Genomic DNA, 138,057 nt, shown 5'->3' on the forward strand with positions numbered 1-138,057 from the left:
ATAGTGACATGAAGCAAATAAGGGTTGCCTGGAGATGGGAATGAGGTGAGGTGAGGTAGGGAGGAAGAATTTACAAAGGTGCATAAAAAAACTTTTAGAGATGATGAATATGTTCAATGTCTTGATCGCAGCGATGGCTGCGTGAGTGTATACACATGTTGAAACTTACCAAATGTTATGCTTTACATATACGCACTTTATTATGTCAATTATATCTCATAAAGTTGTTGTTTAATAAAAGACTTTTTTTTTTTTTGAGACGGAGTCTGGCTCTGTCACCCAGGCTGGAGTGCAGTGGCGCGATCTCGCTCACTGCAAGCTCCGCCTCTGTGGTTCACACCATTCTCCTGCCTCAGCCTCCCGACTAGCTGGGACTACAGGCGCCGCCAGCATGCCCAGTTAATTCTTTTTTTTTTTTTTTTTTTTTTTTTTTTTTGTATTTTTAGTAGACACGGGGTTTCACTGTGTTAGCCAGGATGGTGTTGATTTCCTGACCTCATGATCCGCCCACCTCGGCCTCCCAAAGTACTGGGTTACTGATGTGAGCCACTGCATCCAGCAATAAAAGACTTTTAACAGTGGTTTTTGCACCAGCCAAAGATGAAGGAACCGGCTTGTATCTTTCCATTAAGTTTTAAATTACTCTCCGGAAGCTCCCTTGAAAGTGTAGGTCAGCGTAGAGGAGGGGTGAGCGTGCTGAGTCACCTATCACCCCACTGTGTTTTATCCACTGGTTTGTTTATAGTTTCTCTAAAGATTTCTTTCCAAAAAGACCAGGTTAAGAAAAAAAAAAATGGAGTCTTTAAAATTCACTGGATCTTTAATGCCCGCTAGCTGTAACCTTTTATCAATCTAAGATTCTATAAATGAGGAATTTTGTAAAATACTGTCTTTTTTAACTGAAGATGCCTTCAATTATAAAAGACACAGCATATCCCTTTCCTTAACAGCTTTTCAGGGGAAAAAAGCAAAATAAATAAGAGTATACTTATTATGAGATGCACGTCAATTTCAAAAATGTTCTGAAGTATGGTTTTAGAACACACATTCCAGCAAGTAGTCCTAGAGTTTTGGAAAGGGGTGGGTGGGATTGGCCTTCATAAACTTAAATTGCCTGAGTTGTGGTCTCAGCACCTGGGCTAGTCTCAGGCACCATCTCCTTCCTTTAAAGAAGAAGCAATACACTACAACCCTAAACAATGTGTTCAACACTAGTTTTGGTTTGTTTTGTTTTGTTTCTGTTTCCAGGCTTTGTAGATGGTGAGGTTATAGCCAAAATCCCGCTTAACCCTTAAAAATTTAAGCTAATTTTCCTTCATTTATTTATTCAATCAACAAAAACTTATTGGGCACCTGGCACTATTCTAGAGTCTGGGGACAGAGTAAGAAACAAGACAGATGGAGTCCCTGACCCCATAGAACTTACATTCTAACAAGAAAACAAATATTTAAAAAGTAAACAGCCAAAACACAACATGTGTTGGGCATGGTGGCTCATGCCTATAATCCCAGCACTTTGGAAGGCAGAGGCAGGTGGATCACCTGAGGTCAGGAGTTCGAGACCAGCCTGTCCAACATGGTGAAACCCTGTCTGTACTAAAAATACAAAAATTAGCTGGGCATGGTGGTGCCCACCTGTAATCCCAGCTACTTGAGAGGCTGAGGCAGGAGAATCACTTGAACCCAGGAGGTGGAGATTGCAGTGATCTGAGATCGTGCCATTGTTCTCCAGTGTGGGCGACAGAGTGAGACTCCATCTCAAACAAAACCAAAACAAAAAACACAATATGATTTCAGATTGTGATAAGTGCTCTAAGGAAAAGCAAAGCTGCTTAAGGATGTAGAAGTTGTGTGTGTTATTTCTGATAAGGTGTTATAGAGACTTCTGTGAAATGGCATTTAGTCAGGGATATGAATGAGTAAACTATGTAAAAATCTGGAGTGTAGCATTCCAGGCAGAAAGCACAGCAAGTAGCATAAGTTCCTGAGGTGGACATAGCTTGGCCTGTTTAAGGAGCAATAAGGTCAGTATGGCTGGGGTACAAAGAGAAAGAGGGAGTGGTCAGAGATGAAGTGGGAGAAGGAAGCTCTTTTAGGTCACAGTTAGGAGCTGGCATTTTATTCTCAGTGTGATGGGAAGTTATTGGAGAGGTGACAAGTTTCTGAAGCCCCCACTGAGATTCAGAAGAAACATCTTCTGAGCACAATATTGACATCAGCAGTCTTATCTAATCTCCTCTACTGCAAACGATTAGATTCCCTCTGTTGACCACAAAAGATAAAAGCACAAAGAACACTATACTGTGCTGGAAATCAATGAAAAGGATCAGTCACGTGCTACAGATGGGAATTTTTGCAGGATGCAATACAGATGGGATTAGTTTGAAAAAATGGCCAGTTCTATCTATTACAACACAGTCACAAGAAGGAACAGCTAACCAAAAAGTGGACCCTAGCAGAACTCACCTGTTTACTCAGAGGCTAGGGTCAGAGATGAGGGTGAAGCAAGAGATGATCTCGGGGTATATCTGGATCCCCCCAACAACTCTGGAACAGTTTACTTGATACCGGAAGTCATACCAAGCAGGATCCTTCAGTGTTATTTGCTGCCAACTTGCCTTCAACAAGGATAAATATGATTGGCAAATATCCGGGGTGCTACCTTGGCTGATATCTAACAAGGCAAACCTTGTTATGCAAAGAATAAAGGCATAGACCCACCTACTTTCTAATTACACAGCAAACAAAAAATGAAGCCCTTTAGTATACAAGTGAATTTCCTAGCCACAAGTACCTCAGGAACTGGTGGTTTCCACACTATCCCCAGTTTGATGCCCAAAGTAGCAAAGAAAAACAACTTAAAAATCAAAATTGTCTATATGTCTTTCATTTAGACATCACAAAAACTCTGAGAGATTACATTTTCACTTTCCATGCGAGGCAATCAGAAACTATCCTAAGCTTACTTCTTTAAGAGTGTGCAAATGGGAGCATTTATAGGTGATACAGAGAGATAAAAAAGAAGATCATCAATCTATCAGAGAAATATCTTCCCATGAAATACAGTTGCTACAACAAGAGAAATTTTAGAAAATTCCAAATCAAGAGTTTTTGCCAGATTCAAGAGGACTTTGAGCCAGGTGTGTGGATCATGCTTGTAATCCCAATGCTTTGGGAGGCTGAAGTGGGAGGATCGCTTGAGCCCAGGAGTAAGAGGCTGCAGTGAGCCATGATCACACCACTGCACTGGGTGACAGAGCAAGACTTTGTCTAAAAAAAACAAAAAACAAACTTCAAGAGGACCTCGAAACTTCAAATCGAGAGCACATAGTCATGAAACATTAATGAAAAAATAATCTAGAACCATCTGTTGGTTGTAGTGAGTATGATAAGCCTGTCTGGGTCAAATTTCTTAATCCTATCCTGCCACCTCCTTTCAATACCTTGAAAAATGCCACCGTTAAGAGTATGTGCACAAGTGACAAGTTATGGTCCCGAATCATGATCTCATCTATCCTTGTGAGCTAGGCTGGACGGAATGTCTTGAGCCTAAATGAGTCCTCTTCCTGCCCATGGGGCTTCCTTCACTCTGGTTCTTCCTTAGTCCTCTAAGTGGTGAGAGCAAAGTTTTTAACTGGGAGGGATAACCCAATGTCTTTCCATAGCACCAGCTGCACGGGAGCAAAGGAAGAAGCCGTTCAATAGAAAAGACATACCTAAAAAGAGAGAACTCCAAGACCAAGTGGCATTGAAGCATTTATCCTAACCCGATTCTACATCTGTATCTACACCCTTCTCACTGAAGTACTGACTTTACTGAGCTATCAAAGGAGAAAGCCTTGAGCTCCCCCTAGAGGACGAAGTATGTAGCCAGTATTTCCCGATCTGAGCTCTCTGTAGGCTTCACGAGTCTTGCCTCCCCTTCTCTGGAAGAGGCACTGGCGCCCCTCTTACTGCCTTGGGAACACGTCTTTACAGCACTTACTGCAGTGTGTTATTTGTTGCAGTTCATCATTCCCTTACACATGTGAACCTCTTGACGGCAATCAGACTGTCATTAGGTTTTCTCGTCTATCTCTTAAAATGGTGTCTGGTGCAAAGCGGGCCCTCAGCAACTGTGTTTGTTAGGGAAATAAAAGCATTCATGAGAAACAAAAAATATTAACATTCCTAGAATGTTAATATTTTATCTTTCAGTGCTCAGTTATTTCTCCTGCTGTCTTTTCTACTTCTTTACTCCATCACATATTATAACTAGCAACTTACACAGCCCTTGTTCATACAATATGACACTGAATCCTACAATTCTATGGGAATAGAATTTCCCTTTTGCCCTTACTAGGAAAGAAAACTGATACTCAAACAGGTGAAGTGAGCTGCTTAAGGTCACATAGCCAGGAAGTATTAGAACAAAGAAACAAAGCCAGGTTTTTCTGACCAGATTTCATGATCGACTAGGTGACTTTACTGTGTTCCTTTGGATTTTTACCAGCTTTAGCTTTAGTTTGTCTGCAGCAGCCACCCATGCACACTGTATACACACTATACGCACAGGCACACTGCACATAAATTAGCGAAATAAAGATAACTTCTTCTGGCTCTCCCTTCTTCCTGCTTTTATAAAACGATCACTGATTGTAAAGCATTCAAACAATATACTCATTCTCAAGCTTGATTGCACATTGAATCATCTGGGTAATTTTAAAAATTACTAGAACCTGGGTTCACTTCCAATAGTTCTGACTTAATTTGTCTAGAGTGGGCTAAGCATTCAGATTTTTCATATGTTGTTAATGTACTAAGTTGAGAACCACCACTGCAATACAGAAAACTGTAAATAATTTGTTTTAAATCTGTAATTCCTTGGCCAGGCACGGTGGCTCATGCCTGTAATTCCAGCACTTTGGGAGGCCGAGGCCAGTGGATCAGTTGAGGTCAGGAGTTCAAGACCAGCCTGGCCAACATCGTAAAACCCTGTCTCTACTTAAAAATACCAAAATTGGCTGGGCGTGGTAGTGCGCGTCTGTAATCCCAGCTGCTCAGGAGGCTGAGGCAGGAGAATTGCTTGAACCCAGGAGACAGAGGTTGCAGTGAGCCAAGATCATGCCACTGCATTCCAGCCTGGGCGATAGAGCTTGCAAGACTCAGTCTCCAAAAAAAAAAAAAAAAAATGTAATTCCACCACTCTTGAGATGATGACCACCATAGTTAATATTTTGGTAATTTCTCTTCTCTTTGCATAGAAGCATACATCCGGTGTTACAAAACAGGGATAACATACATGTGGTTTTGTAACTTAGTTTCTTTACCTGCACCCTTCTTCTCACCTGTATGTGTGTGTATGTCTGTAGCGTGTACTCATATGTACACTTTAATGACTTTATAGTATTTCACTGTATAAAGGTAATACAATCACTTAAAATCTCCTCCAGATATATAGATAGATGATAGATAGATTTTCTGTTAAAATCACTACTTCAGTAAACACCCTTTGTGTATACTATGAAGCCACCAGGCTTGTTATAGCATCATTATTTATCTAATCTGATTTGCAGGTTATTACAACATTTTCTCCTCACCAATAAATTAAGAAAAATGAGATAGGATGCAAGGAAGAAAAAAAAAAAGACATGAAAGGCAAGTCCAGGAAACAGAAAACCCAACTCTCTTACATATTTTCTGGGCTTATTTTGGACACATATTAGAATTATGCCCTTTGTTTGAAACCAGGGACGACCCATTTCCTAACCCTGATTTCCTTGGAGCCCTTTTTCTGTAGCCGAGGGAGGGGTGAACAAGAAGCAGCACACCATAAAAAAGGATGAGTCTGTGTCCTTTGTAGGGACATGGATGCAGCTGGAAACCATCATTCTCAGCAAACTATTGCAAGAACAGAAAACCAAACACCGCATGTTCTCACTCATAGGTGGGAATTGAACAATGAGATCACTTGGACTCTGGAAGGGGAACATCACATATCGGGGCCTATCATGGGGAGGGGGGAGGGGGGAGGGATTGCATTGGGATTTATACCTGATGTAAATGATGAGTTGATGGGTGCTGATGAGTTGATGGGTGCAGCACACCAACATGGCACAAATATACATATGTAACAAACCTGCATGTTGTGCACATGTACCCTAGAACTTAAAGTATAATTTAAAAAAAAAGAAGAAGAAGCAGCAGCACACCAGGTATATATTCCAGAGGCAGGGTCTCAGCAGGGTATTCATCAGCCACAAGAGGTCACTAGGGGGATTAAAAAAACCCTCTGCTTCCCTGAGCAAACTCTCCCAGGTGAACACACTAATTTTCAGGATGTGCTGGCAATGGTAGAAATGATAGGAACAGAGTGATCTGACAGGATACTAGAATTCTGAATTTATTGTAGACATTGATTTACTGCAACATGTAAAGAAAAACATTTCTTTTCCGAATCACACCAGCATTGTTTTAGGAATTTTCTTGCAATAATAGAAAAGGAGAGAGAAGTGATTATGCTCATAGGCTTTGGAGCTATAAATACTGAAATCATATCTCATTTCAGTAAGTTGCATAAGCTTCCATTTCCTCATCTGGAAAACGGCCACAATGAATGATGATACCTAATAAATGAAATAAGCCTGCAAAATGCTAGGTACATGTTAAAAGCTAAATAAATATTAGTTGGGTTTGTGTCTGTGTTTGATATTAGAGGGGAGATGAGTTTGGTTTGGGGCATTTTGAATTGGACATGCTGTTGAAATATCAAAATAGAGACAATAGGAAGAGCAGAGGGAAACAAACATGAACATACTGCTCATGGGGGTGTTAACTAAACATGGGGACATACTCTCTTTGTTATACAATTGGCAGTACGTTTTGAGAACTAAAAGTGTTTTCGTTAGTCAGGATACAAAGTATATAAAAGGGACCCCAAAATACCACAGCTTAAACTAGGTCAAAATTTATTTCAATCTAATTTAATATCCAGTAGACAGGCAGTCCAGGGCTTCCGCCATCCAGAGCTGACTTTATGAGGGTTTCTCTTGTGCAGTCACACAGAGCCCTACAATCAGAAGGGTCCGATGTGTAGCTTGATGCTCTGCTGCTGCCATCTTGAAATTCTTCATAATTTCATCTTTGAATTTGTATTTTGTAAGTCAAATCCAATGGGACAATGAAGCATGAACATAAACAGAGGAATACACAGTAGGTGCATCTGTCCTTCCTTTGTGTGACACCTGTCATTCACAGTAGGTATATCATGTCGTGCCACCATATTTGAATGTAGTAACGGCAATGCTCTCTGACCACAGAATCCCAGTGGATCCACGATGCATGGGAGTTTAGGGAGACTCCAAGTGAGTACAAGTTAAGTGTGTTATGTCTATGACTAAAGAAGGGTCTGGGAGAGAGTATGACAGATCCCAAAAGGCCAAGCTTTCCATTCAAACTAGACTTGCTTCTGTTCCAGAAAGAAAGCAATGGCATTGTAAAAAACATGAACAACCAAGAAACCCCATCACATCCTTTATTACTTGTGCTACTTGCCTGTATCAGCCAGCCACTTCTTTGAAAATGATGACACAGAAAGAGAACAATAGGGTAACCTGTAGTTCCTTTTCCTGTCAGTCCTTCCTTACTCATCAGTAGGTGGAAGACAGAGAATGTTGATAGAATGTATTTTATCAAGCAGTGAAATAGAAACAGTTGATTTTTTTGTGTGTGCATTGTTCCTATTCTTCTGGTAAGAATGAACTACATATTCATGTATGAACCACAAAATACAAATTGTAATTTTTGTGATTCTACATGAGTTAAATGTTCTTATATCTGCATTTAAAATGGGTGTGGCACAATATAAAAATGAAAATTTATACTGATTCAAACTTTTAGCTTCCTTTACTTAAAACGACATTAAAAAGTAACAAAAATCTGGTAAGAAATGAAAAGAGCTTGGAAGAAAGATAAACTTTGTATTTTATTACCTTTAATGGCACTTCCCCCTCTTTTTTGAACAAGAAGGCTTATATTTCCATTTTGCACTGAGCCCCACAAATTATGTAGCCAGCCCTGCTATATTTTCCACTTGTGGGTTCTGTGTCTGCTTCAGCTTTTGCTATCTTCTCACCAGTAAAGAGCTGGGGAAAAAACAATGACGGGCAATTGAAGGATAATTCTTTCTGTTTGTTTGTTTGTTTTTGTTTTTTGAGACAGTCTCGCTCTGTCGCCCAGGCTGGAGTGCAGTGGCACGATCTCTGTTCACTGCAACCTCGCCTCCTGGGTTCAAGTGATTCTCCTGCCTTAGCCTCCTGAATAGCTGAGATTATAGGTGTGCACCATCACACCGGACTAATTTTTGTATTTTTAGTAGAGATGGGGTTTCACCGTGTTGGTTAGGCTGGTCTTGAACTCCTGACCTCGTGATTCTCCCACCTCGGCCTCCCAAAGTGCTGGGAAAACAGGCATGAGCCACCGTGCCTGGCAAAGCATAATTCTTTAATGGGCCCACATCATTACACTCACATCTCACTAACCAGACTTCAGTCACACAGGCACATCTAGTTGCCAGGCTGGCTATATAGAAATATTATTAACGATGTAGCTATAGACCCAGCTAAAACTCTACTACTTTAGAAGGGGAAAATGGATATTGGGGAACAATTTGCAGTTGGCCACAGAATTAATTCAATTTGATCTAATATTTCTAGTCTTTGAAGTGTATGAATGAGAAAAGCAGAGGTGTATAAAAAGCTTTACCTATAAGGTTATTCATTGCATCTTTATGTATAATAACAGCAAACAATTAGAAATAAGCAGACTTCCAATAACAGAAGTTGGTTTGTTACAAGAAAAACTTGGGATTTTAATGTCCCCTCTAAACTGAGAAGGAAGGAAGACACCAAAGAATGACTTGAACAAGTCCAGCTTAATGAGTAGCTGAGTTTATTAGGACTTATGCACAGGGCACTCCTGGGTGGTGGCGGGGCAGCTCTAGAGATCCGCACCACCTCCCATCTCTGAACTGCTTTTAAGCTAATTTCTGGCTCTTTGCCTGCTGTGTTTGAGCAATGAGACTGTTTTTCTTGGTAGGTTCTCAGATACTCTCCAGGATATTTGGGTTTTCAGGGACACTTGTTTGGTTCTCTGCTGAGCATCATGACTGTGAGTCACTGCCCAGCCTTCAGGGTTCAGGCAGCAGACATATATACCCTCAAGTAACCTGGTGGGGAACTTGTCACACTACCAGTCAAATAAATAAAGGCATATCTATATCTTAGAATATTATAGACCTATTAAAAATTACATTCTCAGAGACGGTTTTCCTGTGATTATGTCATAGGAAAACGCTCAAGATGTAATGGAACACGAAAAAGCAGAATGCAAAACCCTACATATAATGCAATTTAGTGGCACTTTTTCAACTATGAGGGTGGTGTCTGGGTTTATCCAGGGATCAAAAGGACAAGACTACAGGCCTCACAGGGTAAATTTCTCATGGCATATGGTTTGAACTATAGCCCTGCAGCATCAGAAGCTGGATTTTATTTATAGGCTCAGAACAGATACATTTCTCAAAGTGAATCATCTTAACCAGGATCACAAGATAAAAACATAGATCCAAAAGACTAGTTATTCATTTACAATAAGGTGTAATAGTGACATAAACTGTGTATGTGTGTATGTGTGTGTGTGTGTGTGTATTAGTCCATTTTCACACTGCTGATAAAGACATACCCCAAACTGGGCAATTTACAGAAGAAAGAAGATTATTGGACTTATATTTCCACATGGCTGGGGAGGCCTCACAATTATGGCAGAAGGTAAAAGGACGTCTCACATGGCAGCAGACAAGAGAAGAGAGAACTTGTGCAGAGAAATTCCCCTTTTTAAAACCATCAGATCTTGTGAGACTTTAGTGAATAAGAACAGCAACAGCATAGGTAAAGAACAGCATAGGGAAGACTTGCCCCCATGATTCAATTACCTCCTACCAGGTCCCTCCCACAACACATGGAAATTCAAGATGAGACTTGGGTGGGGATGCAGCCAAACCGTATCACTCCACCATGGCCCCTCCCAAATCTCATGTCCTCACATTTCAAAACCAATCATGCCTTCCTAACAGTCCCACAAAGTCTTAACTCACTTCAGCATTAACTCAAAAGTCCACAGTTCAAAGTCTCATCTGAAACAAGGTAAGTCCCTTCTGCCTATGAGCCTGTAAAATCAAAACCAAGTTAGTTACTGCCCAGACACAATGGGGGTACAGGCATTGGGTAAATACAGCCATTCCAAATTGGCCAAACAATGGGGCTACAGGCCCCATGCAAGTCCAAAATCCAGCAGGTCAGTCAAATCTTAAAGTTCCAAAATGATCTCCTTTGACATCATGTCTCACATCTGGGTCACACTAATGTAAGAGGTGGATTCCCATGGTCTTGGGCAGCTCTGCCCCTGTAGCTTTGCAGGGTACAGCCTCCCTCCCGGCTGCCTTCATGGGCTGGTATTGAATGTCTGCAGCTTTTCCAGGCACACTGTGCAAGCTGTCAGTGATCTACCATTCTGGGGTCTGGAGGACGGTGGCCATCTTTCTCACAGCTCCACTAGGTGGTGACCCAGTAGGGACTCTGTGTAGAGACTCTGACCCCACATTTCCTTACTGCACTGCCCTAGCAGAGGTTTTCCATGAGGGCCCCACTCCTGCAGCAAACTTCTGCCTAGGAATCCAGGCATTTCTATACATCTTTTGAAATCTAGGCAGAGGTTCCCAAACCCCAATTCTTCACTTCTGTGCACCTGCAGGCTCAACACCACATGGAAGCTGCCAAGGCTTGTGGCTTCCACAGTCTGAGGCAACAGCCCAAGCTGTACATTGGCCCCTTTTAACCATGGATGGAGTGGCTAGAATGCAGGGTACCAAGTCCCTAGGCTGCACAGGGCAGGAGGGCCCTGGACCCAGCCCATGAAACCATCTTTTCTTTCTAGGCCTCCCAACCTGTGATGGGAGGGGCTGCTGTGAAGACCTCTGACATGCCCCGGAGACATTTTCCCTTTGTCTTGGTGATTAACATTTGGCTCCTCTTTACTTATGCAAATTTCTGTAGCTGGCTTGAATTTCTCCTCAGAAAATGGGATTTTCTTTTCTATCACATTATCAGGCTACAAATTTCCTGAACTTCTATGCTCTGTTTCCCTTTTAAAACTGAATGCCTTTAACATTACCCAAGTCACCTCTTGAATGCTTTGCTACTTATAAATTTCTTCTGCCAGATACCCTAAATTATCTCTTTCAAGTTCAAAGTTCCACAAATCTCTAGGGCAGGGGCAAAATGCCGCCGGTTGCTTTGCTAAAACACAATAAGAGTCACCTTTGCTCTAGGACCCAAAAAGTTCTTCATCTCCATCTGAGACCAACTTAGCCTGGATTTCATTGTCCATAGCATTATCAGCATTTTTGTCAAAGCCATTCAACAAGTCTCTAGGGAGTTCCACACTTTCCCACATTTTCCTGTCTTCTTCTGAGCCCTCCAAAGTGTTCCAACATCTGCCTGTTACCCAGTTCCAAAGTCATTTTCACATTTTTGTGTATGTTTTCAGCAGCATCCCACTCTACTGGTATCAATTTGCTGTATTAGTCCATTTTCACACTGTTGATAAAGACATACCCAAGAGTGGGTAATTTATACAAGAAAGAGGATTAATGGACTTACAGTGCCATGTGGCTGGAGAGGCCTCACAATCACGGCAGAAGGCAAGGAGAAGCAAGTCACATCTTACATGGATGGCAGAAGGCAAAGAAAGAGCTTGTGCAGGAAAACTCCCCCTTAGATAACCATCAGATATCATGAGACTTATTCACTACTACGAGAACAGCATGGGAAACACCGGTCCCCGTGATTCAATTACCTCCCACCAGGTCCTTCCCACATGTGGGAATTCAAGAGGAGATTTGGGTGGGGACACAGCCAAACCATATCTCTGTGTGTGTGTGTGTGTGTGCATATCTATGTATATATACTTATATACATCATCCCATATATATGACATAAATATATAGAGATGATAATACAGCATGGCCAAGGAAATTTCAGTCCAACAAAAAGATGGATGGTTTTATTCTTAAGGAATTATCCAAGAGGATTTTTTGAGAAAAGCAGCCAGAGTGAGACAACAACCACATTTCTTAGAGGATCTTAACTTCTCTCTGTAAAGAATTACAGACAAATGGAGGCATAGAGCTTCTATGTCCTCCAGCTGTTTTCAGGACTCCTGGTGCAGCTGGTGAGCAGAAATACTAGTGATGGATTCCATCTCCTGTGGAGAAGAGATGTGGTGTGGCACAAGGAATGAGTACTGAAATTAATCTGTTCTAAAGACTTGTCTGGGACACCTTTGGAAGAGAGGAAAGGGAGGGTGTGAGATAGTGAGAGACTCTGGAGTATTTATGGAGTGAAAAATCAAAGAAAAGTGGGTATAAAGAAGTGTTACTGTGCTTATGAATCTGATCTTTGTTAATGTCCCTTGAGAAACACAAATATGCTTTTAAATTATTTTTTCATTACTTCTGATTACATGTGTTCATGGCAGGACTGAATTCCATGGGACATTGGTTTATAATCAAGTAATATTCCAAGGATACAAATGATATAAAGTAATTAATGATATCAAAATCTTAATATTAACAGTAAAAAAACAAAAAAATTATTTGTAATGGCCCCAAAGACTTTGATAATACTCAACATCTGTTCTTTTTTTTTCCTTTTGACAGACGAAACATTTAAGATATATATCCACTGAAAGAAAATTATTAAGTACCCTTAAGACGGCAGTCTTCAAGCTGGGAGTGGTGGCCCAACCCTGTAGTCTTAGCCACTCCAGAGCCTGACGCAAGAGGAACACTCAGGATCACTCCTGAGCCCAGGAGTTTGGGGCTGTAGTGCACAATTAATGTGTCTGTGAATAGCCACTGCACTCCAACCTGAGCAACATAGAAAGCCCCCATCTCTAAAAAAAAAAAAAAAAATTAAAATAAAAACCTGCAAACTGCATTCTTTTCAAAAATAATTTTGAGAGACTATATACACTTTTGCACTTTAAATGAGTATCTGTGTTTCATTATAAAGGTAAATAATTCCAAAGGATGTCATATCCAGTATGTTTTAACAATGGTCACCCTTTTAAGTACAAATCATGGAATCTTAAACAAGATGATGATTAAATACCCATTAAAGAAAATTACATGTTAAAGTTCAAAACATTTACATTATTCGGTTCCACATCCCTCACAGAACTTTATATAAATGTAATATATTGTAAGGCTTGGAAGTTTTATTGATAAACATATCATACTTCTCTACAACAAACTAAAAAACTTCCTTAGTTTTCTACAACCTTAGAGGTCTAACACTGCACAGTTCAACACTCTTGCCACTAGCAACACACGGCTAGTAGGTACTTGAAATGAGATTAGAGTGAATACGGTACTACATTTTAAAATTATATTTAAGTTTTAAAATTAAAATGGTTGTCTAATTTTCTCCATAGAGATCTTACCTATTTGCTAGGTTTATGTCTAAATATTTTATGCTGTTTGATAATTTTGGAAATGATTTTTATAAAGATGCATTTTCCGTTTGTCGTTGGAGATATTTATATATGTCTGAGCACTTGTTATTTGCCTGGTAATATGTTGCTTTAATACACTAAGGTGACACATTTTATTGTACTTGTAAGGTTAGTTCAGCAGACTATGCTGTTGCCCAGAATTATGGTTACTTATGAACTATACTTTTTAGTAAGCTGCCTGGAGACATATGGTTTTTATGTTGCTATTTCTCTTTTCTGGAACATCCGCCTGGGATTTGCACAGGACAATTGTGCTTGCTCTTGGAAGGTCACAAGGATTTGACTGTAACTCTGCTCACTGATGCGCAGCAAGTGTTGGCTCCCGCTGCCTCCAGGAGCCAACTCACTGGACACCGCTGCCTCTTCGGCCACCAGGTACCCGCGCGCCGCCTTGTGACGGGTTTAGTGCGGGCGTCGGGGACTAGAAAAGGGTCAGTCCGCTCCCTGTGGAACTCTCGGTTCTGTGCGCTTTGTCTCCTTCGCAGCCGCTTGTTCCTGACAGCCGGACACAGCGGCCGCCCCGCCCTCTTCCCACGACAGAGACTTGGTCGAGATAGGGTCCCCGCCCTAGCCCTGCACCCCCGGCCCTAAAGAGAGAGCCCACCTCCGCTCTGCATGCCCGACCCGGCTCTGACGGTGTCCCAGCCTCCAAAGTGGACCGCCAGCACCTCCTGCATGAGCCTCGCGCCGCTGCCTCGCACCGGCCGGAGCAGCTGCCTCCGCAGCGGTTCTGCTGTTATTAATGTTTTCAGATTGTCAGTCGCCTGCCTGCCTGCCCGCCCCCTTTCTTTCTTTCCTCTTTCTTTCTTTTCTTTTCTTTCTTTCTTTTTTCTTTTCTTTTCCTTCTTTCTTCTTTCTTTCTTTTTCTCTTTTTTATTGCTCTATTGTTGCTTGGCTTGCTTTGTCTGATTTTTGTCCTCCTTCCTTAATAATTCGAAGCCTCATTATTTTCTGTCTTTCTTAATTCTATCCGTTTTACTTTCTTCAACTTTCTTCTTCTTCTTTCGTTTCTTCTGTCTTCTTTTTCTTTCTGTTCTTTCTTTCTTTCTTTCTGTTCTTCTTTCTTTCTTTCTGTCTTTTCTTTCATTTCTTTCTTTCTCTATTCCCTTCCCTACTTACCTTTCTTTTTTTCTCTTTCTTTCTTCTTTGCTTGCCCTTTCTTTCTCTCCCTTCCTCTCTCCTTCCTTCCTTCCTTCCTCTCTTTTTTCTTTCTTTCTTTTTTTGTTCTTTCCTCTTTCTCTCTCTGTTTGTTTTGAGACAGTCTCACTCCATTGCCTAGACTGGAGTGCAGTGGCGTGAGCCCAGCTCACTGCAGCCACACCTCCCAGGCTCTTCCCTGCCTCAGCCTCCGAGTAGGTGGGGCTACAGGCATGTGCCACCACGCCTGGCTAATTTTTGCATTTTCAGTAGAGACAGGGTTTCATCATGTTGCCCAGATTTGTCTCAAACTTCTAGGCTCAAGCTTTCCTATAATTAAAAAAAAAAAAAAAAAAAAAAAAAAAAAAAAAAAAAAAAAAAAAGATTTTCCAACAGCATTAATAGATTAAAAATATAATAAGAAAATGTCCAATTTAACATAACAGAAATCTTCTTAAAACAAACTTAAGACGTGCACAGGGCCAGTTGTCAAAAGAACTACAAACATTTAGTGAATTATAAAAATTAAGATGTGAATAGAGAAGCATATTATTTTTCTTGATGGTAAGTTTCACTAACATATCAATTATTTCCTAATTTGTTTATAAGTTTAGCATAATTTCAATCAAAATATCAAATTGGAAACTTCATGAAATCATTCTGAACTGTGTTTAGAAAATTAAGAGGTAGTGAGAGCAATAAATGTTGGAAGGAGATTGTGAGGAATCTATTCTTTCAGATGTCTAAATGCATCATAAAGCTACAATCAATAAAACAGTGTTAAGAATAGCACAACTATTCCTAATTTTCCAATCAGATGGGAATCTCTGAGCACTTCATAAAGAGCATAGCCTATAAAGAGATTATTGGACAATAGTTGTTCCTCCAAAATTATTCCAGTAGGAAAAGTGTAGGCACAAGTATACAAGGTTCTCATTCTTGATACCTCTGAGATCATTCAAACTAGATGGACTGCATCTTCTTCAAGCAATCCTCCCCTAATATTTGTTTGCAGTGATTGTTTGCTAAATCATTAGCGAACTGGAGGCCAAGTTTATAATCCTTTGCTGTGGAATAAAGATACATGTGTATATACCTATATATATGTGTGATTCATATATAAGATACATATGTATATATACAATCAAGATAGGTGAAAGACAGGTACTTTCAAAGGCCAAGGGACACAGAGGCTACTTCCATACTTTTAAGTTTCCAGCAAGTATAATAAAAGCGAAGAAATGGCAAAACCAGAGTTACTGAAACTTGTGGTATAAATTGGATTTATACATTTAGTAAAGTAATGCTTTAAATCCATACATAAAGCAATAACTGTATGTAAAACTCATTTGGTGATAACATCCAAAATGAATTTTAGGCCTCATATGATTTGGATGTGTGACCCCTCCAAATTTCATGTTGAAATGTGGTCTGCGATGCTGAAGGTGGGGCCAGGTGGGACATATTAAATCATGGGGTAGATCCCTCATGAATAGCTTAGCACCACTCCCTTGGTAATGAGTGAGTTCTCACTTGGTTAGTTCCCTCAAGATCTGGTTATTTCAGTCTGGGACCTCCCCCTGTTCTCTCTTGCTCCCTCTTGACATGTGATATGCTGGCTCCTCCTTTGCCTTCTATTATGACTAAAAAGCTTCCTGAGGCCTTCACCAGAAGCTAAGCTGATGTTGGTGCCATGCTTGTACAGCCTGCAGAACCATCAGCTGAAATAAACCTCTTTTCTTTATAAATTACCCAGTCTCAGATATTCCTTTGTGGCAATTCCTTTTAGCTGTGTCCCCACCCAAATCTCATCTTGAACTGTAGTTCCCATAATCCCCACGTGTCATGGGAAGGACTTGGTGGGAGGTAATAGATGGCGGTTACCCCCATGCTGCTGTTCTCATGATAGTGAGTGCATTCCCATGAGATCTGATAGTTTTATAAGGAGCTTTTCTCCCTTATGCTTGGCACTTGTCCTTGCTGCCGCCATGTGAAGAAGGACATGTTTGCTCTTCCTTCTGCCATGATTGTAAGTTTCCTGAGGCCTCCTCAGCCATGCTGAACTCTAAGTCAATTAAACCTCTTTTCTTTATAAATTACCCAGTCTTGGGTCTGTCTTTATTATCAGCGTGAACACAGACTAATACACAACCCAAACAGATTTAACACAAAGCTTTCTTGAATGTGAAGCTCAGACTCTCCCCTAGCATTGGTCTGATGACAGTTAAGGAGCCAGACCATTCAGCCTCTACTCAGCAGACAACCACACACGTGTGGAAGCCGATACAAGTTTACTCCATTTCAAAAATTGTCTTTACTTTATTTCAAATGAGTGCCTAAAACACCAGATATTTATTGTCTGCATATTACTAACCAAGAAGCTCTAGTCTTGGCTAGATTTCCTACATGCCTATGATAAAAACATTGATACATACCTAATTTTAAGCAGTGTTATTCTTGGTTTTAGCAAGCAAATGTGTAAGTGTCTTTTCTTGTGTGGGCTTTGAGTTTTACAACCCAGTTTAAAGAGGGTGGATGTCTATTTAAAAAATAGCTTCAGGTTCTAAATCACCTGTATCTTCCCTCGCCTTTCTTCCTGGCAATGATTAGCTAACAAGGCCAGTGTCTGTTCTGGTTTTGTCTAGCTCAAGAAAATGAAATTACATCATCTGGGTATAAAGGAACACTTATCCTTTGTTAATTCTTCTCTGGTGTTTTCTTGTCTATTTCACCCCCACAGTAACAGAGCAAAGGGGCAGGGGAGAAAACAGATACATAGAAGGACTGCTCCTCATCACAGCTCAGCATCCAACTCCATCCTCCATTTCTTACAAACAAACACACCTGTGAGTTCTATCTCGGAGCAGAAACACTCTACACATTCCCAACTTGTTTGCAGTTTCCTTATTTTGATTCTATCCTGCAGTCTCAGAGGAAAAGAGACTGCCTCTTCTCTGAACTCATTTATAGCACTCCCTTTTGCCTCTCCTGTGGCCTCACAACACAACCTTGGAATATACTTAAAAGAGAAACTAAAATTGTGATGCAATACCAAAAGTGCCTTTTAAGGAATATGGAACGTGTTAAAGGAAGAAAACGGTTTTTGTGAGCCAAGTTGTTGCTAGCAGAGCAGATAGCCCTGTCCAATAGGCCAGTACATTGATCTGTTTGGAAATATAAAGTTTAAAGATGAGTTGAAGACTGCTGCCCAGGGGAGAAAAAGCAACTCAGATCTCCAAGTGAAATAGGTGAGGAGGAGAGATGAGAAAGGAGAGAAGAGAAGCAGAGTTTGAAGCAGTGAATGAAACACACCATACATGGAGTCTCATACATGGTGGGGTATTTTAAAGGACTTCTATAAATAAGGATGACTAATGCTCAATTTTATTTATTTTATTTCTTCTTTTTCTCTTCCTGTGATCAGTTGACAGGATTAAGGCTCAATTTTCAATGGATCTATTGCCACCATGTAATTCCCATTTCTCTTTGTAAACTTTTAGTTATGTCTATATAAAGGCTTATTGAAAGTGAAATTTGTTTGTTTGTGTTGGGGTTTTATGGAAATCAAATAAAGGTAGCCAAGTTTCCCATTATGGCACTGGCAGGGCTGGTACAAGGGCCTGCTGTGATGAGCCAGGTACTTGACTGAACTGAGTCAGTGAAATGAGAAGCTCTGAGCCAAAGTGACTTTAATATCATAACTCCCTTGGGAAGTTCCCCCAAATTAGGGGAAGGCATTGAACTTTCTGGAAGTTGTAGAATGAAGATCGGAGCCAGCCCTTTCTGGATCTAAAAAGGCAAGGAGAACCCAGCTGAGATCTGAGCTATACATACCTGTGTGTGATCCTGCCTTCTCTTCCCTATTACACCTGAGTCAAAAGGGACCCTCACTTTTGCAGAATCTCTATATGCAGCTTCCCTCCTAGGTCCAGGATGAATAAGGGAGTACATGCATCTTGAGAAAGAAGATGTCAGAGACCATGCCTTTGGGGTTGGAGGAGGGGAGAGGGCACTGGAGAAATGACTGGCAAATTCAGCTTCACACACTGTGAGCAAGAGGTAGCTGCTTGTTTCCTCTGACTACAACATCCCAGGATATAATTATTGTATTTTCACTTATTCATTTATTTAACAGCTGTATGAGACATAATTGCCATATCATAAAATTCATCTATTTAAAGCGCGAAATCCAATGGTCTTCAGCAGATTTACGAAGTTGAGCAAGCATCTCCACTATCTAATTTTAGAAAAATGTCATTCCAAAGAAACTCAGGGTACATTAGCAGTTACTCGCCATTTCCTCTGCCCTAACTGATCTAGGCAATACTAAGATATTTCTTGTCTCTGTGGATTTGTATATTTTAGATATTGTATATAAATGGAATCATGCAATATGTGAGTTTTTGTGCCTGGCTCTTCTCACTTAGCATAATGTGTTCAAGGTTCATCCATGTTGTATCTTGTATCAGTGCATCATTCCTCTTTATGACTTAATAATGTTCCATGGTATGGATATATCACATTTTGTTTATCCATTTGCCAGTTGATGAGCATTTGGGTTGTTTCCACTTTTGGGCTGTTATGGATGATACTGCTATGAATACTAGGGTGTGTGTTTACGTGGATGTATGTTTTTATTTCTCTTTGGTAGATACCCAGGAGTGGAATTCCTGGGTCATATGGTAAAAAAAAATAATTCTTTTTTAATAAATGACTGCCTTTCCTTTCTTCCCATTTTTTAACTGACAGTTTTTCCATTCCTTCCTAGGATCAGAGGGTCTCTGTTCTCACTTGGCAAATGACCCAAAGAAGAGCCATTAAAAGAAGTGGCAAAAAGGGCAGGCCTGCCCTAGGACTGGGGTAGGAAATAAATTGAAAGAGCATGAATACCCTCCTTTTCTCCCCTCCAAGGAAGCCAGGACATCTGCTGCCTGGTCATGATCACTCGGCATGCAGCCTCCTGCTGGAGTGCCAGCAATTGGGCGAATTTTCCTGGGCTCCTTGCCACAGAGATAACTTGTTCCAGCCTCTTATTTACACCTCCATCTGGCACCCCAGTGGGGGATCTAGCACGCCTAAGAGTCAGCTGTGCCACGGAGGACAGGCGTGCTCTGGGCAGGCCAGCCACGCACCTTGAATGATGTGGTGGAGGGGTGCTAACGAGGTCAGCTGTCTGCATGCCTGGCAGGTTGGGTCTTCCAGCTGCCCAATCTGCTTCTAACTCAGGAAACATGGGTGTAAGGCCTTATCTCTTTATTCATCTTCCCTCCTTCATTCCTTTTCACACTTTCCACAAATAATATTGCCATTTCCTCTATTTTCCTCAAACTTGCTTCTGCTTCTCTCCATCTTTTCTGAGTGTAAGTTATACCCACCTTTGGTTGATGTAACAGGGGATGAAGTCTTTATTTACAGCTCCCCACTGTCTTCTACAGGGGTACTCTTCTTGGATGTGAGTATACAACCTCTGAGATGAACTCAGCGTCCAGCTTCATTTTCTACATAATAAATGGAGAAATCTTTTGAGGGTGGAAGTGAGATGGGGAGATTCCAGATGAAGGACACAGGAGATAATGAGATTGAATACTGTGGGAGCAAAACTTTTGAAAGGACTTCTCTTTAGTGACAGAGAGGGAGAAAGGGATGTGGAGAATGTGAAAAGGAGAAAGGCATAGTGACAGTGATCATCACAGGACCTGTTATTTATATGAACTTACCTTTGCTAGGCATATGCTTAATGCTTTGATTCATTATTCAATCCAATCTTCCAGCAGTGTTGTAGGGTTTTATTATTATTTTTTTGCTGAGGAGGAAACTGAGGTTCAAAAAGGTTAGAGAACTTTTCCAAAGGAACCCAGCCTGAAAGCTCTGGGCTGGAATTTGAAACAAGTTTGATCTGACTTCAAAGTCCACATTCTTAATAACTAAATTATATTGACGCTCCAAGAAGGTTTATAGCTGGACCTTTTGAAGGGCAGAGAGTTGAATTTACAGGTGACTGGATTAATAACCTGGGAAGTGGAGTGGCTCCATTCTTCACTTTGTGTGAGAGCAGGTGGCACTGAGGTGGCCACTGACTGGCCTGCCACCTGCACACGCTACTGGCTGCTTGCCCCTTGCCAGTCTGGGACTTTTAGCCAGCTCTCCAGGAAAGTGTAGTTCTGGATTTGGTCAGGCTGGCATTCTTCATTCCTAAAGCGTGCTGAACTGTGATGCAGGAAATCCAAATAGCTGGGGAAAAAGAGGCAGGATTTCTCCCGTACATGCCAGCATTGTGAAGATTTCTAAAAGTCAAGAAATAATCCATACAAACAGCACTTCTCAACAGAAACATTTCTTATTATTTATTTATTTATTTATTTTATTATTATTATTTTTTAGACGCAGTCTCATTCTGTCACCCAAGCTGGAGTGCAGTGGCCTATCTCTGCTCACTGCAACTTCTGCCTCCTGGGTTCAAGCGATTCTCCTGCCTCAGCCTTCTGAGAAGCTGGAACTACAGGCGTTAACTACCACACCCAGCTAATTTTTGCATTTTTAGTAGAGATGGGGTTTCACTATATTGGCCAGGCTGATCCACCCACCTTGGCCTCCCAGAGTGCTAGGATTACAGGAGTGAGCCACAGCACCCGGCCTGAAAACATTTTATCTTCTAATCTAAGTTTATTATATTACTGTTTAAAATTATTTTCTTTTTTCTAGAGTAACCATATATCTCAAAAACAGCAAAGACTATAGAATATCATAGCTAGAAGAGACCCCTGTTTTGCTGTATAGATAAGAGTTCAAAGCCCTGGGTGACTTAAGAGTCATAGATCTGTGTTTCAGTCCCTACCCTGCTGCTTACTAATGGTGGGACCTTGGGGAAGATACCAGATCATCTCCCTCCTTTCCAAAACCATGCCTACCCTGCTGAGGTAGTGAAGATTAAATGACACATTCTCGAGCCCAGAAAAGTCTCCCTAACAGTACGTGCTCAACTAATGGGAATACGCTCCAGTGGGCAATGTCATCAAGGCAAAGCTAGGGCTAAAACCTTGTTTTCTGATTCTCAAACTTGCGTATGCATCCATGTGTGCATGTGTGCAAGCATGCGTATGTGCACACACAGGCATCAACTGTGTAATGCTCGCTTTATAATGTTTTACATTTATGTAGGTCTTCATAGTTTTCAGAGCACTCATTTAGATGATATTGTTTGACCATCGCAGCAACACAGTAAAATTAGGCAGTAGTGGTATTATCAGGCCACTTTACACATTAGGGAAGGGAGGCTGGGAGAAGCTGACTTTATTCAGCCCCATGGCCAGTCAGCAGCAGAACCGGATGCAGCACCCAGACACCTCATGCCTCCTTATCTAGAGGTTTTTCCTCCCTGGCACAAGGCCATCTCACCTTAATGCCAAAGAGTTTTATGAAAATTTTATGAAAGAGTTTATGAAAAGTTGTTATAAGGAAGAGTGAAATAAATACTGTGTTGGAGGTCATAAATGACCTAGGTAATTGACAACCTGATTAGATAGGGAAAAACTGAACTTTGAGATGATTGAGCAAAAGGCAAACAGAAAACATTGACAAGGCAGTTAACAACCCAATTCAAAGAAATATAGGGAAATGGGGGGTTGGTGGACACTTCAGACCACTGTGTAACTCTTTCCTGTCAGCTAAATCCTCGTCACTGAGTATGAAATTATTTCCTGTTCATTCTGCCTCTGCAACATCCAAACTGCACATCCAAATTTCCTCAGACAAGGAAATACTCCAGTTCTTCAACATACTTCAAGCATTAGCTTTACTCTTTATTCTCAAAGGGGTATTTTTAAGCCCCAGAATTTGGATGCTCTTGAATTTACTTACCCTGGATACTTGAATACACAAGGCACTCTAGTGTTCCTAGAATACACAGAGTTCAAATTTCTTAGTGATGAAGAGCATCTAAAAAAATTGCCACAAGGAAATGAAATGGGACCCATGACTCTTTTATTCTCATATATGCTGCAGTTGCTCCTGGACAACTGTTGCCTGTTGCTCCTGGACTTCATACTAGTTCTTTAAAACTATTTATACCGTCAGATTTGGAGCATCTTGAAAAACCTACCACATCTCTCACAAACTGACATCTAATACTCTGATTCTATGAATAGACTAAAAAATTATTGAATTGTACATTTTAAATGGGTGAATTGTATACTATGTGAATTCTATATCAATAAAACCATGAAATAATTGAAAGCAGAGTCTAAATAAAGATATTTATACACCCATGTTCATAGCAGCGTTATTCACAATAGCTAAAAGGTAGAAGCAACCCATGTGCCCGTCAACAGATGAATGGATAAACAAAATGCAGTATACAAGGGAATATTATTCAGCTTTAAAAAGGAAGGAAATTCGGACACACACTACAACATGGATGAACCTTGAGGACATCGTACCAAGTGAAATAAGTCAGACACAAAAAGATAACAACTATATGATTTCACTTACGTGAGGTACATAGTGTAGTCAAATTGTTAGAGATAGAAAGCAGAATGGTGGTTGCTACAGGATGGTGGGGCGGATGAATGGAGAGCTGTTGTTTAATAGTATAGAGTTTTAATTTTGCAAGATGAAAAGAGTTCTAGGCCGGGCGCGGTGGCTCAAGCCTGTAATCCCAGCACTTTGGGAGGCCGAGACGGGCGGATCACGAGGTCAGGAGATCAGACCATCCTGGCTAACATGGTGAAACCCCGTCTCTACTAAAAATGCAAAAAACTAGCCGGGCGAGGTGGCGGGTGCCTGTAGTCCCAGCTACTCGGGAGGCTGAGGCAGGAGAATGGCGTGAACCCGGGAGGCGGAGCTTGCAGTGAGCCGAGATTGCGCCACTGCACTCCAGCCTGGGCGACAGAGCGAGACTCCGCCTCAGAAAAAAAAAAAGAAAGAAAAAAGAAAAGAGTTCTGAAGATTGGTTGCCCAACAATGTGAATACACTTAATGCTACTAATCTGAACAGTTAAAAATGGCTAAGATGGTAAATTTTGCGTTGTGTGTTGCACCAGAATTTGCTGAAAGTAGGGAGGCTGTGTTTCTTGTGTACCATTGCAAGGCACTACAGCCTGGATGCCTGTGAAATTCCAAATGAACAATGATAGAAGAGCTTTCAGAACCTAGTATAGTTTTAGAAGAAAGAAGTGTTCATACTCTACTTATTATTTATTTCAAAGTTCTCTGGGATGAGAATTATAAGCCAGTTACTCTAGACTTTTCTGAGATTGATACTAATATACACCCGTATTGATACTCATATATCTACTGATTCATTTATTCCACAAAAGTTGATTGGGTGTCTAATGTATTCTAGGCATGGGGCTGGATAATGAGGAAGCATTGGTAAGACATTACTACCCCAGACCCCCGTAGGTCTTACAGTCTGACAGATTGAATCAATTGACTTGGCCTTGTAAAAATTCTCAAATATTTGGGTTTTTCATAGGACTTTTCTTTCATGTTACTTCACACAGTCATCCATGAATGCTGCAATAACAACAGCAGCAACAACAACAACAACAACAATCTCTGGGTGTTTTTATATACATTTTTGTATTTGGTTTGATTTGATTTGGTTTGATTCTCAACTTCAATCTTCTCTTCCTTTTAGAATGCAAATTTCTTGAGAATAGGCCAGTATTATTCACCTCATATCCTCTAAAACGTCTCCATAGCTAACAAAATGCCTTATACACATAACAGCAAAACACTTTAAAGAACCATGCTGAGAAAACATAGCTCTATCTCTAGACCAAAGTAATAACTACTGATTTGGGGGTCCTGAAACTATTCCAAACACCAAAGCAGATTGCAATATGATAAGGAAATATCTGTACCACAGTTTGGAAAATATATTTTAAAATGCCAACCGCGAGCCTTCCTGTTGCATTGTGTAATGCGGTCTCTTTTTATGAAAGTTATTTCTCTATACTATTGCTAATTCTGCAGTAAGTGTAACTCTATAATATGTGAGATTTATTTGGATGTACAAGTTTGCTTATAACTCAGACCTCATGCTGTGCATTAATAACACATTTATCTCATGGCCTGTGGATTGACTTTTATAGATATCACACTCAAACCAGAAGAAATATCTAGAGTTGGGCAGGCAGTAGAGAATAAGCAAGGCCGTTGTTAGAAGTATTGACTGTAACGATCATGAATAGTATTGTTGTCATATTGCCTATTAAAAGATCCTACAATCAAAGGCCTCTAAACCAGAGTTATGCATTCAGATCTAGCTATTTAATGAAAACCTATTCTGAACAAAACACCACTCATATATTATTTCATTCATGCTTCATAATACATTTCTGATGGAGGCATTCCTAGTTCATTTTACAGATGGGGAAACTGTGGACCAATGTTGAAGAATTTCCCAGTGTTTCACAGCCTCCACGTCCAATGCTGTTTCCACATATAATACTCAATTTTGAACATTTTATTGTGTTAGGAGACTTTAAAAAAAAAGTAAAAATAAAAACAAAAGCCCTGCAAGCAGTGTGTGTTGGTCAAGAGTTGCTGTTTCTCTAAGGTGCAGTAAATCCTTAGCTTTGTTTTCCTGAACTTTGACTTTCGGTTGCACGTCAAGCCCCAGAGGTGGGCAAACGCTGATGCTACAGAAACAGCAGCAAGTGGCAACACTCGGGGCAGGAGGACTCATGCTGTTTGGACATTCCTAGCCAGGCTGTTGTTCACGTGGAGCCATGCCCAGCTCACCAAGGACACCTACGTCTGCCGACGCAAGTCATTCCTCCCTGATTATGAAAGTTTAATGTCCAAGGTTATAAACTGCTAAGAAGGCAATAGGGAAAGAGCTAATTTATGAGTCTGTAGTTACCAAAATGTAAGCAGCTCTGCTTTACATCACTGTCTTGGAGTGAGACAGACTCTCCAGCTACCTGTAATGTGACTCTGGACAAGTTACTTGCCCTCTCTGAATGAGAGTTTCGTTATGCATAAAATGGGGGTAATAAGCCTTTCTTCAGAGAGACACTGATATTGGAGATAATTTGTGAAAACAACCAGGTACATCATAGACTCTCAAACAAAGGATAGCTATTATTGTTGTATAACAAGAACAATTAGTACTAGTAGCATCTCTCAGCAGGTAGAATGTTTTAGCTATGGTACTGATCACCCCCGCCCTGACTCCCAAGAACTTTCATTACATCTACTCTCTATTCTTTCATCACCATCCACCTCTTGTTCCTCCATCCTCCTTTACCAAAAATCATAGAGGATCACATAGCCCCAAAGCTGGTCACATGGGTCTGATGAATCAGGTACCAGGAGCTTCAATGAGCTCAGTTGAAGTTGGGGAAACCAGGAAACATACCATCAGATAGTAAGTGGAGTCAAGGGAGCTGATAGGACCTTTCCCTGGTCTGTCCTTCTACTATCCTCAGGAGAGGCCTTGGTCAAAACTTCCCTAGCCAAATGAGCCTCAATATTGTGTTTCAAATACTTCAATTTCCTTCAATATTCACATTCAATGATGAATATTTACCACTCTCAGAAGCTGACTAAATCTAAACTCTTTTTAGATCACCTAGTTCTGTTTATTTTTTCCTTCATTTTGTTGACATTTCACCTTTTCATCCATAAATTCTGGTGTTACACTCTGCAACATCAAGCATCTTGGTTTTGTTTTCCATTTTATGAATTATTCCAAAAGAACGTGTTCATGAGAATTTACCCTTTTTTGTACTTATGGTCATTCCATCACTTTTAGATTTCCCTCATTTACTTGCCTAATTCTTCATTTGCCTCTGGAAGCATATAATATTTTTACTCTTCTCTGGAATTAAATTTGGATTTCATACTTAGGAAAAAACCCTGCAGAATGAACCCATATCCAGACAGTACCATATTTAGGGGTGCTGATGGCTTAGTTCAATCTCTTTGAGTTTAATTCTAGTTTTTACCAAATTTGAGGACAAAAGTACAAAGATTGCAAGAGAATGGGAATAAAAGACAATAATTTCTGGCATCAAATACATCAGAAAGCCCAGCTAGGTTTTGGAGGACTGGAGAAGATGGGAGAGACAATGATTTTTAAAAACAGAATATTTTATTTCCCATCTGGACAAAATTAACACATGGGAAATTCAAGGATTCAGAATCAATTTCTTTTATTGAAAGATTATTTAAATTTAACTATAAACTATATAATAAATTGTTGGAATTGGCTACTAATGATATATTGAAGAAAAATAATAAAAATATAGCATTGATTGTCTGGGAGCGGTGGCTCACACCTGTAATCCCAGCACTTTGGGACGCCGAGGCGGGTGGATCATGAGGTCAGGAGATCGAGACCATCCTGGCTAACAAGGTAAAACCCAGTCTCTATCAAAAATACAAAAAATTAGCTGGGCGGGGTGGCGGGCGCCTGTAGTTCCAGCTACTCAGGACGCTGAAGCAGGAGAATGGCGTGAACCCGGGAGGCGGAGCTTGCAATGAGCTGAGATCGTGCCACTGCACTCCAGCCTGGGCAACAGAGCAAGATTCCATCTCAAAAACAAACAAACAAACAAGCAAACAAATATATATATATATATATATATATCATTTATTGTCTAATTTGGAAATAATGATTCTTGAATGCCTACTGCACACAAACCCTATACAAACTCACTTAATGGTACTATGAAATCAAGATCCCACTTTACAGAGAAGAAAATAAAGGCTCAGACAAGTAAAAAACAAAACCAAAAACTCTTCACCAAGTTCATGTGTTTTGTAAGTGTTACAGCTACGCTAACAGCCTTCCTACTATCATTTAATGGACCCTAGAGCTCCGTCATTGACTAGCTGCATGACTTAGGGGAATCTCCTAATCTTCCTTGCCTCAGTTTCCTCATCTGTGAAATGGAGAGTCTATATTAGGAACTCCATGGTCTAAAGACATTCCTTGCAGCTTTAACATTCTATGAGTATAAGGAGTGTATGGGCATGATTTTAAGGATTGGTTGTTTATGAGCCAATCGGAGGTGTTGAATAAACACCTCCCTACTTACTAGGTCAAGGTAGAAAGGGGAGGGCAAACATTGGGAAAAAAAAAAAAAAAGCAACTTTAATGAGAAGTCTATAAAAATTGTGTGTTACCAAAGATCTGTCTTATTTGGCAGTTGCTGCCTCACTCACAGCTTTTGATATCTAGGAGGACTCTTCTCTCCCAAACTGTAAGTAAAAAAGCTTCCTTTGTATACCTGGACTGCACCAGTGAATAAGGGGTTAATAATAGCACTAAGCTTATAGAAGGGAAGATTGGTTTGCCTTTGTTTTCAGGAAAAACTTGACGGTGGCTGAAAACGTAATGGCTCTGCTTGGAGGAAAATCCTTGTTTTCCTCTCTCTAAGCATAAACGCTCATTCACACCTTTCCTGGCTTTTTGAGAGGTGGCAAAATGCCCAAGATTGATTGCCAGTTACATGTGTTAACTGAATGAGGCCCTTGTGAGTCTCTGATCTAGGAAAAACAACTTAAACACTCCTATCGTTAGGTTTTAATCAGTTTTTGAGATTCCTGTTCATTTCAACTCTCAACTCTCTTTTCATAACAACTACTTATTTTAGCGATTTATTTACATATCAATTGCCTTATGTCATTTTCTACATTCTCTTCCCACACCTACTGGTACTGACACTGAAGTTTCTTTGTCACAGAAACAAACCCTTAGAGTGTTTTACCCTTTGCCTTCACCCACTGCTCAAATGAGGAAATGCAACAGGGTTGGAAACTTCACAGAGCATAGTCGTCATTTGATTATGAATTTCCAAACCCTTCATGTCTGAAACTTTCCAGAACATTTCCTGCTGGCCCCAGACATTGTGAAGACCCTACAGCTTAAGACAGTAGGAACCAAAAAGTTGTGTATTTTGATACATTTGCTCTACTCTCTGAAAAATAGGCATTTGTGAGAATATGTTGCCTTTTTAAAAAATAACTTCTCTTTAAACAGTTACCTGGGGCTCCATTAGACCATTTGGATGCACCAGAGCTTGAACTCTGCTGCCCTGCTATTCATCACTTTAGCTAAGGCACATCTGGGTAGCACCCAGGCCCAGGTTAGAGCCAGAGATACTGGGGCAGGGAATGGGGAAATGCTGAATAGCTAAGAAGTCCTTTGGCTTCAGTCCACGTTTAGAGGAAAGAGCACCATTCAGGACTTGTTCTGGGCTGCTCCACCTGTGTTGAAGGGCACTGGAAATCAGGCTGTCCTAGGGCTGCCCTTGATCATTCCACTGCACTTGTCACTGGGACATTGGAGTGGATAATGAAGCTATGGGCATCTTTATGCATCATATACAAAAGTGTTGCATGCAATGCCTAGAAATCACAGGCTTTCTATAAATAAGCCTCCTCATATTTGCCTTAAAAATCCATTTGTCTTGCACATAGAGAAGCAAATGAACTTTCTGCTGCCTTCTATTTCTCCAGGAATTAAATATCCATGTTACAAATAATTATGTTTTCACAGAACGTCTTCAAGGAAGGTAGAAGGAACCATACTATAGGATTCTATCTGCTATTTTGCTGAAGGATTAGAAATAGAATTCCAAGTCATAAGCCAGTAGGATGTAACTTGCAATCCTAGAACATCACAACTTAGAAGGCACATCAGACAGTCTCTCTGGCTTCAGTTTCCTCATCTCTAAAGTGACAGGGTTTACACAAACATCTCTGAGGTCATTTTTAGCTCTGTTTTTCTGTGGTTACCTTCTGTTGTTAATACAACTTTCCTCCAGATTTATATACATTTTACCTGTTACAGATATGTAATAAAGTGTGTGATAAAAAATGTATAAAATGAAATGTGGCTGGGTGCAGTGGCTTACGCCTGTAATCCCAGCACTTTGGGAGGCCAAGGTGGGAGGATCACATGAACTCAGGAGTTCAAGAAAACCCTGGGCAACATAGCAAGACTTTGTTTATACCAAAAAAAAAAAAAAAAAATAGCTGGGCATGGTGGCAGGTGCCTGCAGTTTTCAGCTGCTTGGTGTCTGAGGTGGAAAGATCTCTTGAGCCCAGGAGGATGAGGCTTCAGTGAGTCATGATCGTGCCAATGCACTCCAGGCTAGGTAACAGAGCAAGACCCTGTCACAGAAAACAAAAAAGAAAGAAAGAAAAAGAAAAGAAATGTGAGAATCTCTCCACCCTACCGCATTCTTCAGAGATAACTCCAGAGTTGTTACTCTTTCTTTCCGTAGACACACAAACAGTATGGGTATATATCATTTTTTAATTAAAAAATAGGAGGATAGTATATATTGCATACTTCTCTGAAACTTGTTTTTCGTTTAATAATATAATGTGAACAACTTTCCATCACACTGAAAAAAGTTGGCTTGAGACCTCAGAGAGCAGAGGCTTAGGAGTACTGAAATTGTTCCGTGTCATTACCCATCCCAGGCTGGCCTCCTGTCTCCCTGTGGTGAACATTGGCCTGTGACCCTGTTTTATGATTAACAGAGAGGTAACATTTGTGCTAACGTGGTACAGACCTTTAATCCCGCTGTGGAAGTTTAACTCTCTGTAAACAGTATTAGTTTGAATAGACCTTTTTCACTGTTATTCTGGTTGAGTCAGCATAGCCAGGTTGAAGAAAATAGTTTGGAAATAGGTAGTAAATAGAAACATAGAGGCCCCTGAGGTGATTTTTTTTTTTTTTTTTTTTTACTAAAAAAAGAGAATTAGTAATACACTGCATTTTATAGTGCTTTGTAAAGCTTTGTCATGTTTATCATGCAATTTAACAAACATATTTTGAGCAACTACAGTGAGCAAGGTGTTCACAGCTTGTATTTGCATTACCCGGCAAAGAGACAACCAGAACAGTGATTATCACCATTTAATCCATAGTAAACTGAGACTTAGGAAGCTGCTTGACTTGCCTGAGGTTCCAGTTAGATTAGGCAGAGATGGTCCTTAAACCTAGGTCTGTCTGATCTACTAGCAGCAAGCCTCTACATGAATGTGTCAGATGTTTATGAATAAGTAATGTCCACGGTGTAATCACCCACAGCTTAAGGTACTCTGGGGTGTCATCAAGGATGTTAGGAATCATCCAAAGGCCATTTTTTTTTTCCATCAAACTCACTCTTTCCCTTGAATGGAAAGGAGTGCTGCTGCTTATCTCAACTTGATGCTTTATTAGTTATTTGTCCTTGGACAAGTAATTTACACTCTCTTATATTCTTTCCTAATCTCTTAAATGGGAGGGAAAAAGAGCCCAACCACCTTCTGGGATTATTTTGAAGAAAAATTATATAGTGCATGTAAAGCCATTAGCAGAGTGCTTGACAATACGTGATCACTTGTTATTATTATTATTATTGGGCTGATTTTTTCTTTTGTTTCATTAAGAAAACATCTTTCTTTTTTGGTAATTGTCAACTCCTTTGTGCAAATGCCTAAACTGAGAGAGGAAGTTTGCACCTTGCTCTGAAGATCACCCCCAGGTTGGCTTTTTTCAGCATGATGATCTAGAGGCCAGGTCCAAAGCTAAAAATCTTTTACTCCAATATTGGAGGCTAATATATAAATAGGGCAAAGACACTCTGTAGGCGGCTGGAATGTAATGGGCCTTGGAAGGTCACCTTCTCTAGAAATTCTTACCCACTAGCTTGTCCTATTACCCCAGTAACAGCACTGTAGTTTCATTCTTTTGGATTAAGAAAAGAACCTCTGTTGAAATGGAGAGGCAACAATGAGGTCATCAGTTATACCTTCTCATGAATTAGTTCAGTGGCCACTGACTCTTTATATCAAGGGACAGAGTACTGACAGCCTACCCCAAAGGGATGCAGAAAGTGTGGAGAAATACATTTGTCATGAGGATAGGACTGGATAGGGACTCTGCTTCATCCTAGCTGGGACCTTGAACAAGTCAGTTACCTTCTCTAAGTCTTAGTTTGCTCATTAATTAATGAAAATAATACCTGCTATAATTACCTCATTGCCAGTGGATCAAATGAGACCTGAGGTGTCCCTGGGCTTCCAGGAAGTAATATGTAGACATCCACCCTGTGCTGAGTGTATTGGAGGGAGAGAAGATGAGAGAAAGGAGGAGACCCCGGGATTAGACAGGAGGGTACCCAAGATAATCTTCACTACCATTTTTCCTTTGGTAGCCCAACCTACGCAAAAAGCACTCTTTGTAACACCCAAAGTGAGGGCTCTTTGAGCTTGCATTTTCAAGATTAACCCAAAGTGGCAGTCAAACAGGGGCAACGATCCCCTTCAGAGCACCACCAGTATGGAGGCTGCTTGGTTAGGGGGTCTTCAAGCCAGAGTCTCCCCTTGCTAAAGCAGTGAAGCTGGAGCAGGGACTGCCATACAACTTTAACATCCTCATAGGCAGTGAGAAACCTGAGCCCAGAGGCACTTAGGAAACATCCTCTCTGGTCTGCCCCAAGTGGTTTCCTAGATGGTTGAATATAAGGAAAAAGAAACTTGCACCCAACCCTCTGTAGTCCGAGGTCAAAGGGAAGTTAGCTTCAAGACTATGTATAGATTTATCCTTTCAAACTTGTTGCCTGGAGAATAATCTGTTGGAACTACAGACTAACAGAGCAAAGTGGAGGATAACTGCAGAGGCCAAGAGCGTCATTGTCCTGGCCTCAAGCCATTATGGAAATACAGTGGCACCAGGAGTCCACAGAACAGAGAGACAGTCCATTACTGCAGTTCCCTCTATTAGTCATATTTTAGTGGGTCACTAATTCGTTCGTTCAGTGTTTGGATTAGTGATTCCAAAGGTCTCCTGGAAAGCATTCTGTCTAGGATCACCATGAACATTCAGCATCCCACCTTCATTCGTTGTGGCTAATTACAACTAATAAGTGACGGGGGAAAAACACACCTCATTTGTTTATCCAGCTGTGGAAATGGGCCAGAGGTGTCACAGCAGTCTGCATGGCATGTCTGCACCCCCAGCTGTCTTAATCATGCAACCATCTGAGCCACCCATGGTTCTGTGCACAACCCTCCTACACTCTTTTCCAGACCTGTCGCGATGGCCCACCGATTTCCAGCCCTCACCCCAGAGCAGAAGAAGGAGCTCTCAGAAATTGCCCGTAGCATTGTTGCCAATGGAAAGGGGATCCTGGCTGCAGATGAATCTGTAGGTGAGTGTAAAAAGGAGTCCCATCATATAACAACATATTATTTTTTCTACACTTAGCAAAAACAGCTTGGTAATCATATTCTTTACGGAAGTAAAGGTTTATGTACACAGGAGTGGGAGCAGAAGACTCAGTAAGCATAGAACTTTTGAGTCCTGTAAGTAGTAGGCACATTCCTGAAAGCCAAGGAAAGAGGCTCAAGCCCTTCATTTTAAGGCCCTTTGCCAGGGGTCATTTGAATCCAGCCTTGTAGTAAGGCCAGAAACTTAGCAACTAGCGTAAAGTCAGATACACAGGCATCTGCTGCTAGTGAGAAGTTAGTTTAAAGTCAGTCCAGTCAGGAAGGGCAGGAAAAGTATCTGCATCTGGAATAGGACAGGGCTTATGGATGGGAGAAACTCAGGATGGCACAAGGGAAAGCTGTGGCAGAGTTGCACAATCTGCCATAAAACAACAGAACCCTGAGAATCAAGAGCATGCCCCATCCCTCCTTCTGTATGTACATCCAGAGAGACTGAGGACTGGAACAGGGAGGCTAAAGAGGCCTGAGGGCCTTACATATCCACCTGGACCTGATGGTGGCTTCCACCCTGACCTCTATATGCCCAGCCCACACACTCCCTAACCAGCAACCCGATAGCAACCAGGGTCTTCTCCCTGGAACACAAAAAATTGAGGCAAGAACTTTGACTATCTGAAAAAAGAAAGGGAGTCTCACTTTCCACCGTGGTGAGGGTCTCTGAGATGATGTGGAGAAGGCTGACAGGAAAGCCCTGGCTTGCTCCTTATGCTGCACTCGGCCCTCCCACCATAGGAACCATGGGGAACCGCCTACAGAGGATCAAGGTGGAAAACACCGAAGAGAATCGCCGGCAGTTCCGAGAAATCCTCTTCTCTGTGGACAGTTCCATCAACCAGAGCATCGGGGGTGTGATCCTTTTCCATGAGACCCTCTACCAGAAGGACAGCCAGGGAAAGCTGTTCAGAAACGTCCTCAAGGAAAAGGGTATCGTGGTGGGAATCAAGGTGAACATCTCCATTCACACCTCACATCTGCTTTGTCCTAGGCAAACTCCCAGCACACTGGCAAGAGTGGGGCCAACACTCTGAACATTCTCCTCATCTAATTTCTCTTCTCACCCTTTTCCATCATCATCTTCCCACAGAGAACCAGATCTTCTTCTAGATTTTTCCTCCAGTGCCCTCTTCTTTCACTCAAGTTTTCTACACATTCTTAATCTCTTTGCATCTCAATCTCATTTCTTAAAATGGGAATCTACCTCATGATGTTCTTACAGGGATGAAATGACTAAAAGTTTCTAGGCTGGACATGGTTATTTATGGCTGTAATCCCAGTACTTTGGAAGCCAAAGGCAAGAGGGTCGCTTGAGCTCAGGAGTTTGAGACCAGACTGAGCAATACAGCGAGACCTTGTCTCTACTAAAAATAAAAAATAGCAGCCAGGTGTGTTGGTGCATACCTGTAGTCCCAGATACTCAGGAGGCTGAGGTGGAAAGATTGATCACCTGAGCACTGGAGGTTGAAGCTGGAGTGAGCTGTGGTCATACCACTGCATTCCAGCCTGGATGACAGAGTGAGACCCTATCTCAAAAAAAAAAAAAAAAAAAAGAAAGAAAAAGTTTATATTGCATAATTATTCAGTTAATGGTAACTATTATAATTATTAAAGCATTTACTATTCTATCTTATAACTAGGTCTTCCAATAGTGCCTAAACTTCTCAAAAGTGAAAACTAGTATCCATTGAATAAGAGTGTTTACCATTCCAAGTACTCATTTAATTCTCATAACTTCTGGTAGTGGACTCAATTATCACCCTTATTTAGAGATGAAGTGAGAAAACTGAACTACAAAGAGTAACTTAACTTGCCCACACAGCAAGGCAAGGTCAGAGCCAGTTTATGCGAATTCTCGAGCTCATGACTTTGACTTTTGCTATGTAGAGAATAGAGGTTGTATCCTTAATTCTCTTTACCTCCTGTACTAACACAATACCTGGTGTATGCAGGTGCTCAATAAATGTTAGGGTAGACACTCTCACATTGTACCTTCCAGGTAACTTCCCTTCTGCTATGGACTGAACTGGGTTCCCCACAATGACTAATACACTTTCCTAATTCAACTCCTTGGTCTGTAAAAGATGCAAACTATTAGTTAGTTCCAAGAGTTCTGGTTGTGTTTTCCTGACATCTGACACCTGTTAATTATTTGTTAATTATTTGTATCCACAGTTAGACCAAGGAGGTGCTCCCCTTGCAGGAACAAACAAAGAAACCACCATTCAAGGTAAGGATATTGCCCACTGAGATAAATCATGCCAGTATAAGCTAGAAATGAAGGCAAGTAAAGAAGGAAGCAAGGGAAAACAAAATACAACTATTACACTGGTCTTCGAGCCACACATACCTGATTTTCAATACCAGCTCCTCCATTTAACAACTGTGACCTTGGGCCAGTCACTGAAATATTCTGACCCTCAGTTCTCCTATCTCGAAATGGAGTAACTGTTGTGGGGATTAATTCACACAATGTATATAAGGTGCTTACCACAGTACCTTGGATAAAGAAGATTATACTCTGCACCTGGAAGTATTACTTTTATAAAAATATTTAGCAGCAGTAGAATGGAAAGGTCACACACTTTGAGGTCAGACACACCTGGGTTTGAATCCTGGTTCTATCACATGCTACCTAGATAATTTTGCAAGTAGACAAGCCCAAGTAGACAAGCATTAACTCACAACATTGTGTTAGCTAAGCAGAATTTGAATCCCAGCTCTGTCACTCTTCAGCAGTTCAAACTTGGTAAAGTCTCTTAACCATCAGGAGCCTCAGTTTCCACATTTGTAAAATGAGTATCATATTAACTATTGGTTTCTTCTATCTAGATATGGAGTAGATAGTATGTATATCATACATATATAGTATGTATATATATAGTTTTGATATAGTATGTATATCAAAACACTATTTATAGTATGTATATATAGTTTTGTATGTATATACATAATATATATAGTATGTACATATATAGTATGTATATATAGTTTTGATATAGTATATATATCAAAACACTATTTATTTATTTATTTATTTTTTTGAGACGGAGTCTTGCTCTGTCGCCCAAGCTGGAGTGCAGTGGCGGATCTCAGCTCACTGCAAGCTCCGCCTCCCGGGTTCACGCCATTCTCCTGCCTCAGCCTCCCGAGTAGCTGGGACTACAAGCGCCCGCCACCTCGCCCGGCTAGTTTTTTATATTTTTTAGTAGAGACGCGGTTTCACCGGGTTAGCCAGGATGGTCTCGATCTCCTGACCTTGTGATCCGCCCGTCTCGGCCTCCCAAAGTGCTGGGATTACAGGCTTGAGCCACCGCGCCCGGCCCAGTGTTGTGATTAATGCCGATATGCTTGGCTGTTTTCAGTCCTCAAGCTCAGTGGATTGAAAGCTTAGCCAAGGGAGAACTCCTTCACTTTATGAGAGACCCCATGGATCTGTTACAAAGGTGTGAAGAAGCCTTTCTCTCTTTCGTGACTTGCAGGGCTTGACGGCCTCTCAGAGCGCTGTGCTCAGTACAAGAAAGATGGCGCTGACTTTGGGAAATGGCGTGCTGTGCTGAGGATTGCCGACCAGTGTCCATCCAGCCTCGCTATCCAGGAAAACGCCAATGCCCTGGCTCGCTACGCCAGCATCTGTCAGCAGGTGCTCTGCCTTCCCCTTGGGCTGAAAAACAGTAGGCTAGAGTTTTCTTCAGAGCTTTTCTTTTCAATTATGCTGTAACTACACATGGACCTCCTTTTTTGTCACCAGTATATCCTAGTGGCATTTTTCACAACGGGTGCTATAGCCAACTGTGGTAGGGAGAGATTTGGTTCCAGAAGCCAGTAGGAGTCCAACTAAGCTATGAGTTCAAAGGATAATGTCATCAACTGCTGCCCTCTGTCAAAGTTCCAAAAGCTGTCTTATAAGTGATAGGGCTTTTGAGGCCAGGGAACTTGGTTGTCTATACTCCGTAACATCCAAGACATGATCCTCTTAGATTCCTAGCTGAAGAGTGACAGCTCTGACCGAGTTCCAATCCAAATACTTCCATGGAGGATGGTGACCAGATGCTAAAGTTTCTAACACATACTAAAATGTCTCTGGGTCCAAGTTAAGTTTGATTTGCTTCTGTGAGTACTATGTTGGGGTTACTAGAGTTGTGGACAGCTGAGATTCCCAATTAGAACTATAAACACTGCTTGAATTTCCTCACTAACTCACCTTAGAGACATCTTTCTTAATGATTTATGCTTAGATGCCCTAAAAAGGCAGTAGCTAGGTTCTGAGGCACCTAGAATAGTTTCTAGAAAGAGATACAGAAATTATGGGTTTGTATTTAGTTTTTACCCCATTCTGAAAAATTCTACTGCCTTTAAGTCACCTATATAGTATTTCTCCATAATGGCTTCAATTTATACCAATTGCAACTGTTGAATCTCCTCCTAAGGAAAGGATAACAGTGAGCACAGCTTCACTTTTGCTTCCCTGATTTTCCTTTTTAGAATGGACTGGTACCTATTGTTGAACCAGAGGTAATTCCTGACGGAGACCATGACCTGGAACACTGCCAGTATGTTACTGAGAAGGTAAGTTTTAAATATGAAGTTCCCAATTCTAGCTAAAAAAATCTTCGTTTTAGGTAACAGCTGTTACTTAACATATAACAGCTGTTATATTTGAAGTAGTCTTTAGGATGGATAGCACTGAGAAGGTAGGGAGGTGCTCATAAGCCCTTCACTTTTTTGGTACATGATATGCTCCATATAGAAAAAGCGCAGGAGTTGCAGTACCAAGACTTGCGTGGGAGAATCCACGTTTCCACTTGTGGGATCTTGGGCAAGTCATATTATCTCTTTTGACTTCAATTAGATTACATGTACACAAAGAAATTTTAAAATAAGACACATGGGAAGATGTAATTAGAGAGTACTTTATTCCATCTGACTTTCTAAATTAGCCACAGTATATCTGAAAGAGGGTGGTTCTATTCACACACTGTGAGAAAGTAGGAGAGTCATAATGTCATCTGACCTTAGTTTCCCTACTTGGAAAATTATGTGCACTGAAATGCAATCTAAAAGCACTTGCGCCTCTAAAATGTATGCTTATATGACTACTCAGCTTCTGTAAACATGGACAGTGGAGGCCTGTTTAGATGACCCCAAATAACTGAAGCAATGCAGTCTCAATAAGGAATGACATTGACCATGGGAATAATAGAAAGAAAGGAATGAAGGGCTTCTAGGAAGCACAGCCATGCCCGTCATTCATGCAGTGAATGAGAAGCTAGATTAGGGGTGATGAAGACAGGCCAGTTTGGTTGTGCTCAGTGGCTATGGATTGCAACACATTGGTCTGATGAGGCCTGGAGGCTGGCTCAGAAGCTTTTGCCAAGCAGCAAATGAGAATTCCTTCATCCTGCCTCCCTGCAGTGTAAATGTGTCAACGTCAGGTGACTCTAAGTCTAGCTTTGAGTTTCACCTGGTGGGACCTCTTGTCCTTCAGGTCCTGGCTGCTGTCTACAAGGCCCTGAATGACCATCATGTTTACCTGGAGGGCACCCTGCTAAAGCCCAACATGGTGACTGCTGGACACGCCTGCACCAAGAAGTATACTCCGGAGCAAGTGGCTATGGCCACCGTAACAGCTCTCCACCGTACCGTTCCTGCAGCTGTTCCTGGTAAGGCCTTCTTTCTTCTCTAACTCAAGGTCTTAGCCCTCATTCTTTGGAGAGCTACAAGCTTTGTGTTTGTCCAGAAATCTGCTTCTATTCATGAAACAAACCTCTGTTATCTCACAGGCAGCCAGCACTTCTCCTCACACTTCAGAATACCAAGCATCCCAAGTCTGCCCAGATGCCCACAATCCATGTATTTCTTCAACATTTCACTGCCTTCCTTATGTATTTCAAACTCTTCTCTCTATGCCAACTAGCTTCAGCAAAAAAAAAAAAAAAAAAAACTGATTTCTCTGACCTGGTTCAGGCAAATTAAGCAGAGAAAAGACTGAGACATTACTTTTCTGGTAGGTTCATTGCTTGCTTTCTCAAGCAGGGTACATAAGGTGGGACTAATAGAGTGAAATGGCTTCTCTCCTACCAGGCATCTGCTTTTTGTCTGGTGGCATGAGTGAAGAGGATGCTACTCTCAACCTCAATGCCATCAACCTTTGCCCTCTACCAAAGCCCTGGAAACTAAGTTTCTCTTATGGACGGGCCCTACAGGCCAGTGCACTGGCTGCCTGGGGTGGCAAAGCTGCAAACAAGGAGGCAACCCAGGAGGCTTTTATGAAGCGGGCCGTGGTAAGATGCTGCTACCTCGTATCTACTTGATGGTGTTCACATTTGGGGCTTGACTTTCTGACATGGAGAAGCATTGTTTTCTTCGGGCCAAGAAGGTATCTACTTCTACTAGAGTCTATTAGGCATTTGAAAATGTGGCAGTAGAGAGGTCAGTATGAGGATTGAGGCTAGAGAGAGTTTTGAATTATCCACACTGGTAGTATAGTTGATGAGAGGAGACTGAAGGACAATTTCAACAGAAACACTTCAGAGAGAAGGAGATAAGAGGACCAAGAACTGAACCTAGGATATTTTTTATTTTGGGAAGATGAAGAAGAGAAGCAACCAAGAAAAGCAGCAATTATATCGTAGGGTGAACCAAGCATTCTGGGAACAAAGAGTGAAGAATTTATTTTTCTTTCTTTCGTGTTTGTTTGTTTGTTTTGAGATGGAGTGTTACTGTGTCACCCAGGCTGGAGTACAGTGGCACAATCTCAGCTCACTGCAACCTCCACCTCCTGGATTCAAGCAATTCTTCTGCCTCAGCCTCCTGAGCAGCTGGGACTACAGGCAGGCACCACCATATCTGGCTAATTTCTGTATTTTTTAGTAGAGACGTGGTTTCACCATGTCGGCCAGGCTGGTCTCAAACTCCTGACCTCAGGTGATCTGCCCACCTCAACCTCCCAAAGTGCTGAGATTACAGATGTGAGCCACCACACCCAGCCAAGTAAAGAATTTCAAAGGGCTAATAATAACATGCTATAGAGAGATTCAAAACAAAGGCCAAGAAAAGACACTGAGATAGGCATTTAGGAGCATATCAGTGACCCTCACTGAAACAGCTTCAATAAAGAGGAAAGGGAAGGTGCCCATTCGAGAAGCTTTTCAGAAAAAGACCCAGAAAGGTTGCCAGGAGAAATGGGGATCAAGGAAATTTTTATTCAAATAATAACCAAAATTTAAAAAATACCCTTTATGAGCCAAGAACTGGAGTGAACAAATCAGACATAGCCATGTCCTCCAGGAAGCTTGGAGTTTAGCCAAATAGGAGAGAGCTTGGCATGCTTAAATGTAAAGAAAGAGGCCAGGCGCAGTGGCTCAAGCCTGTAATCCCAGCACTTTGGGAGGCCGAGACGGGCGGATCACGAGGTCAGCAGATCGAGACCATCCTGGCTAACATGGTGAAACCCTGTCTCTACTAAAAAATACAAAAAACTAGCCGGGCGAGGTGGCGGGCGCCTGTAGTCCCAGCTACTCGGGAGGCTGAGGCAGGAGAATGGCGTGAACCCGGGAGGCGGAGCTTGCAGTGAGCTTAGATCCGGCCACTGCACTCCAGCCTGGGCGACAGAGCGAGACTCCGTCTCAGAAAAAAAAAAAAAAAAGTAAAGAAAGAGGAGCCAGAGGAGACAGTAAAGATGAGGAGACTGGGGATAATTGAGTGGAGAAGAACTTAGAGGAGCAGGACTGCATGAGACTCAATATTAAGCATAGGTGGCATAGCTGGTGTAAGACAAAAAGGAGGGAAGAGGCAGAAAAGAGAATGTGGTTGGAATCAGCTCTATATAAGTTAAGAGTTGATGACTGATTACAGTTGAGGGTATCTGCTGAGAATGATGTTAATCAGTTGATGACTGATTACAGTTGAGGGTATCTGCTGAGAATGATGAAGAAATGGAAATTTCAATACTGACAGTCGGAAAGGGTAGAAAAGCAGTTAAAGGGACTTGCTAGGAAATTGATCACACATTATGGCCAGACATGGTCAAGCATCAGATAAGGTGCAGCTGAAATAAGAGTGAGTGTGTGGTAGCTTCATTCCTGAATTTTCCTAACAGCTGTCTAAAGCATGCAGGAAGATTCAGATAAACCTGAATGCAAAATAGCAGGGTAGAAGAGTGAAAGTTTAATAGGAAGATAGAATAGTGACAAACTTTACCGATAGCCTCTGTTAGCTTGCTGACCATAGAGGAAGCTAGGCAAGGAACCAAGAGTAGTCAGAAGTGTGGTGATGAGGCCCTAAAGGGAAGGAAGGCCCCAGGGAATCTAAATAATCATCTCACAGGCATAAGAGAGGTATGAGATTTTCAAAGTAGTGCTTTACCTTGACTGTGGAAAGCAGAGTGCAGTGGTGCTGCTGCATGGCTGATGGATTGAGGAGACCTAGCTCACATGATGGAGGGATTGTGAAAGCGCACGTCATAGGGACATCCACACAGAAGAAGGGAAGCTGAGTTTATCATCAAGGATGGTGCTTCCCAAGCTCCAGTGTGGATCTGAATCACCTGAAGGACTTGGTTTTGTTGTAATCTTTTATATTTACACATAATAATTGTATACATTTATGGGGCATCTGTGATTTTTTATATATGCATATAATGTTTAATGATCAAATCAGGATAATTAGGGTATTCACTCCAAATATTTATTATTTCTTTGAGTTGGGAACATTCCAAATCTTCTCTTCTAGCTATTTTAAAATATGTAATAAATCATCGTTTACTACAATCACCTTATTGTTCTACGGAACACTAGAACTTATTCCTTCTCTCTAACTGTATTTTTGTACCCATTAGCAACCTCTTTTCATTTCCCCTACCCCCACTTGAAGCGCTTGTTAAAAATGCAGGTTATGGGTCTCACCCACTGAGTTTCTAATTCAGTAGGTCTGGGATAAGGCCAGGGAATTTCTATTTCTAACATGTTCCTAAGGGATGCTGGTAGACCATGAAACACACTTGGAGAACCATTGATGTAAAATGTAGAAATAAGTCCTGGAGACAACAGACAATAGCAACACTGACTGGAAGAAGTGGTACCACTGAGTGACATTCAAATATTGTCATAAGTTTCATAATTCTGAATTTATCTTTAACTGGAATGTGTACAGGAAAGCAAATGATACTATGATAACTAAATAAAAATTACATATTCTTCTAGACCAATATAGGTCAAAAATGGAAATATTTTTAAAATAAACATGTTTTTCTTTTGGTATAGTGTACTATACTAGTGAGAAATTTCTCAACTTCAGTTTCCAGTACTGCTGTTGCAATACTGTTGGTACTGAACAGATTTCCCCAGTAACTGACACAAACCTCAACCTTACCAAAGAAATGCTCAGAAAACTGGGATAAATAGGGGAGACACTTTATAGAAGGGGATGGTATCAGCAGCAATATTCAGCAACATCGCTGTAAAAAGAAGAAAATCTGAGTGAAGGTTTGGCTGGTTTCCCATGAGAAGTAGACAGGGTCAAGGTGGGGTCACATTTACTCTAACTCGTCTCCTTTCTCATATTTGTCTTCTAGGCTAACTGCCAGGCGGCCAAAGGACAGTACATTCACACGGGCTCTTCCGGGGCTGCTTCCACCCAGTCGCTCTTCACAGCCTGCTACACCTACTAGGGTTCAATGCTCGCCAGCCTAGCTCCAGCGCTTCTAGTAGGAGGGTTGAATGGGAGCAACTTTTCCTCCAATCCTGGAAATTCGACACAATTAGATTTGAACTGCTGGAAATACAACACATGTTAAATCTTAAGTACAATGGGGGAAAAACCAAATCAGTTATTGAAACATAAAAATGAATACCAAGGACCTGATCAAATTTCACACAGCAGTTTCGTTGCAACACTTTCAGCTCCCCATGCTCCAGAACACCCACCCAAGAAAATAATAGGCTTTAAAACAGTATCAGCTCCTCATCCAAAGAACAACTGCTGATTGAAACACCTCATTAGCTGAGTGTAGAGAAGTTCATCTTATGAAACAGTCTTAGCAGTGGTAGGTTGGGAAGCAGATAGCTGCAACCAAAAAAGAAATAAATATTCTATAAACCTTCAGCTGCTATCAGGTTTCACTTTTCTGCTCTTGTTGTCCAAAGACTCAGTGTATTTCATTACTTTTGACTCTACTAGACATGACTGGGTTTCAACAGTAAAGGTCTTCAACTCTGGCTATTCATTGGAATTAAGTTGCAAAATTTTAAAAACTCAGATGCTCAGGCCACACCCCAGCTCAATTAAATCAGAAACTAGACCTGGAATCCTCTACCTATTAGATTTCTTAAAGTTCCCTCTGATTCCAATGTACAGTCAAGTTTGAGAACTACCAATCTAAACTTCCAGTTTGAGGGTATTTGAAAATTTAAAGCCATTCACAATATGAAGACAGCTAAAAATGTAGAATGATTTTGAGCAACTTGTGGAGTGTAATAAGATAATTCATGTGACTTCAATGCTTGGAGCATTCCTCTTCAAGTGGCCCAGATTTGGTGAAACAGGACTACCTTGTCATCTGCACGTCCAGGTACATTTCGTAGTTTTGCAGTAAATAATATTCACATAATGATACTGTATTGACTTTCAATTTTCAGAATTAACCTACAGTTAAAGCACTTAAGACAACCAGAGTTATAAAAGAGAATTTAAATATTATGACTTTGGACAGTGTAAAAGTAATGATTTAACTGACAGAAGCTGGGAAATATAAGGGGGAGGAGAAGTAGAGGAAAGCAAAGAGAGTCAGGAATACTACTTAAAACTGATGGGTTAAGAAATAGTGCTTTAATTCTATTTAAGTAATAAAGGAAAAGGATATAAATCATTAAAAAATATATACCTAAAATTAAAATATTGATGTTAGTATGCTAAATTTCTTACCTTGAATAATACAAAGACAAATGGTATTGTATAGATTAACAAATGAAGTAACAGAGGCTTAACATATTATTTAGAGGAATAAGACAGAATTAGCCAAAGGAGCTTATCTTAAGGAGAAAGACCTGGGAGTGGGGGCACAGGAGAGATGACTTTTCCTTATTACCTGCCCTCTACAGTATTTGAATGTTTATTTCCATGTACTTGTCATTACTTTTCTAAAAACAACTATATTCATACAAGCAACTCAAGCCTATATTAGAGATCTATTAAGCCAACGGTTTTCATTTTACAGATGATAAAACAAAGCCCAGAGAAGTAAAATTACTTACTGAGGGTCAAACATTTATGGTAGAGTTGAGAGATTAAAATTCAGGTCTTCTAAACTCAGGTCTCTTGCTCAAAAAATGGACACACAGCCAGAGATCTTACAGGGCAAGGTGACAGGCTGTGTTCAGTATCTCTGCCACCCGTGGCGTAGGTCTTGTACATTTCTCCTTGTACATTTCAGTCAATCATCAAGCATTTCATGTCCTACTATGTGCCAAGCTGTCCTAAAAGCTGGTAGGTAACACCTTGTGAGACAGAGTTTTTCTTCCAAATAATTTTTATCTAGATCTTACTCAGCATCGCTGAATTCTTTAGATATTTTAAGACGTTTCTAAATAAACCTCTTAGATTCTTATCAGTTAAGCATGAATTTATAATCAAGGATGAGTTACTTGTATATTTTTGTCAAGGCTGAATTACATTTTACTGGGAATGAGGACTTGTATTATGCATTTTCTTGGCTATCATCTGATATATTTTCCCTACTAAAGGACTACAGTTGTCTTTGAAATCTCAATCCCAGTAATTTCCTCCTTTCAGGATAATACGCAGACAAGTGTTTTACAAGGCTACAGACTTCAATTTCGCTGTGATTTCTGAGTATTTAGTGGCCTTCCAGCTTTGGTTACTTTGTCAGATTTATTTTAGTAGTTATTAAACACTTACTAAAACTAAAACCTGGTACTAGACATGAAAAATAGAGAAATTTCAGTTTTAGGGCACACCAGACAATTAAGCTTAAATAGCTAAGCAAGAAACACACAAACCACTGACTAGGGGTTGGTAAGTGGAAAGGAGAGTCAGGGTGTAGAATCAGATGTCTGGGTGTAGGAAAGGGAGATGACATTTAGGTTGGACATCACAGGAGAACAAAAGAAGGGAACTCACACACAGGATACTGCCTGTGTGTAAGAAAATACGTCCATAAGTCACTGGGAGAAGATGACATTTTGAAGCTATCAAGAACTAAGGCCACACACACACACAAATGACTAAGTTCTGGAAAGAAGAAAAAAAGGAATTTGTTTTTGCTCTGAAGAGGGAAGAGGGAAAGAAGGAAGGGAACGAGCAAGAAAATGAGGGAAGAGAGGAAGAAATGAGAAAGGAAGGAAAAGGAGGAGGCAGGAAAGAAGCTAGGGCAATATGTAATTGTGAGGAGGTGACGGGCTTTTGAGAAGGAGGATAGCTATTATTAAGCAATCTAAAGATACTGTCTTCTTGTGAGGAAAAACTGAGTTTCTCATTTGAGTCTACATCATGCTTTATAAAAACAAGATACTGAGATGATTCGTAATGATTCATAATGTGAATTAATTTAGGAGAAACAAAAAACAACATGACAGTGAGAAGATAAGCTTCTAGAAACTTGCAGAAATCTTGGAGTGAGCTTCAGGCAAAGCAGAAATGGGAGTTCCAGATCATCTGATTTAGCCCTGCTGGAATGAAATACTCCAGCTGCCGTCTAGATGTCACTCACAGCGACACAGGAGAAAACTGGGGTCCAGCATGCTAAGGAAGTTTTCCAGGGTCACATAATCAGTTGGTGGTGAGATTTAGGCTAGTGTCATTTGCAAAGTCCTCTTAGGTGGGAGTACTCAGGGTTCTTCAAAGCACAGGTTCTGGAGTCAGACAGCATAGATTCAAATGCCGGCCCTGTCACCAGCATTTGTATAATGTGACCTTGGACACATTATACCTTTCTGTCGTTCAGTTTCTTCATCACCAAAATAAGAAAAAGTACAATGATCACATATTGTTGAAAGAATAAATAAGTTAATACATCTCAATAACAAGTTCACAATCTCTTATTCACAATTCTGAAATCTAAAAACTCTGAAGACCAAAAGTTTTCTCGTAAGTTTTAGTAAATTATTTGGTGGCAAAACCTGACCTGAACCTATCTGTTATCTTTACTCCATTTGATGAGATGCAGCAATATTAACATGCTTGGTTGCAGGTGCTTCCTCAGACCCTGAAGAGGGAGTTATACAATATATAGCACAAGCAATATATTTACTCTCTAAAATCTGACAAAAATTCTGATTTCCAAAGCACATATGGCCTCAAGGCTTTCAGATAAAGAATTGTGAACCTGCCCTTGGAACAGTATTTGCTACATTTCTAGAGTAAAAGATAAATTGCCCATGCTCATTGTAGCCTGGAGGGCTCACACAATGCTACCAATCCCAAAGCCCATTTTGTAGAGAGGATGAATTGAGAGAGAAGGGATGCAAAGCTCAATACAGCCAGTCACAACTCTTTTTCTGCTGCTCATATAAACATGGTATTCTGGCTGGAAAGCAGTCTAAGCCTCTTGAAATAATCTAAAGCACTCAGTACTGGGCATCAATATGTATAACATACATAAAAATCAGCCAACAAGTACTCTTGCAGCACATACTGTATGCTCAGCACTGTAAAGATACTACATGGTCCTTCTATGCTTACCATGGAAATGAGGAAGACAAGCATGCAGTCAGAAAACAAAGAAAATTGTACACAATAATGTGCTAAACTGCAGTGGCATAGGCTAGATGCTGAGATCAAAAGGGAAGGAATACTTTATGGAAGAGGAAGGATTAGCTGAAGGCACTTTATTATTAGTTACATGATCTTGGGAAACATAGTCTCTGTGAGCCTCAGTCTTCACATCTGTAAAAGAGGCTTGTTGTGAGGGCAATATTTTATGTACAGTGCCAGATACATAAGTAGTGAATATTAGTTTTCCCTGTCAACTGGCTCTTGAAGAAAGGTAAAGGCTCATGAGTGAGAATGACCATGAAATATGTGTCCTTACTACAGTACAAACTATGTGTTGAGAGAATTATGGGAAATCAACCTGGAATGGTGAGGCTGATTTCCCATAATGGAGTGGCACATGGATGGGCAGAGGTATTTTAGAAAGTCTTGCCTTGAAGTGATAAGAAATAGGGAACTGTGGATGACATTTAAGGAAAGAATAACATAAGAGCAACGCTAAAAATTACTTTCTAGAATGTAGAGGATCAGGAGAGAACCAGGAGCCAGCTAAGTGTCTATAATAGCAATCCATTGCAGCACCTGGCCTTTTGTTGGTGGAGTAGGTGAGTAGACGTGACATCTTCAGACTAGAGAAAACAACAAACAACTCCTTGTTTGTAGCATAGCCATTTACCATCTTAATAAAGTCTGTTTCATTGCAACCTGATAGGCAAGCGCTTGGGACAAATAAAAGCTCAAAATTCTTTACCTAGTCCTCAAAAAGACTTACATACATGCACAGACTCAGCTGGGCTGAGTAGTGTGGCAGATGAAAAATAGGGCATTTTCTAAACATAGCACTAATTCTTTTGGCAGTTCAGAATAGCTAGGGCTAGGCAGTAGCCCAGGGTCTCAGGTGTCAGAGAAATGTATTCTGCCCTCCTAAGATAATCAAGGTCAAGGCAGCCTCTGCAGCTACGTACAACTTTTCCTTCTCCTGCTCTGTTACTCTGTCCTGTTCAGAGTGCACTTCTGGGTTGCAGGGACACAATGACTGTCATGTTATGTGGGGACTTACCTCAGCCAGTGGACTAACATGAGAAACCTGTTCTTAGCACATGGCTCCCAGATAGGCAACAACACGGGCAAGACGCACACACCATGTTTTATTTGTGCGAATGAAATCACACAATCAAAACTCAGTGTTTTGGAAAGTTGGGTGATTTTTTCCCCGTCGTATGTAACACATGTGGCTTACTATGCATTCCTCAAGTCTTCAAGTCTCCTTGATGACAAAGCGCTGCTTGACGCAACTATCAAACTGACATAACATCTCACAGGTATTCTTAAAAATTTTTTAAATACAAGTTAACTGATCTTGTCCCACTTGTGCAGTAAAACAAATGTCTCTCTTTTGTTTGTCTGTGCATTATGGTTATAGACGGCCTTAAATTCAAATAAACCAATCAACCCACCCCTACTACCCACCTGGGGCCATAAAACACTCCTCTCCCTCAACTGGCTATCTACTCAATTTTTAAAAATCTCCATCTACAGCCCTCTTTATAGTCACAGATGAGTAATCTATTTTTATTCTCTAACTTTATAGAACAGTAAAATTAAGCAAGTAAAAAGAATAACCAATAAAGGATTGCCATTTATTTTAAGTAAAGATATAAATGTAACAGACTATCCTCCCAAATCACTATTATTTCAAAAAAGGACTTAGTTTTTTTTAGAAAAGAGCATACTTTCAGAACAAAGGTCTCTAATAATCAATTTATCTTTTTTTAACAAGGATATTATATTATCATTATTTTTACCACTTGAATGTAGAATAATTTTTGTCAAGAATTGACCATATTTGGGAGCTGATGATCTACTCTCCAGACACTATTTAGCCCCCTGAAAACTGGCTCTTCCTAACTCCAGAATCTGTTCTTACAGAAACCCATTAATGACTAATTATCAAATCCAAAAGACATTCTTCAGCCCTTCCTCAGTCTCTCTGCAACATGCGTCTGGATCATTTTTCGACAGAAGTTATCATTACATGTTGGGTTTCCCATACTTCTGGTTGTTCCTGTTTCCTTTGCACCTTGCCTACCCACTAAACAGGTAGGCCCTAGGATTCCATCTCTGGACTTCTTTTCTTGCTGTATTCTTTCCTTAAAGCTTAATCCATGCATATCTAAACACTGGTGAATTCCTAAATCCATTTCTAGCCCAGTTCTTTTTCCTGAGCACCATATCGATATCCGCAATTGCCTCTGGACATCTTTACTATCTCACAGACAAGCAGACATTCAAAATATTAGTGATCTCCTCATTCCATACAAGGTACACTTTTTTGTCCTGTCTCACTGAATAAGAACACCAACCACCCAAACTGACTTCGAATATTTACTCTTCCTTAGTTTTCTCATCCAATTAGCAACGAAATTTCACTGTTTATAAATATTTCTAAAATCCATCTCTTTCTCACATTCCCACTGTCTTAGTTGAAGCACCAGTCTCTTAACTGTACTACTTTAAAGACTTCTTGAGGTTTTTACACAGAAACAAGGCCCTGGCACAATATTTTGCAAATGCAATTTTCTGAGAATTAAGATCCACAAATCTAAGGAAGGTCAAGAACCATGGTCCTTGCACACTTAATAAGAACCAGGTGAAAATTTAAAAAACAAACAAAAACCAAAAACAAACAAAAAACCTGGTGCCAAATCTTTCCCTCCCATTCACTTACAGGTCGTCTTGACTTAAAATGGAACATAGGATTTTGGGGTTTAATATTTGCAAAGTTGCACAAGGGAAGTATTTGTAGTACTAGTAATGTTATTCTTAAGCTGAGTGCTGGTTAAATAGGTGGTTAGTAGTGAAAACTAAGAGCTGAACACTTCAAATATGTGCCCTTTTAACACACACAGCATACTTAAATATGAAATAGTACCACAGAATTTTAGGCAGAATAGTCTCCTTGGCATGAAAACTCTTGATCTGCCCTTACGGAAGGGCAGCCTTATCTCCTCTCATATTCCCAATTCATCAAGAAATCAGGAGTTCAATTTGTAGCTACCAGTTATCTCACAATTCCCCTGCCTTCAGATACTATTCATCTTCCCTGGTGCTCATCTTTTAGCCTCATCTTGAGCATCCTCCTCTTGATTTAACTTTTTCCTTCCCTTTTCTTCTAGATACTTCATTTCCCTCTCTAGAGCCCTCTGCATACTTTTTATAATTTTCTTGGGAAACAGAAATGGACACTTAATTGTTTTTAAAAAAATAAATTTTTATATAAAAATGGCCATACTGCCCAAAGTAATTTATAAATTCAATGCTATTCCCATCAAGCTACCATTGACTTTTATTACAGAACTAGAAAAAAACTACTTTAAATTTCATATGGAACCAAAAAAGACCCCACATAGCCAAGACAATCCTAAGCAAAAAGAACAAAGCTGGAGGCATCACACTACCTGACTTCAAACTATGCTACAAGGCTACAGTAAACAAAACAGCACGGTACTGGTACCAAAACAGATACATAGACCAATGGAACAGAAGAGGCCTCAGAAATAACACCACACATCTACAACCATCTCATCTTTGACAAACCTGACAAAAACAAGCAATGGGTAAAGGATTCCCTATTTAATAAATGGTCCTGGGAAAACCAGCTAGCCATATGCAGAAAGTGGAAACAGGACCCCTTTCTTACACCTTATACAAATATTAGCTCAAGATGGAATAAAGATTTAAATGTAAGACCTAAAACCATAAAAACCCTAGAAGAAAACTTAGGCAATACCATTTAGAACATAGGCATGGGCAAAGACTTCATGACTAAAACAGCAAAAGCAACTGCAACAAAAGCCAACATTGACAAATGGGCTTTAATGAAACTAAAGAGCTTCTGCACAGCAAAAGAAACTAGCATCAGAGTGAACAGGCAGCCTACAGAATGGAAGAAAATTTCTGCAACAGCACCATGCAAAATGGCACCATGGCACATGTATACCTATGTAACAAACCTGCACGTTCTGCGCATGTATCCCAGAACTTAAAGTACAATTTTAAAAAAATGATTTTTCAGGTGGCTATTTTTTTTATAAGCAATGATTTGTACATGCAGTCAAGAATTGTTAACTGTTACTGGAGTTCTGAGTTGTCCAAGGATCTTAAAATTATGAAATTTCCATAAATTCCAGATTCATGTCCAAGGATATTAAAAATTATGTAGGAATACCTCATATAAACATGGGTCAAACTACTATGAGGGCAACAGCAGCCAGTGCTTCTGCTATGGAAGATAACCATACAAGAAACTGATGTGACTTCAAGAAAAAGCAAAGAATTGTGTTTCAGTGTACATGCAGTGAAAACATACATGATAGATTTTAAAATACTGAGAACAGGTCTAAGAACCTCATTAGTTGAGATCCTGATCTGGGAACTGGTGTAAAATAAGTACAACTGGGAAGATCCAGGGCAGGATAATTTTATAGACGAGTCAGGTGCAGTATGTTGTTTTTTATACTTTTCCTTGTACTACAGTTTTTAAATGTCAGCTGTATAGTAACTATGAGTATCTAATTTGAATAAGGGAGTGCACAAAGATATGTATCTTTCTATACATGTATCATAATCTCCACACTCACATGCAGGTACACACATAAAGAGATAGGAAGATGAAAGGCTAGAGGTAATTTTTAGAATGACTGAGGTACAGGAAAAAGGGAGGGGTCATTTGCTCAAACTACTAGGAAGCTGGAATTACAGAATTCTGGTAATTTGGAATTCTATACTCAGAAACTAAAGAACCTGGGCTTAATTGAGCTACTCCAGAAAAGGTTAACTAGTCACACACAGAACGAATGAGAGCAATTTCCTTCCTATCTTTGATTCTAATTTTAAAAATACAGTAATACGTTTCACAGAATTGGTTTTACACTCAAGTAACAACTCTTACACAAAGCAAAAAACAAAACAAGTTTTAATGGTTAAAACAGGTGAAGTAATAGGTTTATAATAACCATTAACTAAGGGAAGCCCTAGAACAAGAAATAAGAATTTTTAATTGCATGCAAAACCTAGTTATCATAAAAACCAATGCAATACCAAAATATCTCAGCTTCCTAGCATAGACTCCAGGTCTTTTCATTTCCAATTCTTGGCAATCAAAATATGTACACTTTTATATGCACCTGGTTGTGGAGGAATAAGCTCATTCACATAGGACTACAAATATCTTTCACAGGTAGGAGGGCACAAAAGAACGGTATCTTCCTCCACTTTTTTGGGTCCATCTTGAGAAACAAAAAAGGCACTCCCAAAGGTTCCTTGGTAACACCTGTTAGGTTTCTTAATTACTAACATAATCTTTACATGTAAGGTTAATGGTCCACTCATTTTATAGATCTGGGAACCATCAGGCATTGGAACTGCCTTTAACTCACATGCCAAACAACTGGCTTACTTAAACAAGGACAAAAACTGTATATTGATTTCAAAAACATTTGGGCTTTGTTTCCTTGACAACTTATATATGCTTAATCACTGGACTTTGGCATGCAGAGCCAAACATATCATGGAACTGAAAGAACCACAATATGAGATGGTGACAGAAGACTCTTTGAATCATTATTCTCAGTTTTCCAATATCAGCTGCTCCAGCTCCCTTATAGTAATCCTACTTTGTCCCTCAGAGCATCCATGCTCTGAACCTAGGTTTAATCTCTCTGCTGATTAAAGATACTTAGATAAATTACTAAGTCTCTATGATCATCAAACAAAGAGTAAGGGAAGTCAGATGCTCTTGGGCAGTTGTCCACTATTCACAGAATCTTTAGAAACCATTTGTCTGAGGCCAAGGAGAATTTGCTTTATCACCAAATTTGACCCACGTTGAGCCATACTAAAACTGCACTTGGGTAACTAGTTTCAAATCAAATTGAGCTTATGTATCGCTCTACATTTATTGCATCCATGCTGTGTGCAATTTCTGATGCTGAATAAGAGAAATGCGGCAATTAAAGGCTTCACCACAAGCATCACATTCATGGGTTTCTTGGGTTTTCACTTCTGCATGCATCTTCTGATGGTTGACAAGACTGCGCTGTTGACTGAAACTTTTGTCGCACTTCTCACACTTATAAGGTTTCTCTCCTGTGTGTATTCTCTGATGCTGAATAAGACCCGAGTTCCGGCTAAAGGCCTTTCCACATTCATCACATTTATGGGGTTTATTACCTGTGTGAACACCCTGATGTCGAATAAGATTACAAAGTTGACTAAAGCTTTTTCCACACTGTCTGCACAGATAGGGTCTCTCACCAGTGTGGATTCTCTGATGTTCAATAAGAAATGAGCTCCGGCTGAAGCTTTTCCCACAGACAGTACATAGATAGGGTTTTTCACCAGTGTGGATTCTTTGATGTTGTACAAGATGAGCACTAACACTAAAAGTTTTCCCACATTCATCACATTTATAAGATTTCTCCTTAGGGTAGACTTCCTGCTGTATAACAAGACTGCAATTTGGATCAAAACTTTCCTTAGTTTCATTGTATGGATAAGTCTTCTCCCTGGTGTGAATTCTCTGATGCTGAATAAGACCTGAGCTTCTACTAAAGGCTTTCCCACATTCCTCACATTTATGGGGCTTGTCTCCTGTGTGAATTCTCTGATGACGAGTAAGGTTGCAAAGCTGACTGAAACTTTTCCCACACTCTTTGCATTGATAAGGTCTTTCACCAGTATGGATCCTCTGATGTTCAATAAGGAATGAGCTCCGACTGAAACTTTTTCCACACTCAATACAAAGAAAAGGCTTCTCGCCAGTGTGAATTTTTTGGTGTTGTATAAGGTATGTGCTTAATCGAAAGGCTTTCCCACATTCACCACATTTATGGGGTCTTTCCCCAGTGTGAATTCTTTGATGCTCAACAAGCAATGAATTTCGACTAAAGCTCTTCTTACATTTGGTACAGTGATAAGGTTTCTCACCAGTGTGAGTTCTTTGATGCTCAATAAGGTGTGATTTCCAACTGAAGGCTTTCCCACAGTCACTACATTTATGGGGTTTCTCACCTGTATGAATCCTTTGATGTTTAACAAGGCTCCTTCTCTGGCTGAAGCTCTGTTTACACTGATTACACTGATAGGGTCTTTCTCCAGTGTGGATTCTCTGATGTCTAATAAGGGTTGAGCTCACACTAAAGGTTTTTCCACAGTAATTACACTCATAGGGCCTTTCCCCAGTGTGAATTCTCTGATGTTCAATAACAAATGAACTGCGGCTAAAACTTTTCCCACATTCATTGCACTGAAAAGGTTTCTCACCAGTATGGACCCTTTGATGTTGAATGAAATGGGCCTTGCGGACAAAACCCTTTCCACATTCTTCACATTTATGGCATTTCTCTTCTGAGTTTGGTCTTTTACGGATAATGTTAGTGTTTTCTCTGAACATTCTCTGTTCCTGGGTCAAAGATTCCCTTGGTATTTCCCATAAGAAGATTCCTCTTTGTTTATCTAACCTACCAACAAGTTCAAAGGTTTCTCTACCCATAGGATCCTGGTCAATTTCACTTTTGATTCTTGTAACTATTACACTCTGTGGTTCCACTTCTTCCTCAATTTCTTCAATTTCTTGTTTTACGGTTGGCTCCTCATCCTTATCTCTGTTCAAAACATCTGGAATAATAAACAGGAAATACAAAGATCAATCAAGGTCTTTGAAGCAAAGAGAAACAAAGTAAAATGGGCAAACAAAGAAACAAATCAAGTCAAGGTGGGATTAATCAGTCTATCAAGGAAAACAGGGTAGGATGAAAAAAAATCCCCACTAAGTTCAGGAAAATTTAGGATGAAAAAACATTATTGGAGTATGATCAGACCAAATAATTAACAGAAAGGACCAGATGCTAATGGCCAGCCATAGTGGCTCATGCCTGTAATCCTAGCATTTTGGGAGAGTGTGGTGGGAGGATCACTTGAGCTCAGGAGTTTGAGACCAGCCTGGGCAACAGTGAGACTTCATCTCTACAAAAAAAAAAAAATTTTTTTTAATTAGCCAGGCATGGTGGCGCACACCTGTAGTCCCAGCTACTCAGGTAGCTGAGGTGCAAGGATTGATCACTTAAATCCAACAGGTTGAGGCTGCAGCAAGCCATGTTTGCATCACTGCACACCAGCCTAGGCAATACAGTGAGACCTAATCTCAAAAAAATAAAAATAAAAATAAAAAAAGATGCTAAGAAGAATAAAAGACAAAGATCCAGGGGAAACAATAATTCATTTATTAACAAGCATTTACTCACTGCCCATCAAAAGCACTCCAGAAACATTGTAATCAGCCAGGATTCAGAGATAAGACATGAAGCCCCCCCGCCTCCATCAAATGGAATGGATGTTAAGTAAAAAATGGGGAAAGAAAATAATATGATAAAGAAAATATTAAGTAAAAAGCAGTTCCTGTATAAAGAGACAAAATGGCTTTTAAAAACAATAATAAAGGGTTAGGTGACAGAGAGTCTATGATATCGGGATGCAGAATATAAGTATTAAGAAACATGGTCAGAGTTCGTGGGAGCAACAACCAAAAAGGGCAGTCTGTGGTAGCTTATGACTTCACCAACCACAAATCATACCTCAAGTACAAGTGATTCTAAACTCTCTAACAATATAAGACCCAAGGTTCACCATCCTGTTCCAACTGAGAGGCTGCATGACATCTGAGAAATGAAAAGCTTGGATGTGTTGAAGAAAAGACAGCCCAGTGGTCTATCATATAACAGAGTGGTATACAGTACATTTAGGCCTGCTTCTGACATCTTCCTGATTTTTCATCTCCTGCTGGAATAGATATTAGATAATTCCACTAGAAGATTCAATAATGACCAAATTTATATGTGGCCCTAAACAAGCTCCTTTTTCATACATCCTCTTTTCTCTCAATTTTTTTGTGGAGTCATCTTTGAATTTTCTATTTGCTTACTTCAAACTAGTCATTATTTTATTCTAAAATAACCTTCTCCTATCCCTCTAAGAAACTACTAGAAATTTTATTTCTTCTAAGGCTACATATAGTGTCCCCTCTCAAATTTGTTTTCGGTGGGCTGTATTTTCTTTCACATAATGAAAAAACATGAAAGAACTCCCTAAACTTTCTGTCCTCTACCTATAAAATTATCTGCCAATGGTATGTAAAGATATATCTGATTCTTATGCAAAGCTAATCCATCCACCCCTTATCGATTCCACTCACCTCTGGGCATTTGCTTAATTATCCTCTGCCTTTCCTCTTTCTTCAATATACACTCTCTATTGACACTTTTCTACCATTACATAAATACGTCCAATTTTATCTTGAACTTGAAATTGTTCTCTTTATGAAAGCCAAATATTGAAACAAAATCTTAACACCAAGGTTTTCTATTTCTTAGGTTTTCCATGCCCAACCTCTTCCTATTCAATCTATTCTGCAACCTATGGCAAAATCTGGTTTCTGTTTCCAGCATCTAGAGAAACTTCCCATTAGATTACCAAAAAAAAAAGGGCTTTTTTTTTTTTTTTTTTTTGGACAGAGTTTTGCTCTTGTTGCCCAGGCTGGAGTGCAATGGAGCGATCTTGGCTCACTACAACCGCCACCTTCCAGGTTCAAGCGATTCTCCTGCCTCAGCCTCCCGAATAGCTGGGATTACAGGCATGTGCCACCATGTCTGGCTAATTTTTTTTGCATTTTTAGTAGAGATGGCGTTTCACCATGTTGGCCAAGCTGGTCTCAAACTCTGACCTCAGGTGATCCACCCACCTCAGCTTCCCAAAGTGCTCGGATTACAGGAGTGAGCCACCATGCCCGGCCTAAAACGGGCGTTTTTCAGTCCTTATGTTATTCAGCAGCATCTAACACTGTTGACCACCCCAATTTCTTGACATTATCTGTTTTTGGTTTCTACGCTATTACATTCTTTTATTTCATTCCCTACTTCTTTGGCCTTTTCTGATAAATTTCCCTCATTTATTTCTTTTCCTTTGTCAACTGATTTTTGTTATTGTTACCCACATTTACATCCTTACTTGTTCTATATATATACCCTCCAGATATCTCCAGTTAAATGCCGCACAAAGGGCTCACAATTAACATGGTCATCATCATCTGCTCTCATGCCTTTCCCCACCTTTAATTATCTCCTGAAAGGCACCATCATCCATTACCCTACAGTCTCAAAGCAGAAATCATCCTGTATTTCTCCCTTCTTATTGTTAATCAATCATCCAAATCCTGGATTTATCTTTAGCACTTACCTTTTAACCCTCACAATCATGTAGCTGCCTTACAATCTTTGGCTCCAGTCTTCAGACTACCAACACATTATATCTGCCTTACTGATTCGAGAAGAGATCTCTATAAAACAGAATTCTACCATGTCATCACCTGTAGATTTAGCAGCTCCCCATCACCTTTAGGATCGAATCAAGCTCTTTGCTCTGATACAACTCTTCATGACACAGTCTCTGAGCCTCAAGTCGTGTTCCTACCTACTTTATCATACTTTATATAGGCAAATTGTTTGCGTTACACTCTTTCATGTCTTATCTTTACATGTCTCATTTACTAAATGTCCCTCAACACTGTTTACCTGGCAAACTTTTGGTTGCACTTTAAGATTCAAAGCAATCTTTAAGTTTAAAGCAACAGTTTCTCTACAAAGCCTTTACTAAGTCCGCTAGACAGATCTAGGTGTTCTATTTTTTTATTACCAGCCCTCGTCCATAACTCTATTATTGCTATGATTATACTGCATTTTTTTAACTGTTTATTATTTGCCTCTTCCACTGGATTGTAAATTCTTTGTGAGAAGGCAGTCTCTTCAGAGTATTTGTTCAGTTTCATTAGCTGGATTAGTGGATACTGTTCCATCAATTTCATTCAAATGAGTAAGACAAAATTTTCATTACTTGAAGATAATATGAATGTATACCTAAAATTCCTGAAATAGGCAAATGAAAATATAATCATAACAAGATTAAAAAGCTTGTTCTTAGTACAAAAAAAGTTAGTAAATATTATACAGAAATGATAAACTCTTCACAATAGTAACAAAAAAAATAAAACCTAGGAATAAACATAAGAAATGTGTAAGATCCATAAAAATATTCCATACAATTTTTCTGAAAGACAAAAGGATACAGTTAAACAGAGTTAACCACATGGCTAAAGAGATTCAATATTATAAGGATCTCAATTCCTTTCAATCTATGAAACTAATCACATTCCAATCAAAAATCATTTATGAATCAATAAAAAAGTCAATACTTCTAAACTTTAGAAGAAGGCAGACGAGTGAAGTACATCCTGAAAAAGATTATTAAAGAATGACTTATATTACCAGACACAAAATATAATATATTGTTAAAGCAAATAAAACAATGACACTGGCATAAAAATAAATAGGTCAACAGGATAGGCAGGTGAAGAAAACAAGTGTAAGGCTTCCACACAGAGCAGCCTTGAAATGACTATCCATTAGATCTGGGCTTGGTAATGCTTATGCAGTATCTTCCCATCCTGTGCTCATAGCCAATTTTTCTACATAGATAGTTGAATCAAAGTAGGTTTCACCAAAGAACCTCGAATTAAAACTGAAGTCACTAGTTATTCTGAAGGTAGCTAGAATTGTAACCTATCAAACCAGAAGCCAAAAGGACAGAAGTATGTGAACATATGAGGAAAGACTAAATTGTCAAGGAGAAAAAAAGAGATAAGACAGTATTACAGACTGAATGTTTGTGTTCTCACCAAATTCCTATGGTGAACCCCTAATCCACAATGTGATGGTATTTGGAGGTGGGGCCTTTGGGAAGTAATTAAATTTAGATGAGTTCATGATGGTGGGGCCCCCATGATGGGATTAGTATTCTTATAAAAAGAGGAACAAAGACCAGAATGTTTGCACTCTCTCTCTCTCTCCCCTCTTCCGCCATGTGAAGACACAGTAAGAAGGTGGCAATCTGTAAGTCATTGCGGAAAGAGTCATTAAAATTGAAGATGTCAAAGATCTGAGAAATTAAGCTATCAACCGTATCATCGATATAGCTATTAAAGGTTTTTTTTTTTATTTTTAATAAGCTTCAACAAGAAAAGTATGAATGAAAAGCCAAAACTATAAAGCTAGATGAGAGTTGCATTATGAAAAGCAGTTAAGATGAAGTACAATAGAATACTACATTGCAACAGTAGAGTAATAGTGATCTCTTATCAAGGGAGCTCTCACCAAGGGGATGGAGATAGGGTCTATTGAGGAGGATGAAAAGACTGTGAGAGGATAAATGATGAATGATGGAAAGCTGTATTTAAGCTGCAATAAAGAAGACAGCCTACAAGTACAAGATCATCTATGGGCACACTGTCACACCTTGTCCATATGGTATTTACATGCGGGCACTTACTTGGTTCTATCAACCAGAATACCATATGTATGGATAAGCTGGCAGTGACTGAGAGACAACATGGCATATTAAAACACACACACACACACACACACACACATCAGCAGCTGATATGGCTGAAGACTAAAGTAGTGTGCAGGAGAAAACAAGTGAGGCAAGAAAGATAGGCAGAGGCTATACTTGGAAGGTCCTATATGATAAGAAATTAAGATTTTTATCCTTTAAGCTATCAGGAAACATCAGAAGTTTTACACAGTTAACTAATACAAAATCACTTTGGTGGCAGTAGAGAGAATATATTTTAAAAAAGGAGACTAGTGGCAAGGGGGTAGTTTAGGGGTTAATGCAATAATCCAGTTAAGAGATACTAAGTCTGAAATTAACTGTACTTAGTCATACAAATATTTAAGAAGCATATAATATAGGCCTGGCTCTGTGCTAAGTGCTGGAGAAATCAAATGAAACAGGTATATTTACCATCCTCACAGTAATCAGTGAGGTTAGGAAAGTAACACATATAGAATGATTGTAGTATAGTATAATAAATTCAATAGCAGGAGTATATACAAAGTAAAACAATGAAAGGAGTGCTTAACTCTGGAGAGAAGGCCCTTGATTTTATTGGATTGAAACTTGCCAGGTTTGAGTTACTCATGTGGTCTTCAAAAGATGACTAGGAATTTGAAACTCAACAGAGAAGACGATGACAACAATATAAGTCAACATTTATATTGTTCTTACTACATGTTAGTGTGTTAAGTGTTTTACATATATTAATTTAGTTAATGCTCACAGTAACCCTATGAGGTAGGTGCTATTATTATTTCCATTTTATAAAAAAAATAAACTGAGGCAAAGAGAGGTTAAATCACTATAGTCACCAGGCTAAGTAAGTGGTGGAGCCAGGATTTAAACCTAGGCAGTTAGGCTCCACATTACCACATTACCTTTCTTAGGTGGAAATAAAGATTTGGGCCAGGCACAGTGGCTCATGCCTACAATTCCAGCAATTTGGGAGGCCAAGGTGGGTGGATCATCTGAGATCAGGAGCTCGAGACTAGCCCGGCCAAGACAGTGAAACCCCTTCTTTACTAAAAATACAAAAATTAGGTGGGTGTGGTGGTGCACACCTGTTTATCTCAGCTACTCAGGAGGCTGAGGCAGGAGAATCTCTTGAACCCAGGAGGTGGAGGCTGCAGTGAGCTGAGGTCACACCACTGCACTACAGCCTGGGCAATAGAATGAGGCTACGTCCTAAAAAAAAATTGGGACTTTTCTTCACAGAGTGGTAGCTGATGGCCTGAGTGTAGGTAAGGTCCCCCAGGGAAAGAGTACAGACTGAGGGGAAGTCTAAGAATGCAAGCCAATGGAGGGAAACAATAAAGACTTTCACATGTTCATAGAGCAGTAGAATAAAATAAGGTGAGATGATGAGAGCAGCTTTAAGTGTGCAGATAAGAGGCAGAGAAGTTGAGAGTTCGTGCTTATTGGCCCCTATTTTCTCTGAGAAACAGGTAAACTTCACTATTGAATGATGGATAAGCTTTTGGAATATCACTAAAAAGAACAGGGCAGTGAGCATATCAAGGACAAAAAATATTGCTAAGATATAAAAACCCCAGTGGAGACTAGAAGAAAAAGGCCATACTTATATACAGGCCATACTTATATACATCAATCTTTTTGGTTAGAGAATTTCTCCTGCTATGGTTAGCAATTCGGGTAGGAAAGAGGGAAAGGTGCATTTTATAACAAACACAGGATTTGAAGTTTGCAGAATGGGTAGAGAATAATAACAGGCTGGCAGGTGAGCTTGCTGGTCATTAGATGGGGAGACAAGCCCAGAGAGGATGGACACCTTGGTGAAAAAACAGAGACATCAAGGGACAGGAAACATCGTTAATAATGAGTGGGTTTAGGTGGAAAGGAGTAGTAAAGATAGAGAAGTTGTAGTATGCTCCACAAGGGGAGAAAGCCTCTCTGTTTTGGTTACCCTCGTCTAGTTAGTAAATAAACTTCCATTGCCGAATAACTGGTCAGAGAATAGGGTATTGGGATTTACGATTTGCCTGTTATGACAAAATTGCTATGATCAATGATGTAAGGTGCTGGGTGAAAATGGAAAGCAGGGTCCCTGAAGTAAGACTCGCTGAGGCTGAAGTATTAACTAGGTCATCCATGGCATGAGTTAAAATAGATATGAAACATGTGACAAAGTTATGTGTGAAGGACCAAACAAAAAGTTGACAGATAGTAAAAAGGACTTGAGTGGAAAAAGCAAGACTGCTGAGACCTCAAAGAAGGAGAGATTTTGTTTGAAGGTGGAAAACTAATGCTTTGAGGACAGCATTTAAAAGCTGAGTGAACAATAACTTCCCCCTTTCAACACTGAGACAAAGGATGGGGAAGGAGGCGGATGTGGGAGAATAAGCGGCCCCCACTTGAAAAACTGCCAGAGAAACGTTGTCCTTGGGAAAGTGCCAGATTTCAGTTAAGGCCAGGAGGTAAGGAACATTATGTGAAGACGAACAGGGGCTCCAGAAGGCAGAGTGAAAAGGGGTGGGAGGAAAGCTGTGGGAGGATGAGCCAGGACGGAAAGTACAGAACAATATGGGAATGAGATTACGAAGACAGGATGCCCGAAAGGCTTGCAGTTTGGTCACTTCAAGGAAGCTAGGGATGAGAGGTATGGAAACAATTAATAGCTAAAAGGTTTGAATCAGAACTTTGGAACTAAGCAGTTTTGGTACTGGTTTCCGTCCAAATATTCTGTTAGTCTGATTTCTCTCTACCTTCTTAGATATTTTAATTAGAGAAACAGCAGATTCTTACCCAGTGAGACCAGGTTTCCATAATTCTCCATCATGACATCTTTATACAGGCTTCTCTGAGCTGGGTCCAGATAATCCCACTCCTCCTGGGTAAAAAACACAGCCACATCCTCAAATGTCAGCAACCCCTGAAATAGTATGATTTCTGTAGTCAGTTCCTGTTGTCTCAAGGACAATTCTACCACTAAAAGTGGCAGAGGCAATCACTTATCGGTGCCAAATAGGCTGGGAGGAACATGATAACTGAAAGTTTCATATGTTGCCCAATTCTGGGAACGAACTGTAACTGACAGACATCTCAAACTAGAAAGGACCTATGGATAAGGCTTTTCTGATGTATTATGCCCTAACAGTTTAATTTTAGTAAACTGCCCCAAGGCCTCTCCAAGCTTCCCTCACCTCACTGCCTACTTCAATTTTCCATTTGCACTGGCTTCTGACTATTCAATTCAATTCCTTGAGGTTCTCTAAGCGTGTACCTTGGGGTCCAGGCACTGTGCCAGGAACAGAAGACACAAGGGAAGGTCAAAAATGGTGCTTCACCTGAAGAACTCACAAATGAGAGAGCTAGTCTGGAGCATTATTTATTTTCTCTGGCCGATTTATCAAGTCTCTCTAGAAAAAGAAAAAGAAAAAAAAAGGGGGGAGCCAATGGGCAGTTTGTTCGCGAACCGCAACCCAGCGCACTAGTGGGGAGTTCCTTGCAAGGCGCTGGCCCTAAAGAGGCCGTCAGGGGGTTGGTGGGGGGCCCGGGGAGAAAGCAGTGGTGCGGCCTAGCTGGGGTAGTGACGAGACAACCGGGATCCCCGAGGGGTGCTTACTTACCTTTGACTCCGGCGGGGGGCTCGGGGAAGCCATCTCCCAGGCAGAGAATAGGGGCAGGAATTGGGGGCGGCCTCACGGAAAGGAGCCTCTAGTGAGGCCTACCCGGCTGCTGGAAATTAGGCTCGACGAAAACAAGGATCCCTGGCTGGGTCTGGCCAGTGCCTGCCTCGGCCCCCAGGCGGTCACGACCCCAACAGCGTATCAGACGCGATCCCTGGCTGTCCCCCAACCCCGAACCCCAACCCCTACTCCTGCCTGGTTACGCAGCCTTTCAGGCCTTGCTAGAGCCTCCTCCCCGCTGCCAGTTCCTCCTCCTTTCAGCCAAGTAGCGCTATGACCGCCCGCCCCCGGACCAGAAGGCGTCACCCAGATCGTTCCCGGGGCCCCCCTCAACTACATCTCCCGTCATGCTCGGAAAGAGCGCCGCGGTCCAGGCGCCGCCAGCAACAGCTACCGGACTACATTTCCCAGCGTACACAGCGGGAGGGAGCCTACAGGAAAAAGAAAGCTCTTGCCACTGGGATTATATCCGATTGGCTGATCTGGGCACGTCACTGCTGGCTGAGGGCTGCGCTCAGTCCCTTGGATCTCATCGAAGATGGCGGCACGGTATCTGTCCGGTATTACCAGGCGAGCCTTCATGTGGACAGTCCCAGGGACACCACGTAGAGAATTTTGGTCTCGATTCAGGTAAAGCTGAAGGGTGGACCGTGAGTCACGTTCAAGGAAAGTTAAGGAGGATGAGGGATGAATTCAAAAGAGGGTGTTAACGCTATCGTGGTCCCGCGCCTGATCAGAGCAAGAACAAGGAGGTACGGTTAGGGTCTCGAGTTGAGAAGCATTCGTTGAGTGGTGGGACCCAGTCTTTTCCCCTCTCGGCCTTAGTTTTCTCATAACGGAAATGCCACCCCCTTTCCCTTTCACTTCATTTATTCATTTATTGAGCAAATAGAATTAACCTCGTGTGCGAGACACCGAGTGTGTTGTCTGCAAACACATGAAAGCGCTTGGTAAACTAAACTCATTTGCCGGCTGTGTTTCTTCACAAGCAAGGTTCAGTAATGAAGTACCGCCTCCTCATTTTGTTTGTTTGTTCATTCTGTAATTCAACAGATTAATCAGGACCAGCATTACTCTAAGCGCCTAGCATACAGCAGGAAAAACAAAATCCCTTCTCATTCTCGAGGTACTGCAACATATGAGGAAACAGGCCCACAGGAGGGAAGTGATTTTCCCAAAGTCACAAAGCAAGTTAATTGCAAAGCTGGATGTAGAACATAGGTCTCCTAACTCCCCATCTACTACTTTTTCCGCTGCACGGCTGCACCGTGTGTAATTGTTTGAAGGTAAATCTAATCTGACTTAGATAGTGTTTAGGAAATCAAAACGTATGGTATTAACCCTAAGGAACATTGTATGCCCTCTTAGGTTTCAAACAAAAACTACTACAATTAGGAAATATTTTTTTCATCAGTTCATATATTAGCTTTCCCTCTTCTTTGGTTAATATTTGTTATTATCTCTAAAATATCTTCCAAGTTTGTTTTATTCATTCACTCAACAAATATTTTTTAGATTGTTTACTATAGCCAGGCTATATCTTAAGTGTTACAAGAATACAGTGGTTACTAAAACAGACCAAATTTTTGTTCTCGTTGGGCCAATGTTCTAATGGAGGAAAAAATGAACAAATGTGTAATGTAATTTCAGGAAGTGGTAAATTATGAAGAAAACTAGAGGAAATAAGAGATTACTGAGAATGATTATATTTTCTTTACTATTTTAAAAATTTTGTGTATTTAAGATATACAACTTGATGTTGATTATTAGTCAAGCTAATTATCATATTCATCTCTTTACATACTTTTTTGTTTTGTTTTGTTTTGTTTTAGAGAAAGGAGTTCTCACTGTGTTGCCCAGGCTGGTCTTGAACTCCTGGGCTTAATCTTCCCGCCTCGGCCTCCCAAATTGCTGGGATTACAGAGGTGAACCACCATGCCTGGCCAGTTAGAATTTTTGTGTGTGTGGTGAAAACACTTAAAAGAGTTTTCTCTCAGAAGATTTCAAGTATACAGTACAGTATTATTAATGGTCATCACCATGGTGTACGTTAGATCTCTGGAACTTACTCATTCTATGTAATTTAAATTTTATCTTTGTCCAACATCTCTCCATTTCCATCACCCCTGCGAACCACCATCCTACTCTCTGTTTCTGTGAATTTGACTTTTTTTTTTGTTTTGGAGATGGAGTCTTGCTCTGTCTCCAGGCTGGACTGCAGTGGTGCCATCTCAGCTCACAGCAACTTCTGCCTCCCAGGTTCAAACGATTCTCCTGCCTTAGCCTCCCAAGTAGCGGGGACTACAGGCATCTGCCACCACACCCTGCTAATTTTTGTATTTTTAGTAGAGACGGTTTCTCCATGTTGGCCAGGATGGTCTCGATCTCTTGACCTCATGATCCACCTACCTCAGCCTCCCAAAGTGCTTGCTGGGATTACAGGCATGAGCCACCGCACCCGGCCTAATTTGACTTTTTTAGATACTACATATAAGTGAGATCATGTGGTATTTTTCTGTCTGGCTTATTTCTCGTAGCATAATATTTTCTAGGTTTATCCATGTGTTACATATATCCTTTTTTAAGGCTGAATAAAATGCCATTTTATGTGTATGTATGTATGCACGCACATAATATATACATATATTCATAGACACATATACATATATACACACATTATGGCATTTTATTCAGCCTTAAATATTGTGTATGTATGTGTGTGTATACATATATACATATATACACACATGCTGCAATGAAGATGAGAGTGCAGATATCTCTTTGAGATACTGCTTTCATTTCTTTTGGATATATACCCAGTGGTAAGATCGCTAGATCTTAGGATAGTTAGGATAGTTCTGTTTATAACTTTTTGAGGAACCTCAATTCGGTTTTTTATCATGGTTCTGCCAATTTGCATTCCCATCAGCAGTATATAAGGATGCCTTTTTTTCCATGTCCTTACCGCACTTGTCTTTTTGGTAATGACCATCCTAATGGGTATGAGGTGATGTTTATTTGTAATTTTTTTTTAATGTTTATGGATACCTAATAATTGTGCATATTTATGGGGTACACATGATATTTTGATGCAAGCATACAATATGTAATGGCCAAATGTGAATAGTTGACATATCCATCACGTTATTTGTTTGTTTTGGGAGCATTCTAAATCTTCACTTCTAGTTATTTTGAAATATAAATAAATTATTACTAACTATAGTCACCCAATTGTGAAATCAAACACTAGAACTTACTCTTTCTAGCTGTATTTCTCTTCTCTAACTGTATTACCCTTTTTAACTGTATTTCTAACCAATCTGTCTTCATACCCCACCTCCTCACTACCCTTCCCAGCCTCTGGTAACCATCAATTTATTACTATCTCCATGAGGTCATTTTTTTTTTTTTTTTTTTTGGTTCACACATAGGAGTGAGAATATGCGATATCTGTCTGTCTGCACCTGGCTTATTTCACTTAACAGTGTCCTCCAATTTCATCCGTGTTACCGCAAGTGACAGGATTTCATCCTTTTTTAATGGCTGAATAATATTCCATTGAGTATATGTACAGTTTTTTTTAATATCCATTCATCCATTGGTAGAAACTTAGTTTGATTCCATATCTTGGCTATTGTGAATAGTGCTGTAATAAACATGGAGTGCAGATATCTCTGTTAGACTGATTAACTTTCTTTTGGACATATACCAAGCAGTGGGATTGCTGGATCATATGGTAATTCTGTTTTTAGTTTTTTTGGGAAATTTCCATACTTTTCTCCATAGCAGTTGTGCTAATTTAGATTACCACCAATAGTGTACTAGTATTCCACTTTCTCCATATCCTTGCCAGCATTTGTTATTTTTTGTCTTTTAAATAATAGTTGTTTTAACTGAGGTGAGATGATACCTCATTGTGGTTTTGAGTTGCATTTCCCTAATGATTAGAGATCTTTTTTTTATATACCTGTTGGTCTTTTGTATATCTTCTTTGAGAAATACGTATTCAGATCTTTTGCTATTTTTAAATCAGTTTTTTTGTTGTTGTTGTTATTGAGTTGTTTGTGTTCCTTATATATTCTGGTTATTAATCCCTTGTCAGATAGTTTGCTAATTTTTCTCCTATCCTCTAGGTTGTCTGTTCACTTCGTTTATTGTTGCCTTTGCTATACACAAGCTTTTTAGCTTGATGTAATCCCATTTGTTGATTTTTGTTCTTGTTGCCTGTGCTTTTGAGGTCTTACTCAAAAGGTCATTGCCTAGACCAAAGTCCTGAAGCATCTCCCCAATGTTTTCTTCTACACAGAAGCTTTTTAGTTTAGTGTAATCCCATTTGTCTTTTGTTCTTGTTGCCTGTGCTTTTGCGGTCTTCCTCAAGAGGTCGTTGCCCAGACCAATGTCCTGAAACATCTCCCCAGTGTTTTCTTCTAGTAGTGTTACAGTTTTCTAACTGCCCAATGGGTTCACTTTGTCTAGACAGAGCTGATGTATCAAGGCAGAGGAATTGCAGTGGAGAAAGTAATTCACACAGAGTCGGCTGTGCAGGACACTGGACTTTTATTATTAGTCAAATCTGTCTCCCCGAAAACTCAGGGATCAGAGGTTTTAAAGATAATTTGGCAGGTGGGGGCCCAGGAAATGGGGAGTGTTGATTGGTTGGGTTGGAAATGAAATCACAGGGGGACTAAGTGAGTTCTTGCCAACTTATGTTCCTGGGGGGGATCACAGAACTGGTTGAGCCAGATTACTGGCTTCGGTGGTGTCAGCTAATCCATTGAGTGCAGGGTCTGCAAAATATCTCAAGCACTGACCTTGGATTTTACAATAGCAGTGTTATTCCCAGGAGCAATTTGGGGAGGATCAGACTCTTGCAGCTGGAGTCTGTATGACCCGTAACCATAATTTCTAATCTTGTAGCTAATTTGTTAGTCCTACAAAAGCAAACTGGTTCCTGGGCAAGAAGAAGGTCTTTTCAGAAAAAGGCTATTATCAATTTTGTTTCAGAGTCAAACCATAAACTGAATTCCTTCCCACGGTTAGTTTGTCCTATGTCCAGGAATGAACAAGGACAGCTTAAAGGTTAGAAGCAAGGTGGAGCCAGTTAGGTGCGATTTTTTTTTTTTTCTTAGCATTACTTTGGCTATTCAAGGCATTTTGTGGTTTCATACTAATCTTAAGATTTTTTTTTCTATTTCTATGAAGAACGTCATTGGTATTTTGATAAAGATTACATTGACAGTATATTGCTTTGGGTAGCATAAGCATTTCAACAACATTAATTTTCCCAATCCATGAACATGGGATATCTCCATTTTTTGTGTGTCCCATTCAATTTTTTTCATCAGTGTTTTATAGTTTTTATTGTAGAGACCTTTTACTTCTTTGTTGAAGTCTATTCCTAGATTTGTGTGTGTGTGTGTGTGGCTATTGTTAATGGAATTGATTTCTTGATTTCTTTTTCAGATTGTTTACTATTGGCATATGGAAATGCTACTGATTTTGTATGTTGATTTTTGTATTCTGAAAACTTTACTGAATTTATTATTTCTAAGAGCTTTTTGGTGGATATTTAGGTTTTTCTAAATATACATATATCAAGATATGTAAGATTATATATCTTACATATGATATGTAAGATCATACATCAAATAAGAACAATTTGACTTCTTTTCAATTTTGATGTACTTTATTTCTTTCTCTTATCTAATTGCTATGGCTAGGACTTCAAGTTCTGTTTTGAATACAAGTGATGAAAGTGAGCATCCTTGTCTTGTTCAACATCTTAGAGGAAAGGCTTTCAGTTTTTTCCCATTCAATGATGCTAGCTTGTTTTGTGTCCTTGTTTGGTGGGTTTGTCATGCGTGACTTTTATTATGTTGAGGTATGTTCCTTCAGTATCCAGTTTATTGACAGTTTTTATCGTGAAAGGATGTTGAATTCTATGAAATACTTTTTCAGCACCTATTGAAATGATCACATGATTCTTGTTCTTGATTCTGTCAATGTGATGTATCGAGTTTGTTGATTTGCATATGTTGAACCATTCTTGCATTCTGGGTTGAATGTTGAGGATTTTTGCATCTGTGCTCATCAGGAATATTGACCTGTAGTTTTCCTTTTTTATTTTGTCTTTGTCTGGTTTTGGTATAAGGGTAATGCTGGTCTTGTAGAATGTGTTTTCCTTTTTTATTTTGTCTTTGTCTGGTTTTGGCATCAGGATAATGCTAGCCTTGTAGAATGTGTTTGGAAGTATTGTCTCCTCTTCAATGTTTTGGAATAGCTTTGGGAGAATTCTTATTGGTTCGCATTAGTTCTTCTTTAAATGCTTGGTGGAGTTCAGTAGTGAAGCCATCAGGTCTTAAGCTTTTCTTTGATGGGAGACTTTTATTACAGCTTCTATCTCATTATTTCTGTTGGGTTTTCTGTGTCTTCAAGATTCAGTCCTGCTAAGTTGTCTGTGCCTAAGAATTAATCCATCTCTTCTAGGTTTTCCAATCTATTGGTGTATAGTTGCTTGTGATAATCTCTAGTTAGCCTTTAAATTTTTGTGATATCAGTGTAATCTCCTTGTTTGCCTCTAATTTTATTTATTTGTGTCTTTTCTCTGTTTTTCTTATTCTAGATAAAGGTTTGTTGATTTTAACTTTTCAGTAAACCAACTTTTTAATTCATTGATCTTTTTTATTGCTTTTTTTAATCTATTTCATTTTTTTCTACACTGATCCTCTTTCTTTCCTTCTACTAATTTTGGGTTTGATTTGTCTTTTTCTAATTTAAGGTGCATCTTTAGATTGTTTATTTGAAGTTTTTCTTTTTTCATGTAGGTGTTTATTACTATAAGCTTCCCTCTTACTACTGCTTTTGCTTGGTCTGGTGTTTAGGTTCTCCAATATTGGTTGCATAGATTTTGATGTGCTGTGTTTTCATTTTTATTGCTTCAAGACATTTTAAAATTTCCTTCCTAATTTCATCATTGACTCCTTGGTCATTTGGGAGCATGTTATTTTTTATGTAGTTGTATAGTTTCCAGAGTTCTTGTTATTGATGTCTAGTTGTATTTCATTGTTGTTAGAAAAGTCCTTGATATGATTTTGAGTTTTATGAGTTTGTTAAAACTTGTTTTGTGTTCTAAGATACAGTCTACCCTGGAGAATGTACCATGTACTCATGAGAAGACTATGTATTCTGCAGCAGTTGGGTGAAATGTTCTCTAAGTGTCAAGTCCATTTGGTGTAGAATTTAATTCCAGTGTTTCTTTGTTGATTTTGTCTAGATGATCTGTCTATTATTGAGAGTGGGTGTTGAAATCCACACTATTAATGTATTGTAGTCTATCTCTTCCTTTAGATTTATTAATATTTGTGTTATATGTTTAGGTTCTCCAATATTGGTTGCATATATAATTGTTATATGCATTTGCTGAATTGACTCTTTATGATTATGTAATGACCTCTTAATCTCTTTTATAGTTTTTGACTTGAAATTTATTTTATCTGATGTAAGTGTAGCTACTCCCGTTCTTTTTGGTTTCTGTTTGCATGGAATATCTTTTTCCATCTCTTCACTTTCTGTGAAGTAGAATATAAGTAAAATTAAAAGTCAGGTAGGATGTGATGCACTCTGAGAGCAGTATAAAGTGCTGAAGAGATCACATGAAATTACAATTATATTTGATTCTGGAAATTACGTAAAGCCTCTTGGAAGAGAACAATTTTATCCTAAGACTTACAGAATAAGCAAGATTTACATAGGTGAAGATAAAAGACACATTTTAAGGTATAACTTGAGCCAACACATTGTGTCAGGAAAGTGAGAGTGTGTTTGGGACACGGGATATAGAGTATCACATGGAGTATATGTAGGTAATCAGTGAAAGGTAAGACCAGAAAGGTAGATTGGGGTGGGATCTTGGAGGATGGGGTATCCGAGACAGAATGATTTACCTTACTTCTTCACCTATTCTTAGGAATTCTTACAGTATGTAAAATATATACTTAGTTTTTTTCTGTCTCTCCCAACTCAATTCAGCTATGAACGTTCCAAGGGCAGGGGCCTATCATATTCTTTACTACTGACTACGGTCCCCACTGGTAGTCAGTGTGCCATTGTTGATTTTGATTGGTAGGCAATACTTGGTCTGGTGTTTGTCAACTTCATTAATGGATTTGTGTGTTTTTGATCATTCCAGAAAAGAGAAAGAGCCAGTGGTTGCTGAGACAGTAGAAGAGAAAAAGGAACCTATTAAGTGTGCCCCCTTACGAAGCCAAGCATACACACCACCTGAAGATCTCCAGAGTCGTTTGGAATCTTACGTTAAAGAAGTTTTTGGTTCATCTCTTCCTAGTAATTGGCAAGACATCTCCCTGGAAGATAGTCGTCTAAAGTTCAATCTTTTGGCACATTTAGCTGATGACTTGGGTCATGTAGTCCCTAACTCCAGACTCCACCAGATGTGCAGGGTTAGAGATGTTCTTGATTTCTATAATGTCCCTATTCAAGATAGATCTAAATTTGATGAACTCATTGCCAGTAATCTGCCTCCAAATTTGAAAATCACTTGGAGTTACTAAGCAATTTGGAAGAGAAACACATCAAAATCATTGTTTTTCCCTGAGCAAGGGGGCTGCTCATTAGACCTTTTGATACTTTACCATGTGAAATACTACCAGAACTGTTCTCTAAAACCACTTTTTCTGTAGAGGAATGTATCATCTCTTTTTTCCTTATATTATGAATGGACAAATAACGGACTTTCTATTTTCATATTTGCTGAAACCATTTTTTAAATGAAATTAGGTAATTATTAATTTATGAAAAGTTTTGAGAGGGCACTGTCATTAACTTGGGTTTAAGACAGGAGGACATTGCAAGTTCACACCCTTCATAGGCATAAAGTAGTTGCAAGAAAATATTTTCATCCTGTTAGGATTCATATTTAAGATAGAGTTATTATGCATTGCACATATACAAATAAACTTTTATTAGAGAGATACCTATAAAAGAAACATAAAAGTATGTTATATATTACTGACAGTTCTAGATTAATTTCTTTTAGAATTAAAGTAGATTTGTTAAAGTGTATTGTGTGTTGTAAATTTTTTAAGTGAAATTTGCTGGTGTTCTGCCTTGCCATTTCTTTCCAGTAAGTATAACTTTGAAAAAATTAGAATATGTGCCAGCTATTGAGTGCTGTGACTCTTCCTCATAAGAGATGTGCCAGATTCTATGTCTTATTGCGTATTCTCTTCAGAGGAGATGATGCTGATTTTAAACCTTTTGTTCTATAACTTTTAAAAAGTGGTGTTGAGTATTGACTAGAGTGGCAAGTCTTTGTATTTTAATGGACTTAATTTGTGGAAATTACTTAAATAGCAGGTTATCAGATGGTTCTGAATGACAAAGTTGTTAAATTCAGGATTATTGTTTTCAAGCTTTAGATAGGGCTGGAGAGTAATGAGACAAAGAATGTCTTATATTGTTTTGACTGCTGACAATTCCTAAAGAAAAGTGATAGAAAGGTTTTTAACAAAAGAAATTGCATTCTCTTTCCCAGGGTGACTCCTTTGAAGAGGGCAAAATTCAGTTGGGAATATAAATTCTGGAATCTTTGTTAAGAAAATTAATTGACGGTATAGACATTCTCTACAAATATCATCCGCAGGCACTTCATTCAGGAACTTCAGGTGTCAGAATGCCTGGAGCTCTGGAGCTCAGACATTAGAGTTGATCCCTTGATATCCCTTTGGGATTAGTTCTAGGACACCTACTTGGATACCAAAGTCCACAGATGCCCAAGCCCCTTGTATGAAATGATGTAGTATTTGCATATTATGTATGCACATCCTTCCATATACTTTAAATCATCTTTAGATTACTTATAATACTGAATACAATGTAAATAGTATTTACAATTGTGAATACAATGCAAATAGTATGTAAATATGTAAATTGTGAAAACAATGTAGTTATGTAAATATGTAAATTTTAAAGTTATGTAAATATTTAGCTATGTAAATAGCTATATAAATAGTATTTACAATTGTGAATACAATGTAAATAGCTATGTAAATAGTTGTTATGCTGATTATTTAGGGAATAATCAGAAGGAAAAAAGTATACATATTCAGTACAGATGTAGTCATCTTCCCCTCCCATCTTCCCCCAACATTTTTGATCCACAATTGGTTGAATCCACAGATGGGGAACACACAGATACAGAAGACCTACTGTATATCCTTCTGCTTCTGCTGTGTAAAAGATTCAGCAAGAAATCATTGGAATTTTATGTACAGGATTTCATTATCTCATTTTCTATAGAATTTTTCCTTCTGATCCAGAGACACAGAAAAACAAAGGGCAAGATGGAAATAAGGGATGAAGAGGTCTATATGGAAAAACAGTTACAACTGGAGAGGTAACTGCAAAAACCAAGCAGCTTCATGTGATTGTTAGGACAGAAGAAATTTCTCCTTTGTAGCCTAAAGCAATATTCTGAAAATGTAATGTGCATATTAATCATTTGGGATCTTTTATTTATTCATTTTTTCATGTGGGGGATCTTTTAAAAATGCAAATTCTGATTCAGTAAGTCTGGAGTAGGTCCTGAGCTTCTGCATACTTCAAAAGCTGATTATATTTTGAGAACATGAATCTAGGTGCTAGTAATGAGGTGGGAGACAAGTACTGCCACCTGAAACAACAGCCCTGGTAAATTTAGCCAACAAGGAGGGTAAACACATCCCAACAGGAAAGGTAAGCTGCATGTCCATCAGTACCTCTAGAGGGCATCACTGGTTTATAGTTCAATACAGTGACTATGTCAGAATAATGGCCTTTAGTTTTCCTGAAAGATTAAATTAGGCTTGCTGACTTGTTTAATGAGATAATCAAACATATATTGTAATTTTAAAGGGTTTACATTTTTAAAAATTTAATGATTGCTACATTAAAAAGGTATCAGTTAACTAATTTTACTTAGTTGGAACTTCTGTAAGCTTAGTAGGTATGCTACATAAAGCCTGCTAATAGAGATTCAGACTCAATGGAATGGTTTTACATATGTAATATATGTTTTAAACAGCAGAAAATAGACTCCTCCCTCTCTTAACATGTCATTTTTCTGATTACAAAAGTAGCACATTGGTTTTAGAAAATTGGGGAAGAAAAAAGCAAAAACAAGAATGAAAAAATAAACCTCTTTTGCCTCTCATAATTACCTAACATTTTGGTATATTTTCAAATGAAAAAAATTTTTTTCCTGTATTTTACAATTACTATGGCATCATGCTCCCCTTCACATTAGAAGCATTTCCCCGTATTTTTAAATAGACAAGAATAACAAATTTGATTAATAGCATATTATTATGTAATTAGATGTCATGCAGTTATTTAACCAATGTTCAATTGGCTATTTAAATGGTTCCCAGTGTTTTGCTTTTCTGTTCTTTCTAATCCTGCTTTTCTAGTTCTTAGAGAATTGGTCTGCCATAAATCTTTCTACTCAGAAGTAGAAACTACTCTACTGTGAATTTCTTGACCCTAAACCTAGGAATGAACAATTCGGTCCTGCTTCTTTGATTCATAATCCCATTAGCCCATATTCTGTGAATCCTAAAACACAAAGTGACAAGGACCTTGAAATTTTCACTAGGTTGTTTCACAGTGCAAAAATCCTAAAGCTTTTACTTAAAAGGTTTCCAAATTTAAAAATAGTAACCTCTGATCCCATAGAATTCCAAAGTTAATCTTAGCTGTACAGTAACAGACTGGAACAACCATCAAAGTTCTGCTTTCCATCATGAAATACCAAATTCAAAATATGTAACACTGATGTAACAATAATATACTATCCGTATTCAAATTTCACCAATGCCCTGTAATGGCCTTTATAGCAATTTCACCTCCAATCTAGGATCCAATCCTGGTTTATTTAGTTGGTCATTATTATGTTTCTTGGTCTCATTTATTCTTCAGTAAATTTTTTCAAGTAATTGATTTCATATAAGTTACCAAGTTAGCATAAAATTGTTCGTGATATTCCCTAATTAATGGCAATTGGATCTATAATAACAAGCCCACTTTCATTTTGAGTTGTTATGTGTGTCCTATCTTGTTTTTAATCAGTCTAGGTTGTAGTTTATCCATTTTTAGCTTTGCCTTCCTTAAAAATTATTATTCATCATTCAGTTTGAAATATTTCCTAATTTCCAGTGTGATTTCTTTTTGACTCATGACTTATTTTCTATCTATCTATCTATATATATACACAGATATATATATATAAATATGTTTGATTTTCAAGTATTTGGGAGTTTTCTAGATAGCTTACTGTTACTAATTTCTAATTTCATTGAGAATATATGATTTCAGTATTTTTACATGTATCAAGATTTTATGGTCTAACTTATGGCCTATCTTGTTGAACATGCCGTGTACATTTGAAGTTGTTGAGGCGATTAGGGTAAGGTCATTATAGTGTTCAAATCTATGCCTTTACTGATTTTTTTCAAGTTTTCTACCAATTGTTAAAAGAGGGATTTAAACACCTCCACTCATGGTTATGAAATTGTCTATTTTTCCTATTTTTTTCTGTCAATTTTTGCCCCATATATCTTGAAATCCATTATTTGGATTTATGATTTTTATGACCTTGTCATATAGATATGTGATATTTATAATCTTTCATTACTGCTTTAGGTTTCTTATGCTTACTGTTGCATGGTATGTATTTTTTTCATTTATTTACTTGCATTCTGTTAATGTAAACTACATTAATAATTTTTCACCACAATCCAGACTCTCAGTAATCCTTTCCTTGCTTTTGTTTAAATATTTACTCCAAAAGTGTGGCCTATAGTTTTAGTTCAGCAAATATAAATTTTTAAGATTTATTTATGTGTATTTATGACTAGTTTCTAACAACATTATGTTTATAAGATTCATCCAGGTCATTGCATGTCGTTGTAATTTGTTTATTTTTGTTCTCTAGAAGAGGAATTGCTGGGTCAAAAGTTATTCATATTGTCACATTTATTAGACATTGTCAAATTGCTTTCCGAAGTGGTGGTACCAATTTATATTCCCTTAGTATGGCTTCAGTCTGAGTGATTTGCTTCCTAACTAACTCTTATTTTCGGAATTTTAAATTTTTGCCAACCTTATAGGTATGAAATATACCCCATGATTTTAATTTGCATTTCTTTGATAATAAATGAGTTAAGCCTTTTCCCATATACTTATGCTTGTGTCTCATTGTCTGTTAAGTACCTGTTTAAGACTTTTTCTCATATTCACCTGAGATTTTTGGACATTACATTTTTAGGAATATTTTATGTATCCTAGTTAATAATTCTTAATCAATTGTAGCATAAGTCTTGTAAGGTAGCAGCTTGTAGTTTTCATGTATTTTATGGAGTATTTGGCTGATCAGACTTCCTTAAAATTAAGTTGAATTTACCAGTAGTTTCCTTTAAGTTCGTACTTTTTAAATGCTCTTATCACCTCAAAAAAGATCCAAAACTTTTATAGAGATAGTCCTTTTATTGTCGTGTAAAATCCTACTAACACTCCATTCTATAGCTATTTCAAGAAAATGTGTGAATTAGTTGAGGAGGATTAGTAGGAGATTTGGTGCTCCCCAAATTCTGAAAGTGGGGCTTGAGTATTTTATTACTCATTACTGTGAACACATTTGTATTTTTCAGCTTTTGTTGTCTCAGGAAAGAAAACATTTGCAAATGCAGATCCCTTCAGAAGTTACCTTGAGTATTTTATTGCAGAAGAAAAATATGCCCTGATGGTACCAATAGGGGTCAAACAACTTCTATAAAGAAAATTACTAAAATATGTGAGTAAAATGTAGTGGCAGTCCCTAAGAGGGAGGGATTTAGAGAGAACAGAAAATGAAGAGAGAAAATAGTGATACATTTATTGGGTTCAATAACTGTTAAAAATTAATAGGAAACTAGAGCAAGAGGTATGTGGTAACCTAGCACTTAAGTTAGCTCTGTTATACTTCCAAAGGCATATTTGAGGTTTTGGCCTTCTGGGCAACTTTTGGTAGAGTGTCTGTCATTTTTCCTTTACTGCTGGTAAAGAAGACTCAAGAGGAAGAATCCAGGTACTTTGTATTTTAATCAAGACTATTTCTTTTGGGCCGATTGGAAATAAGTTAAAATCTCAGCTCTTGAATTAAATCAGTTTATTTACTTCAGTGTTTGGAATTTTAGCAGTTCATGAAGACAACTAGTCTTTCTGCTCATTTCATAATCACAGCTATAGAGTTGCCAGGAGTGTTCAGATAAGTGTGTCTTTTCATTTTGATTTGCTTAGAAAGGATGTCAGTAGGGACTTGCTATTATGACGATATTGAGCTAGAATTTATAATTTTGAGGAAAATGAAAGGCTATCAGAAGTCATTTGTTAAAATTTCTTTATTCTGTCTTCCCAATCCTTATCAATATTTCTCCCTCTTTTAAAAGACTGTTGCCTAGAATTTTATAGAATAAGCCCTCCTATTCTGGGAAACTGTATTGTGGTCCTATTTATATTTTGTTTGAAGGGTAATTTTCTTTTAATGTAAGACTAATGCCATGTTAGAATTAGATGCTGTGAAAATATTTCTTGAATCTTTGAATATACATTTTACCTATTTATGCAATTCAGGAATGATTTCTGGTAGTGAAATGTAATGTTAAAAAATACCCAAAAAAGCGAGTATAAGTTGAGCTAAAGTTAATGACTTTCTAATTGACTTATTTCTGTTTGGGCACACTGGTTGATGCGTGTGATATTTGAATAGAAATAAATTTAATGGATAATATTGTTAGGGGTGGCGAATATCTGAGTTACTGGTGGCAAATCTGTATGGGTCTGCAGCAGTCTCATTTCTTGCCTCCTCAAAAGAAAGAATTCAACTGAGGGGCATAAGGCAGTAAAAGAGACCGAAGCAAGTTTCAGAGCAGGAGCAGAAGTTTATTAAAAAGCTTTAGAGCGGGAAAGAAAGGAAAACACAGTTGGGAGAGACCCAAGCAGGCATCTTGGAGGTCAAGTGCCTTGTTTAACCTTGAACCTAGGATTTTATATGCTGGCCTACTTCTGGCATCTTGCACCCCTTTCCCTTCATCCTTCCCGTAAGGGTTAAAGGGAACCACCCACATGCATGGTGCCCTGCTTATGCTTGGGATGTGAGCATGCACAGTGTGTTTACTGGAGTTTCATACATGCTCATCTGAGGCTTTCTTTCGAATTCTGGTGGAATGCCCCTGGAAGGTCATACTCCGCCATTTTGCCTCTTAATGCACATGTTCAAGCTCATTCGCCCAGTTCCTGAAAGCTGCCAATTACCAATTTCAGGTGTTTTTATCTATTGAGAAACTGCCTTTCCTTGGTGCTGACTGTGACCAATTGTTATTTTAGAGAAGCAGAGTGACCATCACCTGATAGTCACCTCACATTCTGGTTGGTGGGGGGAACTCTCTCCTGCCTGACTCATGCTTGACTAGCTACCTACTGTAACAATATGTAGAAGAAATACTATACCTTAAGCTTATTTAGAGTAGGAACTGCATCTTATCTGTCAGTGACTATGACATGTAGACCCTTGATAAATTCTTTTTGAAATACTAATCAATTTGACTAAGAGTTGGAAATGTAGATTCCATTCTGACTCTTATGTATTTCTGTATGACCTTAAGTACTCAATTTCTTGATTACATGAAAAGAAATGAAATATGGCACTTGGAAGCTATAGTATCACTTATTTTTAAGCTTCTTAGGAAACAGATGCAATGTTTACTCACCACTGAATTATCATTCTCAGCACCTCTCTCTCTGTAGGCTCATTCTTGTCAGCATGTATTTATGTCTGTGTCTGTCTCATCTCTCATCTATATATACACATATATATATGCAACACAAACACTGTTGCATATATTTTCTTTTACTTTCAATCTGTCTTTTTTTGACAATGTGTTTCTGAAAAACAACCACTTGCTTTTTCAACTAGTTTGACAATCTGTCTTTTTTATTTCTATGTATGTATTTATTTTAGAGATAGGATTTCAGTTCTTTCTCCCAGAGTGGAGTCAGCTCTTTCACCAAGTGGCATGATCACAGCTCACTGCATCCTCAACCTCTCAGACTCAAGCAATTCTTCTGCCTCGACCTCTCAAGCAGCTGGGACTACAAGTGTGCCCCACCACACCCAACTAATTTTTACTTTTTTTTTTTTTTGTAGAGATGGGATCTCACTATGTTGCCCAGGCTGGTCTCAACCTCCTGGAATCAAGTGATCCTCACACCTCAGCCTCCCAAAGTGCTAGGATTACAGGCATGAGTCACTATGCCTGGCCTGTGTCTCCTAACTGGAGTGTTTGATCTGTTTATATTTAATGTAATTATTAATACATTTGGGTTTAAAACTCCCATCTTGGTAGTTGTTTTCCATTTATCCCATTTATTATTTGCTCCTTTATTCCTCCTTTCCTGTTGTGGCAGATTGCATTTCCCAAAGATGTATACACAAATGCACATACAAATACACACACAAGGCCAGGTGTGTGTGGCTTTGCCTGTAATCCCAGCACTTTTGGGAGGCTGAGGCAGGCAGATCATTTGAGGTCAGGAGTTCGAGGCCAGCCTGACCAACATGCTGAAACCTCATCTCTACCAAAAAAATAGAAAAAAAATTAGCCGGGCATGGTGGGGGCACCTGTAATCCCAGCTACTGGGGAGGCTGAGAAGCGGAGATTGCAGTGAGCCGAGTTTGCACCACTGCACTCCAGCCTGGGCGACAGAGCAAGACTCCATCTTAAAAAGCAAATACACATACATATTTCATCCGCTTAAAAAAAAATGTACAATGTGATTGACATTTCTCCTACTGTTAATAGGTATCAGTGTTTTCTCCACTTGAATTTTGATGGGAGCTTGTGACTGCTATTAAATGGCAGAGATTATGCTATGTGATTTCCAACGCTAGGATATAAAAAGGATACAGCTTCTACCTAGCTTTTTCTCTCTTGTGCTGCTTGCCCTTCCAACCCAGCCACCATGCTGTGAGTAAGCTTGCTCTGTGGTAAGTGAGCAGGTCTATGCAAACCTACCCGCAAAGGCCAAGGGAGCTGAGACACTGAACAAAGAGAGTGACCAAACAGTTTCTCAGAGAGAAACATTTAATAGGGGCTTACAAACAGAAGCTATGTCTCAGGCAGCTGTGAGACAAAGGATTCCCTCACTGTTACTCCCCAGACCCAGGGTTGATATACCATAGGGAAAGGATAATCATGCTTCAGCAGGAGTATGTAGGAATTTGCCTAAGGGTAGGATTTATGGTAAGTGCTCTTATATAAGAGATAGTAGATAAGGCAGAAATCTTAGAGGCATTCCTAGAAGTGGGGTTAATCAGATGTTAACATGGCAGATTAGAATCCAAGATGGAGTTGCTATAACCTCCACACTCCAGCTTTCTAATCAGGCTCTTAGAATCTCACACACTCTCCTCTTCTTCAATGGTCCTTGAGTTTAGAGGAAGGGTGCTTGATATGGTATAGCTTTAGCAGCAGTGTATTGGCAATGGGAAACAGATCAGGCCCAGTGGGATTTCAGATGAGGAAAAATGCATGGGCTTTCTTGAAGCATCTCTAGTCTTTGCAGTACCATGATTTTTATTTTCTCAGATGAAGTAAAACAATGAGAGATAAATAACATTAATATTCACACAAGGACTACAGTCAAAAAGAGAATTTGTATGCCAGAGCAAAAAAAGAAAAAAACTATTCTATTAGGGAGTCAACTAAAAACAACATGAAGAAAATTAAAACTGGGTTTGTCTTTAGAGACTTGTAGCCAAAAAATAATTTAGGATTTAGTCCAAATTGTAGGGAAGTAATAAAAACGATGGTTAAGACTAGAATCTAGGCCGGGTGTGGTGGCTCACGCCTGTAATCTCAGCACTTTGGGAGGCCGAGGCAGGCGGATCACGAGGTCAGGAGATCAAGACCATGCCGGCTAACATGGTGAAACCCCGTCTCTACTAAAAATACAAAAAATTAGCCGGGCATAGTGGTGGGCACCTGTTGTCCCAGCTACTTGGGAGATTGAGGCAGGAGAATGGCGTGAACCTGGGAGGCAGAGCTTGCAGTGAGCCGAGATTGTGCACTGCACTCCAGCCTGAGCAAAAGAATGACTCTGTTTCAAAAAAACAAACAAAAAAAAAAACCTAACCATGGGTGTACAATAGTTTTTTTCTGAAACGTAATTTTTTTTCTAAGTTTCTCTATTTCTACCAAGGCTAAATTATTGTAGGACCAATTTATTTGCAAAATGAATTTTAGTCTTACTATACTTGACCTGATTATTTGCATAAAGTGCAGCAAGAATAGTGATTGGCCATGTAAGTTCTTTTAAAATTGGCTTTTTTGGAACTTTTAAATAAAGATCTCAGACTTTTTAAAGCCTTGAGGCTAACAAAGCCAGGGATTTGCCATCAGGCTGCAATAGCTGTATAAATTGGGTGAATTCTTCTAAAGATTTCCAAATAACTAGAGGTTCCTGGGATCACACCTGTAATCCCAGCACTTTGGGAGGCTGAGGCAGGCGGATCACCTGAGATCAGGAGTTGGAGACCAGTCTGGCCAACATGGCAAAACCTCGTCTCTACTAAAATATAAACATTAGTCGGGTGTGGTGGCAGGCACCTGTAATCCCAGCTACTCAGGAGGCTGAGGCAGGAGAAGCACTGTAACCTGGGAGGCGGAGATTGCAGTGAGCAGAGATTGTTCCCTTGTACTCTAGCCTGAGCAAGAGCGAAACTCCATCTCAAAAACAACAACAACAACAAAGTGACATTCTTTACTTACCACAGGTCAGGAACCTTATAAAGGACTGTAGAGAAGGTACTAGGCCAGTCTTTCTAAGGGTTTTTGGTGGGTTTTTTTGTTTTTTTTTTGTTTTGTTTTGTTTTTTGTTTGTTTGTTTGAGACGGAGTCTTGCTCTGCCACCCGGGCTGGAGTGCAGTGGCCGGATCTCAGCTCACTGCAAGCTCCGCCTCCCGGGTTTTACGCCATTCTCCTGCCTCAGCCTCCCGAGTAGCTGGGACTACAGGCGCCCGCCTCGTCGCCCGGCTAGTTTTTTGTATTTTTCAGTAGAGACGGGGTTTCACCGTGTTAGCCAGGATGGTCTCGATCTCCTGACCTCGTGATCCGCCCGTCTCGGCCTCCCAAAGTGCTGGGATTACAGGCTTGAGCCATCGCGCCCGGCCCCGGTGTTTTTTTTTTTTTTTTTTTTATATCAGCTTTATAAAATCAACCTCAATTTCTCAAAGAAGTCAGATCATATTTGAAAATATGCCATTTCAGTCAAAGCCTTGGCAAAATAACCAGTTTCTCCAGTGTGTCCTCATATAAAAGAAAACATATTCTTACTGAATTTATGTAAATAACTATATTGCCATAAAATAAGAATACTCACAAATAGTTCCCAAATTTTAGAGAATTCAGGTAGAAAGGTAAATTTTTCTCACAAAAGTATATTTTACTCAATTGTTATAAACTCTAAGTAGCTCAGAAGAAGAAAGGTGTATTAGCCAGGTTCTTTAGAGGGACAGAACTAACAGGATATATGTATGTATAAAAGGGAGTTTATTAAGGAGAATTGACTTACACGATCACAAGATGAAGTCCCACAATAGGCCCTCTGCAAGTTGAGGGACAAAGAAGCCAGTAGTCGATCGGTTCAAGTTCCAAAACCTCCAAAGTAGAGAAGCCAAGAGTGCAGCCTTCAGTCTGTGCCCAAAGGCCCAAGAGCCCCTGGCAAACCACTGGTGTAAGTTCAAGAGTCCAAAAGCTGAAGAACTTGGAGTCTGATGTTCGAGGACAGGAAGCATCCAGCATGGGAGAAAGATGGCCAGAAGACTCAGCAAGTCAGCTTCTCCCACCTTCTCCCTGCTTTATTCTAGCCCTGCTGGCAGCTGACTGGATGGTGCTCACCCACACTGAGGGTGGGTCTGCCTCTCTCAGTCCACTGACTGAAATGTTAATCTTTGGCAACACTATCACAGACACACCCAGGAACAATACCTTACATCTTTCAATCCAATCACGTTGACAGTGAATATTAACCATCACACAAGGTTTTCTTGACTCTTTAATCAGACAGAGTAGCAGCCTTCCAAACAGGGTGTGATCAATTAACCTTGGTACTGCCATTTACAAACTAAGCAGCTGTTTGTAAGGCAAGTGAGAGCTATTTATTGGACAGTAGAATCCAGCAGTTCCTCACACAGTTCTAGAGTCATTCCTAGGGGGAAAGAGGCTCCCTGCACATGAATGTCTCCTCCTTGCACTTCCCAGGTAGACTGACCCTATATAAACCACTTCTATTTTATTATGGAACTCTTTTGGGTACTACTGTCCCCATTAGAATGTTTCTCTGACATCACCCCAGACACCATGAGGATTTTAGCTTTCAAAACCATTTGTGGTGTCTCTCTCCTGTAATCCCAACACTTTAGGAGGCCAAGGCAGGTGCATCACTTAAGCCCAGGAATTTGAGACCAGCCTGGCCAACATGGCAAAACCTCATCTCTACCAAAAATACAAAAATTGGCCGGGCGTGGTGGCGCATGCCTGTAGTCCCAGCTAGTCAGGAGGTTGAGGCAGGAGGATTGCTTGAACCCATGAGGCAGAGGTTGCAGTGAACAAAGATTGCACCACTGGATTCCAGTCTGGTCGACAGAGTGAGACCCTGTCTCAAAAACAAACAAAAACAAACATTTTATGTCCTTTAGTCATAGGAGTAACTTCAGTTAACATCCCATAGCAAGGCAGTAAATGCCTTTCAAGTGGAAATTCTCTAGTCCAGAGTCCTGATAGTTGCTGCTGGGAGGTATTCACAGGCTTTTGCTAAAAGCTACAATAAACATTCTACAAAGAGCTATCAAATAGAGAATTTGTCCCTGGCAGCATTCTAACTTCTACTCTACCCTCTCTGGACTTGAAAATCTTATTGGTTCCCATTTAGTGCGTCCAATTAATATTGCTCAAAGGGTGGATTTATATGCCTTCTCTTTACAGTACTAGGTAGAGGAAATATTCTCCAGTTACATATAATCTCTCTTCCCATAAAACATCTAGGTAAAGGAGACACAACTTTCTTACATAAAGCCTATTTAAACATTTCAACTTTTTTTTTAAGTTCTGGGATACATGTGCTGAACCTGCAGGTTTGTTACATAGGTGTACATGTGCCATGGTGGTTTGCCACACCTATCAACACGTCATCTAGGATTTAAGCCCTGCATGCATTAGGTATTTGTCCTAATGCTCTCCCTCCCCTTGCCTCCCACCCCCCGATAGGCCCTAGTGTGTGATGTTCCCCTCCCTGTGTTCATGTGTTCTCACTGTTCAACTCCCACTTGTGAGTGAGAACATGTGGCGTTTGATTTTCTGTTCCTATGTTAGTTTGTTGAGGATGATAGTTTCCATCTTCATCCATGTCCCTGCAAAGGATAGGAACTCATTCTTTTTTATGGCTGCATAGTATTCCATGGTGAAAATGTGCCACATTTTCTCTATACTGTCTAACATTGATGGGCATTTGGGTTGGTTCCAAGTCTTTGCTATTGTAAATAGTGCTGCAATAAACATATGTGTGCATGTATCTTTACAGTAGAATGATTTATAATCCTTTGGGTATATATCTAGTAATGATATTGCTGGGTCAAATGGTATTTCTGGTTCTAGATCCTTGAGGAATCGCCATACTGTCTTCTACAATGGTTGAAGTAATTTACACTCCCACCAACAGTGTACGATAGTTCCTAATTCTTCACATCCTCTCCAGCATCTGTTGTTTCTTGATTTTTTAATGATCACCATTCTAACTGGCATGAGATATGATCTCATTGTGGTTTTGATTTGCATTTCTCTAATGACCAGTGATGATGAGCTTTTAATTTTTATATGTTTGTTGGCTGCATAAATGTCTTCTTTTGAGAAGTGTCTGTTCATATCCCTCACCTGCTTTTTGATGAGGCAGTTTGTTTTTTTCTTGTAAATTTGTTTAAGTTCCTTGTAGATTCTGGATGTTAGCCCTTTGCCAGATGGATAGATTGCAAAAATTTTCTTTCGTTCTGTAGGCTGCCTGTTCACTCTGATGATAGTTTCTTTTGCTGAGCAGAAGCTCTTTAGTTTAATTAGATCCCATCTGTCAATTTTGGCTTCTGCTGAAATTGCTTTTGGTGTTTTAGTCATGAAGTCTTTGCCTGTGCCTATGTCCTGAATGGTATTGCCTAGGTTTTCTTCTAGGGTTTTTATGGTTTTAGGTTTTACATTTAAGTCTTTAATCCATCTTGAATTAATTTTTGTATAAGGTGTAAGGAAGAGGTCCAGTTTCCATTTTCTGCATATGGCTAGCCAGTTTTCCCAGGACCATTTATTAAATAGCGAATCCTTTCCCTATTGCTTGTTTTTATCAGGTTTATCGAAGATCAGATGGTCATAGATGTGTGGTGTTATTTCTGAGGCCTCTATTCTGTTGCATTGGTCTATAGCTCTGTTTTGGTACCAGTACCATGCTGTTTTGGTTAATGTAGCCTTGTAGTATAGTTTGAAGTCAAGTAGTGTGATACCTCCAGCTTTGTTCTTTTTGCTTAGGATTGTCTTGGCTATATGGGCTGTTTTTTGGTTTCATATGAAATTAAAAGTAGTTTTTTCTAGTTCTGCAAAGAAAGTGAATGGAAGCTTGATGGGAATAGCACTGACTTTATAAATTACTTTGGGCAGTATGGCCATTTTCACAATATCAACTCTTCCTATCCATGAGCATGGATTTTTTTCCCCGTTTATTTATGTCCTCTCTTATTTCCTTGAGCAGTGGTTTGTAGTTCTCCTTGAAGAGATCCTTCACATCCCTTGTAAGTTGTATTCTATATATTTTATTCTCTTTGTAGCAATTGTGATTGGGAGTTCATTCATGATTTGGCTCTCTGCTTGTCTCATATTGGTGTATAGTAATGCTTGTGATTTTTGCACATTGATTTTGTATCCTGAGACTTTGCTCAAGTTGTTTATCAGCTTAAGGAGTTTTTAGGCTGAGATGATGGGGTTTTCTAAATGTAGAATCATGTCATCTGCAAACGGACAATTTGTCTTCCTCTCTTCCTATTTGAAAACCCCTTATTTCTTTCTCTTGCCTCATTGCCCTGGCCAGAACTTCCAGTACTATGTTGAATAGGAGTGGTGACACAGGATATCCTTGTCTTGTGCTGGTTTTCAAAGGGAATGCTTCCAACTTTTGCCCATTCAGTATGATATTGGCTATGGATTTATCATAAATAGCTCTTATTATTTTGAGATATATTCCATCAGTACCCAGTTTTTTGAGGGTTTTTAGCATGAAGGGGTGTTGTAAACATTTTAGCTTTTATAATCCTATCAATCTTTATATTTTATGCTCTAGTCTCAGGAACTTCTGTACTCCACCCCCAGACCATTTTACCCTCTCTTGTGAAAAAAGCTTTGGGTTCCCAGCAAGGGGTTGAGCCAAGGGATGTGGGCCTTTTTGTCAATCTTTATCTGATTAGCCTGTCTCCACATTGCCCCAGGACGTTATTAATCAGCTTTCTCATTGTAATTTTTGCCTTCTGATTTTTGAAACTTCCCCAATCTGGTGTAAATACAGGAAACTGGTTTGGTGCTCTTTAATGTTGGGGAACCAGTAGGGGATCCCTTTGGTCCACTCAACATTTGATAGTGTTGTATTAAGACTCAAAAGGTAAACAAAAATTTTATTATCTCTCATTAATACTATCCGAAAATCTTGTTCAAAAGAGAAGACTAAATTTTACTTTGTATTAGAGTATTATCAATACTAAAGCTAATTTTAATAAAACCTTATGAATGATTTCATTGACTCTCACTCAGCTTTTGACCACACAAGAATTCCATAAACCTTTTATATATCCGAAGGAATATAAATAAGTCATTCTACCATAAAGACACATGCATATGAATGTTCATTGCAGCACTATTCACAATAACTTCACAATTTCAAAGACATGGAATCTACCTCAGGCCCATTAATGCCCTCTTACAAAATTGTTTTCTATTTTTCTCTTTCTCCAGCTTTTAGATCTATTTAGTTTTATCTACATCGTTTTTTCCATTGATTTTGAAACAATCTTTAAAATACCACTAAACCAGGCCAGCATGCCTACATGCTCCCTAGGTGCTGCTAGTCTGTGTGCATGAGTGGGAGGTGGCAGGCCTCCAACTTCAGCCTTCTCTGCTGACTGTTCTAGTGAGTTGTTGCCAGCCATGAACCATTTTGGTACCTGGTTGGTGGGAGGCACGGTGACCTCGTTGCTGCCACTGAAAGCCTGTAACAATGAAAATCTCAGCAAAATTGGCATGTCTTTGGATGATATCATCAAACTAAATTGAAAGGAAGGAAAGAAGCAGACTTTTCTAACTGGAGCCTGGCAATTCAGGATGAGCGTATGATGGAGAATCCAATAGAATTCTGGATTTGGCAAGACTAGTCTGAGCCACAGAGGAAGAGTAATGCCTGGAAAGAGATAGCTTTATGGAGTTATCACTGGCCTTGCATCTAGGAAAGCAACTGGAATTCACAAAGAAATTAGTCCTATGTATCATCCATCTCTAAGTGACAGGAATATAGAATGCTATTTTCTAGTGTTAAAAAGGAAGGGAAGGCTAGGCGCGGTGGCTCAAGCCTGTAATCCCAGCACTTTGGGAGGCCAAGATGGGTGGATCACTAGGTCAGGAGATCGAGACCATCCTGGCTAACACGGTGAAACCCCCTCTCTACTGAAAAATACAAAAAACTAGCCAGGTGAGGTGGCGGGCGCCTGTAGTCCCAGCTACTCGGGAGGCTGAGGCAGGAGAATGGCGTAAACCCTGGAGGCGGAGCTTGCAGTGAGCTGAGATCCGGCCACTGCACTCCAGCCTGGGCGACAGAGCCAGACTCCCTCTCAAAAAAAAAAAAGGAAGGGAAACCTTCTGAGACTAATACGAAGTGCAGAAAAACCAGTTGCAGTTCTCAAGAGACCTAACCAGCTAAACAGAAAAAAATAACATTCCAGACAATTTTACCAAGAGTGGAAATAAATTAAACCATCACAAACACAAGTGTTAGGCAAATTTTCTTTTCAGAAGAGACCTAAAGGTTCAGGCACAGTTGAACAAAAGAGCAATTGCTGGTTAATGTAGCAGGAAAGAGAACTCATCAATGGCAGACTTTTGTTGCAGGACTTCTTTTTAGTTCAGCTAAAGATATGGTCCTTGTCCCATGGCCACAAAAATTTAGGCTCACAATTTGCGGAGTGAGAAAAATGGAACTTATTGGGCAAAAAAGAGAAAAGAGGGAACAGTGACCTTCCGCAAAGCCAGAATTGCCGCTAGTGCGCTCCATGCCTGGTCATTTGAATCCAAGGCTCCACCCAGGAAGAGGAGGGGCCAGGTTCCTCCCTACTGCAGATGGTAGGAACTTCTGTGGCACCTGGGTGTGCATTACTCCCAGTGCGTAGGCGGTTGCAGTTTTTCCATGGACTCCTCACCTGGCTGTCTCACTTTCACCACCAACAGAGGAATTTTGACTCTGTCTGTGGACAATCCTGGAGCAGTGCAATGCCCAGTAACACAGAAATCAGGATTAATTCATACTGCTGTATCTTCATTTTTAACAAAATGGAAGCAATGTGAAATAAAGAAAGTTCCTAAAGTGGTCCCCTACAATTGACATAAACAGTGCTGGAAAAAAGACAGAGATGACTTTGAATGAGAAGTTTAGGATCCTGAAGGAACAAAGAGCTGCTCTGACAACAAAGAAGGAAGCTGTTGTGTAACTGTATTAGTCTGTTCTCACAGTGCTAATAAAGACATACCTGAGAGTAGGTAATTTATAAAGGAAAGAGGTTTAATGGACTCAAAGTTTCACATGACTGGAGAGGCCTCAAAATCATGGCAGAAGACAAAGGAGAAGCAAAGGCATGTCTTACATGGTGGCTTACATGGTGGAGAGCTTCTGCAGGGGAACTCCCATTTATAAAACCATCAGATCTTGTGAGACTTATTCACTACCATGAGAACAGTATGGAGGGAACCACGCCCATGATTCAATTATTTCCACCTGGCCCTGCCCTTAACATGTGGGGATTATTACAATTCAAGGTTGAGACTTGGTTGGGGACACAGCCAAACCATATCAGTAATCACAGGATTGATCCCATATCAAAGGGACTTTTGAGTGATGACTCTGAAAAATTGAATTGCTTGAAGAGTTCATCATAGAAATTCAAGAAACTCTGCTTCAAAATATTCACAAGGCCAACTCATTTTTATTTTTGAAGATTTTTTTAAAAAATAAAACAGGTATAATATAATGCCCTGAGAGAATAACAGGGAATATACCTGTTCTTAAAGATTTCATTGTTGGCTCAGATAGAACAATTATCTATTTGACTTCTTCGGTTCCTCTTGTAGCAGAAGGAAGATAGAAAGATAGAAATTGATTATTTTTATGATAGTGGTATTTAGGACCTCATTGCCTTTGCCAATTTTTTTAGACTTTATCATGACAAATCTTGGTCTTCTGAGATATGAGTAGGTCCCTTTGTTGCTGTCATTTATCCTTTAATAGTGTGGATGTAATAAATACAGTTGCCTTGTCTTCATTAGAGAGATTTTTTAAAATATTGGAATTCTAGTTTGGAGTTTTAAGATTTATGGAAATGTATGAAACTTGGTTCATTTTTCAGGTACGTTTTAGGCTAATGCCCCAGAATTATGAATTTTTAGTGCTGAACTTATAACAAGAACTGTGGCTCTAGGCATTAGTCTCAGATTAAAATGTTGGTGCTTGAAGGCTGAAAATCCGTATTTACAAAGTTATCTGATAGGGCCTTGGAGGAGAGGATTCAGTTTAAAAATCTGACAGTTTGTATTTAGTAAATGAAAACATGAGAGGAAGTAGCAAGTTGAAAGACGGTAACTGAGATGAAAAACTTCAAAACTTAGGTCATACGTGTACTGTTTGGATTTAGTGCACTTGAGTCTAGTGTCCACAAATAATTCTTCAAACGGTATTTAGAAGAATTATAATTATTAAATGAATTGAGTCCCTCGGACATTTTGGTAGTAAAATTAATAGCCATAAAGTCCTAAACTTTATTTGAAAAGTTACTTCTCATTTGAAAAGTTAAAATTTATGAGCTTTGAAGCTTGCTAAATTAATTTACAGCGCCAAAACCAAAAATATACTTGTATATGTCACAAATAACAGATGCAAAATATGTAATAGAATTACATTGTACCTTGTTGTTTACCATTCACTGATTTCTTGTATGGTATAAAGTTCAGTAATGATGGGGAGAAAAGGGCTCCACCCCTACCCCCCAGACCTCTGAAGGGCGGGAGGAGTAACTGTTTGCCAAGATAGTGCTGAGTCCTCAGATGTTGTACACTATAAATTATAGTATAACGACAAATTCAGCAAAATGTTCCAGCTATAAGTTACAAGTCTGGTCATTTTGAAGCTTGACATTTGAGTTGCTATAATGTTAAAAACATCCAAGTAGGTGATAGTTTCTCTAGAGTATATTACTAATGTTGACTTTTCCTGTAAAACAAAACATCGTTATCATTCAGCCTGCCTTGCATTGTATACTAGACTTAATTGTTGTCACTTCTTGGGATACTTAATGGTTTCTGCTAGCCCTGGAAAGCTATCAGTAACAATTTCACGCTTATATCAAAGAATTAAGTCTGATCCTTAATATCTGATATTTTGCCAGTACTTCTAGTGATAAGGGATTTTTGGAAGTCACAGAATTTAAAAATAAATTCTAGTCTTTCCTTAGCTATTTGATACTCATCCCTGTTCCTGCAAAAGACATGATCACATTATTTTTTTATGGCTACGGGGACAAATAGGCCAAGTACTCACTGCAAAGCATTTTTGTAAGTATGCTTGCTTATATTTAGTCCAGAAACAATGCATTCTAGATTGGTTCAGAATTACCGGTAGCTTATTTTACAGCAAGGAAAAGCAGCTGAGCAAGAATTTGCTGTCTTTTGAACAGTTTGTGAAATATGATATAAGGGTGTTTTCATTTTCCTATTCCCTTGAATATAATTGTACAGAGCTATTATTAATGCCATTTTTTTGAGAAAACCTTAAAAATATCCCCAAATATTGAAATTAAGGGCATCAAATAACAAATTATCTTTGGTATATTAAACTATTTCCCTTCATGGATCTGTAATTTAAGTATAAAATATTGCCTTTGGTACAATTAAGACTCTTGTGTACATGTTGTATATAAACAAAGCAATATGCTTTCTTGGAGGAAAATTTTCTTTCTCTGAAATTTTTTTCATGGTTGTAGTCATCCTTGTTCAGTTCGTAAAAGTTTTGTTTGTGTTTTTTTAAACAGGATGCAACTTAAAATTTTCTTTGCATCAAGGTATATGCAAAACTTTGTTGCAGTGCATCACAAAATGAAAGTTTGCATTTAATGAGGAGATGCTTTACACTGTACTTTTTGCTATTTTTTGGAAAAGTTGCGTTTAGATCTATTCTGAAGCTGTTAACTTTTAACAAATAAAATGTTACTGGTTTCCACAATGAAATACCATCTCATACCAGTCAGAATGGCTATCATTAAAAGTCAAAAAATAATAGATGCTGGCAATGTGGTGGGCAAAAGGAAACACTTACACACTGTTGATGGGATTGTAAATTAGTTCAACCATTGTGGAAAGCATTATAATGACTCCTCAAGAGCTAAAAGCAGAACTATCATTCGAACCAGCAATCCCATTACTGGGTATCCGAAGGAATAAATAAATCATTCTACCATAAAGACACATGCATGTGAATGTTCATTGCAGCACTATTCACAATAGCTTTTCACAATTCAAAGACATGGAATCTACCTAATGCCCATTAATGACAGCCAGATAAAGAAAATGTGGTACATATATACCATGGAATACTATGCAGCCATAAAAAAGAATGAGATCATGTCTTTTGTGGGAACATGGATGAAGGTGGGGGCTATAATACTTAGCAAACTAACACAAGAACAGAAAACCAAATACCACATGTTTTCACTTACAAGTGGGAGTTGAATAATGAAAACTCATGAACACAAAGAAGGGAGCAATAGACACTGGGGTCTACTTGAGGGTAAATGTTTGCTAGGCAGAGTAGAATGACTACACTTAACACAATGTATTGTGTATTTCAAAACAGGTAGAAAGGAGAACTTTAAATGTTCCTAACACATAGAAATGATAAATACTCAAGGTAATAAATTCCCTAAAGACCCTGACTTGATCATTACACATTCTATGCATGTAACAAAATATCACATGTACATCATAAATAGGTATAAATATTATGTGGGAATAAAAATGTATTTACCGGGCGCGGTGGCTCACGCCTGTAATCCCAGCACTTTGGGAGGCCAAGGTGGGTGGATCACGAGGTCAGGAGATTGAAACCATCCTGGCTAACACAGTGAAACCCCGTCTCTACTAAAAATACAAAAAATTAGCTGGGTGTGGTGGCAGGTGCCCGTAGTCCCAGCTACTCGGGAGGCTGAGGCAGGAAAATAGCGTGAACCTGGGAGGCGGAGACTGCAGTGAGCCGAGATGGCGCCACTGCACTCTAGTCTGGGCCACAGAGCCAGACTCCGTCTCAAAAAAAAAAAAGTATCCTGAATATTATGTATAAAAGTAATGATTGAAATAAATAATGTTTACCACCAGCAAAGAGCATACATTTACTCTGTCAGAATGTTAGAATTAGGGTCTGAATCATTCTGATGTGCAGTTGAGCTGGGTTTTGGCTTTGTTGCAGGTTTATTTGATTCAGTGCAAAACTGGCTTCAGATATTTTTGAGTGTATGGGATTATGCCTTTCTCATCAGAATGGTCTTGGGACTCAGCATTGCTGAATGTCTGGAGAGATTTTTGTGTATTATGGCCATGTTGCTAGCCTTTCAAACTGTGAAAGATTCTGATTCACAATCTTTCTGTAATAAGGGTCACTGGGGAGCTTGCTTTGCTTTGCAGTCCTGCTCCTGGATCTCTGGGTCTGGGGAAATCTCTCTCTACTCTGCTCCTCTGACCCCATTCATTGAAAGGCAGCTGCCTTATTTTACATGAAGGCCTGCAATGCCTCAGATTTCTCTCAGCTTGCACCCCTGATCTCGGTCTGAGCACATGGTGAAGCTCTACAGAAAGTTGGCAGATAGAGAAAGACTTACTCTGTAGCTACAGTTTCTTGGAATTCTAGTTTATCAAACCAATCCACACATATCCGTTAAAAGTGCATTATATTTTCTGTTGATTTCTCCTTATTTTTTTTCTGTTGGGTTTATTTTTTGCTGCTTTATCATAATTGAAAATCAGCATGTAGGAGAGAAAATTTTCTGTTTCCTATGGAGCAGCTTGTCACTTGCTGGAGTTCAATTCACGTAGATTCTTTGCATTCTCAGTAATCTAATGAGTTACAAACAAAACAAAAATAAAGACCAAAAAAAAAAAAAAAATCACCCAACAAACCAAAAACTAATTTTGTAGCTTATGCAGATAGTTTTGTTTGTTAGAGTGAGAACAGTGGTAACTCTTGTGGCTTTCTTCACACTAATCAAAAGGAGATGGGCTTTTCTTAATTTTTAAAAGGTTACAAAAAGCTCAGCAAGACTTTTATGTACCTGAAGGGCTTGTCAGCTTAATCCTAAGTACAAAGCTATGGATGTTTTTTCTCTAGGGAGCAATACACACACCACCCCTTTTGTTCTTTCCAAAGATTTTATTCTCATTCTTTTGAGAAGATCCTTCTGGGTTGTTTTTTCTTAACTTTTATTTTAGAATCAGAGGGTATATGTGCAGGATTGTTACATAGGTATATTGTGTGATGATGCTGAGGTTTGGGGTATGACTGAACCTGTCACCGTGGTATTAAGTAAAGTACCCAATAGGTAGTTTTTCAGCCCTTGCCCCGATCCCTCTCTCCGTCCTCTTGCAGTCCCCAGTGTCTAATGTTCCCATTGTCGATGTGTACCCAATGTTTAGCTCCCACTTATAAGTGAGAACATGAGGTATTTGGTTATCTGTTTCTGCATTAGTTCACTTAGGAAATGGCCTTTAGCTGCATCCATGTTGCTGCAAAGGACATGGTTTCATTTTTTCATGGCTGTATAGTATTCCTCTTCCATGATCCCTCTATTTTTTTATGTTCTGTTGCAGGTAAACTCTTGGGTGCAAGGCATTCTGTTTCCAGGACTTGGGGAAGGGATTAGCGTGAAGTTAAATGTCTCATATATATAGATGTTCAATAAATAACCATGTTTTCAAATCTAAATCTCATTTTTATCCTCTGTTGTACTTGATTTTTTTAAAGGTTCTGTATGACAGGTTGTGTTATCTTCCTAGATGTATTGATATCATTCATGCATATTTTGACTGCTGCTTCTTTAACACTGGTTCATTATTGTTATAAAATTTGTCAGCTTGCTTACTGTCTTCTAGAAATTCGTTGAAAGCTCTCAGGTGTCTTGTACTAGAAGATTATATCACGAAATTTCTAAAGAACTAGAGGGTTAGAACTGACTCCTAAGTGGCCTGAATGCTGATTCAATTCATCTTTCATCAACCCTTATCTCTACTTTATTTTACTGCTCCTCTTTCTTTATTTTTTGAGGTTTTGCTGAAGATATTCCTGAAGAATCATTCCAGGTGCCACACTAAAAAAATGATCCAGTTGACAGCTACCCCTGTGAGTGCACTTGTTGATGAGCCAGTGCATATCCAAGCTACAGGCCTGACGCCCTTTCAGATGGTGAGTTTTCAGGCATCACTGGAAGATGAAAGTGGAAACATGTTTTATTCTCAAGCCCACTATAGGGCCAATGAATTTGGTGAGGTGGACCTGAAGCATGCTGCTTCACTTGGAGGGGATTATATGGGAGTCCACCCCATGGGTCTCTTCTGGTCTCTGAAACCTGAAAAGCTATTAACAAGACTGTTGAAAAAAGATGTGATGAATAAGCCTTTCCAGGTCCAATTAAAACTTTATGACTTAGAGTTAATAGTGAACAATAAAGCTGCCAGTGCTCCAAAGGCCAGCCTGACTTTGGAGAGGTGGTATGTGGCACCTGGTGTCACACGAATTCAGGTTCGAGAAGGCCGCCTTCGAGGAGCTCTCTTCCTTCCTCCAGGTGAGTAGAATTACTCTGGTTATTGTTATTCTTGTTTTTCCACTTTAAATGCATTATCTCTCTAGAAATTTAACTTGAATATGGATAATACCTAGAGCACTGCTTCCTGCCTTACAATCAATGTTAACCTTGGGTCAGAACAAGAATGTGGTATATTCCACTCCAGCTCAAGTTTCACCTCAACAGTTCTGAAGCTTGTCTAAGAATGTGACTACATATAGTTTGTGGAGTCCCTACATTATGGACTTTACATAGCTTTGGATTTGCTAAATTTTTCTGGATTGAAGTCTGGCTATATGAAGACTCTCATCTTGATGTAATGGAAACCATATCCCAGATCCTTGTGCAGGCTCTGTCAGGTTGAGTTTCAGTTTAGGCATTGGTTATTACCTTGTTGCCACAACAAGCTGGAGATAAGATGGACTGAAAGATTGCAGCACATATAGAGGATGCAAGAAACTTTGTGCCCTCTAGCTTCATAAATATTACATATTTATAGACTATTCCATGAATCTAATAATATAGCATGCTTCCTAATGGCTATAAAACTTATCAGAACACTCATAGTTTCCCACAGAAATCTCCAAATACTGATAAATAAGTGGTTTAAACATCTGTTGGTACATTTCTCAGAGTTTATTATGGGGCCAGATAAAGCAAAGTTAATTTCTCAGAAGAAAAGAAGCAATAAAAGCTTTCCTTTCCAAATTCACCATAACCCATGCACTTGTTCAGATAAATTTGAATTTTTAAAATACCCAGTAAATAGCATGTAGACCACTTTATTATGGCTAGGGACCAAGAATTAAATGGCACAAATTGCTGTACCTCTATTATCCCACCCCAGTTAAAAATCTGTTTATTGGTACAGGCCTTCCATCTTGGGATGATGTACTAGTTTAGGGTGTGCTGTTTGGGAATCCTCTTGAACATTGCACATGCTGGGTCTCCTGCTTCACGTGTGTTTTCTACAGGGGAAACAAAAGAGAGCTGAGTTGTGTGAGGTTATAAGGAGGTTGAGTCGGATCACAAATATTTCTTGACTGTAACATTCTTCCAAGATAAAAGACTCAGTACTTTTAAGTGTTCCCCCATTCTTGTCAATCAGATGGTAAAAACATCCTTATTCATTTATGCAAATGATAATTTAAAACTAAGATATATTCAACATCACTTTATTTTTTCTTTATTCATTGTAATTAATTATAGTAAGTTAAAAAAAATTCCCAGTACTCCTTTAAATCAAGCCACTCCTTTCAAACATGCATGGGATCAGTCTGTCTTAGTTAAAATCACTTATAAAAGAACAGAATATCCCCTATAAGCGCATCATAAGTTTCTTTCAGTGTGTGGGCTCTGCTTTATTTTGGAAAAAAGCTGCCTATACGGAGTGAGTGTAGGATGATACTCTGACCGTCCCTACTTTTTCCCATGTGTCAGCCTGCAGAAAATAAACATGGTGTTATTGAATAAAAGGGCTCATCATTGACATATGCTTAGGTGTAAGATTTCATCACTGTATAGTCAAATGAGTGTAGCAGAGCAGTGTTAAGTCAGGATTTTAGCTAATACAATCATTTCAAAAAATTTTTTTGAACCATATATTTCTTTGAGAACCAAATTAAATCTGTGGAACCTCTCATAAGTAAAATTCATCTATATATATGTGTGTGTGTGTGTATATATATATACACACACACACACCATATTTTGCATATATTGTAATTTCAGGATCTCCACGGATTTCCTAAAACTTATCTGTATACTTCTTTCTAGGTAAAGAAGCCCCAGCCTAATTTCTATGCCTTTCTTTACAATAAGAGTATAGAAACTACCATGAATTCCCATTTCCTGGGCTGCAGACAGTAAATATGTCAATGAATGTAGTTCCTAGTCAAACATCTAGATATTGTATTCCATTGTATAGTCAATGGGCCTTAATTCTGCCCCAGGGAGAAGGCTAAAAGTGTTAGAATTGTATTTGAAAATTTAAATGTTAATTTCAAAATTACATTTGAATGTAATTTTGCATTTCTGCTTTGTCTTCTCATGCTTTTATTATCTTTATTTATTTTATCTTGTCTTTTATTATCTTATCATTTGCATTTCTGCTTTGTATTTTCAAGTTTTTCTTATCTTTTCCACACCTTCTCTTCATGTACAATTCTGTTTTGTTATTTTTCAGGAAAGGGTCGCTTCCCAGGGGTAATTGATTTGTTTGGTGGTTTGGGTGGGCTGCTTGAATTTCGGGCCAGCCTCCTAGCCAGTCGTGGCTTTGCCTCCTTGGCCTTGGCTTACTTTAACTATGAAGACCTGCCCGCCAAACCAGAAATAACAGATTTGGAATATTTTGAGGAGGCTGCCAATTTTCTCCTGAGACATCCGAAGGTAATTTTTGCCTTTTCAGGAGGTTTGAATGCCTGGGGTTTTTTGTGTTTTTTTTTTTTTTGTTAAGAGACAGGGTCTTGCTTTGTCACCCAGGCTGGAGTGCAGTGGCATGATCTGACACTTGGCCAGAAGCCAGTGCCTTTTGATACTACGATGGGCACAGGCTAACTTCCTATGCATTTTGTCTTTCTGAGCAAAAGACACTGGATGAGAAATAAATAATGTGAATTATAAATAACCTGGGCATGAATAGAATTTCAAGTTCACTGAGAATCATACTTGGAAGTTAAGAAAAGTCATAGGATATTATGGTTATTTTTTAAAAAGGGACTGGCTGGGTGTTATGGCTCAAGCCTGTAATTCTAGCACTCTGGGAGACCAAGATGAGAGGATTAATAGAAGCCAACAGTTCAAGACCAGCCTGGGCAACATAGCCAAACTCTTTCTCTATAAATACTAAAAAAAATAGCTGGATGTGGTAGTAGTGGGCACCTGTTGTCCCAGCTACTCAGCAGGGGCTGAGGAGGAAAGATCGCTTGAGCCCGGGAGATTGAGGCTGCAGTGAGCCATGTTCCTGCCACTGCACTCCAGCCTGGGTGACATAGCGAGACTGTCTCAAAAAAAAAAAAAACTGGGGGGGGGTTAATGCATGCAAAATACTTATCATAGAACCTGGCAATACTAAGCACTCAAAGATGAACAAATGTTAGACAAAACTTTCTATGATCTGACTGCTGCATACTTCTTCAGCCTTATCTTATAGCTCTAATTATTAACTAGCTATCATTTTTCTCATGACTATACTTAACTGGACAGATAATCTGTATTTCTTTGAGGAATGAGTCTGAATTTTTAGTTACTTGTGAGCCCTTATACGTAACACTATAGTGCTTTCCAATCCATATGCCTTTTAAAATTTTAAAACATGTGCTTTGCTACTATGATATGGGATAGAGTTGGAGTTTATTAAATCTTGTTAATTTCCCAATATTTTTTCTTTCCTTTCCTTTTTTTTTTTTTGTTTTTCTTTTCTTTTTTTTTTTTTTTTTGACAGAGTCTTGCTCTATCACCTAGGCTAGAGGCAGTGGCACAATCTCAGCTCACCGCAACCTCCACCTCCCAGGTTCAAGCGATTTTCCTACCTCAGCCTCCTGAGTAGCTGGGACTATTAAGTGTGCGCCACCACACCTGGCTACTTTTTGTATTTTTAGTGGAGACAGGGTTTTGCCATTTTGGGAAGGCTGGTCTCTAACTCCTGACCTCAAGCAATCCACCTGCCTTGGCCTCTTATTTTTCTTAGTAAGAATTGAAATAAAATTAAATCTCCATACTACATGGTTTTTTATATAAGGATCACCAAAATATAATCAGGTTTGCAGAAATAAGATAAGCAACAATTACTGACAATCTACTGACGTATTGAACATTTTAAATGGCTATTTTTTGTTTGTTTGTTTGTTTGTTTTTTTGAGATGGAGTCTCGCTCTGTCGCCCGGGCTGGAGGGCAGTGGCCGGATCTCAGCTCGCTGCAAGCTCCCCTTCCCGGGTTTACGCCATTCTCCTGCCTCAGCCTCCCGAGTAGCTGGGACTACAGGCACCCGCCACCTTGCCCGGCTAGTTTTTTGTATTTTTTAGTAGAGACGGGGTTTCACCGTGTTAGCCAGGATGGTCTCGATCTCCTGACCTCGTGATCTGCCCATCTCGGCCTCCCAAAGTGCTGGGATTACAGGCTTGAGCCACCGCGCCTGGCTTAAATGGCTATTTTTGATGCATATAATGGAACTGCCCTTGAACTTGTCAGTCAATATTATCATTGTGAGCCTTCTTCTTGGCTTAGATGAGAAGTGGAGAGGTTATGCGATTCTCTTTTTTCACTGTCTTTGCCTCGTTCCCCTTATATTCGCTACATGACTTTTTCATCACTGTCGTTGCCAATGTCACATAGATAGCTAGTTAATGATTAATCCAGGCCTGGAAACCAGATTTTTTCCCCCCAGACTCTGAGAAATTCCATTAAACCTACTTCACATTGTCTCTTCTGCAGGATGATAGAACAGAGATCTTTCTTGCAGGTCATATTTCTCTATGTATTGATTTTAAGTAACTTCTAAGAACTCAAAATTTCCTGATCCCAAATTTTGTGGTAGAAGTTGTAACAAGAGTTACTGTTTTGACAAGGGCCAGAAACATATTAAAAAGCCTGCACAGATTTGAGTCATGCTTTTTTGTTCATTCGTGTTACACTTGCTTTTAGTTTATCTTCCATGGCCAAATCCATTCTGAGTTCCCATCTTTCCTTACCATAACCGTCACTCTCTATCTTTTATATTAAGCTATAGGATTGGGGGAGAAAGGTAGGTCAAAGGGTACAAAGTTTCTGTTAGACAAGAAGACTAAGATCTGGTGATCTATTGCACAGCATGGTGATTATAGTTAATAATAATGTATTGTATACTTCCAAATTGCTAAAAGATTAGATTTTAAATGTTCTTACCACAAAGAAATGGTAAGTTTGTGAGGTAATGGATATGTTAATCAGCCTGATTTGTTCATTCCACCACGTATATATGCACTGAAATATCACGTTTTGCCTCATAGATATGTACCATTATCATTTGTCAATTAAAAATAAAAATTAGGCCTGGCACAGTGGCTCATGCTTGTAATCCCAGCACTTTGGGAGGCCGAGGTGGGCAGATCACCTAACCAGGCAATTAACAAGGTTTAATAAACTCCAACTCTATCCCATATCATAGTAGTAGATCAGCCTGGCCAACATGGAGAAACCCCATCTCTACTAAAGATACAAAAATTTGCCGGGTGTGGTGGTGGGCGCCTGTAGTTCCAGCTTGGGAGGCTGAGGCAGGAGAATTGCTTGAACCTGAGAGGCGGAGGTTGCAGTGAGCTGAGATTGCACCACTGCACTCCAGCCTGGATGACAGAATGAGACTCAGTCTCAAAAAATAAAAATAAAAATAAATAATAAATTAAAATTAAAATTAAAAAAATACAGAATTTCAGAGCTTGAAAGGAACTTTTAATTGATTCAAGCCACCCCTCTTAAATATACAGGGTAGGAACTAAAGAGTATATATGACTCATTCCATTTGTGTATTTTTTTCCCCTCTTACCCTAAGAATTTCTCACATTTTCATCAGCCTGTCGTGAGTTGTATATTGATTCATGTGTTTCTAAGTAGTAGGGAAAATATCCCAAACATTGGTTTATAAAATGCCTGTAAAATATAGAAGATCAATTAAAATAAATACAGGAAGTCAACAAAGGTTTTAGAAAAGTGATGCTTCTCTCTGGGACTCTGTCCTTGCCAGGAGCCAGTGCTCAAGGAGAATCAGAGCTTTATTTTGTGGCACAAAGAACGATTTTCTTTAACTCCTCCTTAGAATTCTCAACCAAATTGGTAACTGGGAGCAATACACTCAATACTCAAAAATAACTCTTGAACATGTGGTTTGCTTTTCATTTTTACTGGTGTTACCTTAGTTCAGGACATTATAATTTGCTGCTTATATCAGTGCATTAAGCTATGGCTTTTCTGCCTCCATTTATGCAAGTCACAGTTGTAAAATGGGCCTTCCTAGAACACAACTATTTTACTCACTTGCTTAAGAGTCTCCCTATTTATTATGGGATAAAGACCAGGCTTTCTAGCATGTTAGACAAAACTTCCTATGATCTGACTTCTGTGTACTTATTTAGATAATTATGCCCATCTTTAAAATTTGTCCTAATTCTCCTCCTTAGTTAGGAAAAAAACTGAAGATGCTTAATCTATCTTTCAAAGCTATGCACCATAAAGTTGGTGTTTTCTGTTCCAGACTTATTATGTTATTTCCCACCTTATATTGTAAATTAAAATAATGAAGAACTACTTGCGGTTCCTCTAAATGCCTTGCTCTTCATTGCCTCTCAGTTTTCGCATGTATTTCTCCCATGGTGAATACATTAGGAATGTTTTGGCTACATTTCCCAGAAAAGTGGCTGATGGTGGCTTAAACAACATCAACATAAGGCATCTTATTCTCTTACATAACAGGTTTGGTGATAGATAGTTCAAACTTTGGCTTAGAAACTCAGTGTAGTTTTTGATCAAGGAGATTAGATTGACATTTCTGCCATTTTCTAGTCTTACTCTGAAGATCACAGAATGACCCTGGCAGTTTCAGGAATTAAGTCAACAGGCCAGCATACTAGTCTGAAAAGAATGATCATAAACATAGGCTTTCTCTTCATGATTCTGTGTCATTTTGCATGGCAGGGGAGAAAGTCCTTAGGTAGAATATGTTGGCCTTAGAAGAAAGGCTGAGAAAGGGAAATAGATTAGGATCCCTCAGAATTTATCCACTGGGGCTGGGTATATTGCTACACCACACAAAATCAAGGTCATATTAGCTTTGAAATTGTGGGGAATGGCTCCGGTGTAGGCAACTAACAGTGTCTGCTATACTCAGCATAGAATAGCATTCCTTCTCGTTGACTTTATTTTTATTTTTATTTCTTGACACAGGATCTCACTCTATTGCCCAGGCTGGGGTACAGTAGCACAATCATGGCTCACTAAAGCCTTGAACTCCTGGGCTCAAGTGATCCTTCCACCTCAACCTCCTGAGTAGCTGGGCCTACAGGCACACACCACCATATCCAACTAATTTTTTAGTTTTGTAGAGATGGGGTCTCACTATGTTGCCCAGGCTTGGCTTTCATTTTTTGATATGAAGACTCATTTTGTTTTGTAGCCCATTTCCTCTAAGAGCCTTTCTTTGATCCTGCCTTTATTCCCTGCTAATCTGGGTTGGCAGTCTAGCCTATATGCAGTCTTATATCATAGAATTTATGATGCTCCAATCATCTGTTGTGTTTCCTTTTTCCTCCTATCTCTTCATCTGGCAGTGAGTTCCTTAATGACAAGAGATTGTTAGTTTTCTCTCTGTGACTCCCAGTGCTTGCCTTAGGGTAGATGATTTAAGGATGCTTATTTGATGACTGGCAATGAGGGAGGAAGCTGAGCCAAGCCTCCTTTATGACATTTTTCTCCACAATGAGAAAACTTTTGGAAAAACCAAAGCAAATCTAGAATCCTCTGTTCAACTCTATCCTATGATCTCACTTTCTTTCTCAGTCTCTTGCTACAGGGTGCCCTTTCCTCTGAAGGGAGCTCAGAACTGGTGCAAGAAAGTTTACCAATCATCTACACCCTGATCCACATTATTCACAATGGCCACCTGCCATTTCCTACGGCATTTGTATTTCTTTAGGGCATTTTAAACTCAGAACCTAACACAATGCTGAATCCATAATATACAGTCAGTAAAGCTTGACGTATTTTTGGAGTATTTCTTTTGAATACATATTATATATTCCAGAAATCTATATCTAGGGATGTGGGTAGGATTAATACTTGCTTTGTTCTCATTAGCCATTGAAGTTCTTTGGTTGTTTGAGATTGTGGAGTTTTCCTAAATGAAGGATAGAATAATTTCTCATTTCTATTATTTTTTTCAGGTCTTTGGCCCAGGTGTTGGGGTAGTCTCTGTATGTCAAGGAGTACAGATTGGACTATCTATGGCTGTTAATCTAAAGCAAGTCACAGCCACGGTACTTATTAATGGAACCAACTTTCCTTTTGGCATTCCACAGGTGTATCGTGGTAAGATCTATCAGCCCTTTCCCTATTCTGCACAATTAATATCCACCAGTGCCTTGGGGTTACTAGAGCTCTATCGCATTTATGAGACAACTGAAGTTGGGGCCAGTCAATATTTGTTTCCTGTTGAAGAGGCCCAGGGGCATTTCCTCTTCATTGTAGGAGAAGGCGATAAGGTTATCAACAGCAAAGCACATGCTGAACAAGCCATAGGACAGCTGAGGAGACATGGAAAGAACAACTGGACCCTGCTATCTTACCCTGGGGCAGGCCACCTGATAGAACCTCCCTATTCTCCTCTGTGCTGTGCCTCAATGACCCGCGATTTGAAGTTACACTGGGGAGGAGAGGTGATCCCACACGCAGCTGCACAGGAACATTCTTGGAAGGAGATCCAGAGATTTCTCAGGAAGCACCTCATTCCAGATATGACCAGTCCACTCTAAGAAGACTAGATATTCCTAGAAAATAAAGAAGCAAATCTCTTTACCAGGACCTTCTCTCAATTTTCATGGCGGAATGTCTCCCCCAACTGCCATATACATTTTGTAGTAATTTTAATGATTAAAAAGAGCATAGGGTAAAAACCTGATATTTCACTTAGACTGCATAACAAGCTACCAAACTGGACATGGTGGATAAATCATAAAACAAATCATTTTACTTATTATTTACATGACTTTTCTTTCCATCAGGTCTTCTAAATAGGACTGAGGTATAGTACACTGGCAAAAACAAGAAAAGGCAAACAAGAATAGCACCAAAGTAACAGATGCCTAAAACCAAATACCATGTCAGACCACACTATATAGTAAGAATTCATCAGATTAGAGCAGCAGGAGAAAGGTAATACTAAATTATAATCATTTTAGTGATATTTTTCAACTTCACCACAGTAACTTTGCAACATCATTTTTCATTTGTAGGGTAGTAAAATTCATGTCAAAAAGGAAAGAAGGAATGGAGGAAGTCAATTAGTTCATTGCAATAAATTACCTCTTCAGTTCTTAAAAACATGCCCACTGGCACATAATTGAGACGTAATAACTAAGACTAGAAGAGACTTGGTTTAAGTTATGAAGCAAATTAAAATGGAAAAGACAAGAAAATAGAACCAATAAGGTTGAAAATGCCCCTTACTGAAAATCTGCATTAAAAATAAAATTAATAAAAGTAAAAAATAAGTATAGAAACACAACTCTACTAGTACAGGCTAGCCTGGGGAGTTTGATGAACTGAGTGATTGGGTCAACTGTCACTGCACTTCCATAATGAATTTCTTCAGTCATGTTAGAGTAGCACATGAATGTGAGCTCTATAAGGACAGGTACTATATTTCCATAAGACCCAAATAGTTACTGTACATCCCATAAGTAAAAAATACTTTAGTTTGATAACCAACGAAATATATGAAGACTCCATGTAATTCAACCACATGGTTGTTTGTTGTACAGTCCTTTGCAAATATTAAAAAAAAATTTTTGCTATAAGGCTTTGACCATACAGTTCTCATAGCAATGTAACTACCATCTAGTGTGTACCACATTTTGCAAGCCTTTAAGTTCAACAATCCAAACTGTCAATTTGTATTATGTCCAAATGCAGTATCCTTGAGGAATATAGTGTGTCAGTTAAATATCTAGAGACATACAAACATCTGCTAATTCATCTCACTGAGATGGGTCATTCTGATCTCCATCATCAACCCACTTTTCATCAGCTTCTCCTACCTCATTCTCCTTATAGTCTTTATCATGAGGGATTCTGAATCCTGTCTCTCATCTATACTTTCTTGCCTTCCTGGCTGTGATTTATTTGTACAGCCTGCACAAAAACCATAGGGTCAAGATCCATGTCTTATTCCAACACTGGCTGCTAACATTATCTTCTTACATACCATACATTTGCATTTTTATCCTTCTTATGCACCAAGAAATGTTTTCTTCCCTGTTTTCTTCAAGTGTAAAAAATCACAGCTAAATGACCTCACTCATGTATGAATAAGCAAGTGCCTTTTTAGTGTTTGTTTGCATTTGGCTGCATAGCTACAATGATGGCATTTTAACTTATTCATGATTAGAGATGATGATATGGTTTGGATATTTGTTGTGCCCAAATTTCATACTGAAATGTAATCCCCAGTGTTGGAGGTGAGGCCTGCTGGGAGATATTTGGGTCAGGGGGTGAACCCTCATGGCTTGATACTGTCCTCATGAGAGTATGATAGTGAGTGAGTTCTCAAGAGATCTGACTGTTTAAAAGTGTGTAGCACCTCCTCCCCGCTCTCACACTCTTTCTTGCCTCCTCTCTCGCCATGTGAGATGCCTCCTCGCCATTTACCTGCTGCCATGCTTGTAAACTTCCTGAGGCCTCCCCAGAAGCCAAACAGATACAAGCATCATGCTTCTGTAAAGCCTGCAGGACCATGATCCAATTAAATCTCTTTTCTTTATAAATTACCCAGTCTCAGGTATTTCTCTATAGCAACACAAGAACAACCTAACACGAATGATTCACCATTTTCCCAAGTTTTTTGTTTTGGCCAAGATTCTGGCAATAATCCATATTTGAAATCATTTGAAGGACCTGGTATCAATCGATACTTGAAATCATTTGAAGTATCTGGCATCAACTCATACTTGAAGTCACTTGAAGTGCCAGGCATCAAACCATACTTATTATAAAATATGTGAAGTTCTAACATCACCTCCATCTTGATTAGACCCAGCTTCAGCTAATACATTCTTATCATCATCCAGCCCTGAAAGTAGAGCAACATCCAAATCTGATTCTTCCAAGATTTCTACTCAAATATGAGTAGCGTATTTTCCCTACTGAAAAGGCAATAGGTGGCTGCATCATTGAGTAATCTTCCAAATTTGTTTCATTATTAGATGATGTATTATAAATAAATCTCTCTTAGTTTGGCTTTTCCTAAGTGTTTCCCAGTTTCTTGAATTCCCTGGGAACCCATATTATTCCCAGCAAATACTTGTTTGACCTTTGGATTTGTTTTCAGCCGTTTCAGGAGATGCATTCTGGACCCAACCATTGTCATTCACTTGGTAGTTTTCTGTTTGGCCCTTGTTGACATTACAGCCATCATTTTCAATTTTTATATTACTTGTCAAATTGGTAAGATTTAATGTTTCCCCCAAATTGGCAAGTTTTTGATCCCATGATGAAGACAGACCATCTCTATTAACTGAGGTTGGTTAGTTAGTTTGTTTTTTAGACAGTCTTGCCTGTCACCCAGGCTGGAGGGTAGAGGCAGGATCCTGGCTCACTGCAACTTCTGTTTCCCAGATTCAAGCAATTCTCATGCCTCCTGAGTAGCTGGGATTACAGGCATGAGCCACACCCCCCTTGGGTAATTTTGTATTTTCAGTAGAGACAGGGTTTTGCCATGTATGCCAGGCAGATCTTGAACTCCTGGCCTCAAGTGATCCATGTGCATTCGCCTCCCCAAGTGCTGGGATTACAGGCATGAGCCACCATGCCCAGCCTGGTTTTCTATTATTATAGTCCACAACTGCAGACCCTGGAACTTCTGATTTAAAGCTTATATTTAATCTTTAATAAATTTAGGCATCTTTAATAAAATTTCAGCAAGTTTGAAATTTTACTTGTTTGAAGATAGGTCACTATCATTATTTTGGCTTGTGAGCACCAGGTTACCAGAATACAAGAAGTCCACAAAGACTAAAAAATTTTGACTGCAGCAATATCTAAGTGGGTAGTATTATTTTGGTTAGGGCTTTCTTAGCTTTTAACGCTATATAAAGTCTTAAAGAAATGGCTGCCAGCAACCAGGATGTTCTTAGGAGCCTTACAGATTTTCTGCTTACTAGAGCACTGACACCGCAAAGGATACCTTTCTTTTTTTGTTCATTTTGTTGTCACAGAAGTTGACAGCAGTATCACTTCTCATTCGGTCTACTAGTAAAGTCACAGTACCCCTCCTCTGATGGTATTGCTGACTCCTCGGCATTATCTCCAGGGAGTTTGTACTCAACAGAGATGTGGTACCACAGGAGAAGGGTTTTCTTGTTGTTGTGGGTCCCCCAAGAAAGCTCATCATGCCCCACTTGGGGAAGGTTCAGACTTCCATCATCCATGGGGGTCATTTGGCACCAACCTCAAGATATAAGGCCAGTATCCTTGGAATATTGCAACAAGGAAAAGTACTACAAGGTCTTCGAGGAGCACTGCAGCTTCTGCACTAGAGACTTGGACTGCATGAGCAGGAAGTTCTGGACAGTCTCTCCTTCACCAGCTCCTACACTGCTGCCCTTCACAGAGGAATGTCTTTGATGTTTTACTGTAAGAAGGAAGTCACAGCAAGAGAAGGGCAAGAGGACTGAGAATGGTCGCCTTAACTTTAAAAGGGAAAAATCGTTTCCACTTAACCCAATATCATACCCTGAGAGTCCTATATTTGTGGAAATAAACTTAGAGTGCTACCTGACCTAAAATATTCCAATTTGCAATCATAGCAATACGTAAGGGAAAAAAAGCTACCACCAATAAACTACAGAATGCCCTGGCTTATAAAACAGACATGAAATGAATCAGAGGTTGACGTTTGTTGATGTCTTAAAATAAAATTACATATGCTTAGATCTCTCATATTTTAAAATAGTAATGCAGTTGTTATTGGAAAACTAGATCTGGGAAAATCTATTAGTTTAAGGCAATATGGAAGTTGATATGGATATAAGATCATAGAATGGGTCTACAATCAATAATTCAGCAAAAGCTAATAAAATTAAATGAACTTATTTTTGCACTTAAAAATGTCCAACATTTTGGCATTCTCAGCAATGAGAAAGGAACCATATGAAATCCACAGAATTGCATCTTGGGGACACAGCCACGATGAGGGAATTCTGTGTCTCTAGAGTAGGAGCTGGCAAACTCTTTCTGTAAAGTATTAGATAGCAAATATTTTCAGTATTGCAAGCCATAGGGTCCCTGTTACCATTACTCAGCTCTGCCATGATAGCACAGCAACACCTATGGATAGTGTGTAATGAATGACTGTTTCAATTAAACTTGATTTATGGACACTAAAATTTGCATATAGTCTTTGCATTACAAAATAATAATTTTCTTTTTATTTTTTCTCCAAGTATTTACAAATGTAAAAACCATTCTTAACCCACAACCAGTACAAAAATAGGCTGTAGGTTATTTGGCTTGCAGGACATAATTTTATGGTCCTGGGCATAGTGAAATCCAAATAACTTTGTCCAAGGTCAACTTTGAGGGGTTTCTCTAAGGGGCAAGTCACAGCCCAAATATTTCTGAGCGACTAAATTGCAATGTATGGAAGTGGAAGGTGATTGGTGGATAATTAAGGTGAAGATGGATGACTAGAAATATATTTTGAATCGTTTTGTAGGTAGGTGGGGAGCCAGTGAAGATTTAGAGTAGTGGAAGTAACTTGAGGACACTTTGGTTGTGTGTGCCTAAACTCTTTTCCTTCTATCTCCTTTCTGATACTCCCTCTGCTTAGAGTAAAATCATTCCATTTGGTTGAGTGAGACTAATAGCCTCCCTCCTCTCTCAGTTATATAAGTGGTCATATTTCATAGACCCACTCAATAGGAACATCTCCTTTGACTATATGAGTAATAATCATGTAATGGCTAACACCAGCAGTCTAAAGTTATATAATAGTTGTAATAATGGGTGTAATTTTCTTATTTACTGTTTTGGACTTTAGGAGGAATGTTTTTGCCTATATAGTATGATATTGGTGTTTGGCCTCATGTATATCACTTGATTTATAGTCTATGAAAAAAATTTTTAAATTAAGAATTTTTGAATTGTTTTTCAAGTGCCTTTTTAGCATCATCAGAAATAATTCTATGTTTTTTCTCTGGATAACTAAATGGAATAAATTATTTTTTAGTATTTAGTCATCTTTGCATTTGAGAAATGCAACTCCTTTGGTCATGATGTATTCTTAATTAACATTAATAAATGGGATTAAACTGTGGTTTCCTTTTTCATGATATTTTTGGGTTAGATATTATACCAATGTACTTCTTTCATAAACAGAATCTTAAAAAATTTCTTTTTAAATATAATAGTTTAATTACAATAAAAGTGATCTTTTTAGAAAGTTTAGTAGTACGATCCTGGATATGTAATTATTCCTGGTAATTTTTTAAAAGACAACCTGGATTTTTATTGATATCTAGTATAATATAGTATAATATATTTTATTGATATCTAGTATAATATATCTATATTATAGTGGATATTTCCAGTCCAAACCAGTTCTTTATATTTTTTAGCCTTTCACATACCAGGAAAATAAAAAAAGATTTAAAATTAAATTACATGATAAAATTTAAAAAAAAAATCCTTAATCTGGCACATTAATGTTGCCAGAGTTAAAATAGAAAAGGACATGACCTGACACTTTTCAAAAGAAGATATGCATATGGCCAACAAGCATATAAAAAGAAGTTCAACATCACTGATCATTAGAGAAATGCAAATCAGAACCACAGTGAGATACTATCTTACACCAGTCAGAATGGCTACTATTAAAAAGTCAAAAAATAACAGATGCTAGTGAGGTTGCAGAGAAAAGGGAATACTTATACACTGTTGGTGGGAGTATAAAATTCAACCATTGTGGAAAGCAGTGTGGCAATTCCTTAAGGAGCTAAAAATACAACTACCACTTGACCTAGCAATCCCATTACTAGGATTCCATTACCAAAGGAACAGAAATTGTTCTATCGTAAAGATACATGCATGCATATGCTCATTGCAGCACTATTCGCAATAGCAAAGACATGGAATCATCCTAAATGCCCACCAATGGTAGACTGAATAAAGAAAATGTGGTACATATACATGATGGAATACTACGCAGCCGCAAAAAAAGAACAAGATCGTGTTCTTTGCAGGAACGCGGATCGAGTTGGAATAAACGAACACAGGAACAGAAAACCAAATACTACACGTTTTCCCTTATATGTGCGAGCTAAATGATGAGAACACATGGACAAAAAGCGGGGAACAACAGACACTGGGGCCTATTTGAGAGTGGAGGGTGGGAGGAAGGAGAGGAACAGAAAAAGTAGCTATTGGGTACTATGCTTAATACATGGGTGACAAAATAATCTGTACAATAAATCCCTGTCACATGAGTTTACCTGTGTAACAAACTTGCACACTTACCCTTGAATCTAAAATAAAAATAAAAAAAATTTAAGCAAAAAAAGGAATCCATATAAATTTTTGCTTAATTAAAAAATATGAACAAAATTTTGTAAAAGATAGTGACTTTTTTATTGTGATAAAATAGATACATCATAAAACAGACATAAAATTTTTAGTTGTATAATATATATGCTATATAGTGGCATTAAGTACATTCACATTGATATGCTATCATTACAACTGCCTATCTCCAGAATTTTTTCATCTTTCCAAACTAAAACTTTATATTCATTAAACAGTAACATTTTCCCCTTATCCTAGTTCCTGGAAAACACCTTTTTATTTTCTGTTTTTGTGAATTTATTCTAGGTTCCTCATATAAGTAGAATCCTTACTTGCCCTTTTGTGTCTGGCTTATTTCACTTAATGTAATGTCTTCAAAGTTTATCCATTTTGTAGCATGTGTCAGAATTTTCTTTTCTTTTTTTTTACAGCTGAATGATATTCCATTGCATGTGTATATACCCATCATTTTATTTAGTAATTCATCTCTTGATGGACATTTGGATTTTTTCTACCTTTTGACTATTTTGAATAATACTCTATGAACATTGATATATAAAGATGTGTTTAAGCCCTGCTTTTCAATACTTTTGGATATATACCCAAAGTGGAATTATTGGATCACATGGTAATTCTATGTTTGACTTTTTGGTGGACCATCATACTGTTTTTCATAATGGCTCCACCATTTTACATTTCCAACAGCAATACACAAGGGTTCCAATTTCTCTGCATTCTCATCAACACTTGTTTTTTTCTTTTTTCTTTTTCTTTTTTTGATAATAGTCATTGTGTTGGGGCATACCTTAGGTGGCTTTATTCAGCCAAGGTAATCTTTGAAGATGGCTGACAGCTGAGCGCTGTTTCCCAGCAGTGCTTTCAACAGCTGGATTACAAATCCTTGATTTCTGAAGGAAGATTTCAGTACAGCATCAGTGTGTCCACCATAATGGCTTGCTGAGTTCTGCCACTTATGGGTTCCGCTCTCTATTTCCGATAGTTCTCTTTCTGCGTCGCCTGGAGATTGATTTCCTCACAGATGCTTCCTCTTCTCATAGTGCTGTCTCTTTCTGGGAGTGAATATTTGCAATTTGTTAGATTTATCCTGTCTTCTAGTTTCACCGAAAGTGTGCCTTTTTTTGTAACTCTAGTTTTTAGGAAGAGTGGGGTAATTTAGAACTAAGCTGCCACAATATTTCTATTAGAGCTAAAAGTCAGGAAAATTCTAATTATCTTTTATTTTTTTCAACTCTTTCAAATGACTCTTCACAATAGATTGTTTTCAGAAACTTCTGATGACATTTGATAATTAAAAAGATAAAAAGAATCCAATATATTATGATTAAGGTGTTCGTTCACCTTGCTAGATTTACAATGGCCATACTCATGTTGTTTAGTATGGAGAACACTGACTGATATACATTCTATTTATAAGTATAAATTCAGGTTGTTCAAATAAGTAGATCAATTTGCATTATATGTTAATTTGCATGTCCAGTCCAAGTCATGAATACTGTTGTAGAGATGAACAATTTCATCACCTCTTTCAAGTTTTTGTTCAAATCTTGAATTATTATTATCTTTCTTAGAGGAGGACAACACATTTAGTTTTATTTCAATAAAATCACAATGCTTTCTTTTCCAACTGCAGCAAAGTGCATATAAAATTTTCTGTTACAGATCCACTTTTAAAAGGTTTCCTATGACATTGCAGCAAGCCTTTTTTCCAAACAGAGGAAGAACCCCAAATTCTTCCTCAAATAAAAATACATTATAATCAATGGTAAATACATAAAATTACAGTAAGCCAGACACTTAAAAGGATAGCCAGGAGGTCTTCTAGCAGTTTATTAGAAAGAATGTAGACATAAAAAAAAAAAATCTCTACTGTCATTAACATAAATTGAGGTTTTCAGCCTTGGTACAAGCAGAATAATTTAAAAAAAGGAAATTAAAAATCCAAAATGCACTAACATTTTTTTTCACTCACTTGCCATACTTCTAGTGCAAATATAAATCTGGTCTAAAGCTGCAGACTCTCAAGCAACAATGCACAGCTTCCTTCATCCTCCATTCTAAGAGAATTAAAAGCTTATGGGTCAAACAATACCAAATGTACAGGTTTCAGAAATCATCTAAGTTAAGTCATTTACTAGTTTTAGCTAAGATAGATCTGGCACACTGACATATGATCACTTACATACAATAGTGTGAAGTGAAGTTTTTGAACACTAAATGTTAGTAGTATAGCTTGAAGTATATACCAGAAGAACAGCAGGGTTATCAATTTAACGTATCAGCCAATTTGCTTCATCTGCTTTTAAGTCCATATTCTGTACCCTAAATGTAGTTATCTTCCCCTAAGCTGAGAGCTTCCTATCACATCAGTATCTTCATTATGAAGAAAAGGAGACTTAGATGATGTTTTATTTATCACAACCACTGCATCAATTGCCTAGGACTGCAACAGCTTCATGGAAGTCCAGGAAATGTTCTTGCATAAGGTTACTGCCTTAGCTGACTTCAAATTGCCCCATGCGAAACGTACATATTCACCCTCAGTGAAGGCTTTAAAAACACAAATAAGTTGACAAATGGGTTAAACTAGGCAAATATAGCAACTGCCTTCAGAGCTGTTAACTCAGGAATTCTCTCAATTACAAAATGGAGCAGAGAAGTTGCTTTTCTTTTTCAAAGTCCAGGTGATGACAATATTCCTTACTCCAGATCTGGCATTTTTTCATCACTATCTTGTAAATCGACATCTGCGCCATTGATTTCTGGTAAATCCACATCCTCCTTGCCACTCATGTTGTTCATCATTGTTAGGAACAGGCCCCCAAATCTGGCCCCAAAACTGGCCATAAAAAAAATCTCTGCAGTACTGTGACATGTTCGTGATGGCCATGATGCCCACACTGAAGGTTGTGGGTTTACTGGAATGAAGGCAAGGAACATCTGGCCCATCCAGGGCGGAAAACCGCTTAAAGGCATTCCTAAGTCACAAACAATAACATGAGCGATCTGTGTCTTAAGGACATGTTCCTGCTACAGATAACTAATCAGAGCCCATCATTTTGTTTCCCTTAAGGAATACTTTTAGTTAATCTATAATCTATAGAAACAATGCTTATCACTGGCTTGCTGTCAATAAATATGTGGGTAAATCTCTGTTCAGGGCTCTCAGCTTTGAAGGCTGTGAGTCCCTTGATTTCCCACTCCACATGCTATATTTCTGTGTGTGTGTCTTTAATTCCTCTAGCACCACTGGGTTAGGGTCTCCATGACCTATCTGGTCTCAGCACATAATCTCAGAGAAATGATCAAAACTAGACATGTCTTCATCTGAATCATCTTCCCAGCTTTTCCAATTACTGAAGTCCACACTAAGACAGTTAAGCTTTGCCCTTTCTTTTGTTAACTTTGGCTCATGACTGGCCAGATTCTCCTTTTCATAAACAACATAAAATTGATCTGTCTATTCTTTGATGCTTGGAATCATTTGGATCAACACAGTGAAAAGGATCAATTCTATTTCAATGTTTAAAATTGTCACTTCCTCCAAGACAGCTGAATGTAAGTTTGGATTTTTCAAAATTTACATTAACATCTTTACTATCTTCAACACAAAATTTAATGAAGACATTGTCCCTTTGATGGCATCACTTTGCAGAAGCAGGTTGCTTTGTGAACTGGGCAGGGGGACAGGCACACAGGTGGGTGGGCCTCTCTGGAGGCTGCTGCTAGGGAGTTGACTCTTCTCTGGTCGTTACTCAGTGGTTTCCTCCCTGGTTGAGGCCTCTTCTTTCGCAGCTGCAGCCTGACCTGGGTCCCCAGAATGTACCTAGCAGAGATAGCAGCTCTTTCTGTTGGAGACAAGAGGAAAGTGTAGGAAAAGGGGCAGCAGGACAAAGAAGGTCAAATCTTGAATTATTAATAAAGATTACTTTGCTCTCCTTTTCAATGTTGTATTCACTTCCTCCCGCCCTTACCACCTTCCCTTTTACACTGCTCTATTATCACCTTATACAATACCCTATAACTTATGATCATCGTTTATTGTCTGTGGTCCATTACTAGAATATAAGCTACGTGAGGGCAGAAATTGTTGTTGTGTCCAGTGCTATATCCTCAGTGCACACTATATATTTGCTGAATGAATGAACAGCAAAATAACACTAACTACCATTTACTATGTAAATGAAATGTGCTTTGTATGTCATCTCTCAATCTTCACTGCAGACTAATGAAGTCATTTAATATTAAAGTTCTTTCAGCAACTTGAATAGAGGAATGAGAACTTTTGATATGAAAATAGATAAACTTCAGCATAAAATAACAAACGTTTACTATCATTCCCTTCTCTTCACAAGGCTGAGAAAAAAATAAAAAATTCAGTACATTTTTAATTACCTAGTTAGGAATTTCACTAAAATCTTCATGTAGTTGGGCATCTATCCATATAAATATATTTCTTTCATATAGGCAATAAATATATTTCATTTCCATTGCAATAGCCTGAACATGTAGGATAAACATTCTTTCACATACTAAATAATTGTCAACTCCTGTAAGTAACATTCCAATGTATTTCTGAAAAGAAACTCAATTCATATGAAAATTTATTATGTGAGAATTTATACTACTCTTCTTATCATCTATATTTTACATATCATTTTGATATAGAGTGTGTGAGCTCCAAAGTAGGGCTCAGCCTGCAAGGGTTCTTGGCTTCACCTAGGAAATAATTCAAGGGCAACCTGGTGGTGGGGTACAAGAAAATAGCTTTATTTAAGTGGAAGTATTACAGCTCCAGCAGTGTTACAGCTCTGGTGGTGTTACAGTTCTGTGACTGCTCCTGTAGTGCAGGGCTACCCCATAGGCAGTGTGCTGAGAGTAGCAGCTCATGGCAGTTTTTGCAGTCATATTTATACGTACTTTTAGTTACATGTAGATTAAGGGGTGGTTTATGCAGAAATTACCAGGAAAAGGGTGACAACTTTTGGGTCATGAGTTCATTGCCATGGAAAGGAGTGGCAACTACCAGGTGTTGCCATGGCCATGGTAAGCTGTCATGGCACACTGTTAGGCATGTCTTATGGAAAACTGCTTCTGCCTTATCCCTGTTTTAGCTAGTCCTCAATTTTGTCTGGTGTCCGAGCCCCACCTCTGGAGTTGAGTCCAGCCTTCTACCTCAATTTGAACTTCAAAACAAACATTTTAGAAATTTTAACTCCCAAAGGTTTAAAATATTTACAGGCTCACCTGAGCACCATCCTTATATATCATGCAGGCAACTTGCTAATTATTAGTCTTATTTTAAAATATCAATAAAATCAGGAGATTGACACTAGCTTTGAAGTACTGTTCAGAAAAAGAAATCGAGACCAAAAAACCCAGAATAATATGATATATACTAGTTATACATGTGCTATTACTTTATCATGAAAATATGTACAATAAGCGTTTCTTTTAAAGTGTATACTACTCTGTATTATTTACATTTTCGTGTGTAAGTGCTACTATTTAAAACAACAATAGTAGTTAACAGTGGCAATCAATAGTAATTAATAGAGGACTAATTAAACAAATAATATGTGTTTTATTTAAAAACATGTTTTCTAAATAATTTTTTATTTTAGAATAGTTTTAGATTTACAGAAAAATTGTGACAGGCACATTTCTTTGTTTTAGACAATCCCCCTCCTTACATATCACATACATTGCCCCCATCCTTACAAGGTTATGAAATAATACATGGGTGTCCCTGTTACTTAACATTCAAGAGATGTCATTTAGCACCTCAGTTTCAGGTCCCACATAGCTTATCTTATGTTAATGAAACAAAAGGAAATAGTTTTCCAGTACTGGGAAGGTTTGTGCTATATCAGTGTTGATGTAGGAGAATTTATCTTTGGATTTCCTCTGTGAAAAACAAGGCCAAATAATTACCATTGATTCCTCTCAGACAGCACAAATGCAACAGATTCTTGGGTAACAAAATGTTCTTCCCAATAATGTAATGTGTATTTTTTTTTCTCTCTTTTTGTTTGAATTTGTGATCCTGGAGGTGTTCAGGATTAGCATAATATTTGCAATAATTGCATGTGGCAGTTAAAGAACATTTTGCGTATGGTTTATGTTAATCTTAGATCTGTATCTGTGTTGAGACAAATAGGTGTAAAGTGTGATGTCACTTCTTTGCATAAGTGTATGATGTTGATATCACTTGGAAAGTGAAAATCACAATTGATAGAGATTTATATAATGAAATTAAATATTTTATAATATTTTCTGCAATTATAATACTTTATTATTTACAAACTTTCAATATTTTATCTTGATATGTATATTCATGTTTTATTTCTGAATTTAAGTATTACTATAAAAATGTTTTGACCATTCAGTTTCTATAGCCTCTGCAGAACAAAATTTCTCCAAATTGAAATAACTAAGAAACACCCTAACAACTACTATGACTGAAAGAGAGATGTTTCCTTACAAATTACTGTCAACAGAACAGAAATTATGTGAAAATAGGTTATAACAAACAACGTAATCAGTGATTTTGCTAAAATGAAACAGAATAAATATACAATAATTTATAAATTATGAATGTTTTCGTTTTATACTCACTTGAAACATTACTGGTCTATCAAAAGAACACTTAGATATGTACTATAATTATGTTCAGGAATTTTTTGGTATTTGTTGACTTCTAGTCACTGAAAAATTATAGTTTTACAAATATTTTTTATTTTGTCATCATGAAGTCATATTTAAAGATAAGAGCCTAGAGCATATTTTATTGAACAGTTTTTCTTGATTTCTTAATTTTAAATAATTATTTATTTATTAAGAGACAGGATCTAGCTCTGTTGTCCAACTGGAATGCAGTGGTATGATCATCAGTCCTGTAGCCTTGAACTCCTTGGCTTGAGTGATTGTCCCTCTCATCTCAGCCTCCTGAGTAGGTGGGACTAAAAGCATAGGTGATCTGACTAGCTAATTATTTTTTTTTTTTTTATTTTTGGCTCTTTTGACTACTGTCATCCATGTAAGATGTGACTTGACTTGCTCCTCCTTGCCTTCCACCATAATTGTGAAACCTCCCCAGCCACACTGAACTAGAAGGGGTTTTGCCACATTGTCCAGGCTGGTCTCGAACTCCTGGGCTCAAGCAATCTGCCAGCTTCAGCCTCCCAAAGTGTTGGGACTACAGGTATGAGCCATCGTAGCCAGCTAATATTTGAACTGAGTGTGGGTTGGCACAGGAAGAGTGGGGAAGAACTGGAGTGAGCCACTGGCTTCAAGTGGGATGCTCAGGTTTTAGTGAGGAATGGGGTCCATCTGCAGACTCCTCTTCAGACTGCCAGTCATGCTCAGGGATCATATCCTCTCTTAACAGGGGTTCCTCACATAGCAGTCAAGTGGGAAACTGGAGATTTGCTTGGAAAATACCCCCATCTGTGTCCCTGCTCTAAGCCTCCTGTTTCTGGTAAGACGGCACGCAGGGAAAAGGATTGATTCTTTCTGTTGACCGGCCTAGAGTGGTCCTGCTATGAGTCAAGGGGAAAGGTGTAAGAGCATTTACCAAGATATCTTCCTGAGAGCCCTCTGATGTTACCGTCACCTGACCCTTCTCTAAATGGCCTTTATTTAACTATTTCTCTCAGCCTATAGGACTTGCCCAATGATATGGTTTGGCTCTGTGTCCCCACCCAAATCTGCAGAAGTGGGGCCCTCATGGAGAACCTCTGCTAGGGCAACGTGGAAGGGAAATGTGGGGTCAGAGCCCCCACACAGAGCTGGGGCACTGGCTAGTGGAACTGTGAAAGAGGGCCTCCAGATCTCAGAGTGGTAGATCCACTGACAGCCTGCACTGTATGCCTGGAAAAGACTCAGCACACTCCACACTAGCCTGTGAAAGCAGTCACGAGGGAGGCTGTACCCTGCAAAGCCACAGGGGCAGTGCTGCCCAAGACAGTGGGAATCCACCTCTTGCATCAGTGCCAGACGTAAGACATGGAGTCAAAGGAGATCATTTTGGAACTTTAAGATTTGACTACCCTGCTGGATTTTGGACTTGCATGGGGCCTGTAGCACCTTTGTTTTGGCCAATTTCTCCCTTTTGGAATGGCTGTATTTACCTAATGCCTGTACCCCCACTGTATCTAGGAAGTAACTAGCTTGCTTTTGATTTTACAGGCTTACAGGCGGAAGGGACTTGTCTTATCTCAGATGAGACTTTGGACTTGGACTTTTGGGTTAATGCTGAAATGACTTGAGACTTTGGTGGACTGTTAGGAAGCATGATTTGTCTTGAAGTGTGAAGATATGAGTTTTGAGAGGGACCAGGGGCAGAATGATATAGTATGGCTCTGTGTCCTTACCCAAATATCATCTAGTAGCTCCCATAATTCCCATGTGTTGTGGGAGATGATTGAATTATGGAGGCGGGTCTTTCCCATGCTGTCCTCGTGATAGTGAATAAGTCTCATGAGATCTGACAGTATTATAAGGGGGAGTTTCCCTGCACAAGCTCTCTTCCTCCTGCCATCCATGTAAGATGTGACTTGCTCCTCCTTGCCTTCCACCATGATTGTGAGGCCTCCCCAGCTGTGTAGAATTAAACCTTTTTCTTTTGTTAAGAAAAAAAGTTTTAGAGATGGGGTCTTACTATGTTGCCCAGTCTGGTCTCAAACTCCTGGCGTCAAGCAATCCTTCTACCTCAGCCTCCCAAGTAACTGGGATTAGAGGCATGAGTCACTGTGCCTGGCTTTTCATTTTAAATATTTATAATATTGTATGTAGGTTTTCATTTTTTATTCTTGCTGTAGGTCCCACAAATGTAAGGGATAGGCTTGTATATCACATATGCCCATTACTATGATCTTAATATTAATGCCCCCAAAATTTGTATGTTTAAAAACCTAATCCCCAAGGTGATGACATTAAGAGGTAGGGCCTTTTCGGAAGTGATTAAGCCATATGGGCAAAGCCCTCATAGGATCAGTGCCCTTAAGAAAGAGGTTGAAGACAATCTGCTGAGCTTGCATGTGCGGGCGTAGGGCCCCGTGGCTTCCCCCTGCACCTCTAGGCCACCGAGGTCTGCATCTGCCCTCTGGAGTTCAACCCTCACTTATGATACCCTAGAAGTGACCAGTGCTCCTGGAGGCAGCTGATACATACCTTGCACCTGACTGGGGTGCCTATAGGGCCGGTTGAAGGATATGAGGAGCATGAACAGTTTCTGAGGAAGATGCATCATGTGCTGCTGGATGTGTTGGAGGCACCCTGCAGTGCCCAGAATCTGGACGTGTGTTCTGCCTCAGCCACAGGATTCCCAACATGCTGCTGAATGATGAGGAAACTGAGAGTCTATTGTGCCAAGCGCCAGTTTTCCTTCTTATGATTGTGTGTATTTTTGTTGATGTATATCCCGTTTCCTAATTCTGCCATGTGTATCCCCAACCCTTGGCCTAATGGCACACCAAACACACCGTGTTCTTGAGCTCGATAGTAATGTTTTTTCTCATTAAAGGTTCAAACAAAGAAAAAAAGTAAATAAAAAAATAAAAATAAAAAGAGGTTGAAGGGGAGGTGCCTTGCCACCTTCACCATGTGAGGATGCAGAAACAAGATGCTATCTATGGAGCAGAGAGTAGCCCTTACCAGAGACCATATCTGCTAGTTCCTTGATCTTAGACCTTCCAGTCTCCAGAACTGTGAGAAATACATTTCTATTGTAAATTACCCAGTCTAAGGTATTTTGTTACAGCAGCAGAGACCGACAAAGACAGAAATAGGCACAGAGAGATAGGGCGATGTGTTCATAGCAAAACCTAAAAATGTGAAAGCAGCTTTGGAACTGAATAATAAATAAAGGATGGAAAGAATTACAGGTCCACTGCCATGAAAGGAGCCTTAGGGGCAACTCAGGCAAGGGCTCAGAAGAAGGTGAGGTTGAAGAAGCTGTAGAAATAGCTTCCATCTTCTTAGAGATTACCTAAGTGGTTGTGATCAAAATGTTGATATTATTGAAATACAGATGGTAAAGGCCATTCTGATGAAATCTCAGAAGGAAATGAAGGACATGTTATTGGCAACTGAAGATGAGATGATCTCTGTTACAAAGGGGCAAATAACATGGCCAAATTATGTTCATGTTCTAGAAGAAATCTCTAAGCAAAATGTTGAGGATTTTGACTACTTATAATAAAATGTGGAAGCAGAACTTAAAGATTTGGAAAATTCTCAGCCTGGTCGTACTGTATAGAATGGAAAGGTGTATTCAAGAGAGAACACCAAAGGTGTGGCTAAGTAACCATTTGATAAGGAGATTAGTACGGTGAGGCAGAAATCAGGTGCTATTTATCACGATAATGAAAGAATGACTCCAAAGGCCTTTCAGTGTTTATTTGTGCTGTCCTTCCTATCATAGGCACAGAGTGCCAAGGCTGGGGGCAGCATATCTATATCAAAAGAGGAAGCTTGGGCACCTGTAGGACCTTGGCGCCAGGTGGCCTCAGATCTCCACTTCCTACATTCTGATGCAATGCTCCTCAGCTGCCCCAGGTATGGTTCAAGCAGGGCCATGTGCAGTTTTGGCCACTCTCTGGAAGGCAATATAGTAAATCTTGGTGGTGTCTGTGCAGTACTATCTCTACCAAAGTGCAGACTGCATAACTTGTGAGGGCATGCCTGCCTCCACTTAGATTTCAAAGGATGCCCCAGAAAGCCTCAGAGCCCAGAGAACTATCACAGGAGCAGGAACACCACAGAGCCCCCAGTATGGCAATGCCCAGTGAAACCGTGGGAGCAGAGCCACCCCCAAGACCCCAGACCGCCAGAGCCACCAGTGTGCAATTCCAGCCTGGGACAGCCATAGGCATGTGACTCCAATATGTGAGAAATGCTGTATGGGTTGTGCCTAGCAAAGCCATGGAGACAGGACTACCCCCCACCCTCCGAGGGTTTAGAAGGTAAAACGTCAAGTCGAAGATTATTCTTGAGCCTTAATATTTGCCCTGTTGGGTTTTGGAGTTAGTCAGGATTTATTATCTTTTTCTTCTTTCCTAATTCTCCCTTTTGGAAAGGAAATGTCTGCCCTGTGCCTACCCCACCATAGTATTTTCAAAGCATGTAACTTGTTTGATTTCAGAGGCTCACAGTTGAAGGAGAATTTGCCTCAGGATGAGAAACACCTTTGAGTCTCAGTCATATTTGATTTAAATGAGACTGTGGACTTCAGACTTTTGAATTGGTGATGGAACAAGTTAAGGCCTGGGGAGCTATTGGGATGGAATGAATACATTCTGCATGTGAGAAGAACATACATTTTGGACGGCCAGAAGCAGAACTCTATGGTCTGAATATTGGTGTCTCCCCCAGATTTATATGTTGAAACCTAACCCCCAAAGTAATGGTATTAAGAAGTGGAACCTTTTGGGAAGTGATTAAATCACAGAGGCTCTACTCTCGTGAATGGGATCAGCTTTAAAAAGGTTGAAGGGAGCTGTTTTGCTCCTGCCATGTGAGGATGCAGCAACAAGGTGCCATCTGTGGAGAAGACAGCACGCCCTCATCAGACACTAAACTGGCCAGTGCCTTGATCTTGAATTTCTCAGCATTCAGAATTGTGAGAAATAAATTTCTATTACTTACAAATTACTGAATCTATGTTATTTCCTTATAAATAAAGTGTCCAAGACAGTTATGTGATCCCAGATCACCCATGGCCATAATGTTTTCAGGTGAGACTTCCTGGTGTTCAGCTCTCAGCTGCCTTCCAAGCCCATCACTATGAGAATATGGAAACTCCCAGAAACCTTTGACAGAACAGGAGAGCAAAAAGAGACTTGTGTATGCTATCTTTGAATCTCCATTTGTCTAACACACAATGTCCCATTTTACTGTGTTTTCCAGAACTCCAAACAGGAAATAGAACAAAAGTTTCCTCTGGGATTTTCGGTTTTTCATAATCCACTCCCACCTTTGGTCAAGGCCTCGACCTTTCTAGGCAGGGTTGCCTTCCTCCCGAGCACAGTAAGCCCCAGGGCTTTGCCTTAATGTAATAAAGCTTCAGAGGAACAATAAAATGATTACTGAGAATTATAAATACATTGAGAGATATTATTAAATATTATTCTTGCCTTAAAAGTAATAGGTCAGGGAGTACCCAGATATGGCAAAAATTATAAAGATGCTACTACAGTGAATTCTTATAATTTTATATTGCCTTTATATGCATGTATACTCAAATGTATCCATTTTGAGTATAAGTTGGACCTTCTTATCCCACAAGCAGGACTTAGTCACCCTTAACAACAATTTCTAGTTCTCTGCCTCTTCCAACTTCCTCAGTGTGGCTGATCAGGGTATCTGCTTATACAACTGCCTTCTTGTGACTGCCTCCCTAGGGGACAGTTAGATACAACTTACTTCACTTGCCCACTGACCCCCACACCTCATACGAACTGTGCAGATATGCTCAGCAACCACCTCTCAGTTGCCTGTGACCTCTTGGAACTATTGCCTGCTTATTCTAAACCCATCAATTCAAACTTCCCTTGGGAAACCTGCTTGGGTAACACCCTGAACCCCAATAAAGGTGTTGGCCCAAAGGTCCCTCTCTCTCTCTTGCTCCCCACATGCTGGTTGAGTGCATATCCTGGACGGCTCTCCCCTTCCCGTTGGTGCTCTTTCCCTCTCTTCTATAATCTGTGAGTAGTATGCTCTTCTGTTATTTCATGTGTTTTGCTAAGTTGCCTCTTCTGTGTCTCACCTGACCAACACACCAAAATCTACCTTCTTTCTCCATCAGGGCTCTCCTAGAGAGGGGCTGTCTTTGTAGGAATAAACTGGACACAGGTCAGACAAGAGCCCCAAAGGCGTCTTCCAGTATAAACAAGTTTTCTGTGAGAGGAACACCCTGTCATGGGTTGGACACCCAGGCATTAGGCTGTCTGCTGGGATAAAGAAGTGTCCCATGAAAGACACACTATAAACCTTCATGACCAAATCCCTGGAGCCCTGGCAGGGCAGGGGAAGAGTTTTTACCTATGCTCCTGAGAGAGACCTCAAGACCAAATTAGAGGAAAATACTATAGCTACCTAATGAGTAACTTTTTTGAAGACTGTTTAGAGCCAGTCTTCTCATTATATAGGTAAATAATACAGCCTAGAATTTTTTTTTTTTTTTTTTTTTTTTTTTTTTTTTTTTGCAATTAATTTAATGGCAGGACTGGGATTAGAATTCGGGGACTTATCCCTATATTTTCCCCATTCCATTATATTGAGATTTTCTCCCATAGGCTGTTAAACTCTATTCTCTGGAAATTTGAAATAAATTTTGGTCATACGCTATCACTGTTTTTGTCTCAGGACAGCTAGAAACACTTCCATTTCTATGTTTACCTTTCTTATGGAGAACATTTTTTAGGTTCTAATAATGACTAGGAACATTCTTGGGTCTCTCACAAAAAGAGTCATAGTTTCCATTGATTGTGTTGTAGCTTTGTGGAAACTTCATGGAATCCCTAAGTATACCTGGTGACTTTAAACCATTAGAATAGTCTTCATTGTGGCCGGGCGTGGTGGCTCATGCCTGTAATCCCAGCACTTTGAGGGGCCGAGGCAGTCAGATCACGAGGTCGGGAGATGGAGACCATCCTGGCTAACACGGTGAAACCCCGTCTCTATTAAACATACAAAAAATTAGCCAGGTGTGGTGGCGGGCACCTGTAGTCCCAGCTACTTGGGAGGCTGAGGCAGGAGAATGGCGTGAACCCGGGAGGAGGAGCTTGCAGTGAGCCGAGATTGTGCCGCTGCACTCCAGCCTGGGTGACAGAGCAAGACTCTGTCTCAAAAAAAAAAAAAAAAAAAAAAAAAAAGAATAGTATTCATTGCAAAATCATTTATTTCATTTTTGCTACCATTTCCCCTCTCCTTGTCCATGATTTCAGATGTTCCTAAATCAGATGTTCCTAAATTTTAACCTTTTTGTCAGTAATTCTAGATTTTTAAAAAACATACTTTTAAAGATTATAATGGGCACAATAACATACTTCCAAGATTGCAATCTACAAAGCAAAATTTCCATGATAAAAGGTGTTACATGACACATGGTATAAATTAATTTGATACTAAAATTTATATTAAGAAAAAGAAGACCTTTTTGCTAAGCATGGTAGATAGTCAGGAGTAGTTCAGTGTGGTATGTTATAACAAGGGTCCTGAAATAATTCCTGGGATTCAAGAATGAAAAATAATATTCTAGGATAACTGTAAGATTAATTTTAGTTATGAAAAATCATTGATAAGTGTTATTGAAGACCAATATACACTGTAACCAAAGGAGGGTAAAACATAGAGCTTACTTACGCCTTAGCCAGAAATCATTTTTTCCTTCACTGTACCATTGAAATCTCTCATTTATTTTTTTTTATTTTTTATTTTTTTTAAATCTTTTTTTTTTTTTTTTGAGACGGAGTCGCTCTGTCACCCAGGCTGGAGTGCAGTGGCCAGATCTCAGCTCACTGCAAGCTCCGCCTCCCGGGTTTACGCCATTCTCCTGCCTCAGCCTCCCCAGTAGCTGGGACTACAGGCACCCGCCACCTCGCCCGGCTAGTTTTTTGTATTTTTTTAGTAGAGACGGGGTTTCACTGTGTTAGCCAGGATGGTCTCGATCTGCTGACCTCGTGATCCGCCCGTCTCGGCCTCCCAAAGTGCTGGGATTACAGGCTTGAGCCACCGCGCGCGGCCTGAAATCTCTCATTTAAAGTAGTATTTTCATACTGACATATTTAAAACTAGCCAGTTATTTCCCCCATGAGCATGCTATTCATAACATTTCTCAGGTTTATCAATAAGCCATTGGCAAATGAGGTAAGATAGGGACAATGTTTTATTATTTCATTCTAATTAAAACTGTTGGCTCTAAACCCCCTAGTCATGGCTACTGCATCCAAGTAAATTAAGAAGATAATGCATTAGTGGATACAGGCTTGAGTTAAAAATAATTGTCATTTCAAAAACTTTCCCCATTCCACAGATTTGGGCACTAGTCTCGAAGCACATTCCAAAGAGAAAATTCATAAATTTCCCAGTCTGCATTAACCCCTTCCCAACTCAATCTCTAAAATCCCTCAAGTAATAATCATTGGGTTTGGAGGCCAGAATCCAGCAGATAAGGACTGTTTTCAAAGTCCAAACTAATCTGTCATTAGTGATGTAAATACTGATCAGTGTTCAAAAACTAGTATATGATTGCTGAGGTCTCACCTTGTTGTTTGGCTAGATTATATAACTGTCTTCCTTCCAAACTCATCTTCCCAATACTCCAGCCATTTGAATGTTTTGAATTCATTCAGTGCATATTTAGTAGGAATAGTTTCAGGTGACTGGATACTTTAAGTAACAAAATAGTAAAAAAAAATGCCTGCCCTCATGAAGCTTTTATTATATTGCAGTCCCACAAAGGGGATATATCTATATATAAATTTGTCCTTTCCAGAAGGCACTTCTATACTACTTTATCCAGTGAATCCCTGCCCAGGTGTCAAGCTCCACTCATAGGTACCACTTCCAGAAATCTTTCCTACTATGTGTTAGGTGCCCCTTCTAAGTATTCCTAGGATTTTATTTTTGGAAGTGCACTTACCACACTCCATTGGAATTGCCTGTTTACTTTTTCTATCTTTTCAGGTACACCAGGGGTCAACAAACTTTTGCTGTAAAGGGGTAGATAGTAAATATTTTAGGATCGTAGGCTGTATTAGGGTTTTCCAAAGCAACTGAAACTATTTATGCAGGTTGATCCCTAATCTGAAAAATCTGAAATCTGAAATCCGAAATGCTCCAAAATATGTGGTCTCTATTGCAATCATCAACTGCCATTGTAAAGTGAAAGGAACTGTAAATAACACATAAACAAAAACTTTATCTATTAAAACAGATAGAGACTGGATTTGGTCTGCAGACTGTAGTTTGCCAACCCTTGAACTAGTCTATGCATTTCTTGAGCAGGAACAGGGTCCTGGTTAATTCAAACATCCTTGGAAATAACGAGAACTTAAGGAATTATTATTGAATGAATATCGAACTGATACCATAATAGCTATGTGATTGCCATTATGGATCTGGATGTTGGCAAATTCACAATCATCTTGATTACTATCAGGAACTGTATCTCACAATAGTCAAGGATGGCTGCTAATGATTACAAGTATGTTTGATTATGTCACCTGGATGGCCATATGTGTTTTTCTTCAGTTTGCATGTGCATATATTTTAGTTAAGCAAATATGCACATATATAGCTGTGTCATATTTTAAGTTTTTCTATAATTTTTCCAAATGGAATGACACAAATGCACCAAATAAAACAGAGGTTTATTTACAATAATTTGTCAATGTTAGGGTATCCAGGCACTCTAAATTTTTCTTCAATTGTTTGCAAGGAAAATCAAGTTGCAGTCATTAAGCACTAAAATATGCCAACTACTTTATACCTTAACCTTTATTTCACAGTTCCTGATCCTTCTGGAGAACGTGGAAAATCTTTTCTCCTGAAAACACCCCTGACAGTTATTTGTGGGGTATCCTTAGGGATGTCTCATGTGTTAATCAATAAGTTCTGTCTGCTTCCCTGCGACGCTGACCATTCATTTTTTCTTTTTCTAGCTCCGCTTGCTCCAGGCCTTCTTCAGTGATATGGCCAAAGCTGAGTGATGTCCTCTTACTTTTTGGTGTGTGTGTGTGTGGCTCATACCTACTACTGACAACTGCAAATACCTCCCTTGTATATGGTGAACACCTTACGTCCAGTGCTTTGCCAGTGTCCTAAGTTCTCATTGGCTATATCCCTTGACGGTCTGTGGAGTACCGTGTTCCCTGTTCTGGGGAGCAGGGTGGAGAAGGCCTGCATGTACTTCTTAGCTGGTACTTCACTTTGTCACCTGGGTCATCGTGACTTGCCCACCCTTTTCTGTGTTTCTCTTAGAGTCTTAGTAAAAACAACACTTTCTATTTCTGCTGCACCTCTCCTCCACTTTACCTCCTATGTTTGTATCTGGTTCTGGAAATTAATAATGAATATGGGGTCCTTGCTATCTTGCCAATGTACCTCTCATCCAGTATGAGAACTGTGTACCAAAATACCTCCCTCTTCTTCTAGACATCCCAGTATGTCTTTGAGTTCCAAGATCAACCCCTTTTTCCCAAGTCTTATGTTTCACTTTTATTCCATTTTATCATATTACTCTCATTTTACAAATTAGAAGGCTGAAGCACATGGAGAGTTAAGTAATTGTTTGATGTAAGTCACACAGAGTAATGAAGTAAGGGTTCTAATCTAAATCTCTCTGAGTCCAGAGACCACTGATATTCCAACTATACCTTACTGGCTGCAAGAGATGCAAAAACAAAAAGGCAAGTCCCCTCTCATAAGGATTTCACAGCCTAAAGCAGAGTCTACAATCTGTAAGTTAGCTCATTTATACATTTTGACATTGGCCAGTGGCTGATGGGATTAAAAATGGGACAATGAAAATTTCAGTAGTTCCAGTCCTGGGTAGCATTTTCATCTGGGAAAGATTTTGCTGTCCTTTGGAAAAGTGGTTTCCAGATTAGGATACACATTAGGAACCCCTGTTAAAAATACACATGCAAGAACTTTATCTCAGACCTATCAAGTCAGAACTTTCAGGTGCAGGACCCAGCAATCTTCACTTAACAGGCTCCTCAGGTGAGTCTTATGCCATCAGCTCCTAAAATTGGTGTTTGGGACTTGCTCTCTTAGACACTGTTCCAGAGGAAACTGTCCAGAGACCACTGACTTAGAGGAGGAGACACAGAAAGAACTAAAGCAAAGGATATTAGAACCAGGAGTTGAGCAAGTCAAGAGAAAACGCTTAGAAACCTGAGCTATGTGATGAAATATTAGACTCCATTATGAACACCTGAACTAAAAAGCAGACTAGAGAGACCGGGCTCTGCCCAGACCCTTCAGCAGCAACTGCTGGTAGCCCTGTCACTGGGGACTTAAAAAGAGGAGTAGTGGATGGTTTCTGTGCAGACAATTTCAACTTTCAATGGGCTGGGTTGTTTTAAATGATATAAATTCGCAAACAACAGGCAAGCATCCAGTGCTTCTAAGTTGGCTTCTAAGTTAAGCAAGTCATCCTGCTTTCATCTGCCTCCTGCAGCTGAACTCACAGTGAGCAACCTGGGGAGTCAGGGCTGTCACTGCCTAGTGGAGAGAGTCTGCTTTCTGATACATCTGCCTGCAGCGCATCTGGAAAGACTGCTTTCATCTTGCTGTGTTTGTTTCTCTCATCCCAGAGGGAAACAGTTCTCTGAGGGATGAGTAATCATCATCTCAGGTGGTTCATTGCTCTGAAATACAGATTTTTATCAGATGCATCAACCTAACTAAGAGATTGTTGGGTGACTATTTTGGAGGCAACATGCACAACTGGGCTACCAGAGTAGTAAGGGTCCAGCTAATATGAATTTATAGAGATGGTTTCTTGACTTTCAAAACACTTTTCTCTGGGATTTAGTGCATGGGAGTAGGGGGAGGTGAGCTGGGGGCGATATTTCTACCTGGACTGAGAGATGAAGTGCCAACGATGACAAAAGCAACAGACTCCTAAGAGAATAAGAGTTTTGTTTCTCGATTAGTAACTTTAATCTGCATTGGTGATCTTCCGTTCTTTTATTCCTTGTTTTTTGCCTCCTCTTTTTGGTGCCCTATCAGATTTTGACTTCTCTTTCTTCTAATAAGCCACTGTCTCCCAGTGATACAGACCTGATTCCTTTCACTGTGGTCAGGGACCTACAGACTCCATAACATTGCTTTCATGTTCAGCCTCCAATAAGGCTGTCTCCATATTGCTAAGGGCTCCCTCCCCAACCACTCCAAGGTGAATCCTGCGGGAGGCAGCAAGATTAATGCTGCTTGTTCTCCACTGCTTTGTATCCTCTGTTTCCTGGATACCCTGCAGTGTGGGGAGTCCTGGCTTCCAGTGCAAAAGAGTGGGGAAGCTGGGAAAATATATTCAACTGGATCTTGAAGCATCTCCCACTTTCAGAAGTAGACTATAAATAGTCAAGTTGGCTTCTATTCTTTCTTATTCATTGTCTCTCAGAAATTTCTCTCAATTTTTTTCTTTCATGCATATCATTTATTATTTCATATATTCATCAAATATTTATTAAGCAGCCACTTGCTTAGTAAATATGTGTCAGGCCCTATTCTAAGAACCGACGAACATAGTGTTGAACAAGGTGTAATTTCTGCCCTTGAGGAATTTACAATCTGGAATAATGCTATCCAATAGAATATTATCTAATGGCAGAAATGTTCCGTATCTACATTGTTCAATATAGTAGCCACTAGTTACACGTGGCTATTGAGGAATTAAATTGTGGTTAGTGTGGCTGAGGAACTAGATTTCTGTTTTATTTATTTTTAATTCATTACATTTAATTAGCTATGTATGGCTAGTGACTATTGTATTTGTATAGAGCAGAAAATGGATAGTCAGATAAAGAAGCAGACTTTCACAATATCGCATGTTAAGTTTGTAATGAGATAGTTGTTTAGACTAGTAAATAGATCAGGGTTAAATGCTTTGATTGAATCAGATTATGAAGGGTGCCAAACACAAAGGATCGTCCAAGTCTAACACTTACAGATTCAGTTGGTAATGAAATAATGAACTAATTTTAGATTCAGCCAGATTATTACTTATATATATATAGTGAAGAGAAGCTAATGATGTGAGTCCTTATCTCACACACCAAAAGGATGGCACTGAAACAGAAGGGGTCAGATGGCTTCAACAAGAGTTGTGATACACCCTATTGCTGGCCAGTCAATTCCAGACTGCAGCTAAATGGCTATAGAGCTGCAGTTCTGTCCTACGGAAGTGTAGGGGTTAAGTTGGAAAGTCTCATGTTCCTCTGGAACCTGGGAGATATATCAGAAAACCGCCTCATGGCAGCATCCCACAAGATAGAGGCAGATGAGAAAATAACCTCGTGAAACCTTCTCTGAAGATTTCCTCCCTTGCCATGTTAGGAGGATCACAGGGCATTCCACCCAGATTTAGGTCACGTGGCAGTCCAAGCATTGCCTGTGCATCCCATGTAGACACATGTAGAGTCTCTAAGGCTCCATGGTAGAGCCACTCCCTTGGAAATGGTCTTAAGTGCTATGCCAAAGGATTTAGATTCTACCCTTAAATGAATCTGGGAGTCACTGGAAGTTTAAAGTAGAAGAGTAATTTGACTTTTGAGTTTTGCAGAGATCAGTCTGACAATACTGTAGAGACTAGAAAAAAAACTGTAAAAAGGGAGAAAGATTTGGGAAAAGGACAAGGTTTGTGGGAATGAAGAAGAGTGTAAAGTTAAAATCATTTATGAACACATGGAACGTGAAGGGCTCTGTATACAGTAATAGTGATGAATAAATCAAACAGAATTCTGCCTTCAAGAAAATTATAAGGCTCAATATATTAAGTGCTTTGACAGGCAAGCTGGAGGGCCCAGAGGAAGGAGAGACCTCTTCAGATGGGTGTCCCTTATATAGTAGGTAGTTTATTGATGATTGTGACAATGCAGTGTTGGACAGGAGAAGCCTTAAGGATCTTATAAATTAACACTCTGGAACCTATGAGGAGCTAGCTCTGAGAAGCAATAAGCCTTATCAACTAACAAGGGTATGAATCCATGTATATGGATTAGTTGGGATCCAACTGAGAATAAGGTAATACAAATGTAACAGAATAAAAGTAGGAAAAAGTCATATAGATTAAGCATGGGGAGAGGTGGCAAGAAGAAGGTTTTGAAGGCTTTGCATTTTGAGGCTAGTGTCAACTTGTTCTTTTTTTTTTTTTTTGAGACAGCATCTTGCTCTGTCGCCCAGGCTAGAGTATAGTGGCATGATCTTGGTTCACGGCAACCTCCACCTCCTGGGTTTAAGTGATTCTTCTGCCTCAGCCTCCTGAGTAGCTGGGACTACAGGCACATGCCACCACAGCTAATTTCTGTATTTTTAGAAGAGATGAGGTTTCACCATATTGGCCAGGCTGGTCTCGAACTCCTGACCTTGTGATCCGCCTGCCTCGGCCTCTCAAAGTGCTGGGATTACAGGCATGAGCCACCATGCCCAGCTCAACTTGTTCTTTATCACCGGACATATTAACAGATGGGTTCTTGCTTTCCACTTCTCATCCCCTCATTTTGGCATTTCCACTTTACTTTGTCATCCTTCTTCTACCTAAAGGAGACAAGTTGATATCCATTGCCTTAAAAAAAGGTAGCACATCAGAAAGGGGGGGAAAATCTTCTTTTGATTTCTGAGTTACAAAAAACCTACTGGCCAATATGCACTCCAGAAGTCATAAATGAGTATGTTTTGTTTGGTTCACATCTGTTTTGTTGCACACTGAATACCTTTAGACTGGGCTAAAGACTAGGTTGTCTTTAGTTCTTTACAGTTCTATATCTCATTTATTCCTGGCCCTTATCTATAAATTCATATTACCTGCTTGGTCCCCATAGGTATCTGAATTTGGAGCCTCTGGCATACATTGTACAGCAGGTTCAGAAGAATGCACAATAATGTATAAGCTTCCCGAGTCTTTCAGCATTATAGAAGTCACAGAAAACTTACTTGGATTCCAAGTAATTTCTATTTTGAGTCTTTGTTCCTCCAGGTGGCAGAGATGTAATCTTAGAACAAAGACTTAAAATAGAATTTACTTGGAATCTAGAAAAATAGAAAAAAATACATTTTGTGCACACATGAGTTTGTGGGCTATAATTCTACTATTTCACTATCTGTCCTGCCAAAGTATGCACCAGGGTGTATACTTAACTAAAAGGTTCAGAGTCAGGAAAAAGAAAGATGAAATTAAAAATAAAAAGTATTGGGAAAGAAAAAAAGGAGGGGTAGGTTAAGAGAAGAGTGAGTTTTCATATTTCTACTCTCATTTGGGGAAAATAGTTAAAGTTTAGATATTGGGTCACCTGATATGAGTTAAGATTCTTGCTTCATCATTGACTGCACAGGCAAACTTGGCTAAACCGTTTAACTCACTGAGCTCTATTTCCTAATTTGTAATGTAAGGATAGTAAGATGTTTTTATTCCTACAGGGTTGTTGTTCCCACAGGGAATAATGACCTTGAAAGAACCTTGAAAAATGAAAACACTTTACCATGGGAATTAATATTATCCAGAATTAATACTTGCCCAGTCTCAAGTATGTCTTTATCAACAACATGAGAACAGACTAATACAGTCTTGTATGTCTCATGGCTGTTTAATATGCATGCTCGGAGTCCTAAAGACAGTCACTGTCCGGGCATACAATTCTACAAGTGATTCAAGGACACAAATATGATGGAATCATTGTGTTTTGTACAGACTGAAAATCAGGTGTCTACAAACAAATATCCCAGCTTTAAGGAGAATTGACAGTAGTGGGCTGAGAATAAAAAAGTACCCACACTCATGGGAAAAGACTGATTTTTTTCTGTAGCTAAACTAATAAATCCTACAACTGATCTCCTTAGTTTACAGTGTGCTGATGCTATCAATTCACCAGAAATGAATCTATACATGAAAATGTATAATATGTCTTTTCAGTTTATGATAACAAAATCATTTTTCCAGGTTAAATATATTTGTGCTGGTAAAGGTTAAGTGGGATTATATTGAAATATTTCTTTTTGGGACTAGGGGCCTCAAAATCTGGAGATTTCTGTACCTCATCATTAGTAGCCTTCACTAATACAGAGTAGCAGAGACAACAGAGAGAGGTGGTGAGTGATGTGGGATACCAGGCCTTCATATAACAGGGTGAGATTGATTCTATCACACAGTCTAGGGGCACAGCCAACCTGGTTTTAGAAAGGAGTTTGATGCTGGGATTTTCTCTATTGGTGGACTCTCAGATATGATCAAAAGGAAACTCCAGACTGTTCGGATATCCTGGAGGAATTTCTCACTTAGTAGAACTTTCTAGAAAAAGTAAAAGTCACGTGCTTTCCCAAAGTTTGAATCATAGTCTGTTGGCCATTAAAAAAAGCATGCAACTAAGTCAGGAAACTTGGCACCTTTTCTCTCTTGACCATGATATGACCTTACAGAAGTCAATCATCCTGAGCTTATGAAATACAAAGTTGAACTAGTTGACTCTTTGATTGCAAGTAATAGTTATTAACTCAAGCTAATGTAAACAAAGGGATTCTATTATAGGGATGCCAGAGTGTCTCAAGGAACTCAAGTACAGTTGACCTTCAGGAGTGGTTAGAACCAGGAATTTGAAATCTAGTAAGATTACTTTCTCTGACTTTCATCTTTGTATCTACTTTATTCATTCATAACTTCTCTCTCTCTTTCTCCCCATCTCCCACTCCCCCTCCCTCTCTCTCTCTCTCTCTCCCATTCCCTCTCCTTCTCCCTCTCCCCTCAAATTCCCACATATTTCCCCTAAGACTGATTTTCTGGAATTATCTGGATATAGCTTCAGCTTCTGAATTTTATGGATCCAATTGCATGTGAGTCCAGGGCCAGGGTAAGGTAAGAGAGGTTCCAAGGGTGCACAATATAAGGAAGACCTTAGAGGCTTGGTCTGTCAGTGACATGAAAGTAAATTTTGGTCCTCTAGATGCCTCTCTTGCCTCACCTTAGGTTTGACCCTGATAGAGTGACTCGTGATCTCTGGGTCTCAATTCTAAGTTAGCAAGGTGAAAACATTGTTGCCACATCTTGAATCTGAAATTCAGCTCTAATCCAATCAGCAATGGCACCAGGGTTCATGCCACAAGGTACATACATAGCTCCTGAGTGATCATAGCTCTGGGCTTTAGGAGACTATTCTCCGATAAAAAGGAACCACAACTTGGGAAGAAAGCTTCAAATCTTCAATCACAAATGTACTATATAAATATTTATTTCTATTACATTTTTGGTGCTATTTTATTCTGCCCCTTCCGAACCTTATAACTCCTAAACAGGTGCATTGTATAATTTATAATATCAGTGTCAAAAGGATCCCTAAAGTTTTCATATACAGTTACTATCCTTGAGAGGCTCACTTGGGAGGATAAAACTAGATAAAGGATGCATGCTGAAGAGTGGTTATAGTAAGCAATTCAAATTAATTCACTATAAAAATAAAAGCTGTATTGGGCTAATGCATTGTACAGGAAGGAAGGGAGGGAAGGAAGAAGACCCCAGATTTTCCTCATAATGGAGCAGGGTACAAAATGGCCAATCAAATGTATATTGTAGCCTCTTTACTACAAACAACATTGGCATTTATAACTCTATTAGAAAAGCATAATAGCAAAGACAAGAGCATGAAGTTTTATTTTCTCTAAAAAAAAAACAAACAATGGAAAATCTGCAAAGAGCTAAAGGTCTAACAATGGCAGATAGGGATGAGAGACTAAAAGAAAAACAACAAGGACCATTACAGAGTTGCGTGTTTATGTAATTTTGTGCCCATACCCATACCCAACAGGTGTGGGGGCTGAAAAGCAGTGTTGTTTCAGACACTTTGTCATGTATTATCCCCCTTGGCTCCTAACACCTTGTAAAAATAGATCACACAGGTATTATTTCAACTTAAGAATTAAACCTTAATGTACTGAAAACCATAAAACTAAGATTTAGTAGTGTTTATAATGGATAAAACAGGAGGCTGTGGTGTCAGATACAGCTTGAATTCCCACTTCTATCAACTACTTGTGAGACTTGGAGCATGCCATATAACCCGTTTCCCCATCTGTAAAATGAGAACAATGAGTACTTTCTGCATGTCTCTCTCTCCCTCCTCCAAACGTTCTGCATATTTTTCACTAAGTTCCCAGAAGTTTAATTTGGTCAGACTCAATATAAACCTTGCCTTGATGTTTTCTTGGAATTGAATTCTCCAACTTAAAGTCTTCTCTCCCACTACAGGGGATGAGGCACCACTTGTTCCCTTGCCAGTTGCCAATGTTCCAGCTGTCAGTCACCCCAGCAAGTGCCCTTGCAGATGATCCAGTGCATATCCAATTGACAGGCCTGCCCCCATCCCAGGTGGTGACTCTGAAGGCCTCGCTGACGGATGAGAACCGGAATCTGTTCTGGTCCATGGCCTTCTACAGGGGCTAATGAGGCTGGTGAGGTGGATCTGGGGCAGGCTCCCGCATTTGGAGGTGACTACATGGGGGTATATCCAATGGACCTCTTTTGGTCTCTGAAGCCTGAGAAGCCTTTCCGGAGGCTGCTCAAACATGATGTGATGAACAGCCCCTTTTGGGTCAGTCTGGAGCTGTATGACTCCATTTGTTTTCAAGATTCAGCCACTGTTAGGCCCAAGGCCAGCCAGACCGTTCAGCGCTGGTTCTCAGGCCCTGGGGTGCAGAGGAAGCAGATCCGAGAAGGTTGGGTGTGAGGAGCCCGTTTTCTCCCTCCAGGTGAAACTAATCTTTGGTGATACAGAAATCACTGTTCATGTGTATTTGTTCATTTTCATGCTGCTGATAAAGGCATACCCGAAAGTGGGAACAAAAAGACATTTAATTGCACTTACAGTTCCACATGGCTGGGGAGGTCTCATAATCATGGTGGAGGGTGAGATGCACTTCTTACATGGCAGCAACAAGACAGAATGAGGAAGAAACAAAAGCCGAAACCTCTGATAAAACCATCAGATCTCCTGAGACTTATTCACTATCACGAGAATAGCACGGAAAAGACCAGCCCCTATGATTCAATTACCTTGCCCTGGTCCCTCCCAATTGTATCTCCCAGAATTCCTTCTTTGACTCTGGGAATTCTGGGAAATACAATTCAAGTTGAGGTTTGGCTGTGTCCCCAGGACACATCATAATGGAAATAAAAACAACAAATTGTATCAAATTATTAGAGAACCAGTATTTCCCATAAAGTTTTAAAACTGTTATGCTAGTGTGTGTGTGTGTGTGTGTAATTAATTTTGCTCACCTTGTATTTTTGCAGCTATTTGACCCTTTTTTCACTCTTTCTGATCCCATTCTCTTCTCTCTTTGCACTCTCAAGGGAAGGCCCTTTCCCAGGAGTCATCGATTTGTTTGGGGGCATTGGGGGCCTAATAGAATTTCCGGCCAGTCTTTTGGCTTCCCATGGTTTTGCAGTGCTGGCATTAGCACATTTTGCCTACAAAGACTTGCCTGACAAACTGCAGGAGGTGGACTTGTAATATTTTGAGGCCGGGCGCGGTGGCTCAAGCCTGTAATCCCAGCACTTTGCGAGGCCGAGACGGGCGGATCACAAGATCAGGAGATCGAGACCATCCTGGCTAACACGGTGAAACCCCGTCTCTACTAAAAAAATACAAAACAAAAGAACTAGCCGGGCGAGGTGGCAGGCGCCTGTAGTACCAGCTACTGGGGAGGCTGAGGCAGGAGAATGGCGTAAACTCGGGAGGTAGAGCTTGCAGTGAGCCGAGATCCGGCCACTGAACTCCAGCCTGGGCGACAGAGTGAGACTCTGTCTCCAAAAAAAAAAAAAAAAAAAAAATATTTTGAGGAAGCTGCCAACTTGCTACTAGTTCATCCCAAGGTATTTAAAATACTTTGCATTTTACCTTGAACAACTACAAAAAAACAAAATCACCAATGTCTGCTCTGCTTTACCAACTTGTGCAAACTTGGACACAGCACAGCTGACAGTTAAATGGGGATGGTAATAGCTGCCTTGTAAGATTGTTGAATTGATTTGTGATCAGTTTTGTGCTTATTGGCACATAGAAGACAATAAATAAATGGTAGACATAATATGATTATTTTTTAGTGGAAAAAAACCAAGATGTCTTTCATTTGAAGTGTTTGTAACTTATTCATAAGGTTCTCTTCAATGCTTTACTGCCACTCATCTAAAATCATGAATTCTCTGATTTGACATGTTTTCAAACTTCAGTGATTATCTCTGCAGGGAGATAATGCTGTAGTAAGTCACACTGAAGAGTCCTGAAACTAAGATCAGGACAAAGGTACAAGATCAGGTCGGAGTATCGGCAAAACTGACTTGACTGCATTGTCTGACTAGCTGAATTAGCTTTTTAGTTAGTTTCAGAGCTGGGGCAGAGTGAAGCATAGAGTAAGTGTCCAATACCGAGAGCCAGGCTAGAGAAAGGAATGTGAAAAGGAAGGGTCATTTTAGCACTCTTCATCAAGTGTGTCCTTCTACTATTGCAAATGTAGTTCTGGACCAGTGGCCACAGCATCACCTGGAAGCCATTAGAAATGCAGCATCTCATTTTCCATCCCTGAAACAGCAAACTGCATATTAACAAGATCCTCAGGTGATTCTCATGCACATTAATGATTGAGAAGGACTGGAATAGTAACATTAACCTAGCTTCTTCTAAGAGGTAAATATTAGTTGAACGAGGATCTATTCTCTTGAGGAGTTCCAAAGTACTGATATTTGTGCTAATGATTAAGAAGAGAGGCCAGGCTCAGTGGCTCACGCCTGTAATCCCAGCACTTTGGGAGGCTGAGGTGGGCGGATCACAAGGTCAGGAGTTCGAGACCAGCCTGGCCAATATGGTGAAACCCCATCTCTACTAAAAATACAAAAATTAGCCAGGCGTGGTGGC

General features: G+C 39.3%; 4 protein-coding genes and 3 pseudogenes across 14 annotated transcripts; 4 read left to right on the top strand and 3 right to left on the bottom strand.

Annotated features, from left to right (window-relative positions):
- Window positions 1–27,848: 27,848 nt before the first annotated feature.
- ALDOB (aldolase, fructose-bisphosphate B) lies at window positions 27,849–43,475 on the top strand. 2 transcript variants are annotated; one of them, XM_010374151.2, is made up of 9 exons: window positions 27,849–27,962; window positions 32,788–32,909; window positions 33,721–33,932; window positions 35,158–35,212; window positions 36,465–36,625; window positions 37,468–37,551; window positions 38,471–38,645; window positions 39,067–39,266; window positions 42,557–43,475. In XM_010374151.2, exons 2-9 carry the CDS (start codon window positions 32,798–32,800, stop codon window positions 42,650–42,652), a joined length of 1,095 nt encoding a protein of 364 aa, XP_010372453.1. In that variant the 5' UTR covers window positions 27,849–27,962; window positions 32,788–32,797; the 3' UTR covers window positions 42,653–43,475. The 2 variants fall into 2 exon arrangements, with proteins under 2 accessions (XP_010372453.1, XP_010372454.1); XM_010374152.2 differs by lacking the exon at window positions 42,557–43,475 and adding an exon at window positions 41,365–41,611 and having other exon boundaries at window positions 27,856–27,962; window positions 39,067–39,284.
- Window positions 43,476–51,662: 8,187 nt separating this feature from the next.
- Window positions 51,663–63,140, bottom strand: ZNF189 (zinc finger protein 189). Of its 9 annotated transcripts, none has more exons than XM_010374149.2 (4): window positions 62,802–63,140; window positions 62,456–62,591; window positions 61,978–62,062; window positions 51,663–54,387 (listed from the first exon to the last, which is right to left on the bottom strand). In XM_010374149.2, exons 3-4 carry the CDS (start codon window positions 62,009–62,011, stop codon window positions 52,667–52,669), a joined length of 1,755 nt encoding a protein of 584 aa, XP_010372451.1. In that variant the 5' UTR covers window positions 62,012–62,062; window positions 62,456–62,591; window positions 62,802–63,140; the 3' UTR covers window positions 51,663–52,666. The 9 variants fall into 9 exon arrangements, with proteins under 9 accessions (XP_010372451.1, XP_030776057.1, XP_030776055.1 ...); XM_030920197.1 differs by having other exon boundaries at window positions 62,520–62,591; window positions 62,802–63,100; XM_030920195.1 differs by having other exon boundaries at window positions 61,978–62,104; window positions 62,520–62,591; window positions 62,802–63,100.
- Window positions 63,141–63,294: 154 nt separating this feature from the next.
- Window positions 63,295–73,962, top strand: MRPL50 (mitochondrial ribosomal protein L50). The gene is made up of 2 exons (XM_010374146.2): window positions 63,295–63,491; window positions 71,050–73,962. Exons 1-2 carry the CDS (start codon window positions 63,400–63,402, stop codon window positions 71,429–71,431), a joined length of 474 nt encoding a protein of 157 aa, XP_010372448.2. The 5' UTR covers window positions 63,295–63,399; the 3' UTR covers window positions 71,432–73,962.
- A 2,410-nt stretch (window positions 73,963–76,372) lies between these two features.
- BAAT (bile acid-CoA:amino acid N-acyltransferase) lies at window positions 76,373–105,621 on the top strand. 2 transcript variants are annotated; one of them, XM_010374145.2, is made up of 5 exons: window positions 76,373–76,980; window positions 94,596–95,112; window positions 97,298–97,500; window positions 103,021–103,165; window positions 103,325–105,621. In XM_010374145.2, the coding sequence occupies exons 2-5, from the start codon at window positions 94,647–94,649 to the stop codon at window positions 103,606–103,608; spliced, it is 1,098 nt and encodes a 365-aa protein (XP_010372447.2). In that variant the 5' UTR covers window positions 76,373–76,980; window positions 94,596–94,646; the 3' UTR covers window positions 103,609–105,621. The 2 variants fall into 2 exon arrangements, with proteins under 2 accessions (XP_010372447.2, XP_010372446.2); XM_010374144.2 differs by having other exon boundaries at window positions 103,021–105,621.
- On the top strand, window positions 87,179–88,728 carry LOC115893901 (annotated as a pseudogene).
- LOC104670813 lies at window positions 103,834–112,407 on the bottom strand (annotated as a pseudogene).
- A 721-nt stretch (window positions 112,408–113,128) lies between these two features.
- On the bottom strand, window positions 113,129–115,699 carry LOC104670812 (annotated as a pseudogene).
- Between the last annotated feature and the right edge of the window lie 22,358 nt (window positions 115,700–138,057).

This window comes from Rhinopithecus roxellana, chromosome 16 (genome assembly GCF_007565055.1).
Source record: "Rhinopithecus roxellana isolate Shanxi Qingling chromosome 16, ASM756505v1, whole genome shotgun sequence".
Taxonomy (NCBI): Eukaryota; Metazoa; Chordata; class Mammalia; order Primates; family Cercopithecidae; genus Rhinopithecus; species Rhinopithecus roxellana.

Bases quoted from the DNA above. Each gene is read 5' to 3' on its own strand.
- ALDOB (XM_010374151.2), top strand. From the start codon at position 32,798: ATGGCCCACCGATTTCCAGCCCTCACCCCAGAGCAGAAGAAGGAGCTC. The intron at 32,910-33,720 runs GTGAGTGTAAAA...CTCCCACCATAG, and splicing joins GGCTGCAGATGAATCTGTAG to GAACCATGGGGAACCGCCTA. The intron at 36,626-37,467 runs GTGCTCTGCCTT...TTTCCTTTTTAG, and splicing joins ACGCCAGCATCTGTCAGCAG to AATGGACTGGTACCTATTGT.
- ZNF189 (XM_010374147.2), bottom strand. From the start codon at position 62,834: ATGGCTTCCCCGAGCCCCCCGCCGGAGTCAAAG. The intron at 62,105-62,801 runs GTAAGTAAGCAC...ATACTATTTCAG, and splicing joins GCCCCCCGCCGGAGTCAAAG to GGGTTGCTGACATTTGAGGA. The intron at 54,388-61,977 runs GTAAGAATCTGC...TTATTATTCCAG, and splicing joins TGGAAACCTGGTCTCACTGG to ATGTTTTGAACAGAGATAAG.
- MRPL50 (XM_010374146.2), top strand. From the start codon at position 63,400: ATGGCGGCACGGTATCTGTCCGGTATTACCAGGCGAGCCTTCATGTGG. The intron at 63,492-71,049 runs GTAAAGCTGAAG...TGATCATTCCAG, and splicing joins GAATTTTGGTCTCGATTCAG to AAAAGAGAAAGAGCCAGTGG.
- BAAT (XM_010374144.2), top strand. From the start codon at position 94,647: ATGATCCAGTTGACAGCTACCCCTGTGAGTGCACTTGTTGATGAGCCA. The intron at 95,113-97,297 runs GTGAGTAGAATT...GTTATTTTTCAG, and splicing joins AGCTCTCTTCCTTCCTCCAG to GAAAGGGTCGCTTCCCAGGG. The intron at 97,501-103,020 runs GTAATTTTTGCC...TATTTTTTTCAG, and splicing joins TTCTCCTGAGACATCCGAAG to GTCTTTGGCCCAGGTGTTGG.